This window comes from Aplidium turbinatum, chromosome 18 (assembly GCF_918807975.1).
Source record: "Aplidium turbinatum chromosome 18, kaAplTurb1.1, whole genome shotgun sequence".
Lineage (NCBI taxonomy): Eukaryota > Metazoa > Chordata > Ascidiacea > Aplousobranchia > Polyclinidae > Aplidium > Aplidium turbinatum.
The window spans coordinates 16,361,676-16,505,854 of NC_137489.1; the positions used below are offsets into that span (position 1 = coordinate 16,361,676).

Genomic DNA, 144,179 nt, shown 5'->3' on the forward strand with positions numbered 1-144,179 from the left:
AATGAAGGGCTCAGGTGCATAACGATCAAACTCCATTATTTGGGATTTTTAGATTTTATCATCCCCGGTTGTGTTAGCATCGAAAGTTTTATGTAGCAACCTTTTTTTGCGGCAAAACGATAAATATTTCTCAAAATAAGGCTTTAAAATAACAGGGTTCAGCAACAGAACGAGCAATCTCAAACTTTCATTTGCAGTTTACTCGAAATGTTGGTTTTGGTAGTTTAATCGTTTTGCACCTGAGCCCTTCAAATGTTGAATCAATACAACAAAGAAAAGTTCCTTTCACGTGGTCCCCCTGTAGGCCTAAGTGGCATGAAAATGCAAAACGAAGACTGTCGAAACCGAACCTCGACTAGGAACGTTCAGAAAACTCCACAGGAACCGCTATTTTCAGAGCGAGGCGATTTCCAAGAGTATTACATCCCAAAAAATTGATGTGATCAAGCATCTCCCGTCATCCTCACCCAGACCTACTGCACTTCTGCAGGCAGGCTATTAATTTCACACTACTCACTAGTTGGGTCTACCCAAAGCAGAAAGCACGGCCTTGCCGCGTGTGTCCATGAGAGCTTAAACTGGACTCTTCCAAGTTCCTCCACCGATGAAGAAATAAAATGGGTTTGCGTGAACATTGAAAAAACATCATCATCAACATCAATGTATACAAGCCACCATTTTCATGCCTAAACCCGTCACCCATACCTGCATTCTTTTCACCCAGTATTTACGCTAGGGATTTTAACTGCCAGCACACCAAAGGGTTATAAACTAGGCCTACCATATGGCTTCTTTTGAGAGGATTTGTCCTCTTTTCTCAAGAAAAGTGAATGGTCCTCCGAGGACGCTCAAAATTGCCCAAATGTCCTCTTTTTTTGCATTTCGAATTGTATGGCGAGACGGCGAGGCGAGACGTTGTATTTATTTCCAAAAAATTACTGTAGCAATGAAAATGCTGAATTGCTGGTTTAAAAAAGTTTTCCAACAAATTGCTCTACCAGCCCTACCTTCTTAATTGTTATTGCAAACATTGTTCGACGTTCTCTGTAACATCTGGGCCTTTTTACATGCGAGGATCTGGCGCAGGTTCGAACTTAACAGATCGTAAAGTAGCCTACCGCTAGTCATCTCGGTAAGTTCGTGGTTTTACATGCGCGCATGTTGAGTTAAGTTCGAACTTGGGGTCTGTTAAGTTCAAACTTGCGCCAGAAAAATTGCAACAGAACCTCCCATGTAAAAAAGGCCCATTAATAAAGCAAAGGTGTGAGTTTTGTAGGCCTAGCCTCCTGTTAGCGTTACTGTATGGTAGGCTGTGTTCTTATTTCTCACAGAAGCTTGTCTAGTTAAGGCCCAGAGGTCACCAAACTACGGCCCGCGGGCCGGAACCGGCCCGCGAACTGATTTCATCCGGCCCGCCACGTGCTGCAGAAATAACAGCTGCACTAAAACTGTTAAGGAAAAAAGTTACCAAACTTTTTGTAAAGGACTGACGTTGCTGTTTATCATTAGGCCACCACAAATGGGGACAGCCTTGGCCAAATTTGAAAAGATGTAATGTTTTTTCAAGAGCACGATGCCCTGTAGTAGTGTATCACAGCAGGGGACAATTTTTCCAGCAACCTTTCGATTTTCATCACAACTTTGCTATTCCACCGCTGACTTTGTTATTTATTGTGCTCAATTCAAGTCAATGGAGATTCTAAATAGTTGTATATCTTTTCGCAATTTGCATCCGACCCGCAGCTGTTAATCTCGCAGCAATCCGGCCCTCAGAGAGAAAAGTTTGGCGACCCCTGAAGGCTATTGCATAGCCTTCAGGTAGTTCTCAGCAGATGTTTCACTTTTTTTTATTCTTTAAATTTAGACAAGCATAAAACAAAACAAGCTATAAATTATAATGCCAAAGAGGAAAACTCTGCGTTTACTAATGAGCTACGCCAGAAGTATCCTTGTTTCAAAAACGGACGTAGTAGTTTCGAAGCTGAATGCATTACTTGTGGACATGGTGCGTTCATTTCTGTGGCAAACAAAGGTAGTGTTAGCCTCGATGACCATATTAAAACCACGAAGCATAAGCAGGCTATTAGAGGTGAAAATGAAGCCTCTTCTTCATCTGAAGTAATCGACCATTTTAGCAAAGTCAGGAAACGAAGTTGCAGCAACCGAAGCCACCATGGCATTTCATACAGTGAAGCACCAGACCATTATAGTCTAACCATAAATCTAACGATTGCACCTCTACTTTGGTAGCTAAGATATTTCCAGATTCTAGCACTGCAAAAAGTTAGGCTACTCTTGTGCTCGCACCAAGATTGAAGCTATCGTAAATAATGTACTTGCTCCCACGTAACAATTCTACTTTCGTTTTACTTGCCGGCAAAAATAATGTCCTCTTTTTGGGTGCTGAAAATATGGTAGGCCTATTATAAACACATCAACAGCGACGGTTACGAGCAACCGATAGGCCTACAAGTTTGTTTTATTAAGGTATTGTTCACATTTAGGCTAATTGTCAGCAGTAAAGTAAAAATCATAACATATACAATAATACATTTTAGTTCTACCACGCATTTTTATTGTAATGTATTGAGCACAATGTACAAGAAGTGTACCCTACCATTTAGAATTAGTAGGCCATCAAAACGTTCTAACCAAAAAATAAATTAGAAAAATATCACCAATCAACTAAGGCAGTAGGCTATCACCAACTGACGCCCGCGAGCCAAGCATTTAAGTGCGGTCCTCAAAAGGCATCAATATATAAGTACAGGTATAACTAAAAATACCAATCAGATTGTAGTTCTAGGAGTCCGTTGCTTAAACTTATTCAAATGCTACATCCAACCCCATTATCCCAACGGGTTGATCAAAACCTGTAGCCTACAAAAGTGGAAATTTGCTTCCGAGCAGTTAGAATGCACGGACGGAAACTTCTTGTTACGTCATCTTGGATTGCTTTAAAATTTTGTGCTCATGGTAGAGCGGATGTAGTTGTTGGATAGGTAGGCTACTTTCACTGTTTTTAAAACACAAGGAAAAGAATTAAAATCGACTTCTAATGCAAACAAGGGTCGGTAAAAGTAAAAATTAAAGTCAACATCGTAAGACAAACCATTAAACCCTTTCGTTCCCCCATGTAGGCTATGTTGTTGTAATGTATGGCATAAGCACGAAATACAAAAAGTTTATCATTTAGAATTAGCAACTCCCATCAAAGTGTTTTAACGAAGATTAACATCAGAAAAAATGTCATCATTCAGCTGAGGATTGAATGCGTTTTGCTTTAAGAGTAAGCAACTAAACATGTCGATCTGTTTTCATGCAAAATTGATTAAAGATTTTTTCAGGTAGCTTACCAAATACTTTAAAATAAAAAATAGATTAGGCGTTAAAAATGAATACATATCAGTAACAAGAGAGGACATAATAAACTAAAAAATAAGTTTTCAAAAAGTTATAATGGAAACTTGAGACAAATTTTTATGTTGAATTATACGACAATCATAGGGAACAAGCCACGACAATGTTCCATTCTTTTGTTCACAATGAAGACCATTAACTTGTTTGTATGTTGCTTTTGAGACGAAGTATGTTGTGGTTTATTGTGCACCACATCATCATCAACATCGTTTAGTCATCAAACTGAGGGAACAGTCTGCTAGCTTTGATGAAGAAACAAAAAGTTGGCTGCTCACTAGAACGATGACAATGTAGTCTAAGTAAAACTTGTGGTATAGGGTGATAAAAGGACAAACACTTGACCCAAAGTTGCAACAAATGCAGTTGCTCAAATTAAGAGAATGGACGCTTTTCATTCTATAAGCTAATATATATATCAATGCAGACTAATCAACATGAATTGCACTGTAAACCTTTCTGATTTTTCAAAATATGTTCTACACTTTGGTACAACCCATAGCTTTGCAAAATTTATATTTTCCGTGCAACAATAATAATTTAGAAAATATAAGCTAGCTGAAGCTATGGAAACAAATGAGTTTCTAAACATTTTTATTGTTTTTATTCAGCAAAAGTGCGGCAATCAAGCAATCCAGGAAGTCACGATAATCTCGTGCGAGAGCGCGATGTATAATGAATTGAGATTGTTTACCTGAACGAAATCGAAAACCGGAAAACATTTCTACAAAAACCTCCAATTCAGTGGTTCCAGGGGTCACGAACCCTAGGGGAGCGTCAACCACTTCTCCTGAGGGGCGCTAACTCTCTAACGATATTTAGTTATTTATAGTGTGCAGTGGTCTGAATGTCCTGCACTATTTTTTAAAGTTTACATTCCTTTTCATTCTGGAAATCACTGGTAGGGATATATGCAGACAGAGGTTTTGTTGTTCTTGCTCTGCAATCTGCCTTCGGTATATGTGAAACAAAAATCGATTTAGTACTAGTATTTATTGCATTATTTATCGCCTAGCCTTAGCAACCAAAACTTTGACTCCAGAAAACCATTAAAAGATGTTTTGAAGTTATTTATCAAAGTTCTCAACTTTACCAAAGCTGCAGAACAGGGTTTATAAAGCTGGAAGTCTTGCCGTTGTCTTTCAATCGTCTGTATGAGTGTAGGGACATAGGCCTAGTAGTAGAGTCATTTTCAGAGGATCCGTGACCGTGTTTAGGATACCAAAGTTTCTCAGTGGATTTAACAAGGGCAACTGATACTAAAAAAAATAAGCTCCCATATACCTCGCGAAAATGGCGGGAAAGTTGTTATTTTAGACGTTTTTCAAAATGGCCGCCACCGCCATCTTGGAAAACTGATAAAGTTCTATTGCTTGACGTGTATGGCCAAAAATGACAATTTAGATGCCAATTCCCACTAATTTTGGTGTCAGAAACACAATCGGAGGGCATAATTCATGATTCAGAGTCCCCTTGACCTCAAAATCCAAGATGGCTGACGTATGCGGTCCCCTACTGTATTAAGATTCACTATCACTGCAGGACAAATATGGTTCACAGCTGTCAGAATCACTTCCACTATCATCATCGCTGTTCCCTATACATAGATGACTTGTAGTTGTTGGAAGTTCCAGGGATGGTGGAAGTGCAGGTTGGGTATAGCGTACTGGGAGGCATATGCCATTTACAAGGTGCCATCCATGGCCAATTGGTGATGGATGATTCTGAAGCTAGAAGTTTTTCTGCAGATATGTGAGGTAATTAGTGCGCTCTAAGTGTGGTCGTAGACTGTCAGAGTCAGGTACCAGTCTGATGATCGTCTTTTTCTTGAGTTCTGACCACTTCACTGCTCTCACCTCTCCCAGTGTGACAGTGTCTTCTGTTTGGTGTCACGATAGATGTACCGGATAACAAATTTCTGTAAGTCATTGATGATTTCTTTGTGACCGGAAAGATTGTGCCACAACTCTTAAGGAGGTTGTGAGCTTCTGATGATTGTTCTACACTGTCAACAATAGTTTTCTTGCCTACTCCATAAAAGCCGGAGTTATGATCGCATCCGGTAAGAGCATGAAGTGGGATCAAAGACTCTGCCATTGCCTCATCACACAAACACCGAGCACTTATCAGCTGAGATTTGCGTTTCAAGCACAAGAGTCCTGATATTTGCCGAGCCACATAGGCTGCCTGAACATAGTTATCGGTATCCTTAGTGTCTATGACAACCGCTTCTGAATACCCCTCGGATCGTAGCTTACCATAGAACGTGCACAGAGCTGTGTCTGCTTCTGCATGGGCGCATGTGAGATTCTGCAATACTTCATCTGTGGTGAGATTCCTTGCTGGTTTGCCAACAACACAATATATGAGCTGAGTAGTAATTGTAAATGTCCTTCTTTTGAAGGCAGCCTCGATGAATGCTTGAAGGCGAAATTTATTCTCTGGCTTACTAAGAAGAGCATGAAAGTCTCTACTAGAAGGAAATTTGTCCTCTGATTTCATAAACACATTACGAATGGACTGATTTTTTGACAGTGTTGTCGTTCACTATCTTTGATGGAGAAGTCTTGCTCGTACGAGTCATTCACCAAGATAATACGTTCTGCATTCGTATATCGGTTCAGGACAAAGTTCACAAGTTTCTCACCATACTCTACCCACGTAAACTTGGTTCCATCTGCTTTTTCTCTGTCTTCAGTACTAGGGGTTGTTAGACGCCATATTAGTCCAATATCTACTATTGATGTGTAAATATCAGGGTAAGGCATGGATGTCATTGTCAGCTTTTCCTGTAATTTACTCTTCTTCTTAATTCCAGATTGTAGGGATCTTAGTGTCTGATCTGACTGGTCAATTGGATCACCATGGAACTCGGTGAGACATGCACTGATATCCTGCACAGATTGTTCATCTATTTTCATCTTACTTGGGGCACAATCTGCATGCTTTCTTGAACCTAGCCTCTTGTGATTTGCGTGACGATGGACACAAACTTCTATCCAGTTGACGTTATTAACATTCCGGGTGTTTGACAGCAGTTGCTTCTCATTCTTGAGAATAGCCAACCATCCAGATTTAAGCTTGGAACCTTTATTCATCGTTGACTTTATCCATATGTCTAGGCCAGGGCAATACATGAGTAGGGTTTACCAGTCATTGACTGTGTAAACATGCCACACTCCATGAATTGTGCTTGGATATGGGGAAAACTTTCCAGGACTGCAATGAAATCTGGAAGATGACGTCCATATCTATCGTTATCATAGATACGCATCCAAGGAAGCATAAACTTCAGTGAGGACTTGAACTCCATCCAGTTTCTTTTCCTTATGGCATGGATATTTGAGTAAGTATCTCTACCGCAATCTTGTTGGTCTACTGTACAGCGTAACTTACTGAGAGATACCTGGATCTCTTCAGATAGAGTGGAACCTTCCAAACGTTTGTCTAGTGCATGGTGGACTATAAAGCCTCGTAGAAGAGTCCAAGGCAACGCACACCGCGGTTAAAGTGTTGTCCACGCAGAGCTTGATCTACGGATCCATCTGCAACGACACCTGCAGCCACCAGTACATCTGAAATATCTGAGCCTTTGAGCCTCTTGTAGACCGCATTGATGAAAGACATCTGGATATGAAAGGGTCCCATGAATGGCAATATGTCAGCAGTCATGTCTGGATTCTCACTTTTCAATTCTAGCAATATTGCGTAGACAGGATGATCACCGACAATAACAGCAAATGGCATCTTCTTGTCATCACTTGCCTTCGCAAGCTTCCGCCGGACTTCACACAGAATGGTCTTGCTTGGTGAATCAGGATAAGTCATGTGATAAATTGCTTGACTTTTCTGGGTTTCTGGTGATAGCTTGGCCTGGAAGCCAGAAGGTAGATTTAACTCTGGCAGGTCTGATTGGACAAACATGACATTTGTACGATGTGATTGGCCACTTCCAGTCAAAGTGTCACTTTCGAAGTCATCGTTGTCGACTATACAATGTATACATATTGCGGGTGTTCCTTCAGAAAGTTCAAATGGACACTCAGTTGAATGCTTCAGGTCAGTAACTGACCAGAAATCTCTAAGCATAAGTACATCGTTGTAACTGATTCCCAGGCCATCCTTATGTAATATGTCTACCATTTCTCTTCTCTTTGCCATATCATGTAGCAGTACAGCTAGGTTTGTCTCAAATGCAGTACGTGTTCCAGTGATGTAGCTGGTCAAAATAGATGCAATTGATCTAACTGGGGGCGTCTCATCGACTTCAGACTTAGTGGGGTGCTTTAACCAAGTGATGAGCTTCAAGAGGAGATCATTTAGGTCTTCATTTTCTAATGTATGTATGGAGGCCAAGGAATAGTTTTTGTTTTGATGATCTGATCTCTGAATCTCCCAGCTACATTCTTCAGCAAGTTATCGTCGCTTACACCTAGAGAGGATATTGCAGCCTCAAGATATGAACCTACAGCTCTCGTATCATATACCAGTTCACTCACATTCTTCTGACCTCGTTCATGAAATACTATGTCATTTCCGAATTCCTTGATCAGAATTTCCTTCAAGAAACTGGACTTTGCTGTGGAATAGTACCCATAATTTGAAGTAATGCGTTTGTAATCCAATAGTAGACCTTGCAGTGTACGGATTTCATGATTTTTAAAGATAACTTGACAGACATGATGAAAGAAGATTGCTTGGGCCTCTCGAAGATTAACCTGTTGCAGATGCTGTGTAGTTTCATCAGACAAAGATTTCTTCAGAGGATTGTTGACATAATTGCGCCAACATCGACGATGATAACGAACTGTCTGGGATAGATGCGAGTAGGGTATTCAATCTTTCTCTCATAAGCTCATCTAACAGACAAACTGTATGCAATTTGAACCGGTTCCATGCGTCTTCTGTTGACAGAAGCAAAAGTTTAGATTTGCCAAGATTACTGTTTTTTGTGGTCCCTTCATACACCACACACAGAGATTCTTATCATGAACCACTCCAGTACTAGAACGAAGCTTTTTAGGCACATTTCCTGGCAGTTGTTGACTTGAAGTTGGTGCTTGAGCTTCTTCTTCCTGTTCAGATTTCCGTTTACGATTCTGTGCTTGCTGAATATAGCGATTACTGCTGATCTGGATGTAACATTTACTATGCATGTACAGGCCTTTAGGCCTCTTGTCCCATTCCACTGCTGCATAGGCATGCTGAAATTTATCAAGTTCCTTACACCTAAAAGTCTTGCTCTTTAGATTCTCCCACTTTGTATCAGATGCATTGTCCATACGATCATCAGCTATACACGGTTGTTGACATAATATACATTTTAATTCAGGCCCTGGGTTAGGCCCATCACTATCTCTACCATCCATGCTTAATGAATCTTAAGCAATAGACCTGCAGAAAGTAAACAGAAATCTTGATCAGTCAGCATTCTTGGTTTACATTTTAGTTTCAGAGGATCCGTGACCGTGTTTAGGATACCAAAGTTTTTCAGTGAATTTAAAAGCATCATATTTGTCCTGCAGTGATAGTGAATCTTAATACAGTAGGGGACCGCATACGTCAGCCATCTTGGATTTTGAGGTCAAGGGGACTCTGAATCATGAATTACGCCATCCCATTGTGTTTCTGACACCAAAATTAGTGGGAATTGACATCTAAACTGTCATTTTTGGCCATCCATGTCAAGAAATAGAACTTTATCAGTTTTCCAAGATGGCGGTGGCGGCCATTTTGAAAAACGTCTAAAATAACAACTTTCCCGCCATTTTCGCGAGGTATATGGGAGCTTATTTTTTTAGTATCAGTTGCCCTTGTTAAATCCACTAAGAAACTTTGGTATCCTCAACACGGTCACGGAACCTCTGAAAATGACTCTACTATAGCCTACAGCCCTACAATCTTATCGTAAAGCCTGGCTTTTCAACACGAAAAGCTGTCCAAAGGAACATGCTCATTGAAACTTTAATACTCAAGCTCTGCCTCTGAATGAGTCGAGTTGAATCAGGAAATTCATAGCTTCAGTAACTTGGATGCTGTATCGCTATAACAGCATCTGTTGCATTTGGACTGGAAGCCAAACACCAGGCCTCATCTTGTTAGCAAACAGGATTGCCGTATGGCGGTTTTAATGCCAAATCTTAGAAATTTGACGTTTTTTTAATAGATTCTCAGGTTAAAATATGGCACTGTTGCAACTCCTTATATGGTAGTAATCATGCTGTTGACAAAATCAGCCCAAAATGCAACATTATGAAAAGCATCATCAAGATTCGGGAAAAGTTTCCTTTTCAAACCGATGTTTTGTAAATAGGCTACTGCGCATTGATAAAACAGAGTTTTTTAAAGTATTTACAATGCTGAAAAAAAATTAAAAAACGCCAAAAATATACAGTACTGTTCGAATTAATTGAAATTGTCAAGAAAACAGGCTGAATTTGTGTATATTTGGTTTATTGCGATAATTTAACAGATGTGTATAGTTTAATACCTAATGTGGCCTCCACCTTCTTTTAATATTGCCCCGAACACGGTTTGGCATGGATTCGATTAGTTTTTTTGCAGTTTTTTGCAATTTTTGGGTCCCGAAACCTATACCTGAATGATGGCCTCCATGAGCTTCCTTGTGGTGGTGCAGTCCTTCTTGCGTAATCGTGGATTATGCTTCACAAATTTTCGATAGAATTTAAATCCGGAGAATTTCCAGGCCAATCAAACACAGTAGGCCTAATCTCGTTTTTATTAAAAAAATTAGTGTTTTTTTAGAAGAATGGCATCATGCGAGGTTTGTGAGAAGGAATGTTGGAGAGACGCTGAAGCCCTGCCATTTCAATCAATGTATAAATCATCCCCCAAAAATATGTTCTGGGTAAGTTTTAGCCACAGTGGTGTTGGATCACTGTTTCCAGTGGAAGGAATGATGAATTCTGAACGATATATCGATGTGATCACAAAAAAGTTATCCCAGACCTGCAAAGAGCATTTCAACAAGGTAAAAAACGCTAAAATTGCTCAAATTTGGCGTTAAAACCGCCAATATGACAATCCGTTTGCTGCCAAGATGCGGCCTTATAATGTTTTAGCTTTCAGTTCAGATGCTATTATAGCGACGTCCACGGCTGCACTCCTAGATAATCAGTTTGAGTGGTCAACTTAACAATTAAAGCAACAACTCATCTAAATTTCGAAAGCAAAAATCATGAAATAGTTTCCAGCAGGTAGCCTACAAATGAAACCCATGAAATTTGTCAGAAATATATTTGAAAACAATAAAGGGAGTTTTTGTCTTGAGGTTTAACTCCACTGTCAAGTAACACTTCGAATAACTAGAATCTATTTAATCAGTTGCTCACTCTCAACTCAAGATATTCAAACACTAAGCAGGGCTCAGATCCACATAAGTTTGCTACATTTTCTACTGCAGTTGCTATCAACACCAAGAACAGGGTGAGAGTTGAAGATTTAAACTACGTTGCGCAATTTCTGGAATTAAACCCCTTATCATTAAAAATTGAGTTATTGACAATCAATATCATGTACAATATCTCACAAAAATACATAAAACAAAAGTGTTTTTTCTTTTAACTTCTTTGAAATTTGTGGAGCGCAGAGCCACTGATCTAATGCTCAAAAAATAGTTAATAATGTGCTAAAAAAAACTTTAAAAAACGTTTGAAAAAATATTACATTACTTGGGATATATTTTATTTGTATGAGTTGTATTAAATTTCTTCGATATAAATCCATCGGATTGACACCAATCAGCTTCATCAGATGGTGCTGGATTGGTAGGTATAGCTTCGATATAAAAGGAAACGAAAAACAAAATTTTGTTTTTGCTATCGGATGTCACGAAAAAGTAGGCTTATTGGATAAACGTGTTCCAAGATTCAAAAATATTCTTCATAAATGTTGATGCATAATTGCTTTTTGACTTAGTTACTGCAAGTGCACAGTTATGCATTAGTTAAAGAGTCGGGTTTCTGTTGCTGAAATACATTTTAATACTCCCAGTTTAACTTGAGATATAGGGACTCATGTTTCCAACCTCCTCGTGGTGAGTCCTGATAATTTAAATTTAAGAAGCGAATGGCAACAATCAGAGACCGCAACTCACAGGGCACCCGGAGTGGTAAAAGTATAAACTCTCTGCCCCAGTGTCTAACGAGAGAAATTTATCCTCTTGTCGGAATAACAATTTTGCAACTTGAAATAATTGCATGAGGCTGCAGAGAACGTGAAGTAGCTTTAGTTTTTTTTGTTGATAGATCAGTTTGTGCAGGTCAACTGTCAACACAAAGAAATCTACAAATGCAAAGAGTGTAGCGTGAAAGTTAAACCTGTTGGTTGAAGTGCGAAACAGCTGACAAGTTTGAAATCGACCATTTGTTTTGCATTTGCTTGTTTCCACACTTGTCTACATCAACAACAAATATGTACTGAGTATTTTAATGGCAAGTTTTGACTCTGAAATTATTAGTATTAGTTGGACACTAATTACGAACACAATTATGAAATTTTTGACCAGACACTCAATGACATGCTTGGAGGTGAATGAACGATTGAGCTTTCTTACCTTGTAATTCATTTCAAGTCTTCGATCAACAACCATACACTTGTAGGCTACGAGAAAAAAAATCAAAAATCAAACCAAGATAACCAAAAGGAAAATAGTCTAAACTCAAATCAAATTACATGTTACTGTCAAACTTGAGATGACCAAGCATAACAGACTAGTTCTCGCAAACACAAAAGAGGTTTCAAATTAATATGAAGGCCCGGAAAAGTCAGCCTCCTGCATGCATCCCATAACTTCAGATCATTAAATAACCCGGTTCAAGATCACGCTGCGCTGGTTCTACTCTCGTGGTGTGCGCTTGAGCAACGCATTATAAGCACTGCTTTTCATTCAGTAGCACCTAGTGAATGGAATAATTCCCGGCCGACAACACTTCAACAATCGGAAAACTTCACTCTGCCAATCTAGATAACCGGCCCTGCGTCAAGAGCCTCTACAAGTATGCGAAACTATCAGGAATAACCTATCAAGGCTTTGTCTGTCCGAGGATAAAAATTCAAAACCAACCAAACCAACCAACATAGAGCAATTTCAAAACTCAGTGATCATCAAAAACGAATGTTTTCCGAAAGTTAGTTTATCAATCAAAAGTTCCATGTAATGAATTGATGACATCTCTTCCTATTATTTATAAAAAAAACTAAAAAAAAACTATGATAAGTGCTTGTCTGATGTATTTAAATTGGTTTTATTCTGATTGAAAACTGTGCAGTGTTGCGTACGGTATACAATTTGATTCTTCATGACTCATATGGTTCACTTTCTCCCCGCTTTGCTGTTATTTAAGTTGATTGATAAAGTTTAATTTTTTTTCTAGTTTCAAAATTTGTGCGCGATAAGTTTTGTTTGGAAGTTGAATTTTCTTTCGCATGTTTGGTTGGTTTACAGCAACACGGTCCTGTGTTGCCATGCTAGACAGGCAGTCACTATTTGACCGAGCCCTCTGAAGAAGTCAGTCGTGTCTGTTCGATGAAAGGTCAAAATAAAAGCAGGTTATCACCTTATACATCTTGTGACAGTTCAGCTTTGTTCGCACGAGAAGAACGTGTATCATGATACTTAGTTACAGTATTGCTTTGGGATTTTATCGATCATTTTCATAGCCAACTTTCGCAATCAGTTATTTTGATGTGATATGTCGAATTGATTATAGCATGATTAATAATAATCAGCTTATCAGGAGCACATACTTCACTTTAGTCACACGTAGACTAAAACAGTTGAAAAATTTATACTTTTCTCCGAGCAATCTTAAACTACAATGACGGAATTAGTTGCAAAGAATGACTTTTCAAAAGTTCTCAAGATTTTTCTTGTTGTGGCATTAGTATACCAAATACTGGGAAACTCTCCTGTTCTTGGTGCCGCAGAAGGTGAGAAATTAAGTACAGTACGGTACTGTATCCATCCAAGAAAGAAGTACCCATCAAACGAATTGGAATTTCTCGTAATCTCTATCAGACTTTCATGTGTAGGCCTATGTTGTGTCCACAAGAATTTTCTCTTGCTTGAGCCAAAACGTAGTCATTTTGTGTAGTCTATTGTTAATTAATATTGATCCAATAACGGGATACATTCTTCAGGTGTAAACTAAGATAAATTATCACAAGATGTGTAAGCTGATAATCTGCTTTTATTCCAACATTTTGTCAATCAGACACGACTGACTTCATCATTACCTGACCTTGCCCCCTGAAGTAATCAGTCGTGTCTGATTGACGAAACGTCGGAATAACTTCGATTTATCACCTCAAACACTTTGTAATAGTTTAGCTTAGTTAGCATTACAAGCTTGGTGAACAACCTTATTCAAATTTAATATTGACTTATGTTTTCATCAACATACGTTACAGGATATTTCACAGTGAATTTTTTTTGTTTGTTGTATCCAGGCTTACACCCGGTGGTTGAAGATTTAGATTAAGTGGACGGGAAGGCAAGGAAGCCAACCTTCGTGTCCACCTTCAGGCATGCCTTTAAGTGTCCAGCCAAAGACACAGCTGTATGCTCATGAGCGGTGTCGAACCGGCGCCCTTTACAGTGAATTTATTGATGGTTACAGAACATCATCAGGGATTTTCACTTTCATTGTTTCATTAAACTAACTTTTTCATGTTATCAGTATGATTTGTATAAACCAGTTTGAAAATATCTTTAAAATGCTATATAATATTGTGTTAAATGATCTTCATTAAAATAAAAAGATTTGCCATGTTATTGAACACGTTCTCGATTAAAAGCAAAAACGATTTATATTTCTAAATTTCTTCAAAACTTCAAAAGAAAACTGAAAACTACCAAGTTAATGACTTGCAATGAAAAACTATTACACTGTGGCAATACTTGATTCAATTTAAAACAAAAAAAGTTTTTATGACTGATTAGCAAATCACTCAGCATAGCAGGAATTCTGGCAGCTCCAAAGGAATGAGCAAACGGTCTTTGGTCATGACTTTACATTTTGATACTTTTTGGTGAAATTTTTTTTCACTTTTTGACTGATGCCACATAAAACCAATTCACTTCGTTTGTTGAAAACTTAGTTGTCTGAATAATTTTGAAGAGAAGGGTATGGTTCGTTGGTCCAATCAGGCTGTAGCCAGACCTCAGAGCAAGGGAGGGTCAACTTTTTGTTAGGGGGGGGCCGAAAAAATTTAAATGATTTTGGCATTTTAACCTCTTAAATACCGGTATCCACAAAAATTGCAATATACCAGATTAGTGTTAAGACCAACACTATGGTCTCTTATTTTATCCGCTAGTTAAATCACGGCAACCATATTACAATGACCAACATAACACAGCAATTGTTGACTTGTTGTATAAATAGCGGTACTTGTTATGAGCAAAAATTTTAACTGGCTCGAAGAAGCTAGTGCCGAAGATTTTGATATATATAATTACATTCCGCCTATACACCCGTGAGCTAGTCTATTGCAGTCGCGGATGTTTGGATGCAAACTGTCTCACAAACAAGTCTAAATCGATAGATTTCGATACAGAATGTTCAAAGGCCATAAGCACCAAGTTTGCCTGTCTTGGTTGTAACATGCTCCGTCTAGTGCAGGAGTTCTTAACCAGGTGTACGTGTACCCCTTGGGGGTACGAAGCACCAAAGCAGGGGGTACGACAATCCTACGAATAACGACATGTGGTGTGGAATTATACGCTATTTAGGCATATGTGTGAAGAATGCATAACAAGTCACTTTTGTATATGTCTATATACTGGAAAGGTTTCTACTTCTCAGGGATGGATGCAAGACCCATTTCTATTCAGCCTACATTCTATGGATGATAATGACCAAATGAAAGACTATCTTATTGAAATGAAAGCTAGTAGTAAAAGCAAAATGGAGTTTGATCCAATGCAGTTGGATGCCTTCTGGTGTGCGCAACTCAACACGTTTCCCCAGTTAGAAAAAAAGCTTTAGAAATCCTTGTGCTTTTTGCGACAGTCTACCCATGTGAAACTGTGTTAACTCTTGTAAACATCAGAACGAAGTCGGGCAATCGTTTGGATCCATGTGATAATATGCGTGTGTCTATCTCAAAGAAAGTACCTCGTTTCAACATAATCATTGACGAAAAGCAGCAATAAAAAAGCCATTCGTAGATTGACTGATAAATCTTGTTGAACTTACAAGACTGTTTTTAACGCATACATTCAACACGTAAGTTATACTGAGTTTAATTTCTATTATTACAATTTTATTTGCTTCCGTCGGCCATTGTAGACAAGGGGTACGAGAAAATTTCATGAAAGCTCAAAGGGTACGAGCGCTAAAAAGGTTAAGAAACACTGGACTCTAGTGGGAGAGTCAACCCTTGTTAACACTACAATCCACACTCACAAACGGCAGTGCTAGATCCAAATGTAGCAATATCTGCTGCAAGGTTGAACACTTCACAGATCAGAAAACTAGAAACAAAATTTATTTACACTGATAGGATTGAAGAGAAAAAATAAACACTGCTTAAAAGATTATGTGTTTATATTTTGTATGCGTTGTCTTCAAAAACCACTTGCTTTGTCACTGCACATTTTGCGATTTATCACTGCACAAATTAGGTTTATCACTGCAAAAATTTGGTTTATCACTGCACAAATTGGTTATCACTGACCCTTAGAATTAGGTATGGTACCGAGAATAGCGACAGCTGATATCAAATAGCCTAATTTGAACCGGTTTGTAGGCCTGCTGGAAAACCATTCCCACTTTGTTAGGTTATCATTCTTTCCCAAAACATTTTCATTTTGCACAGTTTCTGACAATTTTTCTACCAACCTAACACGTGTTGGCCTTGGTTGAATTGAACATGTTGAGGTTGCCGAAGGAGGGGGTAGGGGGGACGAAATTGTTTAATCATCTTAGCTGTTAACTAAACAAAACAATTGTAGTTAATTGGGCCTAGGTTGGAGCTCTGCAACGGGAAAGATGGGAAAAATCATTATAATTGTAGCTGTTGCTCGAGAATGTTGGGATTTTGCCAGGGTGGGGGGGGGCAAAATTTGTTTCAGGGGGGGGGGGGGGGGGCGAGGCCCCCCCTGGCCCCCGGCTGGCTACGGGCCTGACGTCCAATGGTTCCGCCTTCGCCCCTTGCTAGTGAATTAGTTTTACAACGTATACTTTATTTTTCAGATCATGTGGATGAAAATACAATCCTTTATAGAGTCTCACGTTCATCGGCTAGACAAGTTGGTAGTAGGCTATTTGTGTCATACTTTCCCATATTCTGCACCATGTCTCATTGAGGCTAACAGGCTAAAGCAATATGCAGCACTGCTGACTATCAGACTAAAGTAGACCTACTGAAAATAGTATCTTTTAAAAACAAACAAATAGTGTCTTCAGCAAGGATTAAATTTCTGTCACAAAAAAGTTTAAATTCAGCAACATTGACTAGGTAAACAAAAACAGAATATCGATTAAGCTAACATGACATGACAGAAATCACAAGGAGAAAACAACATGCGCCTGCTAACAGCCAACAAAAAAATATAAAGTGTTAAAGCATGTTTTTTTAAGTCACCCAGTAGCTAGAAGAAGTACAGTTATTGCTTTATTATTATCTATTTGTGTGATCACTAGGTGGGTTTGTTTTTGGCAATTGAATTGGAAACTTAAAATTTCTGAATACTATTATTGTTTTTCGAAGACCATGTTTGTAAAAATGCCTACACTTGGTTCAAAAATTTTTTCTCTTTCTTTAAAATTTCTACGTTTACCAATTTCGGGTGACAATATATTTAAATATAACCATGGTATTTGACAGGTTTATTATTTTTTTAGAATCGAATATGCTACCACTTTCGTTTAGTAAAAAGTGATGGGAGTTACGTCGTGCCATCGTGTGGCCGTTTCAGACGGCGAAAAACAAGACGTAAGTTGACTTTTGCAGTGCTTGTGAATAATTGTATTCCAGAGGTTCTCAACCTGGGTAACCTGCTCAGTCAGTAGGGTAGTAAGGTTCCCAACTTTCATGAATATATTTTATATCAATAAATTACTTGGAAGCCCACTCCTGGTTTCATGCAGCAATTCTTCATACTTCAACAATTGGTTTGCTTGCTTGTGCATGTTTTTGGCTTCTAATAGGCTGCTTTCTTCTGAAAATCCATGTGAAAATCTATACTTTATGCGTAGGCTACCCAAATAGCAAAATCAAATAGCAATGCAACAATTACCAATTTGGCTAGCTGGATACGCAGCCTTACGATTATCAAATAAATGCAAAACATTCAGAGAAGTTGGATTCAAAATTGTTGATAAAATACCGCTACTTGGGCTGTAGTAGCGCGCGCTACTGCTCCTTCTCCTGCTACTTTTGTTTTAAACTAACACAGGAAGCATTGTTTGCGACGTCAAAATAACCTTGAAAAATAATGATTCCGGTATTATTCGTATACACTGCCATTTCAACGTTGTTATGGAAAACACGTTCGAGCTGAATTTATTGTTACCCATCTTTTAAAAACACGAGCATTTCAAAATGTGACTCGCTGAGTCCTTCCGCTTGGGCTTCAGCACATCTTTTCCGAAGGAGAAAGATCTTTCCATAGCAGCACTCGAAGGAATGACGGCATAGGCGTAGGAAAAAGTTAGGTTTTCGGGATGGGAAAAAATTCTTACCCAAGTATAATTAAATGCGCCCAAATATATTGTTGCGACAAAGCATAGACCACCTGATTAAAAATTTTCTACTGCTCCCAATAGCCTGGTATAAACTGTAAATGTAATTTGTCAACCACCAGTCTCGCCCAAATAATGCGGAAGCACCATAACGATACAAATAACTCAATGGAGAAAAAACATTTCACATCAATAAGACAATGTAGGCCTACCTGTACACTGTACAGTACTTCAAAATATAAATTGTCATGTTGATCTAAAATCTTAACAAGTTAAAACTTATTTCTAAAATTTTGTAAACTAAAGTTGTAGACTACATTTTCAGCTTAGCATTTTGATATTGTCAGACGTAAGTTATGTGCTACTGTCTAAAGCACCACTTTACAGTGAATATTGGCACATCTCGATTAGGATATTTTTTCATACAATTTGCAAGCATCTGGATATTTTTAGATGTTGAAAATAAGGTGACAAGTTATTTCAATTCTTATGAACTAAACTTGCAGGCTACAATTTCAGCTGAGCATGTTGCTACTGTAAGTTAAACATTTGAAGCATTAGCCTACTTTCAATATCGGAGTATATTGGATTGGGATATACTTTTCATAAAATTTGTAAACATCTAGATATTTTCTGCTCAAAATTTTAGATCTTTTAACAAATTACACATTTATCTTTAACTCTCACAACTTAAATCATGCTCAATTTCAGTGGATTTTTTTAAATTTTACATGTATTAAATTCAACATAAAAACATAATTTTGATTATTTGAGCAATAATGGTGTTGGAGGACTGTGTTAGTTTCACTCTTGTCAGTATCAGCGTGGTTTTGTGTTTACTGCAATAATTAATCTAATGAATTCTGATGTATCATTGTTTCCATAAAAAATCTCCAAAAACAAGTCATTTTTTTCACTTCAAATTGAAAAGTAGCTAGTAGTGAGAGTGCAACTGAAAGAAATGTAGCGCGCTACCGCCACTTTAAAAAATTAGCGTTGCTACTGCAGCAGCTACTCCACCCAAAATGTAGCGCTACTACCTCTACCAAAATAGCGCTGCACAGTAGCGACGCTCTAAAAGTAGCGCACTATCATCTACCTTTGACTATAAGCTACTAAGCTTAATCATCAATATGCCTACTTTTTGTTTAGTGACATAGTCTTAATTGTATGGTTAGCCTACAATGAAACAAAGCCTACAAAGCGAAATTCTTTTAAAGCATTGCGTAACACTACATCATTTTGCAAACATTGAATAGACCAGTGTAAAATAACGAACAATATTATTCTTGGCAGAAATTTGCTTTAAGTGTCGATCGGTCGATGTCCCCCAACTCTATTTCGAGGTACTGACAACAACACCTAACACAACATGGCGACAGTTCCCAGAATGAATATGAAACTTTAAATCTTGTTTGTTGATAAGTTAGGGGAAGGCGGGGCAAAACGGACATGCTAACTGCAAAGTGCTCCATTTGAGCAAACAAATTAGATATCACGGACCTATTGCGTTTTTAAAGTTAAGATGTCACTTAACAACAATTGCCCAGAGTATGAAACTTAATGTGTTTTTCTTTTTTGTTTACGAAAAATGATTCTTATTGTGGGTGACCGTTTTGCCCCGGCCATGGGGAAGAACGGATATAGTACAAGACCATTTTGCCTCGTATTTCATTTTGTTAATTATTTGTCAAGCTCAAGCAAAATTTTGTGAACTTGTGAGAATCACTACCTATGAACAAAAACAGTCAGGTTTAGTAACGCCAAAATTTTTTAGGCTGTGTTACAAGTGATATTGATATGCTCGTATTGTCCCAATCATCCATTGCCCGCTTTGCTTCAAACAAGGAAGTCTATGACTATAAGCAAAGCTAAAGGATGCAGAAAGCTTATTTTTGGGAAGATAGTTATCCAATGTTCAAAACTAAAAAAGAAGCAAAAGTTATTAAAAAACACCAAAATATCATCACATTTTAGAAGACAAGTTTTTAAAACAAAGTACTGAGAAAGCTATTTCGACCTCTTGGCCGCCAAGTGTGGCACAAATGTTTCAAATTTTTGTATGGAACATTCATTGAAGTAGTTTTAGAAGTTAGAGAAAAAAAAAAGGTTATTTTTATTTGTAGGTTTTTCAAAAAAGCAAATGTCCGTTTTGCCCGCATATCTGATTTGCCCTGCCTTCCCCTAATCTTCTAATATCGTATTGATTTAGACATTTTTAGTATCCATTCGAATCGTTTAACGCTTCAACGTAAAGAGAGTAAACCACGTACGATGTAGGCCAAACATTTATCTGGTATGTTTTTAATAAGAATTCAAGAGCGTTTAATTAAATACTGTTCTAGGCTATATCAGGGTTGGATCAATTACAATTATAATTGAATGTAATTACTCCATATTTTCATGCATATTTGTACGTCTTTGTAATTGCAATATAATTGTAACTGAGAATTGTAACTATAATTGTAACTGTTTGGTATTTGCAACTTTACTTTCAAACAATTCTGGTCTAAATTACATCTGCAATTACATTCAGGGCTAATTGCAACATTAGCCCCAGCAGAAAGACTTTTTTCAATGGCTGGTAACTTTTATATCGCCAAAAGAAACTTACTGTTGCTGACAATTTTTGCAATCAAATCTTCATCAAAATACAATTATTTTAATGTCTTTGATATAACCAAACTATAAAAATCAGTGATGAACGTAAGCATATGTAGCACTGAAAATGAAAGTATAGTTTTCGAAACGTTAGTTTGCTGAATATTAGTTTAATTTCTACATTTTAAGCTGTTTATTTGTTTATTAGATTAACGAAGCGTTTCAACCATTTTGCTCCTAAAATGAACATAAATAATGAAATATTTAATTTTTGTGATTGAAACGCGTAATTGCTTACATTTGGACATAAATAAAGTTTGCAAATTTTAAAACAATGTGATTGTTATGTAATTAAACATCTTGGTGGTATAATTGTACCTGAAACTATTTAAACAGGATTGACTAAAATCAGTGGTTCTTAACCTATGGGTAATAACTTCCAAAGAGGTAGTTTTACATTTTTTGAGATAATTTATTCTATGGTGTTTTGATTGCATTCCGATAAAATACAATACAGTATTATCGTTTATATTTCGTTTCGCTTAAGACCATGCCTTTTGCGACACGATAATATCCCGTTGTCTTATCCTGGAAACTTTTGGGTTGACCTTCAAAATGAATATCTTTTAATCCTTACCAGGAAAGCGTTGTTTTTTTTTACCCAATTTTCTCAAACATATTGCTATGAAGTAGAGTTTTCAGTAATGGGATCTATGAAAGCGAAGTACCGAAACAAGCTGTTGCGATTGACAATGATATGAGATGCTATCTATCCTTCACTCCTCACGACAGCTTGATAGCAAAAAAGCAGTATCAGCCTTCCCATTAATTAGGCTATAGCTTACATTTATTGGACATTTGAATGTAAATTATGACATCATTTTTGTGTGTTTTTTTGTTGTTATTTGATTGGAAAGTGTAATATTTTAGCTTTGAAAAGGCGTAAGTGAAATCCATCATGTTTTTCTCAGGGGTAACGATATTTGAAAGGTTAAGAAGCACTGAACTAGATGTAGCCTATTCAAAAAATGTATCATAATAAAAAAATGAAATCAAGAGTTTCCTTGTATTGTTTTCTCAATCTTTCAGACAGTGGACTTGCTCCAGTAACTTAACTTCAAAGGGCATTACACAGAGCAAAAATGATCCAAAATTAGCTAAATCACCCCGATAGCTCAGTGGTTACGCGCCAGGCTCAAGATCACGAGGCGCTGATTGGACTCTCGGGGTGTGCGCTTGAGCAACGCATTTCAGGATTGCTCTCCATTCAGCGGCACTTAGTAGATGGAATAATTCCCTGCCAACAACACTTCAACAATCGGAAAACTTCACTCTGCCAATCTCGGTAACCGGCCCTGCGTCAAGAGCCTCTACAAGTATGCGAAACTACCAGGAATAACCAATCAAGGCTTTGTCAGTCCGAGGATCAACTAACCATGACAAAACTAATTTCTTAATTGGGTCTGTTGGCTTCACTGCGTTCGACAACGTATAGTAATGCGTCTATAAGTGATCTTTGCTGTTAATTTAGCTCATACAGAAGGCTAGCATGCTCTATTGTTTTTGACTGCTGGTTTATTTAAACTTGTAACAGATTTAAATTTGCTTTATTTTTAACGTAACAACAAGTTTAAGGTAGTTCGTCTCGTCAAAACATGTTAATTCTGTGTTTAAACGTATAACCTCTGCATAGGAAGAACAAGAAATAAGTTCATTGCAAACGAAAACGCACTGACTATAACTTAAATGATAGTATTGAGATGAAACCGGTTTAGTTTTTAAAACGCTTTCTGGACGAGAGTTTATTATTTTCACTTTAAGCTCTTTATTTTTTATTAAAACGACCAGTTTTTCTAAAAGCTAAAACATATAGGCTAAGTATCGGCATTGAGATCCTCATGTGGTTGTTGAGGTGAATATACAAAGTCAACTACCAATCAGCAAATGGATACTGTTTTACATTACTCAAAGTATAGAAATGTTGAATCAAAACAGTCACCTTCACTACTACAAGTACTCATGCTGGTGATTTTAATTGCCGGCACATTGACAGGGTTACAAGCACATCAATAGCGACAAAGAACATCTGGCGCCTGGGTGCAAACAACAACCTCCCCCCTTTTTTACAATTCAAAAGATTCAGTCATCTTCTGGTCGGGATATTAAGGAACGGGTTTATACCCAGATGCAGTCTTTGCAAGCATGAACACAGACAGCTTTCTTCCTGACAGATGTTGGATGAAGAAGATCCCACGCTCTAAACACAGATCTTCGCTTATCACTGCCCCTAGGCTCGTCGCTCCCATCCCAAGTGCTCCAGTGAAGCAATGGAACTTCAGAAAAGCCAATTGGAGTCACTAGGCTACAACGTTTAATTAACTAATTAAACCGTGGCAGAATTACCATTACCCACTGTCAACGTCGATGAAACTTATCAAGACTTTTGCCTTGCCATCAAAGCCGCAGCAAAGAAGGCTGTCCTCACGGTGGCCAAAAGTACTACACGTCATGTTGGGAGTCAGAGTGTGAAACTCAACATGTGTGTCTGTCCTTTATATCTTCCGGCTCAACCAGGTCCTGCTCTAACTCAGCCGCAAAAACACTGTTCACTTGAGTGGACTCACGGAGCTTACGGCAATGAAACGACACTCTGAAAACCATCGACGTTACACACTCCAACCGAATGCGTATTAGAAATTTGTAGGTCGCTGAACCAGATGGGATATTTTGACAAAAATAGATGCATTAACATAGGACAATTTTTCCTATGAACCTGCTTACTTCACAATTGTGAGCCTTCTAGCACTCAGCATGAGAGTTGGTTCTTGCTTTGTACTGTGGTATTTACAGAAAAAAAGAGTAATGACAGGGGTGGGAATCGAACGCATACCATCGAAATGACTATTTCCTAGTCTTACCCTTTGGACCACTCTGACGACGGCAAAACGATTATTTAATTTACTTTCTAATGTGTTTGATTTGCATGACTGCAATCAGCTTACCGGTATTTGAATCTTTTTTTCTGATTGGTTGATAAAGTTCATCTGCTGCAGCGACCTGCAGATTACAAATACACTCACCGGATTGCATGAATTACTGCCGACAACCGCTTAGCACTCTTCTTTCGCTCATATCCCGTTACTTCCAATGATATCGCATCACAACTACTAAAAAGCGGGACTATAGACAGTTCACTTCAAGTTCTTCAAACTTGTAAAGAAAGAAACAACAACTGATCTTTAGAAAATACCAACACCAGACAAAGAAATCATTTTCGGTGAGTTCAGTCCAGACGAGATGATCGCTGCCCTCCACTCAACAAAGACCCGTAAGGCCCCTGTCCTTGACAAGATCAGTTCCAAACTTGTACCTCTTGCTGGCACGGTTATAAAATCTTTGCTGCGTAAATTAATCTCTTTTTGCTTATGCCAGCTCAAAATCCCCAAAATGTGGAGACCAGCCAAAGTAACCGCGACCTCTAAGCCTCATAAGCCACAAAAGAATTCGAAAAGGCATCGACCAACATATTTCTTTTTTGTATCCCTTTCAAACTCTTTAAACGTCTCACCTACACTCGAGTCGAACCAATTGTAGATCAACTCATGTCCCGGAAGCAAGCTGGTTTTTGATATGGAAGATCGACTATGGACCAAGTCACTCTCATGACTTAAGATATTAATGACTGCTTTGAGACAAAGAAAAATACCGGTGCTGTGTTTCTTGACCTCACAGCCGCCTACGACACCGTATGGTACCAAGGCCTCACCTGCAAACTGCTCCGCCTGGTTTTAGACAGTCACATGGTAAATTTTTTTACAAATATACAGTATGCTTGAATGTTTCTGAGTGTAGCTTACGTGGTATAATATATCTTAAATTTTGAAGCCTTTTAAACCTTGAAGCCCTAAGGCTTCACCCTTTTCAGTCTAGTGATAAATCCAGCCACGCATAAATCGTGATATAATTTATAACCTGCAAACATTGTCCCAACATGGAGAATCCAGAACTAGCGTTGATATCAGGATTACTTTTTTACTCAAATCTCTTCTAATAGCATTGTTGGAAAGTGGGATCATAGCATACAAAATAAAATTATTTGAATCAATTCATTGACAAGGCATCAACACTTATCGATAGATCGTATAAAAAGAATTCTTTAACGCACAATACACATAGCTATTATATTGTAAAATATTTTGGCTCTGTGATTTTCATAGCTCCCGTTATTAGCGATTAATTAGCACGGGACTAAGATAGCTCGTGACATGCTTTCCGCGTACAAAAACAGCTCGTACTCAGATAAGGTTAAGAGTAAGCATGTCGATCGGTTTTCATGCAGGATTGATTAAAGATTTTTCGTGTAGCCTACCAAATACTTTAAAATAAAAAAATAGATTAATCGTTAAAAACAAGTACACAACAGTAACAAATGAGGAACAACTAAATAAAAAAAGAAGTTCTCGTCAATAACATCGTTTAGTCTTGGGGGAGCAGTCTGCTTGCCTTGACGAGAAAACAAAGAATTGCCTGCTCACTGAAATGATACAGTGTGGTCTAAATAAAAGTTTTGGTATAGGGCGATAACGGGACAAACGCTTGGCCCAAAGTTGCAGCAAGCGCCATTGCTTAAACCAAAAGGATAGACGCCTTTCATTTTAGGCTACTACCATGCAGAATTAACTTGAATTGGATTGTAATTCTTTCTGATCTTTCCAATGCATTCACAACTTTGGTGCAGCGCCTGGGTATTCAAAACTTTATATTTCCTAGGCGGCAGTCATGGTTTAGGAATAGGCCTATACATTACTTGAAGCCGTGGAAGCAAATGTTTCTAATTATTATTATTCTATTCAGCAAGATTGCGGCAATCAAGCAATCCAGGAAGTCACGATAATTTCGTGCGTCAGCGCGATATAATACATTGAGATTGTTTACCTGAACGAAATCGAAAGCCGGAAAACATTTCTACAAAAACCTCTGATGAGTCAAAAAATAGTTAATAATCTGCTAAAAAGGGTTTGATTGTTCCTCGAGAGTGAAATGACAACAATTTGAATACAAGGTTGAATACAAGGTTGAATACAAGGTTGAATACAAGGTTGAATACAAGGTTTAAGGTTTATGTAAATTGTTTAACTGAAACCTAATCTATCATAAAAGTAAAGTTGATTAAAGCTCTGCGGCTTGCTGAATCTGATTGCCACAATGGCAATGCCAAACATTGTGGTGAACTCAATCTTGTGGTACATCTACAACAGAATTGATATTCTGCAAAGTGATTTGATTGTCAAATTAGTCACTGATCATTATGAAGAATCTGCCATTGAAGCAGCAAAAGATGCTCTTTATGAACTCCCAGTTGAATTCGCTAATCACCGGTTGGTGAAAAGAAAAGGAGAGAGCAAATCTTCCAAAAACATAAAGGACATGTTAGAGATTTTCCATCAATATAATGAACAACTGAATGAACAACAAGTATCTTTTGTGACATCAAATTGTGATTTTCCATCACTAGATATAAAAAATGTTGATGTTGCTGAATGGCATGACAAAATGATATCCATGCATTCTGATATTCAACAGCTTAAGCAGGCCAACGCAATAACAACAAGCTTAAATGAACAAGTGAAAGAATTGCGCAGTATGTTATCAGAGACAAAAGCTTTGATAAAAAAGAACTCAAACTCTACCCTGCAAAGACAGCAAGTAAGTTCTGCTGATGTCACCAATCATGCACCATTAAGCTATGCCCAGAAAGTATCCTCTAATTTGAATCCTGCATCAGAGTCTGAGGCTGCTGTCTCTGTCAGTGCACCTCAGGAAAAAAACTACTGGCTTGACATCTGGAGAAACTGCCATGATTGAATCTGGACCTTCTGCATCATGGAATCTAGTGAAGAAACGAAAACGACTCCCTCGAATTGGAAAGTTACTAGATGACGGTCTAAAGGCTGTTTCTACTAACTATAAAGCTGCAGAAGTATTCATATCCAGACTGGAACCGGATACAAGCACCGTGAGTGTTGAAGCATTTGTAAAACGTCAGTTTCCTGATGCTCTCAACATTAGCTGTTCAAAATTAAATACAAAACATGAGTCTTATTCCTCCTTCAAGGTGGTCCTTAAAGGAGTGTCGTTCAAAAACTCTGTCAACCCTAATTCCTGGCCAAGCGGCATACTGGTAAAAAGATTCTTCTCACCTCGGGTGCCTGTGTCGGAAGACACACATGTAAAATGAAACATCTTCATGGCTGCACATAATGTTCAGGTTGTGTCTTACAATTGCAGAGGCCTAGATAGCGCTGCAGATGAAATAAGACAATTCTGTGAAAAATATGATATTATTCTCTTGCAAGAAACTTGGCTATCATCACAACAACTTGATAGGCTGAGTAATCTTAGTAAAAGTCATCACTCGTGTGGATACTCTGCTATGAATGATGAGGATGGCTTCAGACTTGGAAGGCCATTTGGCGGCACGGCAATCTTATGGCATAAGAGTCTTAATGCTACCAAACTCCAAAGCCATGATGGAAGTATCATTGGTATTAAACTGAAGTTTGATAAATCGTCATTGATAATATTGAATGTGTATATGCCATACTGTTGTAATGAGAATCTGGATGATTACATTGACTATCTCAGCAAACTGGAAATTATGTGTGAAGACCTGGGTGACTGTGACCTACTAATAGTGGGTGACTTCAATGCCAGTGATAACAATGCATTTGGTCCACATCTTGATACCTTCTGTGAAGATCTGGATCTGATTATGTCTGACAGAATACGGTTGCCTGGTAATACATTTACCTATATTAGTGATGCTCATGGTACGACTAGCTGGCTGGATCACTGTCTATCCTCACTCACTGTCCATAAAGCAATTAACAAATTATCAGTCCTCCAAGACTCATTCACTTCAGATCATCTACCTCTTGTTATCAAGCTTTCTGAGGCTTCTCTCACTAAGCTGGACTTCAATGATACTTGTACTGATGATGTTTCATTACTGTGGAACAACACAACTGATGAAGACAGGTCTGTGTATTATGATGCCACATACCAATTGCTCGCTCAAATTCCTCTATCAGCTCACTCCATTTCTTGCAGAAACTCTCATTGTAGTGATCAGAATCACCTAGATGATATTGATTTGTTCTATAACAGTATTACATCTGCATTGCAAAGGGCATCTATGAATATACCTAAGAAAAAGAAAAGAGCCGACCTTCACACTGCTGGTTGGAACGACAATGTCAAGTCAGCTCATAAAAAGGCTCGCGAAGCATATCACTCCTGGCTGAATTGTGAGAAACCTAGAAGTGGAACAGTCTACTCACAAATGTGTACAACCCGTCGTGCTTTCAAGTATGCACTTCGCAGGTGCAAGAATAAAAAAGAACAACATCAAGCAGATGCCTTGGCAAAGGACTTTATTGCTGGCTGCCCATCTAATCAATTCTGGACACGCATTAGAAAACACAAAATTCACCCACCTCTTTCGTTAACAGTTGGTGGGGCAACAGGCAGTGCTGATATTGCCAGTATGTGGGGAAATCATTACAGCAAGCACCTCAACTCTGTGCAGCCTCAATACCATGCTAAAAATTTAGTTGAAAGTAACATAACAAATGCCTGTAAATATGTTGACTGTAATCAGTACTTGTGTAATGTGGATGTGGTTAAAATGCTGTGCAAGAAGCTATGTTTAAATAAATCTACTGGCCATGATAAGATTTCTGCTGAACATATTCTCTATTCTCATCCTGTAATTTTCCTGTATCTCAGTCTCTTCTTCAATATGTGTATTTTTCATGGATTTGTGCCTAACAATTTCATGTATACTGTGATTTTGCCTATGGTAAAAAGTAACAAAGGAGACATTACTAGCACTGCCAACTATAGACCAATTGCAATTGCTACAATCATATCAAAGATTTTTGAGTATTTTATTCTTCATTGTATCGAGCCACTGTTGAGTAGTTCTGACAACCAATTTGGTTTTAAGGCTAAGCATAGCACAGATATGTGTGTTTACCTGCTAAAGCAGACCATTTCTCAGTATGTTAAGCATGGAACCCCTGTGTATTCTGTATTTTTAGACTCGTCCAAAGCGTTTGACAGAGTGAATCACTCTTTGCTGTTTTCAAAGCTGATTGAACGGTCTGTTCCCATATTGTTTGTACGTCTATTGTTATTCTGGTACGCCAATCAATGTATGACAGTAAAGTGGGGAGGTCAATTCTCCCAGCCATTCCATGTGTCTAATGGGGTGAGACAGGGTGGTGTATTAAGTCCATATTTTTTTGCTTTGTACATGAATGATTTGTCGTGTGAGCTGAATAACCTTGCCGTAGGATGCTATGTTAGGAATTCCTGCCTTAATCACATTATTTATGCAGATGATGTATGTTGTTTTGCACCCAGTATTAAGGGCCTGCAAAGAATTATTGATGTGTGCCAGCAGTATGCTATGTTGCATGACATTATATTTAATTGTAATAAAACTGTTGGAGTTATGTTCAAAACTAAGTTCTTAAAACTTGATTTCCAACCGTTTGTTTATCTGGGTGATGAATGTATTCGTTTTGAAACGACAGTAAAGTACTTGGGCATTGTGATTAACAACATGCTGTCTGATGATGAAGACATGAAAAGACAGCTCCGGTCACTTTACTGCTCTGGCAATATGCTGAGAGCAAGATTCTCCAGGTGTTCTACCACTGTCAAAAACGTATTATTTCGATTCTACTGTATGCCAATGTATGGATCTCAGCTGTGGTGTAAATATTTTTCGTACAGTATCAATCGTCTACGTGTAGCGTATAATAACAGCTATAGAATTACATTTCATCTTCCGAGACGTATAAGTATAAGCTCTGTGATGGTAACTAACAAAATTACGACGTTTCATGCTCTCCTTCGTAAAAGTATATATAAATTTACTGATCGCTGCTTTAACACATCGAATACGTGGATTCAGCATTTGATGAATTCCGAGTGTTATCATCAATCTGCTTTCTTCCAGCATCGTGATCGTGCTCTCCAGCCTGAAACTTGTGCTTAATATTTGTGTAGTACCGATAGCTGCTAGGCCTACTCGATTTCTGTGTGGTGTTGTATTTCGTTTTCTTTGTATCCTATGGACCAATTCTACTTGTGTCTGAAACAAAATCCAAATAAAATAAATAAATAAATAAATAGATTTAGAGCTTAAATGAAGTGATTGCAAACATCACTAATATTGAAACATCACTGCTGGTGGCATCGTCTATTCTCATGCAAAGTTATGATAAAGTTATTGACACAATAATAACTCCACGAATGATATTGTGAAGATAAGCACGTTTGTAAGAAAACTTTGCGAGCTCGGACCTATCGGCTAATTAGTAATGCCAACTTTGAATGCTGTAGCAGCCACAAGTAGATTCAACTCAAGGTGGTTTGCTTTGGTCTTCGAATCTGTATCCTCGAACTGACAAAGCCTTGATATTCCTGGTAGTTTCGCATACTTGTAGAGGCTCTTGACGCAGGGCCGGTTACCGAGATTGGTAGAGTGAAGTTTTCCGATTGTTGAAGTGTTGTTGCCGGGGAATTATTCCATTCATTAGGTGCCACTGATTGGAGAGCAGTCCTTAGAATGCGTTACTCAAGCGCATACCCCAAAAGTCGAACCAGCACCGCTTGATCTTGAAGCTTCTTCGTTCACGAAGTCACGCGTTAACCAACAGAGCGATCAGGGCGATGATCATCTGGTGATCAAATCAAGTTGATCAAGAGCAATCTATCCGAAGTTGATCCTTTATAGACTTGAAACATAATAGAAGGAAACTACTATTTGCACTAAAACTCATATGTAAGAGTTTTATTAAAGTTGTTTTACATACTTTAAATCCATTTTGCATTGAAACCAATCAGCTTCATAAGATGGTACTGGATTCTATGTAAATATGGTTTCGATAGAAAGGGGATGTAAAACGAAGCCAATCTTTTGTTTTTGCCAACGGATGTCACGAAGGGTCTGAATAAGCATATTCCGCAATTCAAAACTATTATGCATAAGTGTCAATGCTTATTCCTTTTCCTTTTTTAATTTGTATAAATGAGTAGTCCACTGTACCAAACGACTCAGAGTTTTGATGCTAAAATGCAGTTTGATGCTCACAGTTTAACTTGAAATGCTTTCATGTAGCTGTAAAAAAAGTAAAGTGGCTGTAGTTGTCTTCAATAAGAGAAGAATGTCTACAGAAGGAAGGAAGTTTACAAAATACAAAGTGTGTGGTGTGAAAGTTAAACGTGTTGATCAATATGTAAAATAGTTGAAAAGTTTGAAACCAACCATTTGTTTGTCGCCACACTTGTCTACATCTACAACAAATATCTGCTGTTGTTTAGAATTTTTGCCTGGCACTCAGAACACATCAATTGGACACATATTAAGGGACATGCTGAATGCTGGTGGAAGTTTTGACAAGGCACTCGATGATATGCTTGGAGGTGAATGAACAGTCGAATTCTTTTGCTTTCCAATTTACTTAATCCAAGTCTTTAACCAAATACCATACACCAGCACGCAATGAAAAAATTCAAACAGCAATTGAAGCAAGATGACCAAGAAGAAAAATATAAAAACTCAAAATTACAGTAGAAGTTGAAATTGAACTAACAATGGGCTTAGCATAACCAGCTATGGACCTACAGTGCTATGCTTTGATTGATATATAATTTATCTTTTTCATAACTAAGTCAGCTATTTTCCATAATACATCAAATTGATTTAACTTGATTAATAATCAGCTTATCAGTAGCATTTACTTGACTTTAGACACACGTAGGCTCAAACTGAGGAACAATTTACACCTTTTACCGAGCAGTCTTAAAACTATAATGTCGCAGTTAGTTGCAAGGAATGGCTTATCGAAAGTTCTTAAGATTTTTCTTGTCTTGGCGTTTGTATTCCAAATACTTGGAGGTCAACCTGTTCTTGGTGTCACAGAAGGTAAGTAAGTAGCCTATGAAATACATTAAAAGTTTACTAAATGCCCCTATTAAAAGGGAATGAAATACTGCAACTAGCATTTCTCGTCATCTCTTTCAGAGTTTTATGCGTAATTTGTGTCAGCAAAATATATTTCTTGCTGGAGCCAAAACTTTTCGATTTTGTCCTGTTCATTGCAAATTAGTGTTGACTGACGTGTTTACCAATACACACATTGCAGGAGGTTTCACAGTAGATTTAAAGTTGGTGAAAACACTCTAAAAGTTGCTAAACACTCCATGGAAAAAACTATGTAACTTCAAAGCGACATGTCCAATCATTCTTTTTAAGCAAACAATAAATGTTATTTATACTACAAAAAGTGCTCAATGCCTAGCAAAAAAGCCAAGCAGTGTAAACTACATCAAATTCAGTTACTAATTTCTAATAATCTCTACAGTCTGTTTCGCCCTGACTAGGAATCATCAGAAGATCCTTATTCAAATAGATTTTCTTTCAATAAGATCCTATTTGAATAAGATTAATATTTTGAACAAGATTCTATTTGAATAAAGACCTTCTCATGATCAACAGCAAGGGTGGCAGGCTAGATTGGAAAATAGTGACTCAATTTGATGTAACGCAGTAAATAGATAGGACTAGTCAAAACAAATTTTATATTACCTATTTTTTATTTATTTAAAATAGTTTCTATTAAATAAAAGTTATTTAATTTAATTGTAAAATTTTATTTTATTTTACGCAAAATGTTACGTAAATACGAATCCACTGTGACTAGTTTCTTTTATGTAATTTAAAGGAATCTCAGAAAAAATATATCCAAAGTTTTAGCAAATATGTCATTTGATGAAAACTGACATTTAAAACCAACAGGCTATGGCGTTAAATGTGAACACAGGCTCACAGGTTACAAACTACTATCAAGTCGCAAGTTTTCAGATCAGGGTTACACAAATTACCAACCACAAGTCCAAACTACGCACATTCATGTGGTCCAAATTACACAACTAGTTGTTCCCGACAATTTTCACCTATTCAAACGTCATATAAAAACAGTTCAAGTCTACTGAATATTACGTCATGGAAGTTGCTAGAAAATGTGCCAAAATTCCACCATCGTTAATAAGACTTGTGTCAAACCTGTTTAAACCTGTTTGGACCTGTTTGGGCCTGTATTGGTTTGAAACCTGTTTAAACATGAATACATTGGATTACATCAGCTTTAAACACCTGTTGAATGACTTCATAATTGTCTTTCATTATTGCGTCATAGTACTGCATACGTGAATTTGAGATATTGATATCTATTGTGGTCATTCGTAAAATGATTGCTTGAAAGTTGGCCGCTCATTTAACTGTTGGCTTAGTGCTTGCTAGCTGGACAAAAGTTCCGTCTTTTATCCAAGTAATCTGTTGTGTAGTGACAGTTTAAGTGGTGTAGGCGTTGCACCCCCTCGTTTTCGGTAGCTGCGGGCTAATTTTACAGGAATACACTGTTTGAAAAGAAGTTCAAGTGTGTGTTTCTTCGGTCATTACATGCAGACGAACGGATTTGGGAATTTTATGTTACAATTTTCCCACGAAGAGATTATGGTTTACCGCTGTGACCACTAGTCTACATTCAATACATGTGCTTTAACCATGTTAAAATGAGCTAACATAGAAATTTCTTCGGCACTGCGTAAGCTGCACCAATGTAAATATATATATGTTGGCTATCTGTTGTACATTCGGTAAGTTATATTTTTTCCTTTTTTTCAGAAATTATGGATGAAAGTGCAATCCTATATAGGGTCTCACGTTCTTCATCTAGACGAGTCAGTAATAATTTCAAGCATATTTTAAGTCATTTATTAGTTAGTACACGGAGTCCGATTGTTGTTATTTATTTGTGCTACTACGAGTTCTTTCTGTTTTTTGTTTACTTTCTTTGCGCCTAATTTAGGAGATTAGTTGGTAATCCCTGGCAACAACACTTCAACTGTCGGGAACTCCACTCTGTTAATTTAGGTCAGTGATTTTCAACCCGTGACCCGCGGAGCACTGGTGTTCCGTAAAAGATCATCAGAAAATTATTAGTTTGACGTGTGTTCCATGGAACACCTGTCGAAAACCAAAATCACAAGAGCATCGCGTTTGCCTTCTGCAATTTCTGCCCTTATATCAACTTTGTAGCCTACTCATCCAAACAGGCCCAGGTATCGCACTGACAAAAGCTAAAAGTGAATGAATTGTTGTTGTGTTGTTTATTTTATTGTATCATTATAAAATTTCGCTTGGTTTTCCGCAAGATTATTTTAATATATAAAATGTTCCGTGACTCAAAAAAGGTTGGAAAACACTGATTAAGGTGACCGGGCTTGCATCAGTGGTTCAAAGCCTCTACAAGCACGCAAAACTGGCAGTTCTTGAGCTCCCAAAGAAGCATTCCTGGTACGAGGATAAAGAGCAAATCAATCATTCAAATGAAAAATCAAAATTTCATAATATTGTATCAACATTTGCAAACATCGTGTTCATGTAGATCCACTCTTAATAAATTTAAATCTTTCTTACTTTTTTTGACATCTCTATATTTGTCAAGTTAAGGGTGACATTAAGATGTAAATAAGCTCAGAAGATTTTCCTTATCTATTAATATTTTTGCAGAGCAAAACATGTGACCGCTTTCTTGCAGTCAAACCTGATGGGAGTTACGTCTTTAAGTGTGGCCGTTTCAGGCGGAAAAAGACAAGAAGTAAGTTGAATTTCAAACAAATTATGTTAGAAGCTTTTGTAATAGGCTACTTGAAAGCTAACACTATATAGGATTATAGGGCATAAGGAATAGTTCACAACCTGGGCTTCGAATTTTTATAAACACATTCCTTAATGGCTACTTAAAGATACGGCCTGATTTGTCACATTTTGCAAAAATTTTCAGATTTTGCTAACTTTTGGCGAATGTTTAAATAAATTTTTCCAAAAATTATATTTTTATGCTTTCTTTACTGTTTTCCCCAGATGACACAATAGATTTTAACATCTTCAGATGTTGAAAAACGACGAAAATTTGATTTCGAAGATTTTAGTCAGACTGCTAATTTATCAATAACAGTCTGATCGAGCGTTTTTCAACTTACTTTTTCGCATTTGCTACTGCTTCCCCAAGACAACAAAAAGCTTTTATATCATTAGGAGACAGCAAAAAGTAAAAACATCTCAGAAAATGTCATTCAAACACCAGCAGTAGCTGTAATCAAAATCTGCAAAATGTGACAAATCAGGCCGCATCTCCAGGTGGCCATGATTCCTTCAATGTAAAACCTTGGGAACCTATTCTTAGTCTCATGCATCAACCTTTTCTGCTTTAACAACTGGTTTGCTCAATGTAATCAAAAATAAAGAGTCCAAAATATAGGATAAGCCTACTAAACTCATGTTCAGCAAACGTTTCGAAAACTATACTGTCTTCATCTTAAGAGCTTTTTAATATTTTTCGAAAAGTTTGATGAATATTAGTTTAGTAGGCTATCTACATTTTGGGATTTTTATTTTTTGAGATCTTGTATTTAGGCCTGCATATTTTTAACTTCTAATAGATTTTTTTGTTATGAAAATACACATTTTACATTTAGACTTGATCTTTAAATTAAGGCAAGTTTCAAAAGAAATTGTGTTCAGAATTTTTGGCTTAGAACTATACAAGTTATCAGTTTCCCTGCAATCGATTGTAGCAGAAATTGACAGCGATAGACACGTGTTTCGCCCATTAGTTTGGGTTTATCAGTATTGCACCACAAATTCATGCCACAGACTATCGGTTGCCGAGAAATATATAGTTGATTGGATAGTCTCAATGGCTAGCGTAGAAGCTATTATGGTTAGCGAAATGCAATTTTGTTGCTCGTTGTTCTAGTGAGTAACGTAGGCCTACGCTACTCAGGCTTGTGGTGACCGCGTCAGGAAAAACGCTCTTTTCTACATAAAGTTGCAAGTCGTTAACCAACTATAGAAAGCTGAATTATGAATAAGCCTATTTTTTATGAGATGTCATAAAACGACATGTCCGCCTCGTTAGCTCAGTGGTTAAGTGCCCGACTCAAAATCAAGCGGCGGTTGTTCGACTCTCGAGGTGTGCCCTTAAGCAAAGAATTTTAGGACTGCTCTCCATTCAGCGGCACCTAACTAAAGGATGAAATGATTTCCCGGGAACGACACTTTAACAACTATGGGAAACTTCATTCTGTCAATCTCGGTAATCGGTCTTGCATCAATACCCCTACTTCAAGCGTCTCCTACAAGTATACGAAACTACCAGGGACAACCTATCAAAGGCTTAGTCAGCCAGTGGAAGCAGCGGTTGAGAGCTATGTGGCAAGAATTAGTGGTGCGATACTGATGATCCCAGCCTCAAGGGCGAAACACGTGTCTATCGCTGAGTTCTTGCTACACTCGACTGCTGAAAAACACATGTTTTTGGGAAAAGGCTTGATGGCTAGTGTGGAGGCTACGGCCGGTATGGTTAGCGAAACATAATGCTCGCTGTTCTATAGTGAGTAGTCGGGTAGTGCTGACGCCAGGAAGATCGCTCCTTCTCAACTTTATTCGCATAATTACAATAAAACAAATTCTAAACAAATAATTCTTTTGAAGCTTTTCATAACACTATAACAAATCGGAAACATTAAATGAAGCAGGAAAGTTTTTTTTTGTAAATCCAAGATTTTCCATTCCATAGCATATAGCCTACTAACATTTTCTTATACATTTTATATAACCTAACCTTGTTTTTTCATGTTTTTACGTTTTTGTAATATTTTGCCAAATCTGGCAAGCACCGCATGTTGCAAAATTTATTATCGTGCCAGAAACGCATCAAACAAAAATTAGCTTGATAGACTTCAAGTGTAATGTAAAATAACAATGTTGTTTCTGGCAGGAACTTGCTTTGAATGCCGTCGATCGCGTGGAGTGTTTGCAACGTTTTTCAGAAAAGTGACACCAACAATAACACTTAGATTACCAACACGAAGAGTCCAGCCAAGATCATAAAACTTTCAAACTGGTTTGTTTACTGATAAATCGTAGTCTTTCAAAATCATATTGGTTAAGATTTTCTTTTGCATCCATTAAAATATGACTGTGCTATGACATGGCATGGCCATGATTCAAAGGATTATACGCTTCAACGTACAGAGAGTAAACCGATATGCCAAAGATTTATCTGGTATGTTTCAAATGAAAGTTCAGAAATTTTAAAAAACTGAAGCCTATATGATTAAACTCGATGTATTCAAGAAATGTGTAATAATGATGAAAAAGTTAGACAAAGCTTTTCTTTTGTGTTGTTTTCTTAATCTGCCGGATAGTGAACTGCATCCAATAACTTAGCTTCGACAAGGATAACTAAAGGCACAAGAATAAACCAGGAATTAGCTAAATCAAAGTTTTTAGATTTACCATGTAAAGGCCAATGTTTGAATTGGGTCTGTTAGTTTCATTGCCTTCGACAGCGCATCGCAGAGACGTCTACAAATAATCTTCAAGATTGTCCTTGTGGTTAATCAAAGTTAGCCTGTACATAAAGGTGGAATATTTGATTACATTCGTCCATTTAAACTTATAAAAGCTTTTTTCCAACATAACAACAAGTCTAATGATTCCAGTCAATCAACTTCTGATAACCTGCACATGTGTTTCAGTATCCGCATGTTGTTAATTTTCCAAGTCCAACTGTTAAGATAAGAAATAAGTTTATTGTGATGAAAAACAATCAGTTTTTCGGAAAGCAAAAGCCCAAAAGAACCATAGCGGCGTTGAGATCACCATGTAATTGCAGTACTGAGGTGAATATAGAACGTCAACTACCCGCGCAGCAAATTAGCCCTTTTTACATTGATTCAACGTTTACAGAGGTTAAATAAATGTAAAAAGCTTAATTTCTTGCTGGGTTATGGCAACAATAAACATGGTGTCGTTGATATCAGTGTTAAAAGACTATTCAGTGCCTCATGTACAAAGTCAACGGGTGAGTGGAGTATGACTTTCACTCCAAGTGATAATCATCATCGTTAAGTTCCTCATGTCGAGGAGATATTGAAGCGCCAAGTTTTTGTTGTTGTGATATTTTGCTATTACAGTTTTGTAATACAGTTCTGATCAGTTTTTAATATTATTAGTCCAAATTCTTGGTGGTCTGCCACTATTTTGTTTTCCATTCATTTTCCCTTCTAAGAGTTGTTTTTGAATAGAATTATTGCGAATCATGTTGCCAAAACATTTCAATTTTCTTGTTTTATTTGTTTGTACATGTTGGTTTGTGTCCAGTAAACTGTTTGTTGTGCCATCCAAGTTTAACTCTTTTTCAGCTTTTAGTTTAGAAAAAGTGTTTGCGATAGAAGCTAGTAGGTATACAGGCTAAGAGTTTCATTATTATTATTATTTATTTGTGTCAGACAAGTTGTCCATATCCAAAACAAAACAACGAAATAATAGACAAACTGCAAATGCACAAAGGTCACAGAGAGCCACCTTGGATGCCGTCGGTTTCAAAGCTCACTAAATGGGCTATCTACTGTTACAAATTTATATACAATGAGCGTTGGAAGAATTGAAAGTATTCAGAACGATAAAAACAATCAGATGACATCAAGTCTGACATGAAGCGATTTGAGGAGTGAATGCAACGGTTGATAAATGAAAACATGTTTTTTTTCAATAAAGCATCAAACGTTGTTATATTATTCATTACTTGATATTCACGGGTACTGACATAACGAGGCAAATTGTGCAATACTCTAAAAGAATCATTGTAAGCCACACATAATCGTTTTGTACTAGAAGATCTAAACTTATTCCACAACTGGGATGCGTAAAAGGACATACAATAAGAGCGAAATACAATGTTTTTTACAGAGGGTAAGCATTTAGCGACATTAGATTTATTTTTTAGTTACACGAAAAAAAAAAAAAAAAGATTTTGCATTGTTTGCAACATAGTACTGAGAGCGTACCTGCCTTGAAATATCATTTTCATCTGAGAGAGAACTCTCAATAAATACGCCCAGGTATTTTATAGAGTCTGTGAACACAATTTCAGATTTGCCTAGATGTAGCAGAGGAGCACGTGAAAGATAAAAGTTTTTTGGGGAAAATGACATACCAAATGACTTTTGACTTAACTTTATTCCATTGAAACCATCCAGCTTCATTAGGTGCTTGAATAGGTATTTCTAGCTTCAATATAGCCTAACCGTAGAAGCAAAACAAAAAACTTTTTTTTCTAGCGGATGTCACGAAGTTGCTAGATAAGCGCGTTCCGGAATTCAAAAATATTCTTCATAAATATTGTTACTTAGATCTATTTCTTTTTTTTAATTTGTGCAATTGAGTAGCCTACTAGGTAGCCTACTATGCCTACTACTACTAGCCTACTATGCCTACTACTACTAGCCTACTAGGTAGCCTACTATTAGAGTCAGATTTTTGTTGCTGAAATACATTTCAATACTCACAGTTTAACTTGAAATAAGCTTAGTTGCATGACGCTGCAGAGAAAAGGAATTAGCTTTAGTTTTCTTCATTGATAGGTCAGTTTGTGCTGTTCAACTGTCAACACAAAGAAATCTACAGAATACAAAATGTGTTGTATGAAGGCTAAATAGGTTTGCTTTGATTTTTATCCGTATCCTCAGAGTGGCAAAGCCTCTGACAGGTAATTTCTGGTAGTTTCTCATGCTTGTAGAACCTTTTGAGCAGGGCCGGTTACCAGACCCAGATTTAGCGGGGGTGGGGGGGGGGGGGCAGAGGGTGCAAGTGCCCCGCCCCCCCCCCCTCGATTTTTAAAGGCCCCCCCTACGTGGAAAAATGCGATTTTTTTGTGTTGTTGTTGTTTTTTTTTCTTTCAGCTTTTGAAGTTTCTGCAAAATGCTGTGCAGTGTTGGATCAATGCTACTGTAGACGTAGAGGTAGTTTTTCGCGCCTACAGCGCGAAATTTTTTTTTACACGAGGCCCCCCCGATCTAAAAGTGCCCCGGGCCTCCCATCAGCTAAATCCGACCTTGCTGGTTACCGAGATTGTCAGGGTCAAGTTTTTTTTCCAATTGTAGTTGAAATGTTGACAAGTTTGAAATCAGCTGTAGGCAATGCTTTGTATTTGCTTGTTTCCACACTTGTTCACATCAAGGTTTTCAAAACTGTTTGGACCACGGACCACTGATTGTGAATATGTGTTTTCGAGGACCTCAATCATATTTTTCTTCAGTTTTTTCGTCCAATCGATGTGAAGGGATAATCTAAAACAAAAAATAAACAACACTGAAGGAAAACTTCCGAACATGAGCTTTACCTTTGATTAGCAAAACTTTAAAAAGCATTAAATCGTATGTAAAAGGTGTAATCGTAATCGTATGTAAAAGGTGTAATCGTAATCGTATGTAAAAGGTGTAATCGTAATCGTATGTAAAAGGTAAAGGTGGTCCCATACTTGATTCAAGTTTTGGGTATGAGAAGATAAGGTTCTCATTGTACTAAGCCTTCGGCACTAAGGAGAGTAGGGTGGCCAGTTCCTTTCTCTCGGCCGCCTTTACTTCAGCAACTACGCCCACCCAATTTATTACACCCTGGGTAGAGGTGAGCGGTGTTTGTCAACAACTAGCATCAGCCGGGTGTCGAACCAGGATTGCATGACTGGAAAGCCAACGCCTTATCCGTTGCGCCATCCCACCGCCTTAAATCGTATGTACAGTAGTAAAAAAAAACTGACAACATCAATGGGGCGGATGGTGTTGTGTTATTCGCACAATTCATCAATTCTCGGAACTATTGATGGCGAGCAAACTCTCGAGTCAGTCAAACTCTCGAGTCAGTCCACCTAAGTTTGGACTTGCATTTTGTCTCTATGGCGGAAACTAACTCTTGACCGTGCAGATAGCTTACCCCTACTACACAACGTATATGTTAGAGTTTGTTCTGTAATGTCGTAACCGACCATCTGTGTAGTCGTTACGGACACAGTTGCGGACACACTTTCGAACACAGTTTCGGACACAGTCGTTACGGACACGTAGTAGTCCACGGACCACAGTTTAGGCAACCCTGGTTTACATCAACAACACATTTTTGCTGAGTAGCCTTGCAGTAATTTTTGGCCGGATCATTGATAGCATTAGTTGAACACCTATTAAGAACATTTTGATGAGACTTTTGACAATCGATCACATATTTGGAGGTGAATGAAGGAGGTAAATGAGCAAGGGATTCCTTGCCTTCCAATCTACTTCATCTACGTCTTCGACTAAGAGCCCTGCACGCGCATGCAATAAAAAAAAATCAAAAAAGCTAAACAAGATTATCAAGAAGAAAATAATCAAATACCGTACACAATTAAAAGTTGTCTGTCAAATTTTAAAAGGGATAAACATAACAGGCTACAAGCCTACATTAGCCTACTGTGTGTTTTAATACCATTCATCATTCTAGAATATAGTTTTCACAGCTAATTATCACAATCAACTATTTTCATTTGATACTGTAGGCCTACGTCAAATTTCATAGACCTATTATTTCACTTCAGACTCATGTAAAGTTTCAGAAGGAATAATTTGAGATTTGTTCTGAGCAATTTAAAACTACAATGACGGAATTGGTTGCAAAAAATCACTTTTCAAAAGTTCTCAAGATTTTTCTCCTCCTGTCGTTGCTATACCAAATACTTGGAAGCTCACCTGTTCTTTCAGCCGAAGAAGGTATGGAAGTATAAAATAGCCTACATTATAAGTTTATTAATGTGGCGGCAATCAAGCACTCGGCGGTATTATCGATGTGCGAAGAAGTGCCATCGGTTTCTGACGTAGCCTATGAGTGCTTGAGACAGGATAGTTACCTAGAGAAAAGAAATTGCATTTAAACACATCAGTTGATTCGAGCTGTAACACATGAACAACCTAGGTCTACCAGCTCGGTGGCCGAGAGGTTATCACCATTGGCTCCACTGCTGGTAGATCTTAAATCGATTCCAGGTCGGGTCATACCAAAGACTTTGAAAATGGTACCGATTGAGTGCTTTCTGGCATAGCGCAGTGACCATGTCGGGTAATAATGTGATGACATCTCAACTCTGATAAAAAAATAAAAAATGATCACTGTCGTTAAAGTATCTTGGCAATTGTAGAGCGACAATTAATAAAACCATAACGTTTCTTTATTGGAGCACTTGGAACGGCCTAGTTGCTCTGGTGGAGGAAATACCTTCTGAACACATGTATTGATTGAAGCTGTAACACATGAACAACGTTGTGCTACCTTGCTCAACCACCTATTACCTGGTAGGTCACGCTTTTTGAGGTAGGCTGAAGAAAGGAAACCTTGATTACATACTGTCGATTGCGACTGGTGCTCCCTCGACTACAGCAGTTGATTTTCTTTCATGATTCTGAACAGTGAGCTGCTCTAGAGAGAAACGCCTACGGCCTTTCTTAGAGCTATGACCTGCTGTACTAAATATTACAAGTTTACTAATGTAGCTTGTTTTAGCTATCCACCAAAGAAAGAACCAGTCGACTGCAAATTGGACTTCCTCGTAATCTTTACTAGACTATTATGCGCAATATATTTCTGCAAAATAACAATCTCTTACTGGAGCCAAACCTTTGCCATTTTGTCTTGCTTATTGCACATTATTGTTGACTAATGTTTTTATCAACACATATGGCAAGATATTTCACAGTGGTTCAAAAATTGATGTTTAAGTTGGCGTCGCCAGATATTGTTTACTTTAATCATTTTATACAATCTTAATAGCCTACCGTTCTCATGCTATCCATATAATTTATCAAAACGTAGGCTTTTAAAACGATAAAAAATAATGCGACGTATGATCTGCATTATAAAAGAGAGATTCCGTATCTTGTTGAAGCACGTCTCGGCTGAAAAATAAAAACTATTCAGAAAATACGCCAAAAATTGTCGTAAGCCTAGACTAGTCTATTTATAACCGGAATAAAAGATAATTCTATTTCTTTGTTAAACCATCAGAAAACTGGAAATTAAAAATATGAAATATGGATCGAATTAAAAATTGGTTAAACTAGAACTAAAAGTGGCCATACTAGATCAAATTTTACAGCAATCAGTTTTTTTGTGGCTAATTCAATCACAATCAACTGAATATCGTATGCCGTATTGCATCTTGCAGCTTGATAAGACTATGAATCAATGAAGTGACGCAATCTCCACATATAGATACAATTATTTGGTCAAGATTTTAGCTTTAAATATGTTTCCGTGAGCTTTTTTAAGTGTTGCTACATAAAAACCAGCCAAATCATTTGTTTGAAGTTTATTCGCCTGGGTAAAATTTTGAAAAAGGGAGAATGGTCCAATACCTCTCCCCTGCATAGCCTGCAGTATTGCTAATGTGTTTTTGTTTTACAGTGCATATATTTTATTTTTCAGATAATCTGGATGAAAGTGCAATCATATCCAGGGTCTCACGTTCTTTACACCGACGAGTTAGTAATTGGCTATTTATTTGAATAATTGATTTGAAGGTAGACACGAAGATTGACTGTTTCTTGCTTTCCGCTTCCCGTCTACCGAAATTAAATTTGTAACTACCAGGCGTAAGACAGTGGCATTTTAACCCGTTCATTATTATTTTTACAGAACAGGTGTTTCCGGTTTCGTTTAGTTAAAAGGGATGGAAGTTACGCCTTGCCACGGTGTGGCTATTTCAGGCGGAAAAGGACAAGACGTAAGTTGACTATTGCAAAGGCTACTGTAAGGCTAGTACTGGGCGGTATAGCCTACTGATGATTCTTAAGCTGGAGTTCGCGGTCCTCAACAGTGATGTTCTGAAGTTTTATAAACATATTTTATAATCTAGTAACTTATATTAAAAGATAATTTTCGGAACCAATTCTTAGTAGTCCATCATGCATGAATTTTTTTCTTTTTTACCAATTGGTTTGGTCACTTTTGCATATTTTTGAGCTTATAGTCTACTTTTCTTGAAAATGCACATTTTACACGTAGGCTACGTACGATTATTATAAAGTAAGACAAGACTTCCAGAGAAGTTGGGTAAAAAATTAAATCAATTGCAAGTTGATTAATAAAACGTTAACCAACTACTAGTAAGCCAAATCAACAATAGGCCTATTTCCATTGATAACTTATAATTACCCATTAACAATAAAACAAAGTCTAAGTACAAGAAGTTTTCTTACAGTTTAGCATAACACTGTGACATATTACAACATTGAATTGAGCATGTGAGTTTTTTATTCTAATCCACACATTTCCATGTCAATACGTACCACTTACCAACAGCTCCGATGGCTCAGTTAGTTAACCGCCTGACTTTACGAACGAAGAAACTTCAACAGTGGCGCTATTTCGACTTTCGGATGTGAAATTGAGCAACGTATTTTAAGGACTTACTCTCCACTCAGCGGCACTTAGTGGATGGAATAATTGACAAACACTTCAACAATCGGAAACTTTACTCTGCCAATCTTGGTGACCGGAGTTGGGTCAGTCTAAGTTACCGTAGCCTACAAGTATGCGAAACTGCCAGGATTGAGCTATCTATAAAGCTTTGTCAATGCGAGGATAAAGATTCCAACAGTTAATCATACCAACTACACTACCTTTACATAGGTTGTTCTCAACCTATGTAAAGGCCTATGTTCTCTCAAAATTTGCTTTTTTTGCAACCTCAATGATCAAAATTGTAAATAAGAGAGGATATAGGCCTACCTACAAACAACTGTCGAATTGGCTCATAATGCAAAAGAATCTAAAAAAGATACAAACTGATTGATACAAGTTTAACAAGTGAAACAAAAGGAGCAGTAACCTTTCAAGCATAGCCTATGTAGGATAGCTCCATACACAGTCAAAATTATATAATTTTACAAATGTTTTTTTTACATTTAGAAAGAAAACGCCTGATAAGATATTTCTAACTGTAGACAAAGGCCAACTGTTTTCAACTTCAAATTTTCTGTGGAAGATAATTGATATAAGCTACAATAGATTGCTTGGATCAAAATCGCCTTTTTTAAATCTTCAAAAACTGCATTTGTTTACGTACGCAACAAAAAGTGATCTTGTTCTTCAAGATCACCGAAATTGGGGATCTTCCCAATAAGCTCATCTAGCTGACATTTTCTTTAAGTTTATAAGCTTGCTCTAGAGCCGTGGTTTTCAACCTTTTTGGTGTAAGGAACCAAATAAAACATTCCAAAAGCTCGAGGAACCCCACCTTGAAACGTTCACAGCGATTCGACCCACCGGTATACAAACGATTAAACTGCCTGAAAGAACTCCTTGAAGCGAAGAAAACATTTCGACGAAATTTGGCGGTAAAGCAGAAAGTTAAAGGTAATCGCACCACAAGAAAACAACGAAAATTCGGGATCGCAGCGAACGTGTTAAAGTGTAGCAAATTTATTAATAGTGGCAAACCTAATCAATATTTGATTATATTTAAACAATATGCATATAATAATAAAATAGACTCTCGGATTTGAATGTAAACTTTCGGAACCCCTAGACTTACTGGCGGAACACTGGTTGAAAACCAGTGCTCTAGAGTCTAGACCAGGGTTGTCTAACCTTTTATTAAAGTGGGCCGCATTGTCACTTGAAATAATTCAATGGGCCGCAGAACCAATTAAATTTCAAAAAAATGGGTACATAAAGTAACAATTAAAACCAATAACTTCATCTTTTAAAAAAGGAACAAATAACACACACATAGAAAGAAACAAAAATTTACTTGATATAAACGAAAATTTACTTGAAAGAAACGAAACGAAAACGAAAATTCTACAATATTTTTGACGGTATCACGACAATTCAAAGCAGACAATTCAAAGCCGATGATTCAACGACGAAATTTTAAGGCAGGGATTTCTTAAGAAAAATCTCTGTTCTTCAGAGATCCCTGGGTTAAGGTTAGGGTTATTGCCTTTATCGTAAATAATATCGGCTTTCAATTGACCGCTTGGAATTGACTGCTTTGAATTTACCGCTTTGAATTATCGGCTTTGAATTGACGCATAATAATTTTCTGGACAAACTAATCAATTTATTAAATTCACTACATGAACGTAATTCTTTATAAAATAAAGGAAGAGTGTGTTTTCTGTGGAAAGTTTTCAAACATTCTCGACTTTGCAGTTCAATCAGTTCAAGTTGGTATTCGGGTGGCGCTTTATCTGAAATGTGGCGCTGATATCTGAAATCTGGTGGCGCTGATATCTGAAAAATCACACTGAAATGAAACTGGGTCACTGAATAATTTTAATTCAATTTCAATCTTTTTGAAGTCAGAAAATCTGACTGTAAATTCTTCAAGTAAATCTTCAATTCTACAAGCAAACCAGTACTTCTCATAACTTAGCATACTTTTCATAGTTTACAGAACAGTCTTGAGCTTATTCAGATAGACTACGAAAATATACAATTGCAGCGCCAGCTTTCGGTTGTGCTATGAAAAGTTTTAATTTCCTGGTAAAGCTACTTGCTCGCTCGAACATTGAACTACACATCTGACCTTTCCCTTGCAAATGCAAATTGAGCTCAGCTTGCATTTCTGTGATGTCAACTAAGAAAGACAAATCATTCTTCATTTTCTATCAAGTTCACATTTTGTTACTTTTTCTCCATAAACTGTTTTATTTCGGGTAGCAATAATTGAAATCTTTTCAAGGTGGCTGCTCTGCTGAGCCATAGGACTTTAGATATAATCGGACTTATATATAATCCTGTTGCTCCCAGTCCCATACCATAGGCTACTATTACTACGCCCCTAAAAACTGACTGGTACATTTTAATTAGGTTAAGATTCAAAGTTCAAAATACTACTTGAAGTGAAAATGATTGGCGGGCCGCACAAAAATCTCAGGCGGGCCGCAGGTTGGACATCCCTGGTCTAGACCTAAGCGTTATTACAAAGTTAGTTTATTTTATTCTCTTGTAATTGGTCCCAACAGCGTGCTGTAAAATTCACCATCGTGATAGAAATGCTTTAAACCTAACTTAGGCTACAAAAACGTGGACTGCTAGACCAACTCGTGCACTTAGGCTATACTATGTAAAATAACATTTTTCATGGCAGAAACTTGCTTCAGTTGCCGTCGATCGATCGGAGTGTTCGCAAAGGTTTTCAGAGAAAAGAAAACAAAGTCATCATTGAAAGCACCGATACGTTGAATCCAGCGAAGATCATAAAACTTTGGTTGTCCGCTGATGTCTTCTAATATCATGTTGATTTAAATATTTTTTGCATCCATTCAAAGCATCAGACGCTCCAGCGTAAAAAGAGTAAACCAATAGGCCTATAGGCCTAAGTTGTAAGCCAAAGATTTATTTGGTATGTTTCAAATAAGAATTTTATGGCTTTAAACAACTGTCCAAATATGTATTTAAAGTGGATATACTCAGGAAAAGTCTCATAATACAACTATTAAACTAAACTTTCCTTTGTGTGTTTTTTTTTCAATCTTGCTGCAGTGGCGGTCTTTGCGGTATGCAAACCGTGCGATCGAACAGGGCCAGCAATTTACTCAGAAAATGCAGTAATCCGAAAAATGCCAAAGAAAATATGATCATATTCTTTTGCTATGCCACCGGACAGTACCATTTTACAGTATTAGTGATTTCCCTAACCACGATTTTATTTTTATAAACACGAAATATTTTTCTTCACCCACTTTTTAATTCTGAATATATATATTTTTGGTGGTAATCACTTCTAGCTACTTGCGTCTATTTTACAAAAATTAATTTCAGCTGAAAACTGCAACAACTTTAAACATACCGACAAAAATCGTAATTGAGAGCAAGGATTTTGCGGTTTACGGAAAAATCCCTAATGCGTAATTGCACAGTTGGAGAAATTCATGGATACTACAAATCTTTCAATTGCATGTTTATTTTGGCATAAATTTAATTGCATTTGACGTGGTTAGCTCCTGCATATCTAATGCTTATTTTCAGATCGGCCTAGTTTCATCTAAAAAAAAAAACAAACCTTGGCGTAATTATGGATCCCAAAAACGATGTTGGTCTATAGGACAACATAAATTACCACGGGATCCGCAATTTTCCTCATTCTTATTTATTTAGTGGAGAAATATCAATCCAAACATTTTAAAGACTTGGGAACACAATAGCCGACATACAAAATTTACTAATCAAATTAAAATCAACAACACAGCAGAAGAAACACGAAAATAATAGGCTACTGAAAAGATCTTAAATTATCTTGATTCGCTCTGCGTGACTAAAACTCTATCAAACTAACTAACTCTATCAGGCTTAAAAAACCATAGATGTGAAGCCAGGTCGTCTTCCACGCCAAATTTAAAAAAGCTAACCAGTAACCACTCGCCTACCTCTCTTGCTAACGAATTTACTCCAGCTTGCAATATTCAGACATTTGTAAATTTGCCTCCGGTTCTGAACACCACCACACTAGCCTGTATAACATACATGTTTAAATAAGTTTCTATATTCTCCAATGCATATATCTGAATTATATCTGCATCCTAGGCAAAGGCTACGTACTCTTCATTACACTTCCTTACTTTTTCTATGACCAGATCAAACCCGATATGCCAAAGGCATGGTTGTCTTGCGCAATCTTAAAATTTTCCAAACCTCAAACTTACTATTTCCATCTAGCAGTTGCTTTTTTGAATTTTCATTTGTCACATGGCGCTAAAGTATTACTTCCCGATTCCACTGGTTATTGTAGGCTCACAAGAAGAGAATTTACAGAAAAGTTAGTGCAGACGGTCAGAAAGTTTTCAATTTGATTTGGGAAAAGTTTTTGGGCCTAGGTCAAACATTTGCTGATTGTTAAAATCTGAAAAGCGGTTTTGGTCTAATTTTTAGTGCAGAAATAGTGATAGCAATTTTCTTACCTGTGCCATTTCAGTTTTGGAATTTAAACAAACATTAGCCTGTTTATTTTGAAATTCGCGTTATTTCACTAAATATTCGTGGTTAGGGAAATCACATATAATATTCATACACAAATTTTTGTTGAGCATGCTCTCAGAATGCACCAAATTTGAAGTAATTTATCAAAAATTTCTGGGGGAGGCCCCTCGCCGCTGGGTGTCGCCTTCGCCGATCACGCCGCCGTCAAAACCTCCATCCCCTTTCAAAATACCTAGCTACGCTACTGAATTGGATCATTGTCGTTGGGGCCCGCAAAGCATATTCCGCACAGGGCCCGAAATACCCCAACACCGGCCACTGCTCCCAGACAGTGGGCTAGATCCAGTACCGGTAACTCAACTTTAGAGATCAAAAAAAAAGATGACAGAGATCAAAAAATTAGTTTTAATTCAATGTCTTTAAATTTACAGTGATAAAAGCAAATTTCTGAATTCATTTTGTTAATTTTATTGCGTTCGACAGCTTGTTGCAAGATTTCTAAACATGGTCTTCGCTGAAAACAAAGAAGCTTAAGGATCAAACGGTGCTGGTTCGATTCTCGGTATGAGTGCTTGAGCAACGCATTCTAAGGACTGCTTTTCATTCAGCGGCACCTAATGGATGGAATAATTCCCTGGCAACACTTCAACAATAGGAAAACTTCACTCTGTCAATCTCGGTAACCGGCCCTGCGTCAAAAGGCTCTACAAGTATGCGAAACTCCCAGGAATAACCAATCCACGCTTTGTTAGTCCCAGGATAAACATTAGGGTGTCCCACTTTTAGGCGACTTTTCAGGAAAATTAGGTTCGGGTCAAATTCTGAATGGATTTTCGTCACTGATTTCAAAAATGACGTTATTTTTTCATTATGACGTCATCTTGATGTGCCAGCTAGCGGATTTTTGCTATTTTGGCCTTATCACGAATATGGCAAGAGCTAGAGACTTGGAACTTGCGCCAAAATGACCGGAAGGGACGATTTCCTATTTGTTGTCAATACAATATGAAACGCTAACTGCAACAGAAAAGAAGTTATTTTGAAAAAACATGTTTTTTCTCATTTTGGACAAAAATATGAGACACACGGCAATTTTGCTACTGTGACGCTTTTATTTCGGTTGTTAAGTTGCTGTGCTGCGCCACATTGTTTAACAATTTAGTACAGTGGTAGTTAGTCTAGCATATTGTATTTACAATTGATTATATACCTCAGCATTGGTTTTTACATGCATATTGCAATTACTAATACTAGCTAACTTTAAACCCTTGATCATTTCGTTCAAAGATCTATCAAACAAAACCACCGTTCAACAACACAACACAGTTCAATGGGATTATTTATCACACCATACTGTGCAAAGCAGCACAAATGCGCAAGTCTGATTTGGCCAAATCATCTTAGTCATCTCCAATCAAGCCGTTCACAACGCGTTTCAGTCTGCCAATAAAGCGCTCTGTTCCTCGATTGTTGTTGTTGATCATACGCAAAAACACTGATGGAGATGAAAAACATGCAATGCGTGGAGCGATCTTACTTTCTTCGGAGAAAAAAATCACTTAAGTTGTCACACTTCAAAAGCGTCTGCTCGATATCAACGTTTCTTGGAAAACTTTTCTGTCTTGCCGCATCAGCAGCAAAAGGCGGAGCTTCAGCGTGGAGAAATTAAAGCAACGTTTTTAGGGCTCAACCATTGGGATGCATGCTTAACGAAATGTTTCAGAACAGCGTTGAATACTGGTTCATCCACAGATTTATATGCAAGTAATAAATCTCTTGTAAGCAGTACCAATTGAGGGACCTTCAGCAGCGGAAGGTTTAAGATGGATGACTAAAAATGTTGGCAAATAAACACAAACAATGAAAGAAACCATACGTTGAAGTTTAGGGATATCCTGAGGCCCAACACAATACCCAAAAATCAGCAATCTTAAGTAACCACTCGCTGTTGTTATTCAACGCGCATGGGACAACCTTTCTTGACGATAAAAAAGTAGGGTTTCAAATTTCCTGGAACATTCATCACTAAATGAACTGCCATAGCAAGAAGACACATATGGTCGCTCCGAAAAGATGAATCTTAGCTTCTTTCTTGTGCTCAGAAAATCATAAGATCTTGACTTTAAATGATTTGCGGCTATAGCTGTGATGAAACTTTACAATATTGTCGGATTTTCAGATGTTGGGGCTTAAGTTTTGATATTTTCTTAATTATGTTCATCAAACCACCATCTTCGTATGCATTAGGGCCTTTCACTTTGCCTTCCAAAAAGCTTTTTGCGTGTGTAAAATAAATCTCATTTACATGGAAGAGACATTCAAGAGTGTGTACCACTACTACTACCACTGTACTTAATTGCTAAACAAGGTGGAGCAACTTAACAACCGAAATAAAAGCATCACTGTAGCAAAATTGCCGTGTTTCTCATTTTTTTGTCGAAAAATGAGCAAAAACATGTTTTTTCAAAATAACTCCTTTTCTGTTGCAGTTAGCGTTTCATATTGTATTGACAACAAATAGGAAATCGTCCCTTCCGGTCATTTTGGCACAAATTCCAAGTCTCTAGCTCTTACCATATCCGTGATAAGGCCAAAATAGCAAAAATCCGCTAGCTGGCACATCAAGATGACGTCATAATGAAAAAATAACGTCATTTTTAAAATCAGTGACGAAAATCCATTCAGAATTTGACCCGAACCTAATTTTCCTGAAAAGTCGCCTAAAAGTGGGACACCCTAATAAACATTCAAAATCAACCAAGGCTAATATACCAGAATGCTTTAAACGTGTCCAGTTAAACTTGTAAAAGATTACCTTTTGCGACGTAACAGGTCTAACAATTCTAGTCGATAAACTTCTGATGAACCTGCACATAGAAACTCAATGTAATTGAGTAACTGCATTTTTCCCGGCAGCTGATTGTTGCAAGGGTTAAAGCTTACAGCGATAGACGTAGGTGATTCTTTTCTTCTTGCACAACGCTCTTAGTTCAAGATTAATACCCTAGGGATAATGACGCCTTGTAGGTTGACATTTTTTTGTTCCACACCAGATGGAATTTGTTACGAAACGATGGACCTAACATAAATAGTACACTGGGTGAAGCAATGGGTGCCAATGAGTATACAACACTGGGTCGGCGTCACCACTGCAGCAGATGAGTTGCTTTTATCCTTTTCAACACAAGGCAGTGGTCGGCAGTAAGTTTCAAGACTGCACAGCTTTCTAGTTGAAAGCGGTTTGTCGAGCCAGGCATTGTTACTATGTGTTTAAACTCAGCAAAGGTAAGCAGTAAGTTTATTGTGAAGAAAAACGATCAGTTTTCCTAAAAGCAACAACGCAAAGGTATCGCAGCGGCATTGAGGTGAGTATGCGTCAACTACCCAAGCAAATCAGCCCTTTTTTTACATTGATTCAACGTCTACAAATGTTAAATCAAAGTAAAAAAAAAGCTAAATTACTGTGGTAAAACCATTCAGTGTTTTATGCGGAAGGTCAACGTGTGAGTGGAGTATGACTTTCAACCAGTGTTGTACGCGTCATTGAAATAATTTGACGGCGTCAGCGCAAATTGCCTAAAAACTTTACGGCGTAAAGGACTGCGTAAGCTCTTAAAGAAATTGACGGCGTCGGCGCTAATTTCTAGCGCTATTTTTTGCCAGCGTCTCATAAAACGGAAATATTTCAACCAAGTTCAGGCTAACAATAGCTATAAATAAAGAGCAGGTATTATGTTTTAAGACTGTATTGTAATTAGCTGCTCAGCCTATATAATTAGTTATATCCTTGCAGAAAAACAAGCATTTCAAAACGTTTGTCTGACAATCTGCTGCGTTTGGGACGCATATTCAGGGGCACCGGAGAGATTTTTGACTGGAGGGGAAGGAGTATGAAAAAAGGGCACTTTTGTTCCTGAAAGGCCATTTTTTTAAAGTTTTAAGATAAGATGTAGCCTAGCGGTAATGCTCATCTATCAGCTCATTATCGAGTAATGATTAAGCTTATTTTGAGGCAAAAATAGAACATTATAATTAGGCTAAAAGCAAATAGCATAAATTGTTATATTGCAAAGTGTGCAGTAGCTTACATGACCTTAAAAGGGCACCATTGCCCCCTCTTCCCTCCCCATCCACAGAAATTTGAGGGCAGGAGGGCATCCGCTCCCCCTGCTCCCCCCCCCGCTTCCGGCGCCCCTGCGCATATTGTCCTTTCCAAGTGAAAACATGCGTTCCACAGCAGCGCTGGTTGGTATTGGTGTGTTGTATTTCAAAAACAAGTTGAAAACGTTTAGTCGGAAAGGTATCACCGTTCCAAGCGTGCTGTGATAGTTTAGCATGTATAAATCTTTTAACGAGGTCCACTGCACCAACATCGCTCTTTTCAGGGGCATAGAGCTCTTGAAATAAAGTATATTCAACGTCCGCGATGCCATTCATGGATTTTTCGCTTTCAGTCTCTGATCCCTCGTTCTCAATACATGGGTGATCACCATTTGGCGAACTTCTTCCGCATGTATTCCAGGGAGCCATTCCAACCAACGCAAAAACTGGTAATTCGGATGAGTTGCGCTGGCCAGAATACATTGTGAAACTCTTATTGTGAAACGAGATTTTCCATGAAAACAAAAAATGACGCTTAGCGCTTGACGCTTAAAATCGGCAAAATAGTTGACGGCGCTATCACTTCCGTCAACTGAAAAATAAAGTTGACGCCGTCAAATTGACGGCGTCAACGTACAACACTGCAGTTTCAACCCATGTGATAATAAACCGACCGATGACGTAAAGCTATGGATCATAAGTCGTCAACGCGTACCGACAATAAATACCGCTGCAAGGGTAAAAAGCCACAACTAATAATCAAATCCAGACTATCAGTGAAAACTTGTTCATTGTGAGCAATTAAATAGATAAATAATCTAATAGAATATATGTATGGTTATATATTGCGTGCTACTCAGCTATAATAAGGATATCAAATGTAGCCCTTCACCAAATCTGATACAAAGAATAATATTGGTACAACAAATCATCTCGTCAGAAAACCAATGCCCTTGAATCAATTTGAAAAGGGATCAATTTATCATCTGGGATGATTGGTCTTCTCCAAAATGGTGTTTTGACAACAAAGGCCAAACGTTGCAATAACCGTTTTTTTGTCACTAACCTTTCGAGCCAACATGCTAAAAAAAAACAGCTATTTTCTTCTTCCAAAGCTAATTTTCACGAGCCTCGTGAAATCTATATCTGCTCAGCCTATACAAAGCAGTGTGGAATTGGCAGCAAGAATATTTTGAAGCACCCCTGCCGTAAGAATTGATTACCCAATAGCCATGGCTCATACAGAGTGAATAATCACAATATTCGGGTGATGAAATATTTCTGCTTGCAGTGAGTGACTACTACTGTGAGTGATTTTTGTTAAGGGGAAGAAAACTAGACCAACAAATAGATGGCTGGAGTTGGTGAAGAAGACATTAGTGTAATAAACCTGGATAGAATCAACCCCAACAACATGGAAGCATTGCAAATGGGCTGCAAAAACTGGCGGATCCCTGCTAGCTGGGCAAACGCCAGGCCTTAAAAGCTAATGGATGACAATGAGTGACTACCATGTTGTATAAATGTTTTAGCTGGTGCTAACATAAGATTTTCGGCTAAGCACACCGCATATAGATCATACATCAGATCATACATAAGCTAAATAAACGGCGGTAATATGATACGACAGCTACAACATAGATTTAAACTCTTTCAATCGAATACATGGCGCGCAACGGTGAACTGGCAATAATAATAAAAGTTTGCAACTAACAAACAAACACGAATTTAAAAGAGAAAACAAGAAAATTCTTTTAAGCTATTGTTCCCAGAAAAACTGACTGCAACTAGCATGCAGCTGTCCAACTGTTTGCTGAAAATGTGTTTTAGTTTATTAGAAGACCAGTAGCCAAGACTCTGGTAATAAGTGATTCTTTTTAAATTTTTCAACTGCTTCGTGCAGTTGTGAAAGCCTTTAAGTCAAACTGTTCCTATTATTTTGTTTGTTCTTTGAAGTAGAGCTTTTTCTTGCACATCAGTTCAATATACTGCAATAAAAAGCAACAAAAACGAAACAAAAACAGTAACTGCAAAACTAATTGCTTTAAAATGCATTACAAATTATATGATCTTCAGTAGATGCAATCTACTATTTTATACAATGACGCAACAAATTGCCAAGTTAGATCAACGTGTAAAGTCAAGCCAGTCGGATCAAATAAATAATATCACATGAATCAAAAACTCCATGAAAGTAATTTGACAGCAAAATCCGTCATTTTTACATTGATTTAACGACTGCAGACGTGTATTCGCTAGTTGCTTTGATTTAACGTCCGCAGACGTTAAATCAATGTAAAAATGACGGATTTTGCCATTAGAGTAGGCAGTACTGGGTGTGATTGCATCTGGTTGTCAATGAAAATGCAGAGAGAAATCGCAATGATGCTTCATGACGTGTTTCATCTTAGGCAGCAGACGTCGAGTTTACGACGTTTCAACGTCTAGCAGAGTAAAAGCGGTAATTGTAGTGGCTGGAAATCAACACTGCAATGTCATTTGCGTACAGGTAACGATATTTGATGCAAAATTTTTCTTTATTTTTTCTTTAAAAAAATCTTTGAATGCGCATCGATGTAAATCGATTGGCAACACTGATTTCCTTTGGATATGCACTCGGTATCCCAGTCAGCAAATCAGCCTTTTTTACACTGATTCAACATCTGCAGATGTTTTGAATCAAGAAAACAAAAGAATAGTTTGACGGCTGGGATACCTTTTGGATGAACACTAATGTTAAAGGGCTTGGTCATCAATCGTCGACTTGTCCATAATATGTTTGCCATCAAAGCATTTATGCCAACAATTACCACACAATATTATGAGCTGCCAGTACTAGCGCAAGCAATTGATATTTTAAACGTTGCTACATGTTTTTTAATGCAAATATAGCGTATTTTTCGGTTATTTGAGAAGTGCGGTGTTGAGGAAAGTAGAATTTGTTGACAGAATGACCGTTCGCACCAAGGCAGCACCTAGTTAGGATGAAATGTTGCTCTTCCATTGTCATAGATCCAGCAGGTTTCCTGAAGAAACAGAAGTAAAGAAGATGAGCCTTGGTGGAAGTTGCCTTAGTTACATCGTTTCCACGCTTATGTATTGCATAAGACAATTTTTACTCGTAAATAAATCTTAAATCTTCAAACAGATCTTTGTGGTAGGCTACCAAGCACACGGGCGTAAAGACCGTAGCAGTATAGAGGTTGCTGTTGACAGCTCTGTTTTACTGAATACGAAGCTAAATATTATGAACACCGTCCATCATGTTCGCAGTTTATTATACTTCCAAGCGATACTTTAAACCAGGGGTCACCAACTGGCGGGCCACATGCGGGCCGCACTCTTTTACGAGCATGCGGGCCGCACTCTTTTATGAGCGGCCCGCAGAAGGTATCAGCGTACAAGCATAACCATAAGTACTTTTCTTGAGGAATTAAACAGCATGAAGGCAAAAAATACTTTCCGAGAAGCATATTTTCGCTTTGTATACGATTCCACCAACCGACCAATCAGATTGTAGTTCTAGGTAGCAGTCGTTTAAAGTTATTCCAATGCGATGTCCAGCCACACTGTCCCAGTGGTTGATTAAAACCTAGTTAGAATCTACACTGTGAAGTTAATTAAAACGTTTGTTTTCGATATTCGAAAATGTCTGTGAGCATAGTGTTGCTTTTTTTAAGTTTGCAAATGTCATGTAAACACTAGTGTGCGTTTCACCGTTATTGGGTTTCACGAGCAGTGTTCCTTCATGCAAGTTTTTGTTGGCAAAATAGGTCGGTGTTCCAACTCAATTTATAATAAATTGGAAAAATATTATATATACATTTAAAGACTTTTTCTGGTTTTATGAAAATATTTAGCTTAGTACTGCAAAATGTTGTTAATCAACAATTCTTGCCATGCTAATAAGCATCGCAAGTGACATTTGTCTAATAATCAAGGAAAGACGGTTTTATAGACTCTCACAAAAAGGAGGAAAAATCAACTCATTGCTTTTTTAGATGGAACACTGTTCATGAGTTACGATAGAATGGTGATTTCCACAAGCGTTTGTTTCATGGTGCCTGGTTTCTTTCTCCATGTTATTGGAGCCTATTTTTCGCTGATATGTTTGCAGGTCACCATTGTTGCCTGTATTGCGATGTGTCAAACATTTCCATGTTTACTGAAACTGTTAATGGCAAGATGTCTTTTGTGAGGCGAAGTGACACCACTCTTGCTTAGCGATGAATATTCTGATGAAACCGTTCGCCACGTTATAAGTGCGCAAAACAAGTGGCCTCGTTTATTGGGCATTGTTAAAGAAGTCAAAAGTGTTGTTAAAGGAGCTTGGCCTGGCAGTAGCGTTGTTTGACTAATTTTGTTGCTGCGGTGTTCTAAGATAAATATTAACAGCATGTAACGCTAGGTAGTGGGCACGAAATGCGTTCTTTTCTAGCATAAAAGTCAGCCTACCTAAAATTTTATTAGTGCGGCCCGCCACAGCTCTCCTAAGTACCAAAGGGGCCGGCATGCAAAAAAGGTTGGTGACCCCTGCTTTAAACTATCAGCGTTGAGTCAACGTGGCACGCATACCTGTAGGAACCTCGTTAATATTTTCTTTGAATGTGACGAAAGCGGAGCGCGGAGAATCCCCGTTTTCTTGTTGTAAGCTTGCCGAGGTGTTGAAGGTTAAAGATTCCCCGAAACCCAAATCGTCATTTTGTGGGTTGGCATTGCTAAAATCCCCACTTTGTAGGTGATTCACCGCTTCTTCGGGGTGCTTTTTCTCGAAAGCCACAAAAGGAGGCGGCAGAGGTCGAGAACCGTAACTGTGGGCTTTGTTGGATGATTCGATCTCTAGCGCTATAGTGTCGATGCCGCTCGACGTATTGTGGTCGTTAGACGGCGCGTGTTGCGCTTTGGTTAGGGCTTGTTGAATCTTACTCGCGTCTGGAGTTTGCAGAGTGCTGAAAGGTTAAAGCAGAGTTATGTCAAAAGCAATTTTATCGCACTCTCTATTGAATCGGAGTTGCTTTCAAATCCTACAGTCTGAGTGCCTTTCCAAAAATAAAACATGGAAAACTTACTCGGTCAACAAAATATTCTGAAACTAATTATAATTTCGTTGAATAAAGATGTTTATAAATGTTATGTCATCATTACCTGGCTTCTGCGCTTCCTCGCTTGTCAACCGTCACCGGTGATACGACGCGGTCAGGGGTAACAGAGTTATACGGTGAGCGTCCTCCTGTGGGAGTCAAGTTAGCCGGAGATTGATCACCAGATGGCGGGTTGCTGCTTTGGTTGTTTGATGGGGAATCCCCACCACGAGTTCGTCTCATGATCATTTCTAGTCGCTGAAACAACTCGTCTTGTGTTTAATGTGAAAACAAGGTTTGAGAAAGAAGATAATAATAATAAGCAGGCTCGCATGTCAAATACAACTCTTACAGGCAAACTGGTAAAACACAGATGTGTCACTGCAACTAAAATAAGTCTTCCTTAAAAATTTCAAAAAGTTACGTTGACGTTTTTGAACCAATGTAAAGCGTAACCTTTTACATGTTTCACTCCACGTAAGAGACCTTGTTCCACTAGCAAATACTAACACATAGAAGGGTGGAGTCCCTTGTGAAAAAAATTAATGAAGATCTAGAACGAAACGATCTAATAACATCAATAGATGAACAGAACAGAACATACGTGAGGTTGAGCAGTAAAAATTCACTGCAGGTTGAATTAACTTGGGGAAAATGACTGCAGAACATTACCTAGGACCTTCTTAGGCTTTCATCGTCAATGGCCAACACATGATTCTAATCGTTTCTAGCACTAGTTGCATCGTTCATCTGATGAAAGTGAAAGTAAAAGCAAAGACAAACAAATTGAGTTATTGCTTCATGACATTTCGCGACCTGAGGATGCGCATTGTTATGGTGCGCGAAACGTCAGTGAAGCAATGAATCCACTTTTTTGTCTTTGCTTTTGCTTTCACTTTTATCAGATAAACGATGCAACTACTACTAGAAACGATAATTATCCTGGTGAACACCCAAACTTTTCAGTATTCACATGGTTCTTACCTTCCTCCTGGCCAGTCGCTCCTCTTCTTTCTTCTGAACTGCAGCATCTCGTTCTTTACGAATCCTTTCTGCTTCATCCCGAGCTTTTTGATCCGCGCGCGCCCGCTGTTCGCTAATTGAAGCACACAAAGAACAAGAAAAATTCTTATAAGATTCGGATCGATATTAATGATACACATTGCAGAGCTTATGAACACATTAAGAATTGTGCTGCACTGAAACTAAGGTTTTTAATCATTCAAAGTTGGTATGATTCAAGATTTGTTCCTGCGCAGTAGATTCAGCATTGAACCAGCTTTATGAATGAAAGTACACCAATACAAAAAAATTAATTTCTCTATAAATAGAACATTTAATAAACTAACTCAAGCATCTTCATCTTCAGATGATTTGGACTGAACTTAACGGTCTGTGATTATGGAAGCTTACCGCATATATTCCAGATGTTTTCTTTCGTTCACCTCAGCTTCCATCTTTCTTTTCTTCTCTAATTCTTCTTTCTTAATCCTCTCTTCCTCCTCCAGCTTCAGTTGCTCCATCCTCGCTTCTTCTGCCATCTTGCGAGCATCTTCCTCTCTATTTGCTTGCTCTTCTGCTTCCAGTCTAAGGAAGAGCCGTTTTAAATCCAATTTCAATAAATGTCTCACAAAGACGATTGAACGTGGGGTCTAACTTCAAAAGTCAAGACGAAAATCTAAAGCAGAAATATTCAACCAGCTTCGAAAGTACAAAGCAAGTTAGACACCGAGCTAAGAGACGGGCAAACATGAGAACCTCAACACATAAAGCATTGGTACAGATGAAACGCAATGGGGATGACTGGTCAATTTATCTAAATTGAAGGTGAGATTTTTTTCAATATTTAAACACGCCAAATTTCCTATACAGGTTGCATGCACGCTCCATTTGGTAATTTTCATGGCTATTGGCTAGCATACATTCTTCGAGGCAAGACTTACATTATTTTGCAATTGTATATAAATTTTAACGATTTGTGAAATGTGGAGCCTTGCAAATTTCAAGTGAAAACAAATAGGAAAGCATATGTCAACAAGATGAACATGTAATCGTTGCAAGATCGCTCACTTCAGCCGCTCCAGCCTCTCTTTTTCTTCCCTCTCTCTTTTTTCTTTCATTTCCCTCCTTTTAACAGCGATGGCATCTTTATAAGCCTGCTCTTCCGGAGTGAGTTTCTACAAATAAAATTCATTGACCTTGACATCCACTGAAGAGCTGCAAGTTTGAAAAACACAAAACAAGCAGTGCATGGTGACTGGTGAGGTTAAAGGCCAGTTTACGGTTGTACTTAAAATTAGACATAGTCAGAAGATCCCCTATCCTTAATGGAACTCAATAAATACTTATACTAGTTTAAGTTAGAAAATATAAAATAAGTCGTTTTTTTTTTTATCAAATTTGATTGTGAGATTCACACTAATTTCATTGACCAACTTTTTCCTTCTTCTTTGGCTCTTTCGAAGGAGCAACTTCGCTTGGAACAGAAGGAGCAACTTCGCTTGGAACAGGAGGTACAATTTCGCTTGAAACAAGAGGAGCAACTTCGCTTGAAACAGGAGGAGCAACTTTGTTTGAAACAGGGGGAGCAACTTTGCTTGAAACAGGAAGAACAACTTCGCTTGAAACAGGAGGAGCAACTTCGATTGAAACAGGAGGAGCAACTTCGTTTGAAACAGGGGGAGCAACTTCGCTTGAAACAGGAGAAGCAATTTCGTTCGAAACAAGAGGAGCAACTTCGCTTAAAACAGGAGAAGCAACTTTGCTTGAAACAAGAGAAACATTTTCGTTCAAAACAAGAGGAGAAAATTCGCTTGAAACAAGAGGAACGACTTCGCTTGAAACAGCAGGAACAATAGCTCTAGGAGCAAGAGAAGCAACTTCGCTTGAAACAGAAGGAGACATGATGTTCGAAAGTTCCTGTTGCTCTGATTGCTGGATGTCAACACTTAATGGCTCCATTACTTCTTTCTCTTCGTGCTGATCATCTTGTTTGGCTGATTCAATAATCTGGTGACAAATAGAAGAAAAATTGTGAACTTTCGGCTCTCAAACTTACCGCATGGAAATAAAATGACCATATGTTTATTGCAGTCTATTTGGTCGATGACAAAACTACGTTTGCCCAGTTTATGAGTAGTGGTGAGGAGGGATAACAGGGTGTCGAAATGGTTTAAAACTTTAAGGTCAAGCAACTTGCCCACTATTTCATCCCATCATTTAGGCGTGCAGATGCATTGTATCAAATAAGAATTGACTCCGTACTCACAACAGACCAGAAAATAAACAAAATCCGTGTCACATTTATTTGTATAATTCTACATCGTTTCTTTGATGAGCAAGATAAGTAGTGACGACCACCAAGAAATTCTAAAACACAACAATTTCCTCCACTCACTTGTATTGCTTCACTTGCTGTGCGGTCCGCTTCGGGAGGAAAGTCTTCTACTTCAGAAGTTTCTGCGATCTAACATAATGAAAAGCATGTCAGAAATATCTCATTTGAATTAAATCAAATATAGTTATTACTATCTGAACCCTTAACAGCCTGTTTCCCTAAATAAGGATCGTCAGAAGGACCTGAAAAACATGCAAAAGCAATAAATCGGTAATTCCTGAAAAGATATTAAATATTATAACTGTAATTTAATCTGCAAAAAAAACTTTAAGTCTGTAATTCCCTATTAATCTGTATTCCTTTTAATCTGTAATTCATTTGAATTAATGGTTTTTACACAATAATGATAGTTAATATCCATCTTCGTCGGTAGCCCAACCCAGAGAGCAATCAGTCGCTTTTTACATTGATTCAACGTCTGTAGACGTTACTCTCTCGGTATGACCTTGAGTAACACACTTTGACATCTTCTCCATGATCGGAAGAAAATGGGTGGAAATATTACTTCACAGACACTACTTCAACAAGCGAAAGTTTCAAATTGCCAAGCTCAATAACCGGATTTGTGTCAGTGGTTTAAAGCTTCTGCAAGTATAAAAAGCCAGAAACAAGCTTCTAGAAAGGCTTTCACGGTTGTTTTTACAACGATTCTCACAATTAATTATTAAATCGCTTTACTCGAAGAAAAACGTTCCTGATACAGGCAGTATGTGAACACAAAATATTCTACATTTCTTGACATCTCAGTATCTTGCAATTTGCAAAGTATCGATGCGACATAATGCGCTTCTTCTTCACAGCAACATCGCAGTTAATTTTATTGATATCTCAATATGTATGATTGATTTCTTTGCAGTTAAAACAATAATACGATATATCAGTCGAGAGCATGCGGGTATGATTGGACAAAACACTTAATGACACCCTTAGTATAAATGGCTTCCTTGCCCTCCAGTTTACGTGGTTAAAGGTTCTGTCAAAGCTTGTTCCAAATATGAACAACGCAAAAAATTACGTCAATTATAATGTCTTTTCGACATGCTAACCATTAAGTTTTAAAAAACTGAACCTGTTCCAAAGTCTCTTCAATCTTTGCGGCGTCTTCTTCTGCATGATGAAGTACACCACTGGACACATGTGGATCTTCGTGGGCCTCTTTTTCAGCTTCTGCAATCACATTTTCGCTAATCTCAGTCGCTTTCGCACCAATCAAGTCTTTTTGCTGATGTAAAAGAGAAGAATCAAGAGGAAGATCTTCTGGTGATGTATTTATTGTCTCTTCTTTTGGAGAAGAAGTCTTTACGTTAAAAGAACAATCAACAGGTCCAAAAGACTCTCCATTTGCTCTTGGAGGTACATCTGCACTTGGTACATCTTTCTCAGTGACCAAAGCCATTTGCATCTCATCTGCAAGGGAGTTTGTTGTCACTGCCACCGGAATGTGCTCTTCATAGTCATCTTCCTCCGTACGTAAATGCGGCTCTTCTGACGCAGCTGCATCAAATCTTGGAACATCAGCAACCTCATTTGCTTCCTCCAGTGTTGTAGACTTCATCTGAAAGGAAAAATTATCACTACGCAAAACAATAGTTGCCAAGTTAATAAGCTGGAATTTCAAGCATTGCAATCTATTTCAAGCTTACTGTAAAGATGTTTTAAAATCAGTCAAAACGTGAGCACAATAAATCTATCCAATTACAAGCAAACGAGATCTTCAATCTGGCAACAACATCAGTACTCCACTTACCCTACCACCATTTTCATTCAACTGCGACTCTTTTTCTGGTGAGTTAACAGCATCCAAAGCTTCATCCGGCACTGGAGTATTTTCCTCCGAAGACTTTCCTGGAGGACTTGACCGCTCCAGGCTCTCGTTAACTTCTGACACAAAAGATGTTTCTTCTTTTTCTATCAATACTTGGCTTGAGTTCATGGATGGTGGCAATGCCGTGGTCGATTCTTCGACAGTTTTAGTTTCGTTGCTTGATGTTAATTCTACAGTTGGTGAGATGGTGAATGTTTTGTCCAAGGGTTCAGTCGTGTTTCGTTTGCTGCCGCTCTTCGGTTGCGTCGATTTAACTAATCACAAAAAAGGACGTGTTGATGACTCAGCAATCATATTGTCTTTCACGTCGATTTTAACAACGGCTTAAATTTAAATCAATCGAAACCGTCATTGAAACGTCTTCCCTGATACAGGCGGGAATTGAAAACGCTAACAGCGCCATCTTAGGAATGCCTCAAATATCGCTTTGGACTACCAACGTTTCGTAGAAAACGTTGGTAGAACATAGAAAAATACATCAAAGAACATAGAAAAATACATCGCAGTGGGTGGCTTTTAGAAGGTTACTCCGGGAGTTTCTTATACTTTCACATTACTAAACGCATGAAAAAAGCGTCTGTTTATAAAACATAAAATTAAGCAAACGGCTGTTTGGGCTAACGTGATCACGTGACTGGTTTGCCAACGTAAAATTAACTTTCACGGCTGCACAGAAATTGAAGGAAATAATTTCACGCGACACTGAACTTAAATTTGAAATTATTTTCTCAACAAAAAATGCAACTGAATTGATTAGCTCAATCATGGCTCAATCAAGAGGCTAAACATTAAGAGAAAAGCTTCAGGGTATAAAAACTACTTTTTGAACACACAAACAACACTCAAAAGCTTCTTCCTGGAACAGAGCCAAACTGGCACACTGTACTAATCCCCTGTACCTCGGTGCAAAACTAGATAGGTGCCTCGGGTCTGCTACTATTCGGTGAGTTCCTAACATTTAACCCCTAACCCTAAAACGGCAATGATAATTAGGCTACGGTACCCAATAATTTGAAAAAAAAATTGAAAAAATTACCGAATAGGGATCGGACTCACCGAATCGGACTCACCAAATCGGACTCACCGAAACGGGCCATTCCGAGGTGCCTCACATACAAATCCAATATTAAAAAGTAATTGAGCCAAGGTGGCTGCTCGAAATAATATTTTACAGAAACTAGGAAACTCTGATTGGGGTGTTCTTTCGGATAAAATGCGGTCAACTGCTTTAGCCCTATGCTATTCGGCCGCAGAATACGCCTGCCAGGTTTGGGAACGCTCGGCACATACCAAGAAAATCGACCCCATATTGAACCAAAGTTGCGGTTTGATTACAGGTTGTCTCAAACCAACCAACATCACATCGCTACATAGTATAGGCTATTCTTGTCTGGAATTGTTCCTCCTAACATCAGAAGGAGCGTGACCAACAGAAAGAAAAGATCTTGTCAGGACATGGATTTGAGACACCCACTACATGGCCAAACCCAGCAAGCAATTGATTGAAGTCAAGAAAAAGTTTCTTTGCTTAGGTTGTCTTATTGGGACAAGATGAGGTCGCCGCCATTGTGCACTGTGCAGGTCTAACTGTGGCGAAAAAGCTACCCGCCGAGCCGAAACCGGCCAATATGGAGCTCTCACTCACAAAAGGTCTTCCTCCCGGAAAACGTATACCCTGAAAGTATTGGCGATGCCTCAACCGCTTAAGAACTGGTATTGGAATATGAAAGACGTTGACGCGACACTGGGGGTATTTCTGGGGAGGCACAAGTTGCAAGTGTTCACAGGAGCAAACGATGCAACACATCCTCGAATGCTCTGCACAAGATTTAGACGAGTTCAATGATAGAGCTTGCGTGATGCTCTGGGCTACGGCAGTGCAACACGACGAAGAAGAAGAATACTTTTCCAATGTTGGTTTCAGTGGCAAATAGTATTCTGCAACATTTAATGAATTTTGCGGCAACCAAACATGTTCTAACATACCTGGAGTTCTTGACTTGACTTCAGGAGCCGCCTTCTTTACAGGATTCTCTGCACGTTTCGATTTCTTATCCGGCACGATTCGAGAAGAAGATTGTATGTTTGGTGAAGAGACTTTGGAGCGTGCTGAAGAGGTACTTAGCCGCAAAGTTTGTTTGATAGCAGGTGGGGTTGACTTTTTAGGTTGGGTTGTGTCTGAAAAAAAACTTAGATGTTATGCCAATGCCATCACTTTCAAAAACATTTTCCATTCCAGTCTTGACTTACTGTAGAATTACAACACAAAACAATGAGTTCTAACCATGGTAGAATGTTACTTCAACTGGATCGTCAAAATTTTCACTAACGTAGCTTTCATCAGTCATTAGTCATTACGTTGATGTTATGCACCGTAATGGTGTAGTAAAACTAACTATTCGTCTTCAGAAAAACTAATAGAAATAATGTAATTAAGAAAAACCAAATGAGTCGATATTAATAATGAGTCAAACATCATAAATGTTGCTTTCAGTATTCCGCCACAGGTCCCTTCAAACCCGCTAAAAATACGCCAAACCTCTGACGGGAGTCTTCTTCAAAGCTGGATCACTCTTAGTGGGAGTTGAAGACAACCGTGCCGGAGAAGGACGTCTTTTAGGAGGATCTTTAGCATCCAGAATCAAGCGACTTCCAGCAGATGAATGCCTAGATGATGATGAAATATTAAAGGACAGAAATAGAAGACACATTTGATAACAAATGTTGAAAATAAATTGCAGTTGATATTTGTTGAAGCAAGTGTCATTGAGGAACTGTCTCCAGCACAATACCACTGAAGGTGGCAACTGAAAAGGCACAGATAAGAACAAACAGATGCTACACCTCAATATAGGCTGCCCACCAAGCCGGAATGGCCCGTTTCGGCTAGTCCGATTGGGCTAGTCCGATTCGGCTACAGCCCGATTCGGCTAGTCTGATTTGGGTAAAGTCTTTGTCGGTTAGTTTCCTATTCGGCAATTTTTTGAAAATCCAACGATAATCCTTCTGTAACCCTTTGCATTCCGACAAAGAAAAACAAATCGAAATGAAATTTAGCGAAAAGTGTTTGAACTATTAAATTGAACTGTTTGCTCACATAAAAGAATGTTGTAATATCGTTTCTTTTAATATAGTTGAAATCATCGAGGCTTTAGATGAGTGAGATTTAGACCTAACCATTGAGATGTTAAAACTAAAAAGCGAATTAAATTTATTTTTGAACTATTAATGTTTGCTCAGATAAAATTGACATGTATCATGCGTCGCCGTCTGCATGCAAACTTAGAATATATTAGAATCCTCAACTATTACAAAATTCTAAATCCAACGACGCCTTCTGTTTATTTACAGTAGAGAGTTTTGTGTTTTATTCCACAATAGTTGAAATTCTTGAAGCATTAGATGAGTGGGGTTTAGACCTAACCACTGAGATCGTAAATCATATTTATGACACCGGTAACATCCCTAGTGATATGGTACGTTCCATATTCATAACTTTACCTAAGAAAACCGGAGCAACAGAATGCTCACTCCACAGAACAATTAGCCTTGTGAATCACCTAACAAACGTCTTATTCCGAATCATGATGATGAGATTGAGACCAAAACTAAATTTCAACAGCACAGTTTTTATTTGTTCTAGACAAAGGGACCACAAAAGAAATTTTTACATTAAAAATGATAACAGAGAGATGCGTCCGATCTCCAGATCTTATCAACGCTTACAGTGAGATGATTTTGAGAGACATCGAACATATGAATGGAGTAAAGGTTGGGGTACAAAATGTAACAAACTTGAGATACGCTGATGAATGATGATACAGTCCTGATAGCAGAATCTGCAAACGATCTACAGGACTTATTAAATTGTGCTGTCAATAACAGTACACCAATGGGTTTAGAGTTAAATAGGGAACTAACCTAAAGGTTACAGAAGGATTATCGTTGGATTTTCAAAAAATTGCCGAATAGGGAACTAACCGACAAAGACTGTAGCCAAACAGGGAACTAGCCCAATCGGACTAGCCGAATCGGGCTGTAGCCGAATAGGGTAATAGCCGAATCGGACTAGCCCAATCGGACTAGCCGAATAGTAGCAGACCCCCACCAAGCGAGTTGAGGTGAGTTGATCACCATGGTAGCATAATAATTCCACAACAACCGGCTATTACCTCTATTGTGGAAACGAGTTACAAAAGAAAGGATACATTGTATTGAAATACTCACTTCCAATCTTTTAAATTTTACAATTAAAAATACTTGTTTTTGCAACATTCTTTCAAAAAAACGACTCAGATATGGGGCTTGGAACATGATAGAAATAACAAGGGACATGAAAATACAACACCACTATTGTCAAACGTCACCACTCACGTGATGCGTGGCGACTCAGCACTACGGAATCTTGGGGATGCTGAAGCGGCCACTGGTGATCGGGGTTGCTTTTTCTGTAACAAAGGGGACGGGCTACGTCCGGGGCTCGGCTTGTCCCTGGGTGGCTTTTTGTTGCTTTGCGATCGTGGAGAGGAACGGGATGATGACATACTGCTGACGTCAGATCTGTTATCAAAATAGAATTGAGATTCTTTGCTGACATGGATTCGAAATCGATTGAAAATATTAATGAGAAATAAAATGTTTATGAAGATCCTTAACCTCCGTTCTGGCTTCTCGGTGTTTAGAGAATTGCAAATCATAAATTATTTGTAGGATCCAAGTACAAGGATTTAACCAAATGTATAAAATCAGTACTGAAAATATTAATACTCGCATTTCTCTTGTAGAGACAAATGAGTTCGTCGGCTTTACAACAACCCCCATAGGTTTGTAAAGGACAGGACAAAGCGATTCTATTTACAGGCAACATATGCCACCAGAGCAACAGAAAAGATTTGATTTGGTTGTTTGCTTACCAAAAAGTTTAATCTTTCCAATGAAAAACGCAATGTACACAATTAAAATCTAATTTCTTTCCCTTTTGCAATCATAGATCATTAGAGTGCTACTTGGTAGGATTCGTACACTCAAAACGCCTTTGTTCAACTTATCATTGTTATGTTGGTCTAAAAGCGACCAAGCCGCTTCAACATGCCTTGTATTTGAAACGCTTAAAAAACACGTCAGGCGTTTGCATCCAATAAACTGCAATTTGTCAACTTCACGTTAGGAAATTACCGACAAAAATTTATATGCGGGTGACACTGCGTTTACATCCGTTGAAATCATGTAGTTTTGGTGTCCGGCATTGATGGTAAATTGGCGTCTACTCAACTGCTCAAACGTGACAAGGCCTTAACACCATCATTTCGCAAGCTGCAAGAGAAGTGTTATGAGCAACGAAAGCTAGCTCTCCTCGGAGGCCGATCATGCAAAGATGACTTACTTTGCAGATGATGGTCGTATTCTGTCAGAGCTTCTGCTTCTTAGTGGTGTGCTTACTGACAATGCAATTACAATACAGAATTAGTAGAAATTTAAAACAAAGTAGTAAAAAAACGACACAGAGTACGATGCTGGAAAGACCGTGATATACCAGAGGCAATTAACTGACAAATACAAAGAATTCACGGCTGAACAATTAAATTCTACTCTTGATTCTACTTGTAATCAAGAGCACTGATGAAGCCGCCTTTACGGCGGCGAAAGCTCTACCAATAAATTTTTGTAGTTACCAAACCTGTTAACCTGGTTGATTTTTTATTGAACAATTAAACACGTCATATCATTCATAGCACAAAATGATTAACTGAACTCAAGCATGCTTTGACAATTCTCAAACACACCAAGTTTCGATGAGTTCAAAACTTCCATTTACTGTACATAGCTTTCAAAAAATATACTTTCTCTGATTCACCTTTTTAGCACATGGTTGGCAATGACCTTTACTTCATGACCTTTACTTCCATTACAAATCATTGTTTAGTCTGAATTTTAAACGTAACGTAAGCCGCACACGTGTCATGGTTATCTCGTTCCATAGCAACGTGATATTGCTTCAGTTGCTAGAAAGGCGGCTGCACAAGAGTTTAGTATTTTCAAAATCAGATTATCGTCAACCAGTAAATCAATCTTTTTACATTGATTTGCTAACTGGGTCGTCGCCTTGAGGCTGATAGAAACAAAAACAACGTTACCATGTGTGGTGTCGTCTTTATCATGCTTGGACATCGCAATAGATGCTTTGGTGGGAGCAAGTAGCCGGGAACTCATTTGAACCGGTTCTGTTAATTGTGGAGAAATGCGACCTGAAATGTTTGCAATGCTTATACACTTTTTTGGTAATAAATAAACTTTAAAATCCTTTCATGATGAAACTACCAAACCAGCATGCACATTGCACAGAGACAACTCGGTTGCTTGAAAGATATATATAAAGTTTTAATCGTCTTTAAAGTTTAAAGATTTTAAATCAAGATATTTACTTTTCCATCACTACTTTGTGAACTGGGTAATGGATATGCTGTATGTCTGCAAAAATACTGTTTTGACAGGTTTTAATTACTGATTTCAGCAAGCCAGGCGACAGTTTCCAAAGTAAATTGTCGAGCTAACGTTTCATGAAACGTTTTAGTTCACAAATCACAACATACAACCTATATACAATAAATGATAACCTATGATTGCAATAATAAACTTGGAAGAAAAAATGTCAGACAAGAAAATCATAATTCTACAATTGAAAGTGTAACATGGCGAGATGATTTTAAAGGTTAAAGAGGAAACTAAATTTAAAAGCGGCAAGCTCCGTGCTGATAAGCAAGCTCCATGCGTACAAAAAAAAATAAAATGGCAAATACTAGCACGAAAAAGGAAAAAAATAAAACCAAATCATTAAATAAAAAATAAATCATTTTCATTATACATAATCATCACTAATTCATTGGCCTCTGGATAGAAATACTTTCACCACGGCAAATGAATTTATTGGAGTAGAAAAAATAGGTAATCTTTATGAAGAACGCAAATTTTAATTAAAAAATAGCGGGCAAGGTTACTTCATGTCAAGTTAACACGGGGTGGATAAAAAGTCTAAGATTGAAAATCACTAATTTACATATAAATTTAAACATTATACAAACATTTAAACATAAAACAAATAAGATACAGGATGACGGATACAGAAAACAGATAATGTACACGACTACTGTAGAATAGATACTGGTAACAAAAGTGGAGGGTAAAAGAAGTTGCGTTGCTAAGCAACCGCAAGGTTTAGTGTAACATAGGTTTCACATGTGCTGCATGAACAGTGAACGCAGCCCTCAAACAACAAAATCCGTATTTTTTACGTTGAGTCAACCTCTGCAGACGTTGAATCAATATAAAACTGACGGATATTGGTGTCCGGGGTTGCCATGTAGTCACACCAGTTATCTAGTATCTACTAAACACAAAACGCTACATTGCTGAATTTACTCAAATGACATCAGGCACTTTTCCACAGCAAACTCGTAAATTTCACAGAACACTACACACTGTACAGTGTACAGTTTTAATTGGTAATGGTAAGCGATACTTTGCATGATTAAACAAGATCTGAAGTTACTAGCTCGAACACTATTGCACTACTTTAATGGAGTGGCGTGAAACAACTAACATTCCATTCCCAAGCGCCTGTCTCATAACAATGCCAACCCCGTGTTGCGATTTCAGTTGGATCATTCACACACTTTCCACTTTTAAATTCATGCAAAAGCTAGCGTTACTTGCTGAAGCTCAGAGGGTTCTAATAGTTGCGTTAAACGCCAAGGCTTTCAAAGAAAGTTCATGCATGGAGCGATGTTTTATTGTTTATGAAGTATGCGTAGTTGCGTACAACCTATCCCTCACGTGTGAGTTGTTGAAACTCGACAAGTAAAATCAATGAGCTTTAACAGAGCTCTTCATTCCACAGCCATCGATGCTTTTTGAAAGCATTTAAAATCAGTACAAAATCGAAAAACAGGCATCTACAAAGTGAACAAAAACTCTTTAAACTTTTTTTCATTTTATGATTAAATATACATATTGAATGTCACATCAAATCAAATATAGTTATTACCGGTGTGATTAAGATTCTTCTTTGTGCTTTGGTAGGATGAAGGAGTGAAAAGAAACACACTGGGCTTGCTCTGCGCACAGTTCAAAACAACCGGTAATGACTATATTTGATTTAATTCGCTCTGCTTGGCATTGAACACTTTTTGTAGTATTAATAGTTTTCATTGTTTTATTGAATGTCACGTATATGCCTTTTAATATGCTAAATACCTCGCTTAACTCTCTGAAAGTTAGGTCTAATTATAAGCATTAACTAAGGTCTAAAATGAGCCAAAGAGAAGCCATCACTCGGTTCCATCGCGCGGGAAGAACCAATTCTGAGATCATTAAGCTTAAAAGTTGCCAAATCCACCGTTTACCATGTTGTGAACAGATTTAAGAAACTTGGTACATCAGAAGATCGTCCTAGGAGTGGAAGACCTCGCACTGCTCGAACAAAGTCAGTGGTTAAAGTTGTCCGAGAAAGCGTGAGCAGAAATCCAAACAGATCCATCCGTCAAATGGCCAAAGACATGAATGTTAACACTTCAATGAGAACCATTGTGGAAAAAGATCTTCAGTTGTCTCCTTACAAGATGAGAAAACGGCAGTTTCTTACACCTCTCATAAAGCAAAAGAGACTTGAAAGAGCACAGATTCTTCTCAGAGAACTGAAGGCAGGCATGGCAAAGCAAGAGATAGTTTTTTAGACAAAAAACTTTTCACAATTGAAGCTCAATTCAATAATCAGAATGATAGAATTTATGCAAAGTCTTCAGCAGATATTAGATTCTGTGAGAACAGTTTACCGACGTCCAAAATCGTCTTCTGTCATGGTGTGGGCCGCTATCTCCAAACCTTGAAAGTCTCCTCTGTTTTCGTGGAACAAGGGGTTAAAATCAATTCAGATCGCTACATCCACAACATTTTGGTTCCAGCCCTTGAAGAGATGAAGAAACACTATAAAGATCCGCCCTTCATATTCCAACAACGTAGTGCACCATCCCACACCTCAAGAAATACTCAAGACTGGTGCTCACGTCAACTACCAAGATTCTGGAGCAAGGAAATGTGGCCTCCCTTATCGCCTGATTTGAATCCCATGGACTTTTGTGTGTAGTTGTTATTGGAGGGAAAGGCCTGTTCCGTTGCTCACCCAAGTGTTGATGCTCTGAAACAATCACTCCTGCGGGAATGGGCCAAAATACCTCAGGATGAGCTACGTGCCTCGGTAGAAAACTTTCGACAAAGAATTGATAGAGTTATCCAAGTAAAGAGCGGCCACATTGAAAATTAATAAAAAAAATTATTTCCAGTATTGTAAGCTCTCATTGTGATACCTTTTTGATGAAATTTTATTTACTTTCTATTAATAAATCGTTGATAAGTTGGCCCAAGGACTTTCTGTTTACCCTGTATATCAGACAACAGTCCTCAAAATTAGCCGCGGCACAAAGCAATTGCCGTGGTAAATGATGCCGCAAACGTCATAGCGGCCATTCTACTACGGCAATAAAAATGCCATCGCTGTAGGTTACACAATAGGAAGGAAAAGTTACCAACATCTTCTGTAAATTATGCAAGGAATTTTATGGAAGTAGTCCATGTGAACTAAACATCTGAAGAGGTAACATAAAACGAGTAAAGAACTGGATCAGTACAACTAAAGTGATCAAAAAAGCCAATGCGTCTGATAATGCAGGAACACGCGTCCATGAACGGGCAGTCGGGCACTTCTTCGTGAAAAAGAAAGAACCCCAGGATATAACGATTTAACTTCAGTGGAAACTAAGGGCGACGCTTTCTATTCCCACAAGTCAAACAAGCACAGTTCAGCATGCTCAAACACTTAATGATAAACAGCGGCAATTGCCGAACAACAGCGGCAAAAGCATACGGCAATTGCCGCCGCAATCCAAGGTTTGTTGACCTGGCGACGGCAATGTTTTTGCCGTAGTAGATAGAAGCCAATTTCGAGGGCTGGACAAGAAAAAACCTCATATCTACACAGTATAAATACAAGCTAAATGCTACATTAGTGAGGTGTGCTGTGACATAAGTACCTGACTGCTGGTAACATTTTTGGCGTGTTTTGATGGTACACAATACGCATGGAAAAACCAGCGGCGGTTATTAACCGGCATGACCGGTGATGAAACGCTATAGGAAAGAAATGTGGTGTGATGTAAGTCACTAACTGTTAGTAGGTGAGGTCCTATTGTTTGCCATCAAATAATAATTTCAGCAAAAAGTCTTTGTGTGAGTTCACCATTGGTTCTTGTGCGATGCACAACGCGTCACAATTCGGTCAAATCAAAAAATGTAATTTGGTTTTAAACAGAAGACTTAAAGAACAATCGAAGAAATTCGCTATCAAATTTCAGCAATGGTACAATAGCAAAGGTTTCAGTGTTCAGTTTGGAAAATAGTGAAATGTTCGTAAAACTGTTGAAAAGAGCTCCAGCTTCAGAAAAGCAGATGTTTTTTTCAAGAGAAGGTGTTAGTGCAATTTGAGCGCATAATTTGTTAAAGTAAGTTCGATTGAAATAACCACGCTAATGACTAAAAATAAACATAAAATATTGAAAGCTGCGAGAAGCAAGTACTTTAAACTAAAAAGAAACCATGCTCAAATGATTGATAGCTACATTTTTGATCAATTCAGCCACAAAACTAAGCCACAGAAACTTTAAACCAGTTTGAGTTAGTTTGTCTGTATGAGATGATAACTAAGTGTGCCATCAACAAAACTTGGTGATACGAATTTTCAAACATGACCTTAATGATCCATGGCTCAATTTAGTGACTGGAATACTGAGGTACGACACCAGGTTAGCAAGGACAGACCTTTACTCTTCAGATTTGACACCACCCGGGGGGTTGGCGAGCGACCTCTAGTGGCAGTGGGTTTGCTTTCACCGGCGTTATTACTCGAGGTTCGGTTACGCTGTCTGCTATCCAAGGATCTAGCCCGTGGACTTCTGGCCGACGCTATCATAGATCGTAAAGTCAACGATGGAACATAACGGACGTTTCCATTAACCATTGTGGCCACAAGAGCTTGAGCAGTCCACAACTGACTACTAATTGAAGGATTATTACAAAACTACAGTAGAGCATTTCAGTAAAATGCTACAATAAATATTTAATAATTAAAACGTCAAAATTAGTAAATCTATGGTCCAATGTAAATGCACAGTAGCACTTGGCAGAACTTAAAGGGCTAGTGAATGAATGGGCATTATACTTTAGCATTCATTAAACAAGACAAAGGTTTTGAAAGCCCAGTTCTTTAATGAGAATTCAGCTCAGCATCGGCATGAAGAGAGCTACCATTTGGAACCGCTGTTATAAAGAAACCCAATGTAACATATCAATAAGCAATGTAGAAATAACATCATAATAACGTTGCAGCCAAAACTGCCGTGCTCAGCTAAACAAAAAACGGCACAATTTTTTTTCCATTGAACGCTTCAAACTATATCTATCCACTATCCAGGAATATTGCATTCACAAATCTACCATGGCACACAAATAACCCGTGAAGTTGTTATGATATTGACAATTACGCAATAAGCATTATCGTAATCATGCTTTGAAATGGGTTCTAATTAAACTTAATCTCTGCAAATGAACTACATCGGATGACAAATGGTATTAGTTTATCATCCCTGAGACAAACAATGATAAACACATAAAGTGCGGCCAATTTCGTTGCATCTGCAATATACACTCTGAATACTGAAAAGCTGGGTGTTCACCAGGGCAATTATCGTTTCTAGCACTAGTTGCAATGTTCATCTTTCGTTGCAACTAGTGCTAGAAACGACAATATACACTCGTTGAGCAAATTCTCCGTGGAATAAACAATCTCAATTGCCACATTAGCTGTTTTTGTGCTTCATTCGAACAAGGTTTCAGACATCAGTAGAAGCCAGTGCTCTAATCACAATAGGTCACACAATTCTATATGATCAATTCAAGGAGTGAATTGAGTGCCCGGTTTGAACGTGCAAGAAGAAAATCAACTGTTCCACACTTTGCAAGTTATTCAGAAAAACAGAAGCTCATCGCAGGCCTGATTTGAAACATGAAAGATTCTTCTCAGCAAATTACCTATATTTCCGTTAAAAAATGTAGCCTATGATCCCTTTGGTGCGCAAAATTCACATTAATCTTAAAATAATAATCACCTGGAGATGGAGATTTGGTTTGGGTGGGCGAAGATTCGTATGATCGCAACCCAGATGCAAAGTTCATGTGCGAGGTGTTCATTACCAGAGGACTCTTGGAAAACCGATCACCCTGTCCGCTGCTACTCGAACCTGATTGTCAACCAAATAATGTTTAGATGAAAACATTCTTAAGCTAATGTTAAAAACGATAATAGTTGCATAAAACTTCTACTTAGATATTGTTACTATGGTATTCCTCTTCAGTTCCGATTTCACAAGACGTGCCGTGATGGCTGCTTTGGCCTCATGGGATAGGAGAGGTGTTATAAATGTCCATCTGTTTCAGTGTCCCACCCTCAGGCAAGGATGGCAACATGTAGTAAATTGGGACTAATTAGGAGTAAAAATGACATGGTAGAATTATTTTCAAAAAACAAATTATATATAAGATGATTCCCGTGTACCCTGGCACTTATTCAGTAGGTCGGCTACCACGTGACAAACAACATTTTAATGTAGCCAAGGTAGCAGCAGACAACAAGAAAAATTGTAAACTTAAACCAAGCATATTTATTGCCATACACCTTCCTTAGCTTCAAGCGACAACAACTGCCAAGAACAGGGTTATAGGTGAATTGTTCGTAAACAGTTGTTCGTAAAGCAATTGTTCGTAAACAATTGTTCGTAAAATCAATTCTTCGTAAAGCAATTCTTCGTAAAGCAATTCTTCGTATACATCAATTCTTCGTATAGGTGAATTGTTCGTAAACAGGTGATAGGTGAATTGTTCGTGAACAATTTTTCGCAACAGCAAGGTTTGTCTTGCAATTTCCGATGAAGGTGCGTAATGCAAATTTTCCTGAATAACCAAGTTACGACGACACAAAGAAATAAGCACAATGAAAAAGGGCATTTTTTGTTATTTATTGGAATACAACAATTGTTTGTGTTTAGCAATTCTTTGCTTACACTACCAATACTATTTTGAGTAACTTCGTACAAATTGTCCACGAGCCAAGTTTAGTATGAAGTATTGTGTGCAATTCCACGCAAGTAATCACAAATTTCATCATCTTGAAAGTCTTGACGCCAAGTTCGGACGACTCTAGTTAGTCTTTCTGCACTGTCCTTGTACTTCTTCTTTGGAGGGGGTCCTGCCTGGCCACTGACCAACTGTTCAATGCGAACCTCATTTAGGTTTTGCTCTCGCTTGATTGCAGATATGAACTTCCAAATATCTGGATGATTTGGAGATACGGGAACATGAACCCTCTGTGCCATCCTTCAATGCTATTATTAGTTTTGGGAAGGCCACTGAGGACGCCATCATAGCAGTTCCAGATTTGAATTGCAAACATTGGAGGACGGCGCCCTTGGCGACGATCTGGGCGCCCAACCCAAGTGTCTTCAAAGTAGTCAATTACTTCCTGAGCAACATCTGGTAATACATTCCCATCAATGAGAATGTCTCGTGCTGCTACAGTGCTCCTTCAGGCCACTTGATTGCGTCTTTCTCCAAATGCACTGGCACAAATGGAAGAAACAGCCACGGTGAGTTGAAAGTGAGTACTCTCTGCTCACTGCATTAACCATGGCCTTCTCAAAGTCACTCATGATTGTCTCTGGAACAGCAACAGCAGGTAACAACTCCTTGATCTTTTGCAGCAGATGAATGTATGCCCCTCTCCTTTTGTCCCCCAGCAGGGCATACACCAGAGGCGCTGAAGTGTTTTCCTTCAGTCCGTGTATTGTGTAAAGCTGTTCAAACGGTGAAGGCACTGTCTTGAAGGTGCCGTCAGCATACCAGTGCTTTGAACGGGCAAGGAGCTGCAGATTTCTTTCAGTGGCAAAGAGGACCATACAGTTATCTCCAGGCCCAGAATCATAGGCCAAGAATGTTACACCAGCAAACGTTTGCTTGTACTCTACTGGAAGCACAATGTCACGGAGAGAATGTGGGATTGCCGGGCCTGCATTTTCCTTCAATCGCACTTGGGTGACTGCCCTTTTCATGCTTTGCACACTTGGCAGTTTTGCTGCCATGGCTTGACTGAGTCCAATAGTTTTTGCTGAGACGAGGTAACTTGGGGCATCACGACTGTCTTTTGCTGCACAACGAATATTTTCCATAACCTTTGCTGCTTCGACATGACCAGCATCTCCAGCATGATTGTGCTCACCTCTGGATTGTACAATGGCTGCCATAGCAGTTGTTACTCGTGCAGGACATTTCTTATTAAAATGTTCACATTTCCAATAAGTAGTTTCTTGCCCTTGTGCGTTAAGTGCACTATAATCTTTGTAATAAAACTGGCCACTATACAAAAGCTTTGGCTTTCCTTTTTCACTGCTTGCAAACTGTAATGCCATTCTGAATCAGGAACTCTACACTCTGTCTGCTCGTCTACACTCTACAGGTACAGCAGGTCTTTAAGCACAATTAGCACATTTCTAGCATATAGGCTACCCTAATTGATTGTTCGTAAACAGTTGTAGCTTTTTTTTTGAAAAAAAAGCTGTAGCCTAACTTTTATGAACATTTGTTTACGAACAATTAGTATTACGGTCAATTGCATGCCCGAAGAATTGCTTTACGAAGAATTGATTTTACGAACAATTGTTTTACGAAAAACTGTTTACGAAAAAAACGTCGGACACCCAAGAACAGGTATCAGAACAGAACAAATAGTAGACAAAACTTAATAGACAAGCTCAGAAGTACCTACCTATAGCAGTAGTTGAGGTTGGAGTTGCATCTCCTCCTTCATTCCCTGAAGAAATAAACATCATTAATTGTATGTTCATGTAATATTGGATCTGTCACCAGATTCAACTGACTATAAAATCCAATTTGAATCGTCAAGCAATTGCTGATGGGCTTTTCATTCCTTTATCTCTTGAGCTGTATTACAAAACTGAAAGCTCAATGGATTTTTAGCAAACCTTTAAGTGATACGACGATTTTGGGTAAAAAATTCCATTACTGTAGTTGGCAATTTCAGTATATTACAGTAGATTGAAAAGATTGTTTTGTGTGTAAGCAACGCGTTTTTATTAAATTTGTGAATCAAACGTTTTTGAACCTACAAAAAGGCCACCTTTTTATATAAATGCTTTTGACATCAATACATTTAGAAGCAATTAGAGCAAGAGCTTACTGAAAAATCAACCGAAAACGTGTTAAAGTGGTTAAAATCAATACAAGCATGCTACGGTGATAAGAAAATTGATCTGTGCATGCACAACCAAACATAGTGAAGGGCAATCAAGCTAACCAAGTTCATATGAACTGAGAGTGGAATTTAATATTAAAATAGTGCGTATATATATACTACCAAAACGCTGTTCAAGGAGAAAATTTAAAAAATCGATATCCTCAAATTTTTCACAAGCATATAGCACGGCAAACGTCAGAAGTGCTATTATTTAAACACAAAGCAATGAGGCATTTTATTCAAATTCGAGCAAAACTCGTGTCCATAACCGTTGCATAATTCTATACGCACTGCAGATTGCTGAACACATCGAGAAAGACAAGCAGGTCGTAAAGTACTGCTACTTTCTCAGCATGTAAAGGTGAAAAATAATCAACCAATTTATTGGGTCCACGTCTTTTAGGCGCAGACAGTTAGGCGCCGGCCAAATAGGCGCACACACTGTGGCGTCTGGATATTTAGGTGCGGAGCACTGTGGCGCCCGTTCATTTAGGTGCTACTCCTAGTAAAGTCTGCAGATTGTATCAGCTTTGCAGGTAGGGCAATGCTTTTCACACAAAATGTTATATTGGACAGAAAATATGTTGTTCTGTTAATGCGCGTGTGGAGATGAGGTGCGAGACAACACTCCACTAATCTTGATATTAGCACATCTCCACAGCACATTTGCTATGCATCCTGAACACAGGTTGCAGCCAGATGGAATCTTGCTTAATCTGTTATCTTTCGCAATTGCTTCTACTCGCGATGGATTGGTCGTGTGGCGAGCACGCATGAGACAACGCTCTACTACATGAATACATTTCTATAGGGCATATGAACCCTGGCTACAAGTTGCAAGCATAATGGTGCGACTTTGCTCGTTATTACACTTAGTCGGAGTTTTGACGGAAAACTAAGTTGCTCTTCACCAGGGAGCTCTTCACTGAAGCCTACCAACCGCTTGAATATAGGCTACGGTATATTTTTTACTGATTATTTGACTCACTAAAAGCGGACCCAGTCATGTTTGGAAACTTGAATAATTAATTTATTGATAAAGCTCTCGCCGACGCAAACCTGGACTAACAACAAATAAATGCCGAACACGCGCATTAAAATACAATATATTTTTCTGTTCAATACAACATTTTGTGTGAAAAGCATTGCCAGTTCAAGCAGCTTCACTCACGGAAGCCATGACATATTTTTCTGTTCAATATAACATTTTGTGTGAAAAGCATTGCCCTACCTGCCAAGCTGATACAATCTGCAGACTTTACTAGGAATAGCACCTAAATGAACGGGCGCCACAGTGCTCCGCACCTAAATATCCAGACGCCTCAGTGTGCGCACCTATTTGATCGGCGCCTAACTGTCTGCGCCTAAAAGACTTGCTCCCAATTTATTGACTACTTTTTTTCATTCTGCAATTGAAATAAATTGGATTAAATTGAAAATGAGTAAGATTACTACGTTCCATGCAATTTCAACAGAATCAAATTGATAAAAACACCGAGAACTAAATAATCTACAGTAGTGGTTCTCAAACTGTGAGTTGTTACTCTAAACTAAGTTGCAAGATGTTTGAGAAGTCGTTTGTTGTTCTTCAACTTTTTCAAACAACAACAAATAAACTTCCAATGCATTATGATCTAATTAAATCTTACAGCTCTAAAACTTCAAAAAAAAAACTTGTTGCTTTGATTACAAATATAAATGATTGCTTCAAAACTTCAAGTCCCTGCGCAAAGAGTTTGAGAACCACTGATGTCCAGCATTGCGCAGCAACTTAACTCGATTGTTCACAAACAGGTTTTACCGTGGGAGGGCACTCGTTTCGTCAACCGGGTGGCGTCAAAGTAGTGAAATGGAGAAGGTGCAGTATTGATATGGGTTGCTTGGGTCGCAACCCCCCCACCGCCCCCATATCCTTGACAAACGAACAAACATGCAGTGTGATGTTAATATTGTTATCAAACATTGACAAAAACTCAAAACGTCATGCAGTTAAGAGCCAATATGTTGCCGCTTACATATTTTAACAAACGTAATTATGCACAAATGTACTTAAGGAATTCCACAACTTAATCTAATCACTTAACCAGGGCTGTGGAGTCAGCTAGTTATAGACCAAGGAGTCGGAGTCGTGTATTTTCGCCCGACCCCACAGCCCTGCTTTTAGCTAGCTTGGGAATGTAAAACTATTAAAATCGGTATCAAAATTTCATTTTCAAGCACAAGTTTTGTAAAGTTTAATAAATTTTAGTATTACATTGACACGTTAAGAATAGAAATGACCTTAACTAACCTGTTTAACATTGTGAGAAAATAAGATGAAAGCAAACCAAAACAAAGCAAGACATTCACAATTCACAACTCACACAAGAGACATACCTCCTGCACCCCATGACCACCTTTTGGACTTGTCCACCGATGAACTTCTTTTCTGTCTCAGAACAACTTTGGCTTGTTCATCACTTCGGGCGACAATCGCTTCAGCGCGTTTCTGACAAAAGAATCTGTTAGTAGTTCACGTAAATGTCTTAACATCTTCTGATGTCACCCACAGTGAAGAAATAACATATAAATCAACTAATTCCTAACAAAAGTCTACTTTCCGTTCTGTTCAACCGGTGCCTTTCTACCAAGACTTAAAATTGAACCTGTGCTATTTCAGAAAGGCGAAAGTAGTTTTTGCTGCTATAAGGAAACCACTCCAGTAGGTAAAGCACATGCTATCTGCACATATGTATTTCTCATTACAGTATGTATTTCAGGTTTTGCTTCTTAGTGACTGCATAATTGTAGACGGCTTGGGGCAAAACATGGTCTGTATGACACGTGATGAAGACATAAATGTTTACGATGTAGAAATGTGATTCGGAGTCTTGAAACCTGCCCATGTTTTCAGTGCAAATATTGAAGGATGTCTCGAATTTTTTTGAGTGATTTAAACACATCAAAGTATACGTTATTCATAAGGATACAATATTCATCACTGCACTTCTGTTAAAAGAATGCATTGCAGATAAATAAGCACAAAGCTGCCCCAACGGCCAAAATTTTAAACTGTTATCAGACTGGCATGCATTTGCATAAGTGCATACATTTTCGTTGAAATGCCGAATGTAAACCAAATAGCGCATAAGTTTGTCAACTTTAAGATGCAAACGTTTCACTCTAAACTACTTACTTTTTCCTCCTGCAATTGTTTACTTTTTCTGTCTTCCACCTCTTTTCGCCTGATATGCTCTTTTCCTCTTGTTTCTTCTGCTTTCTTTTTCCGTTCTCCTTGCTCCTTTTCCCATTTAGCACGGGACGCCTTTTCTCTTTCACGACGAGCAATGGCATGTTCATCTGAACAGTTTATAAATCAAAAGTAGTCACGGTTATTCAATTTGTGTATAATATTCTTCATAAGTACAATAATACTGCAGTGAACACAAAGCAATTCTGTATAATTATCTATCTTCGTTTTAAAACAAATCGTCCTAAAAGACATTCCGGCCTACTGTAAATGCACTGGTGTGGAGAGGGTACGGTAACACGCTATGACATTTCTCATTAAAAATTCATTTTAAACCACGCTTGGACTTAATAGAAAGGTATGTTTATGAAATGATGATGATGATGAAAACTACATTTTATTTCCAGGTTGAATAAATAAATAGATTGAGTGAGAAAAAAATAATGCAAAAAATGTGTAGCCTACATCAGCAGCATTCAAACTTTTACTCAATGAGTTTCAATGATTTTGGAAAAAATGAAGGCTTGAATAATCAAATGAAAAAATATCAGCAATGAAATCCCGCATAGCAATCTGTTTGGACTACTTTAAAACTTTATAGTATAACTCTTCAATGACGTTTCAGGATTCAATGCAATTTCCAATGCCAAGGTTTAAACTTTTCCTGTATCGATAATATTGAGCAATCATGGGGTATGAAGCATGTATTATATCTATCACTTGGTGAAAGTGCAATACATTAGAAGCAGTGGAACTGATATTTTCCCAGACTATGATGTGGATAACTTGCTATGGCTAAAGAAGGACTTTATGAAGCAGATGGCCTCAATAACCGAACCCCAGTGAAATCTTTGTTCTAGGAAAATAGCCCACAAAAGTGGAGCTTCGTGTGTGTAAACTAAAACATCGCAACATATCAATCGCACAACTCTACTTCAGTACCAAAAGTCGACAAACGTTTGGTAACTTTGAGCTTTCAATCATTCAGAGTGCAACAGCCGTGATGGAAATCAAAGTGCACAAAGGAGCCGAACAAGGCACAACCCTCAAGGTCCTTGGCAGAGTCTGGGTCCGAAGTGGCCAAGGTCTGTGGAACTGGAGCGTGGGGGAAAATCGTGGGGTGCAATAAGTTGCCAATCTCTGTTTTAACTCATAGAACTGAACTTATGAGAGCAAGGCCAATTACATAATACATATCATACACTCTATTTATTATAGATCAAAAGTTCTTACATTTAATGAAATGAAGAATTTTCAACAAGTTTTTTTTTTAAGTTTGATGAAAAATAGGAAACATAAATAATCATGATTGGTTTCAATTGCAATAATGTTGCATTACAAAATTCTGCAATCAGCCACATACATGATATATACATTGCTGAATGCCACATCACAGCGTATTGCAAATACGGTCACCAAAATCATGATAAAGAATATTAATGGCAGAGAATACTATTCAACATGAGCAAAGTCCTGAGCAGTTTGCATAGAAACAATTATAGTGCATGATTAGTTAGCATTCAAAAGATCAACATTCTGTATCTTGTACAAACCTAAATTAAAATCCTGCTGAAAAACACCTGAAATGAAATAACACTGAAAGTTGCCTTTATTTCATTGCTCAAAGCGTTTTGTTTGAAATTTTGCTCACTGCTATTGCTAAGTGTAAAAAAATGGTTTATATACTGTACTAAAAATAACTTCACAAAAGCATTACATAACACAGTGAATACATTCGTTAAAATGCACTATTTTGTATACACCGCAAGCTGTACACACAATAAAAGGCCTTTAGATGCCATAGTAAGTTACCTATAAATTTTCATCAATGTTCGAATCTCCAAAAACTTTATCGACTTATACAAACACTAATTTTACTACATTCAAGATTGTTGCTTGTTACACTTCAAAGTGGGTTTAGACAAAAATCTATCTGTTCTGTCTACAATTTTTTTACATGTTTTAGCTAAAGATGCTATTATTATAACCAAATCGGTTTTCACACTTTTTCACACATCATCATCAACCTTTTCACACATCATCATCAACCAATTTTGTTTATACAGGCCAAGAATTAATCCTTATGTTGAGAATGTGGCATGTCTCTCATCGACAACGAAGTCTTCCTCTCCACACCTCACAGTCTGTTGGGATGGCAGAGTCTATGTTTAGGGCTAAAAGATCACACAACAAGTTCTTCTCAAAAAATTTTTGGTCTACCTTAACCCTGCTGTGCTGCAATGTTGACAGCACTAGCCGGATCTCTCATCTGACCTGAGAGATCCAGCTAGTGCTGCGCTCAACGAGCCGATTGCCCAAGCCATCTTATTCTGACCAATAGGAGGACTTCATCAAACGTTTCTTATTATTAGCCTGGATAAGAGAGTTTTAAACTGGATGTTGCCTTTAGGTTTGGCCAAACAACATATTCTCACCATCCACCATTGCTATGTCATGACGTTGCAGGTGCTTTATAATTTTTCAAACATTTTGCAGCCATGGAGCGACGGAGCATCTTAAAAGGTGCTTTTAAGAGTTATTGAATTAATCACCAAACTGTTATAATAGAATTTTAAACGCAGGTGTTGTATTTTCTGAGTTTTGTTTGTGTGTTTTCTGAGTTTGTCTGTACGCATTCTATGATCGTCGGCAAGTGAAATTGTCATCAGATCTTCACAGACAGTGACAGTAGCACTTGATAGTTGATACCGAAAATGACACTGCTCACACAGATGGAGTAAACTTGGCATCTCATTGTAGCAGGAAGTTACTTGCTTGTGAGAATATGGAGGAGTTCTTTTCCAGGCTGACTTGCACTGTGTTATGTCTGCAAGCCTACATGCCCCCTTCAGAGGGCATGGTATCTCTGGGAGCAAGTCTTTTAGGCACAGACAGTTAGGTGCCGGTCAAATAGGCGCGCACACTGTGGCGTCAAGATATTTAGATGTGAAGCACTGTGGCGCCCGTTCATTTAGGTGCTATTCCTAGTAAAGTCTGCAGATTGCATCAGATTGGCAGGTAGGGCAATGCTTTTCACACAAAATGTTATATTGAACAGAAAAATATGTTGTTTAGTTAATGCATGCGCTTTTATTTGTTGTTAGTCATGGCTTCAGTGAGTGAAGATGCTTTATCCGGCAATGCTTTTCACACAAAATGTTATTGAACCATAGACTGTAGTGTGTATTGAACAGAAAAATATATCTTGGCTTCCGTGAGTGAAGCTGCTTAAACCGGCAATGCTTTTCACACAAAATGTTATATTGAACACAAAAATATATTGTTTTTTTAATGAGCGTGTTCGGCATTTATTTGCTGTTTGTCCAGGTTTGCGTCGGCGAAAGCTTTATAAATAAATTATTCAAGTTTCCGAACATAACTGAGTTCAGTTTTAGTTAAGTCAAATAATAACTACACTAAGCATCAGTAAAAAATATACCGTGGCCTATATTCAAGAGGATGGTAGGCTTGAGTGAAGAGTAACTTAGTTTTCCGTCTGATAGCCTACAATCTGCAAACTTTACTAGGAATAGCACTTAAATGAACGGGCGCCACAGTGCTCCGCACCTAATTATCCTGACGCTACAATGTGCGCACCTATTTGACCGGCGCTTGACTGTCTGCGCCTGAAAGACGTGGACCCGGTATCTTTATATCTCTAATAGGTTGTAAATAATTTACGTTAAGTCTAAGAGTTAAACTGTTGTGCAAAATGCCAGCATTTGATGAATGTAAAATAGCAGTCTTCAGATGTACGATGGACAGATCAACTGCTTCATAAATCATGTGCTCAGAAAATGAGACAAACTTTCCCAGCAAAAAAAACGTAGTAGCAATATAGTTTGTAGGAAACATTAGCACAAATTAACTTATCACAGTTGACTTAAACAACAAATCACTGAATGTGGTAAGACAAGCTTGCCAACTACAGTAGCCTATATATTATACAAGTTTTTTTTTAATACAAACCAATGATTTGCTGTTGTTGTTCCCTTCGTTCTCTTGCGGACGATATCTTATCATTGATAGAAGTGGCAGGTCTCTTACTATTCTGGAGTTTAGATGCATCCAGAACTGGCTGAGCATATGGAGCACGAAGACTCGGTGAACACGCATTAGGAGATATTATGGACTTGCTTGGGACTGAGGGCGACATTTGCTTTTTTGCAACACCTGACAATTTGCAATTAATAAAAAATAAACTATGTGAATCGGGAAAATTCAGCTTATTTCATTTGCAACTGATCACCACTGCAATGTTTTCTATAATTTGTTTAGTTTATTTTAAATACAAGATAAATGCCTGATAATACGCAGCAATGCAGCATCTATCAGTCAAATTTTGAGTGCAGTCATTAGCTGGTGCTTCAGGTAACTGTAAGCAAATATACCATCGTCCATCAGTGGTTGTGTACAGTGAAGCATACTTTTGTAACTTCACAAGACATCAACAACCCCGTATTTCTGAGCCAGACCACTTTAAGAAAAATTCCAAGATTAAAAACATTTCAATTCTAAAATAAAACATCCTATTGTTTCAATAGAGCTTAAAGCTTAAATCTAACCTAACCTAGCTTGCTATCTCACTAAATATGATTGAACTGTCATGGTTGATCAACAGTTATCTGCATTACAGAACATGTAGCTGGGGTTTACAGTGAATCTTTGAATGGGACATTGGTTTGACAACTGTCAGATGTTTTCTCTTGTTATTTCAACGTTAAAAACTGTTTCAATTACAAGCACATGCATTAGCCTATACCATGAACTCAGATACCAGATAAGCTGCCCAAATCCTTTTTAAACTACCTAATTAATTATTTTATTACTATTTAACAATTATTATATCTTTAAACTGCTGTTTCAACAATTATAATACCTTATCTTAAATCCTACCAAGTTTCATTGATAAAGTGAAAATGCAGTAGCAGTTAAAAGTTGCACCCTTAGCTCTGAGTTTCTGATTTAAAACCAGCTTCTCTGTTCACAAATTTGTTGACAGGTTATGATTTGCAATTGGGTGAATCATCTATCAAACTAACAACACATGAACTCCCAAGAGCAGTAATGTCAAAACCATTTAACCCATGGGACCTTTGCCTGAAAGCTGATTCATTGCATCATAAGAGATAAAACACATGGTAATAATTTAAGTTTATCGACGTTACAAATCATTTTTTGCTGCAAGTTTTGCATCTTAAGCAAAAAACTGCATATTTACTATGGTATATGGGTTATTCCATGCCAAATGAGCAAATGGGTTACACCACATGTCATAGATTTGATTGAAATTTGGCATACTTGTAGATGTCAAAGAAATATTAAAAAGACAAAAAAAATTTTTGGAAAATTTTAAATATAATATTAGTAGAGTTATGGTCATTAGAAAATTCACCATTTTTGCCTGTTCCGCTTCAATGATTTTGTCCAATTTCTTATTACTGTATATTTCTAATTTCTTAACCTGTGATCAAACAAAATGGCTGAAAATTGCTAGACAGACATTTTAAGACCCGAGGAATCCAAAAATGTAAATTAAAAAGTTGACATAGAACTTCTTGATATGATTATAAAGGTTTCAATTTGCTACATGCATTTTTCGGAGGCCAAACTTTGGAAGCCTATAAAAAAAATGGGTATAAAAATTAAGAACTGAAATTCACATACTTTATACTTATATCAATACTCTTTCATGTCAAATAAAAAATATGAATTAATTTTGATAACTACTATGATAAAAGCTAAATTATCTGACTTGCAAATTTTGTACTTTTTTACACTCATTGTTCAAGATTTTTGTCTATGACATCACAATTTACATTATTGCTTGTTGATGACATCACAATTTACATATTGTTTGTCATGACAATTGTTATGTATATAGCTCATGAATGAATTGAATACTGGAAATGCACTTAGGTTTAGTGTTCAATTTTAGGTTGTCCTATTAGTACTACATTAGTTTTACTTTTACAATAACACAATTATTTATCACAGCAATGCAACATTTGGAAAAAAATGGAGAAATTGTGCCATAAAATTCACTTTGCAAGAAGCAGTGGGTTTGTGGACATTGGTGGACTTGCAGAAACAGATGAAAATGTTTATTATGAACAGTGACATTTCTCTGCTTCAAGCAGATAGATGGGCTTTGAACACTTGAACAGTGGGAAAAGTATATTTCCTGTTTGCAAGATCTGTCGAGCATGTTAGGAATAATACATTACTAATAATAAGACAACCTAAAATTGAAATCACAGTTAAAAGAGTACGGTGATTAACTCTACAAGTTACCACTAATATTACTATGGTGCATAGTCTACAACACTAAACCTAAGTGCATTACCAGTATTCAGTTAAATGGTGAATTTTCTAATGACCATAACTTCACCAATGTTTAAAATTTTTCAAAATTTTTTTTTGCGTTCTTAATATTTCTTTAACATCTACAAGTATGCCAAATTTCAATAAAATCTATGACATGTGGTGTAATTTTCCCAAAAAATTTGCTCATTTGGCATGGAATGACCCATATAAATATAATGTTAGTGCTAAATAAATTTTCATCAACAATATTTTATGTATATATATACAAGCCAAATTGTAAAGCATTTTTCAGGTTCAAAAAATACAACTTTTCAAAAATTTTCAGTGATATCCCAATAATTTCTTCTGACAAAATCAAACACTGACAACAATGTAGTAGAGCCAAACTTACCAGTTTTTATAGATTTGCTTCCATCTGTGTGAAGTGCATATGGTGCAGGGGAAGATGGCCTATGCCTTGAATTTGTGAAAGTACTATCTCCTCCTTCCAGTAGAGTAATTTCTTTGCTTTTTTTAGTCAACGATTTATCCATTTCATTACTAGTGTCATTGCTTCCATCAATACCAGTATTTAACTCTAGAGATGATTTAGCACCGGGTTCAACCATACTAAAACCTGTGTATTGCTGCATCAAATAAATATATAGAATTATAGATCAATACATAAAATGACAATTTTGAAATACATTATAATGATAATGACCAAACAAACAGTGAACACTTATGACAGTATGCTTTAGTGCAATTAGTGCTACTGATTAAAGTACTAGCCATAACTCGGATTTAAACATTTCTTTGTCAAGCCATCAATGACAATACTTGTAATTTCAAAACAAACCTTATCAAAATGTTATGGTATATTCCACAGTCCATCAGAATCTCATAACCCTATTGTCATAGGCTACTTTAACCTTTTTAAGGTAGAATTAGAAAAAGAAAGACCATCCAGAGTTGTTCACAATTAGCATAATTATGTATATATATATACTGCATATATCCAGAATGGCCCGTTTCGGTGAATCCGATTTGGTGAGTTCCCTATTCGGTGAGAGTCTTTTTCGGAGAGTTCCCTATTCGGTGATTTTTTTTTAAATTATGGGGTACCGTAGCCTAATTATCATTGCCGCTTCAGGGATAAGGGTAGGAGATAGGGTTAGGATCTTATTTCAACGTTTAGCGACGTTAAAACGATGTAAAAACGGCAATGATAATCAGGCTACGGTACCCAATAGTTTTCAAAAAATCACTGAATAGGGGAACTCTCCGAAAAAGGGTCTCATCGAAAAGGCTCTCACCGAATCGGACTTACCGAATAGTAGCAGACCCATATATATCACATTAGATTGCCAAATCCCAGGGCCATTATGTCACATCTTGCTACGGTAATATATGAGAAAGTAAACCTGCTCAAGAAAATGAAATATTTTCTGACAGGTGTCAAACCCACAACAATGCTTGATATGAACGACTTGGTTACATGTAATGCAAAGGAATTTGTTTTCACGCTAGTCAGTTCAATCATAAACAGCTAAAAATTGATTTTGATCATCTAGCTCAGTGATTCCCAAACTGTGTGCCGCGGCACACTAGTGTGCCGCCACAGATTCTCGAGTGTGCCGCAAACCTTTTCGCAATTTTGGAAAAGAACCGTATATATAAATATTTAAAATAAGGCATGCAGACATGCAATCATGCATATGCGACTTAACCCTATCTTTGTACGAGCTGTTTTCGTACGCGAAAAGTATGTCACGCCGTCACGGGCTATCTTAGCCCCATGCTAATTAATCGCTAATAACGGGAGCCATGAAAATCACAGCCAAAATATTTTACAAGATAATAGCCATGTGTATTGTGCGCATAGAAATTAAATTATTTCCAACAAATTTATTGAAATATATATATACAGTGTTTGAGATGAAAAAACGTCAGGAAGTCGGTTTTCATTCTAATTTCCAGAAAATAGCTTCAAAATTTATGTAAGTGTGCCGCGAGCGTTTTATACATACATAATTATTTTAGTGTACCACAAGCTGAAACAGTTTGGGAACCACTGATCTAGCTGCTAGCTGATCAAAATCGATTTTTAGCTATAGTATTTATGATTGAACTGACTCGTGTGAAAATAAATTTCTTTGCACTAATAAACTTTATTTATCTTACTATTTCCAGTTGGTTTATTGCTTGAAATATAACAAAGCAATAGAAAAAGGCAGTGTCTGTAAAAGGAGTACACATCTAGGTACCGGTACCTAGTCTTCTAAGTTAAACCTGCTATTTGTTACCCATGAAAGAGTATATATATATTAGGGTGGCTCTTAAAATTGAGTTTTTGAATTTTGCTTGGGACACCCTTTCAAATGGTGAGGTTGTCAGAAAAAATAACTCTTGCAAATTTTTTTTTAATTTGAAGTTGATTTAGAGGTGGCCCTCCCCCCCTAAAGTTCTGTGCCCTCCCTCGAAATACCAAATCTGCGTAACTCGAAAACCACTTGAGCTAGAGATACAGTTATTGTGTTAAAAGATGCAGAAAACATGGTTTTCTATCTGCTTTCTGAACATTGAATGTATCTATCTTGAGTAGAAAAGCAGTTATTTAGAAAAAACGCATTTGACCAAATCTTGATTTTACAACCTTTTTTGTGACCACGCAACCGTCTACAAAATTTGTTTTTTTTTTGTCTTAATTTTTGCACCTTAGAGGGAACACTGGTAACGATATTCATTTCAAAATGTAATTCTGGTCAGTATCATACTGGAAGAAGCGATATTATTGACAATATTTTACATATTGCCTTGCGTATCGTGACAGGATGTCTGCGACCTACACCATCGGACAATTTCCCTGTCCTTGCAGGCAACCAACCAGCTGAGTTTCGTCGCGAAGAAGCCATCCTGTCTCTTTCTCGCCGCACTACGAACCCCAACCACTTGCTCCACTCAAATCTCTACGAATCTGTGAGCGAGCAATCGAGCATCCTCGGCAACTGAAATCGAGACACCCATTTGTATGTGACGCACAACTCCTGATGAAAACCGCTGAAGACCAATCCATCAGCGCGGCTACCTGGGAGGACAGCAAATGGAGCTCAGAGTGAAAGAAGAACTCCTCAAGACTCTAAAGTTGTATCTCCGACACCAGCCCCCATCCAACCGGAATGGATAATTTGCCAAGGAAGGCCTGGGTGCGGCTCAACCGCCTGCGTACTGGGCTAGCCTACTGGAGTCAGACTATTCCGCTTCAACATGCACAAATGGGGGATGGCTCCATCCGCAATCTGTGAGTGTGGCAAAGAGGAACAAACCACAGACCACACCATCTGTAACTGCACCAAATGGTGTGCGTGGTCTGCTTGAACTGGATGACAAATCAATGGATCAATGGACGAATCAAAGGATTGCTGCTCAACACCTGCTCAAGCATCTAAACAGCATCGCCACTGCCCAAGAGTGGTAAAAGACAGAGCCCTTGACCCCTGGAGTAACAAAGAAGGTTTAAAGTTTAAACGAAGAAGAATAGACAATATTGTTCTTGTTGGAATTTGGAAACAGTTTCCTGTGTTCAGTAACAACTTGCAAAAGAAACTGAAGTTGGTACTCATCTTCAGTTAAGATTTTGTTAAAATCCTGGATTAGACTTAGAGCAACTCCTCTCTCTGCTCTGTCATTGACTACTGAAAGTCCCTTCGCCATGTGTAAAGCTTGAATAAATGCACCATCTTCAGTCCAATGAGCAGGATCCTTTGAAAGTATAATTATTGCTTCATTTTCACCCAACACCAACAGCTGAAGAAGCCATTTTGAATTAGAGGTGCAATACTGATCTAGACCCTTATTGCTAAGAAACGCATCTACTTTGATGCTTGGTCTCCTTGGTGGACGTTCTCCTGTTTCATCTAACATGGTTGCCACCATTAGCTTTTTACTTTCCACAGACAATCGAGAGTCAAACAAGGCTAGACCAACCATTTCTTCGGACAGATACCATAAATGCAGACCAAGCTTTTTGCATAAATCGCCTTCGCCATCCAACAAGTGCGATGCATAGCACCTGAAGCTTGAAAGCGGATTCCACGCTCAGGAGTTTCTCCAAGGAATATGATAAAAAACGGGCATTTTAGCTATGCATGAATGCATAAAAGTTTAGGAATACTTATTTCGTTTATTGCTTTACCAGTTTTACAGGTTAGTTTATGAACTTTGTTTATTGAATAGCTTGGGCCACAATACTTGTTTAGCACTGTTTTGTGCTAGAATACCGAAAACAGGTTTTTTCTAAATAACTGCTTTTCTACTCAAGATAGACGCAATCACTGTTCAGAAAGCAGATAGGAAATCATGCTTTCTGCATCTTTTGACACAAAAACCGTATCTCTAGCTCAAGCAGTTTTTGAGATATGCAGATTTGGTATTTTGGAGGAGGGCGCAAAACTTTAGGGGGGGAGGGCCACCTCTAAATCAATTTCAAATTCAAAAATTTTTTGCAGGAGTTATTTTTTCTGACAACCTCACCTTTTAAAAGGGTGTCCCACACAAAATTCATATTTTTTTCATTTTTTGCCAAATAAGAGCCACCCTAATATATATATATATATATAATATGATAAATATCAGACCAATAGTTTGTAGCCAATAAAAAATGCGGTAACAATGTTTGTTTGGTATAAACATGCTTGCTTATATTTACTCAAGAACAAAATATGGCCATGCATAAATTCTTGTTTTGTGATTAATTATTAACCAAGAGTAAACTATCAAACTAGTAAGTTGTAATAAAGCCAAGGTAGACAAAGTAGGACAGATAACATTTGGCAAACTTGTTTGTAGTGGGTAATTTGGTATCTATACACAAAACTGGCAATGCAGTTTACATAGCCATGAGCCATGCAGGATTGCAAGGTGCACGCAGATGGAAAAGTTACAGCAAGCAAACGTTTATTTCAACATCCCCCAACCTAGAAGTGCACCAAACAGCACTATCAGTCCATCAACCGCATCCAGACCTCCACAGTCATGCAAAATTCACAAACAAGCAAACCATTTTTACAAAATTTGCTATTTTTCTACTAGCCTACGCAATACGCATCAAAACAATTAAAAATGAACATAAATCAATAGTTTTTTTTCAAGTCTAAACCTTAAACCATTTGACCAGGTTAACACTCACAATAGTATTTCAAACTTTTTTTTAATATAATATAATTTATGTTGTGGAACCGGTTTTCTTCCTATAGGATTCATCAGCACAACTGGATCGAAACGAAAAAATTACAGAAGATTACTATTAGCACAACTAGCCCAAAAAAAACGCAAATTTACATGTTGAATAAATAAAAAAATAAAAGTCACTGAATGTCCAAAACCTTCATATCCTTGCTTTATTCTTTTTCATTTCTTTTTTTTCTTCATAGTATTGCTAAATATATTATACCAAATACAGAAAATATTGCAACAATTTGATACGGTAACTTACTAAAACTGTCCGTACAAGCAGCAGTAAAAAGTAGAATAATTGAGATGAATTTTACAAGTATGGTTAAGAAATGCTTATGACGGTGCAATATGGAACAAACGCTTCTATTACATCATCATGCTAAACTTGCAAGATGCAAAAGGTTAGCAATCAATGCGGCAGAAATAGGTGACAAGGGATGGAAAAACTAGAAAAACCAATCTATGATCAAAAGTCATAATAAACAAACATAATAATAATATAATAATAAAAATAATAATATATAATAATAATATATAATATAATATATAATAATATATAATAATAGTCATAATAATAAAAAACCGTCATAAGCATTTCTTAACCATACTTGTAAAATTCATCTCAATTATTCTACTTTTTACTGCTGCTTGTACGGACAGTTTTAGTAAGTTACCGTATCAAATTGTTGCAATATTTTCTGTATTTGGCAATACTATGAAGAAAAAAAAGAAATGAAAAAGAATAAAGCAAGGATATGAAGGTTTTGGACATTCAGTGACTTTTATTTTTTTATTTATTCAACATGTAAATTTGCGTTTTTTTTGGGCTAGTTGTGCTAATAGTAATCTTCTGTAATTTTTTCGTTTCGATCCAGTTGTGCTGATGAATCCTATAGGAAGAAAACCGGTTCCACAACATAAATTATATTATATTAAAAAAAAGTTTGAAATACTATTGTGAGTGTTAACCTGGTCAAATGGTTTAAGGTTTAGACTTGAAAAAAAACTATTGATTTATTTTCTTAATGATTGCTTTCTGCGTTAGGTTGATCGCCCATTTGAGGAAGTGTCATAGTACCTGATCACCTTTAGCAGTTAGTTTTTCTCACTTTTGATTAAAAATGAACATTTGCATTAACTTTCAAAACAATAGTTAAGCCACAGTGGCTTGACGAATCAACAAACCAAGACAAACCACAAAATGATATGTATACACATGAACACCACCAGTCAACAATAAAAATCACAAATATATAAAATAGTTTCAGGAACCCATTGAATACATACAATGCATGGCTTTCAAGTGCATAACATGCAGCATATTATTAGCAATTTATTGTTGGAAGACTACCATTGTACAATGAAAAAGTTAACAAAATAAAAACAAAAAGTAACATAGTTAACAGTACCATCAGTCCATCACAGGCTACTTGTCGGCTGCATTGCCGAATGGTGAGAGCCTGAAACGACGTTTGAAAGGGCGCCTGTTCAACACCGCTCAAGAGCATGTGGCTGTGTCTTTGGCAGGACACTTAAAGGCATGCCTGAAGCGGAATGGCCCGTTTCGGTGAGTCCGATTCGGTGAGTCCGATTCGGTTAGTCCGATTCGGTGAGTCCGATCCCTTAACGGGGGATAGGGACAGTGGAATACCGGGACGACTCACTTTATTGATTTTTTTACGATATGGACAGCTGGAGGGTCACTGCGAAATTCAAAAATTGGCGAAACTGCAAAAAGTTTTCTTTGCTTTTACGTAAATTCATTCTTAGCGAATGAAATGCTATATATATTTTGCGTAAAATTTTGAGTGCTAGAACATCGGCAAAACCTTACTAAAGCAGTGTGAAGCTAACTACCGTTACCACTGTAGCGTAAAATCCATCGCTGCATTATTATGACTGGAATAGTATTAAATAAACATGATATCACATATTTCCATACATTCATTTTGGCAATACACACTTTGTACACATGCAGCCAGGTCCTATATGGTGCATCTGGATATGCAACACATAGCGGTAGACATCAAGCTGCAGTTGTGCCAAATTTTGTCATTACACTATGACCCTCCAGTTGTCCACCATCATTTTGAGTGAGCAATCCCCTACTTCTACCATCCCTAACGGGGGATTTTTTCAATTCTTTTTTTAAATTATCGGGTACCATAGCCTAATTATCATTGCCGTTTTAGGGTTAGGAGTTAAGGTTAGGGGTTAGAAGTTAGGAACTCACCGAATCAGACTCACCGAATTGGACTCACCGAATCGGACTCACCGAATAGTAGCAGACCCTGCCTGAAGATGGTCACGAAGATTGGCTTCCTTGCCTTCCCATCCACTTAATCGAAATCTTCAATCACTGGGCACAAAATGTAGAAAAAAGCTATTTCTACTATTCCTGAGTAATGAGGATGCAACCTATTCCGTCTCTTGAAAATCATGTAAACAAATAGAACAAAGTTGAAGTCACTGATCGAAGTTTCCACAAGCATTTTAGTATTTTCCCCTTGAATTAATCATTGAATTTTTATGGGCCACCACAAAATAAGCGTGACTAACTCAAACCCTAATCTTAAATCGATAACCCAAACCGAAGTTGAGGTTCAGTTTATTAACTATTATTTCAAGATACTTTAACCTAACTCTAACCCTAATCTTAATTTGATAACCCTAACTCGAAAGTGAGGTTAACTCACATCAGCGACTTCGCGGCTTCTCTCGACCTTTTCAAATGAAAAATTTTAAAATGTTTGCAGCAACTCCAATCAGCAACTTTGGCTCTGTTGTATTTTTCTTTCTCGATCTTTTCAGGGGACGAAATCGGGGGCAAAGTGTTCAGGGGACGTAATAGGTTGCATCTTATTCCTGAGAAGCTTTTATTCGTGTTGTTACTATGCACCTCAAAACAACACTGAGTTGTCCTTTGCCAGAAATACCTCACGACTCGCCATCCTGCTAAACAAAAATGATTTGTTAGCCTTGATAACGATCTCTTGCACAATCAGATTGCTGGCTACTCCAGAAATCTTATTTGTTTAATTGGGTTTAGCCTACATACTGAGCGTTCCTGACCATCCAAGGAAAATGCTTTTTAAATCTTCATCTCCGATGTCAATGCAAAATTGAACAAGCTGAAAAAATTTCCTCTATTTAGAAATGTCCACACAAATAATTGTAAGGCTACTTGAAGAACAAAACATCGCATCTTAACAGTAGAAGCCATTATATTCCTGTTTTCTTTCGTTTGCATAGCGTATTTTGCCTCCAAGTTTGCGCACACATTTTGACCAGTTTTCATGCTTTTAACAAAAATTTTGCTTCTTGTGTGGTACGGTAACCAGCATCTCGGTGGTCAACAGCTTTCTCAAATAATTTCTAGACATCTTGAAATTTTGTAGAAAAAATATCTAATTTTGCTTGTTTAGGTGTTGCCCTCTCGGTGAACCGGGTAGTATCGAGCTCATTCCCTCTGGAATAGCAACCGGAGAAATATCATACGCGCCACGGATCGAGTTGAATAAAGTTGTCGAATTTAGAACTTATATATATAGGCGCTTCTCGTCTTTTGCTTTGAAAGAGAAAAAAAAAAGTGCCTATATAGTGACGTCATGACCGGTTAAATAGTGTTTCAGATTCAAAGACCGGCGCCGGTCAAATAACCACTGCCATTTTAATTAGGGTTGCCAGAGGTTAAAATAAAAAAGAGCCCAAGCTTATGCAAAAAGTAGCCCAAAAGTAGCCCAATTTCTTTTAGGGTTCTAAAATGGAGCCCAAAATGGAGCCTAAGCAAAGATATAGGCTATTATACAAAATTCTTCCAGAGCGCTTGGTCATCAGTCCCAAATTATAAGTGTTTTTCCAGTTCGTCACATCTTTCAAACAGATTGGCAACCATGCATTCACTCAACTGTTTGAATAACTACAAACAAATACCAGTACCTAAACACAAAAAATGGTTTAATTGCTTTTCGTGATGAGCTAACGCATCAAGAGTGTTCCCTCAAGACCAGGGTTGCCAGGTGGCCAACTGAGGAAAAAGCCAAACTACTTCAAAAATATAGCCAAATTATAGCCAAGCCTTAATTACAAAATTTAGCCAAATTATAGCCAAGCCTTAATCACAAAGTTACAATGATGTATCAATCTAAATGTCTACAAATGCATCACTTTCACCACCATCAGCATACATATTGTCTGTTGTAAAGAGTTTCAACATTTCTGAAGTAACCTTAAAATTAACACAACACATATTTTAAAACAGCAAATGTGTACGGACTCTTAGTATTGCATTCAATGTCTCATTACCAATCAAATTTCTGCTTTTCTACCTTCTACAATTTTTCACAATTGCCGCCAAAGAAAAGACCCTTTTCCCCACTGCATTGCTGTCTGGAGTAGCAAGGTACGATGGACAGTGTATATCGTGCAATTCATTGAAACTATGTTGGATGGATATCCTTCCGTATTTCGATAACATTAGCTTATCAATCAGGTTAACAGCTGGTTGACACCCATTCAACTGACTTCAATTCAAACTGAAAGCACAATACCTGATCATGTTTTGGTGTCAACCTCAACGACTTGTTCACCTGATTGATAATCGTGGAAAATGCGAGAGGTTTTTCGCTTCATTAACTTCTGCATATTGCAGGCTATAAGTCAGCGGAAACGCAGATAAACTTTATCATTCACCAGTAGAACTTTTGATATGTCTTATAAAAAGCATATTTCTTGGCAGCAGGTCAAAAAAGCCAAAGAGGCTTGGCTATTAAAAACAATATTCAATAGCCAAGTCACATAAAAAATAGCCAAATTCGTGAAATTTGGCTATGAAAATAGCCAAGTGGCAACCCTGCTCAAGACCATCAACAGTTTTGATAACCCACCAAGGATGATCAATTTTGTCTTGCTTTTTTTTTACTCATACAAATTGTTAAAAAAAATCACTAGCCTTTTTTTCTCATCTTTCTACATTTGTAAAAACTTTATTAAGGTGTTGCGACCATGCCATATCTGATTGTCCTGCTTTGGCATCATGCACGTTATAACGTCAGTGTTTTGTCGCTTCTACCTTTTTCTAGACCCCTGCTATGTTTGACATATATTGTTTTTTGTTGTGATGGTCAGAAATAAAAACAAACTGAACTGATATCCACTGCATTTTCATGAAAACCTGGATCACTTAAGTTGCCAGGATTGCCAGATATTACACCTTAAACATGCACACTTTTGAAAATTGGCATCTTTATACCAAATTGGTAACGCTGCCTGACCGAGGCCTCCAAAAATGCTGCTCCTCAATGAAATAACTACGAATTAGGTAAAAATCTTAAACATGATACAATTTTTACATAAAAAGTTATATTATATATATTTAAAAAAAAAAGTAGCCCAATTGGGCGCCTGGAGAAATTACAAGTTTATTAAGGCTTTACAAGTTTATTAAGGCTTACAAGTTTATTAACGCTTTTACGCCCAATTGGGCGTAAAAGCGCCCAATCTGGCAACCCTAATTTTAATAAGAGACAGTGGAATGCCAGGATAGCTTGTAGGCTTTTTGTTACAAGCTCACTTTCATTTTACTTGAGATGTGAATAGCTGCAGAGCAATTGCAAAAATTGGGAGAAGTGCAAAAAAGTCTTTGTTTTTAGGCAGTGGCTATTTGACCGGCTCCGGTCTTTGAATCTGAAACACTATTTGACCGGTCATGACGTCACTACATAAGCGCTTTTTTCTTTTTCTCTTTCAAAGCAAAAGACGAGAAACGCCGGTATATAAGTTCTAAATTCAACACGTTCTCATCTACTCAGTCCGTGGCGCGTAGGTTACGTCTCCGACTGCCATTCTAGAGGGGGTGAGTTCGATACTATCCGGAAGCATTCTTTTTTTTCTATTTTTTTTATCTAAATTTTGACCCGAAGCGCATTTTTGTGGTCAATTTTTAATTTGAGTAGCCTACAGCCCATTTTTTTATGTCTTTTCAAATGTGAGTAATAAAATTAGAGTTTTTTTTAATTTGCTGGAGTTTGAGAATTTCTCTTGGTAATTTTCCGATCGTCATAAGTGACCGTGTTTGCCGAACGACCAATTACATTTTTGCCTTCAAGTTAGTTATATACAATACTTCTTTAAAAAATGGTTTTACCATTACCATTTTTTTTAGATAAAAAAAAAATGAAAAAAAAGGATGCTTCCGAATAGTATCGAACTCATCCCCTCTCGAATGGCAGTCGGAGACATAACCTACGCGCCACGGACTGAGTAGAAGAATACGTGTTGAATTTAGAACTTATATCGGCGTTTCTCGTCTTTTGCTTTAAAAGAGAAAAAGAAAAAAGCGCTTATGTAGTGACGTCATGACCGGTCAAATAGTGTTTCAGATTCAAAGACCGGAGCCGGTCAAATAGCCACTGCCTTGTTTTTAAGAGCAATCTCACCAGACTCATTGCTAGATTTCGATTTGTTTGAAATTTGGGTGCTAAAATATCGGCAGAACCTCACTGCTACGATACCTTTCGTTATCACTGTAAAGTGAAGTCTACCACTGCATTATCATCACAAATATTAAATAAACAAGTTGTCACAACTTTCAATAAATTTATTCTGATGATACACACCTTGTACGGTAAGTACTTAGACAGGCTGAAGTTGCACCAAATTTTGCTATAACACTACGACCTTCCAGTTGACCACCTTCTTGGTCAGTGAGCAATCCCCTACTTCTACCACCCAATGTGCCAGAATCCGAGCTTATATATATTTGTTTGTTTTGAATATATCAGCAGACCTGAGACGGTCTCAGCAGTTGACAAACCCAATCTGATACCATAAAGTTGCTGAATAAATTACAAAGGTTAGCTTGATTTTTTTCAGTAGCAACGGTATGTCGAAGCAACGTTGTTTTATTAGAACAATACGCCACACAAAAGCAGCACATATTTTACAATAACATGGTTTAGGCTACTTCCTTTGTTCACTGTCCAGTCGAAAAACCGCTTGTCAGTTAGTCGGTTCTGGGATATTCCGGTTTACCACCTGGAGTCCTGGACATCATTTACCAATTACCACTCTCATCTTTCCCACACGGACTCTTTAACCTATCCCTAACACCGAAAATATACAGGTGGTAAATGTGCAGTAACGAATTATCCATCGATTAACAAATTTATTTTTGTGTTTAGTTCGGTTTTCCTTGATGCGCTACCGTAACTTGTTCAACTCTATAAGGCAAGGCTATCTCTTTTTTCTCCTTGTCAGTAACGTCTTCACAATCATCTGAGACTGATGAAAAACTTTAGGGTACTACGGTACTAGGCCTATTCATGATACTGACTCAGTCTGACTGTGTACACCATACGATACAATTATACATGTCGTATACATACACAGCCTAGCTAGCTCTATTATGGGTGCAACTTAATTCGTACCCTGAACATTTGGTACCCTCATTTCGTACCCTGAAAACTAACTCACTCACTGCACTCACGTCAATTCCCAAAATGGCGAGAATAGAAATCGAGTGACAGAAAGGCGAGAATGGGAAAAAGAGTGATAGGGGGTTTCGGATGGCGAGTGGCGACGGAAACTAGCTGATAATCGTTATTCCAGTCGTTTTTAGAACTTTTGAATGGAAATATTAATAAAATTTTCTTTAATATTGCTAAAAACAACAATTCCCTTTTTAAGACAAAATTTCCTTGTAAAATTGTTAAAAATCCTTCCGATCTTCATTTCCTTTTTTTATCCTTAGAAGAGTTGAAAAATCCCTTTTTCGGGATAAAATCCTTCAAAGTGGAAGCACTGGGTCTCAGGTCTCAGTGAGACCTGTAGTACCGGTACTACTCTAGTATGGTTCAGCTCAGTGCTTCAGAGTGACGTCTACGCAGGCTTTCTTCTGCAGAGTTGCCAGGTAGTGAAAATTCGAGCAAAGCACGATAAATTACAGAAGTGTATTACAAGTTACAACCATAGTCTCTACATTAGGCTACATCACAACTATGGTTGCTGAAATAACCTTTTACTCAGTTCCGGTCTTAGGGTATTTCGGACCCTGTGCAGAACATGCTTTATGGGCCCCAATGACAATGATCCAATTCAATAGCGTGGCTACGTATTTTGAAAGGGGAAGGGGGTTCTGACTTCGGCGACACCCAGCGGCGAGGGGTCTGGGGGGCTCTCCCAGAAAATTTTGAAAAATTACTTTGAATTTGGTGCATTCTAAAAGCATGTTCAACAAAAATTTGGTTATGAATATTATTGTAAAATAGTGTTGTCCGGTGGCATAGCAAAAGGATACCGGCAATGTTTTCTTTGGCATTTTTCGGAAATCAAGCTGAGTCTCTATGTTTTCTTGTTGCTAATTCCTGGCTAAGATATTTAAATGTTTGGTATTGGCGAAACTCGCTCTTTTAATGTAGTTTTGTTTAAAATTAGGCAAACCTTGTTTTAGAGACATAAGTTGATTGTTTTTTTTGCCAGAATTTTGGAATTGAACTTTTTCATTGGAAATGACAAAAATTACTGCATTTTCTGAGTAAATTGCGAGCCCTGTGCGATCGCACGGTTTGCAGGCTATACCCCAAAGACCGGCACTACTTTTAGTGCATAGCAAAGCAATAACTAAAATGTAGGATGTAACCTTAATAACGAAATAAAATTTATCATCATTTGTCAACTTAATGTAGGCCTAGTAGCCTACTTTGTAACCCATGCATGTTTATCTCTATAATATTACACATTTTCAACACATAGCCTATACTCAGTAGGCTAAAAATCTAACAAGCAAAACCGGCTCAAAATGATGATCATAAAAAAAAGTGTTGAAACCAGGTGCTAATTCACCATTATTTTTTAGGCCTACTCACTTTCTATGTACGGTACGGTACAGTAGCGTAGCCAGAAATTTTGAAAGGGGGGGTTTTGACCACCCAGCGGCGGGGAGTCTGGGGGGCCTCCCTCAGAAAATTTTGAAAAATTACTTTGAATTTGGTGCATTCTGAGAGCATTTTCAACAAAAATGTGGGTACGAATATTCCTGTAAAATGGTGCTGTCCGGTGGCATAGCAAAAGGATAAGATCATGTTTTCTTCGGCATTTTTTCGGAAATAAAGCTAAGTCTCTATGTTTTCTTGTTGCTAGTTCCTGGTTGAGATGTTTGGTATTGGCAAAACTCGCTCTCTTAATGCAATTTTGTTTAAAAGTAGGCAATTTTTTTTAGACTGAAAGCATCATTCTCAATATCGTGACGTCACACGCAAAACGTTGTAACCCCCGAAACCCCCCCCCCCCCCCCCTTGGCTACGCCACTGGTACGGTAACATTTGTGTTATTGAAGCTCACATGTTTAGAAATTGGCTGAGTGATAACTTGTAAGCTTAATCAAATTGTTTTGAACTTTATTTAGCCTACATACGTGGATACCTCCCTTTTGATAATGTGTTCTGATAAGTATTAACTTAATCAGAATTATCAGTGATAACCATATTTTTTCAAATTTGTTTTCGATTTTTAACTCAGACTTAAACTTGCTTTCACATTGCATCAAATATCCAGTCAGTTATTGTCACTTTTACGTTGCGTTAGCGTTGGATTAATGTTGAAGAGGACTAGTGTGCTGTAAGTTATGACCTACGTAGGTTAGTCTACAACCTCCTTGAAAACTTGGATTTAAAATGTTTTTAATTACTTCGACATCTTCTTGTTGCTAACTTGGAGTTTGGTCAGTCAAAAACATGGCTTTCACGGATCGGTTCTTTCTTTACATAGATTCAAAGGCTTCCCACGTTGTTAAGCTACTAATAAATGTGAAAGAAGATTTAATTTGTGTGACCTTATCAAATTTATGTTTCACCTTTTTTAACAAGTTGTCTTCACCGCGTAGCCTATTGAACTTCCATGTTCGAACAATATTGCTTTTGTCAGTGTCATCATAATTCACTATTCAGTCATTACTCAAACTCCTTATTGTTTGATAGAAATATTCATTACTGTTGGAGTCAGTTCACAATTTCATTGGATTTTTGAATCGTATGTCCGTGGTTCAAGTGCCGTACGTTCTTGTGTTCATTCACCGTCTATCCACAAGCCTATCTCACGAATCTACCTATCGTCATTGAATCAATCGTCACGCCAGCAGCGGTCTGCTGTGATCTGGGCCATCTATCAATTTTACCACAATTCATATAAAATCATTAAAACCCGAAGATACAGCAATTTATGATCTTACAACAAGGGTCTCAAACACGCAGCCGCGTTAAAGTTTTGGTGCGGCCCGCAATTCATTTTTGAATTTTCAAATAATCAACAATTAAAATTCACTCTTATTCACTTAAGATAAAATTGATTAAAAAATCTGAAAATGCCAATCAAATCGCGCCTTTTTATTGCATACGAGAAACCCATGTTGTTACATCACAATTACATTGCCTATTCACTTCTTGTGACCTTGTCACATGTAGCAACCTTGGTTGCCTATTTGCGGCAGTCAGTTCTTTAAGGATTTGGTATCTTCCGCGCTTTTTTTAAAGCAGATTGCAAGATTTCTGCTCTCCAAGTCCAAGTCGTTTGCAATTTTTTTTGTTTTTGTAGTGTTTTTCCATCTCTTTGTTGTTACTACAATTTCCCCACTCTAGCGACGATAAAAGAAGCCACTACACATGCAGATAAATGCAGCAAATTACTGGATGAGAATTCTGCCGTAGATTTCTAAGAACAATTTCAAATCGTCTCATCTCCCCTGTCTCAAGTTGCTATGACTGCACGACAAGAGTTACAACTGGAACTGATCGATCTTCAGAGTGACTACCTTTTAAAAGGAAAATTCGAAGCTCTGAAACTGAATGAGTTTTGCACTTCGTTGAGAAATGCTATACATAAGCTACTGTACAAGCAATAAAAACTAGCAGTTTGTACTGTTTCTCAAAGAATTTTGAATTCCAACATTGACATGAGAAATTTTAATGTAGTAGCAACTTTAAAAATAAAAAATTCGAAGTACCGGTATTGTTAATAAAAATGCGTACGTTTTTGCAAAATGAAAATACAGCGTTGTTTTGTGGGAAACCTTACAAGTCAACATGATTGATTGATTGTTATGGTTTGTTTTTATGTCGCTTTACAACATCTAAGGTCTTTTAGCGACAGTCATTTTTATAATAGCCATTTAGCAGTTAGAACACAACAGGGCATAGTGAAGGGTGCAATACGACACAACACAAAATAGCCTAATACGATACAGTAGTTTAAATATAAGTCAACACGAAAACAAAACCAATATTTTGTGAGAAAGTTACAAAAGGTTGCTGGCCTTTAGCAAACTGATCAAATTGTGCAAAAGTAAGGAAAGAGATAATTGTGCAATGCAAACTGATCAAAATGAATACAAACAATAAAGAGGAAAGACAGAAGGCCTACACAACACACTATTAAACATTATATACAATGCACAGCACATGTAGCCAACACCGTTCACAAGCACAGTACAATAGATGCATTGGTATACCACAAATATATTGATAGCAAGATATTATCAAACAGAGGACATTTGACATTATATAAACTCTGCTGTATGGAATTCGATTTCTAATAAAATATTGAGACTGTTGACCGATCCTTTGGCACTTAGACAGTTCAGACAGACCAACCAGTAATGGACAAAGGATCGTCGCAGCATAGTAGCAGCTCAGATGGTCAGGTAGATCTCCTTCATCAGTTTAATACTAGAGACCTTCAAAGACCGCTGTATGAAAGCAGCAGAACTCTAAAGTTTGATCGATCTTCATGAAATTAAACAAAACGCAACAACACATTGTTTTACCAAAATTACGATCTACAGTCAGGGCCGGATTTAGCTGATGGGGGGGCACGCGGCACTTTTAGATCTGCAAAAAAAATTGTTGTGCCTACGGTGCGAAAATTTACCTCTACGTCTGCAGTAGCATTGATCCAGCACTGCACAGCATTTTGTAGAAACTTCAAATGCTGAAAGAAAAAAATATAACACAAAATCATATTTTTTCCACGTAGGGGGCCCTTTAAAAGTCGGGGGGCCCGGGGCACATGTACCCTCTGCCCCCCCCCCCCCCCCCCCTAAATCCGGTCCTGTCTACAGTCAGCCATAGCGACAGCTCATGCGAGCCTGGATTGAAAAATGAAACTTCATGAGATTAACAAGGATGAATTAATTGCAGTGACATTTCCATTTACTGCACACCTATGTTAGCATGTATTTTATGCTTTTCGTTCTGTGAGTTTGTTTATTCATTTAGTACATTTTGATAGGTCCAATCACATTGTATCCAGAGTAGTAGCCTATGGCGTTGAGTTGGTACGATGTCAAAAACAAAATGTTTAAAAAACGTTTTCATTGAATTTTAATAAGTGTTGTTAAAAGTTTGAAATGGTCAACAGTTCAGACAAAAACCCTAATCTTGTGGAGTTTATATAAAAGTATCACCAGTGCTTCCAGAAAGCGTAGTTTGTTATTGCATGGTGCAGGAATGACAGCGCAAGACATCTTTTTTACGTTCAAAAGAAGACTGACCATGTATGAAGCTGCTGGTCAGGGGCTAATTGCACATTTTAACACCCATATAAATGCCATCTTTTCAGAGCTTTGTTCTAAATAAAGGGAAAACCGTGAAACTATTCATAACCCAAAAGAAACAAACAGAAACATGCAATTTTGATGATATTGATAATCAAATCGGGGGGAAAATGTAGGTCAGATATATTGCGTCGGCGAATTCTAGGAAAAGGTAGTACTTAAATCGAGAATTGGCCTTGGCCTTAGAAGTATCGGAGATTCAGTCAAAATCATACAGCCAAAAGGTCAACAAAGTTATAGTTTTTTAACAAGCTGAGAAAAGTTACCAGTTACTAATCCCAATTTCGATGCTATCAACATGGAAGGAAGGTCACAAAGATAACGAAACAAGTTGTCCAGCACAAGCCAAAGAATGTCAAAAATGTATAATTAAAATTGGTCACTTCGCAAGTACCGTCAAACAAAATTCGTTAGAAAGTGTCACCACACTCATCCCTTAGATATGTGATGCATCATTAGGGTGGAGCTATTTTTTGATTTTTGAAATATGTTTTTCTTACCCTCTCAACTTGTTCCTTTATTATAAAATAACAATTGAGAAAAAAAATCAGTGCAATTGAACAATATTTAGAGGTAGCTCAATGAGGGTAAAGTTTCTGACTATCCAAAGTTGTGGCCGCCATTTTATTTCACACACTACTGTAACTAAACTGTTAAAGTAGCTTTAAGAAATACCGGTAATAATAATTATGCAAGAGTGCTAACTTTGTTTTTCCTTTTAGATGAAGTAGTGTTTTAGACAATGAGATTGTAGAAAGCAATACTGCTCTAGCTTAAAGTTGCCGACTACTGCTTTGAAGCTTGTGTTTTTCTTGGGGAAAAGTATCTGAAAAGGACTGAAACAAATGTAACTACGAACATAATATTTTCTGAATTATTTATTATTATCTGAGAAATTACTTATTATTATCTGAGAAAAGTGTCCACATTACACGATGAAAATATTGATTCTTGATTTCTTATCATTTGATGAATTACAGTATATCACATCTGTCTAAATGTTATTGTGTAAGCAGTATAGTCTTAAATACTACGTGGATAGATAGATACATAGACATTTCGTAGAAAATTTCTTAAACATATGTGTTAATGAAATTAATGACTCTAACCTGTCTAACAAATGCTATTTTATATTTATTTCAGATTGAAAACTGAAAATGGCATCTCCGGCAAAAGTAACAAGATCTCAAACCAAACTGTATCTCCTCGGCAACTCCGTGATTGAAATAACAGGCAGCAAGTTGCCATCAATGCATATGGCTCTTGGATTTTTCCTACATCACCATCTTGATCTGAAGAAGACCGTACGAAAATCATCTGATACAGTCAACCCCGCTTAATCGGCCCACGTTTAATAGGACCACCCGCTTTTTCGGACCATTTTGCACTGGTCCCGAATCCAAATCCATTTTTCTGTACAATCTTCCCCGCTTAAACGGACCACCACCCCGCTTAAACGGACCACCCTCCGCCCTAAAATAGGCCTTTATGGTTAACGTTTTTTACTTTTTGTACATTTTTCTGCGAGGTGACGCGTCAAGAGTTGTTGATGGGCAACGTGCTACGTTCTCGTTAAGCCATTTTAAAGTGAAGTAGGCTACAGATAAACAAACGCTTGTTGTCACGTCATTAAAGTCAATTGTCATCTAATCAGAATTGCAGTAATTGTGATGCAGCACCGAATACTGTACTGTACAGAAAAATGAATGAATGCTTTTAGTGCTTGAATAAAAATGGCAGCAATAACTCGCGTAGATCGAACACTTAAAGAAAAAATAGAGATTGCTGATAAAGACAGACGACCCTTGATGCATTTTTCCAGTGACTACTGTACAGTACTGTATTTTGTTTTGATTGTTGATGGTGTTTTGGTTGTGTTTATAGCCGCAATTGTAAAATGCTTAAACTATTTTCAAAAACGATGAAAAAAATAACGAAATTCCTTCTCCCCGTTTAATGGGACCACCCGCTTAATCGGACCAATTTGGCTTGGTCCCGATGTGGTCCGATTAAGCGGGGTTGACACAGTTGATCGACACAGTTGATCACACTATTCTGATACAGAAACTGCAAACATACGGTTTTCGGGGCCTTCCATTACAATTGTTAAAAAGCTATATCAGCAATCGTCTACAGCACACGGTCGTCAATGGAATCTCTTCAAACTCAAGACAGGTTACCTGCGGTGTGCCCCAAGGATCGACATTGGGACCCCTTCTTTTCTTACTGTATATAAATGACTTACCAAATTCAACAAACATGAATGTTAAACTATTTGCTGACGACACCAATCTTACGATGAGCGACAAATGTGAAATAAATTTGCAGAACAATGTGAATGCCGAAATGCAAAAAGTTTACAACTGGTTGAAGCTTAATAGATTATCATTAAATTTCTCAAAAACTAAATACATGCTAATAACAAATAAAAAACACATAAAAAATTTTAACATTAACATTGGTAACACAAGCATTCAACAAAAAGATCAAATAAAATACCTTGGCGTTTACATAGATAACAAATTAACATGGAAATATCACATAGATAAAATTTGCGGAAAAGTAGCAAAAGGTTCATGGGCGTTGCTTAAACTCAGAAATTATGTCAACACAGACACTTTAAAAGATGTGTATCACGCTTTGATTTACTGTCATTTGCAATATTGTATTTCAAGCTGGGGAAAGGCCTGTGACAGTGCACTGGATCCATTAATAAAATTACAAAAAAAGGTTATAAGAATAATTACGAAACAAAATTACAATGCTCACACTAATTTTTTATTTTTCAAAATGAACATCTTGAAACTAAAAGACATACATAACATTGAAATAAAAAAACATATGTACAAAGTTCATATGAATGAGTATCCGTCTACGTATTGTGATTTATTTACAAATGCTTCATCTATTCATCAGCATAACACAAGATATCAAACAGGCAACAATTATTTTATAAACAGATCAAACACAGAATTTGGCAAGAAGTCTATGCAGGTATTGGGACCAATGCTCTGGTCAGAGGTTCCAAGCAGGCTAAAAAACTTATCATTTCATTGTTTCAAAAAAGAGATCAAAACGTTAATTTTACAAAGCTACAGTGCATCGTAAGTGATATGTTATGGAAACCAACTTGTCAGTTGCTTCGGAAACTTTATTATTCTCTGCTTGCTTCATGGAATTTTGTGTTTTGGCCTACGTTATCATCAATATGTTTTTTTTTTTTTTGTGCGTATGCTGTTGTTGAAACGCGGGAACGTTTCAATTATTATTTTTCTCTTGTAAGCTTATTTTAAATGGCAAAATCGTAATTTCCGTAGGGTGGCAATTGACTAGTAGACCGTATGGTCGTCTCGTTGTCTCCCTGTCGGTATGGGAACTTGTGTAACTTTTGTACTGTGTATATTGCATATTTCAAACATGTACCTATGTTCCTGTTACTGACAAATAAAACATTGATTGATTGATTGACTGTATTACCATAACGGAAATAACAAAGTTTTGGAAAAAAGCTAGATCATCACGAGAGATCATCAAAACTGCCAGACGAAGCTTCAAGAGACATTGAAGAATGGCGTCTTCTGAAAAAGAACAAAACAATAAACGCCAACACAACTTACAAAAGAGTCTGCTTTTGTTTTCCGGCTTGAAGATCTATTTGATGTCGCTCATGCAGATGCTCTGAGCAATAAATACTTCAGTCTTCAGTATTACAAGAAGACAAGGATTTCTTGTTAGCTCAGCGAGAAAAAGGCAGAAGAGGGTCACTGGCTGGAGTAGATGTAAAGCTTGCTACTAAGGAGAAAATGGCTTCCAAAAGAAAGGACCAAATGGTTGCCAGACGTTATCAAATGCAGAAATTGAAACAAATAGCAGCTTCGACAACTGAACTCATTTCATCTGGTTCCGAATCTGAAATCAGCTCTGCAGAATGTATCGAAAATATTAAAACCGGGCAAAATGAGAGTGAAGGATCTGATGGAGGAATCAAATTTCAGACACGAAAAAGAAAGAGAGGGAGAAAAAATGTAATTACACCAGAACTTTCAGCAGCCTTAGATCGCACAAAAGTGTCAGACCGGAAAGCTGTTTTTGTAATAGCAGAAACTGCTAAAAGCTTGGGACAGAACATTAATGAACTTGCTCTAAACAGAGACTCAATTCGTAGACAAAGTGTAGAACATAGAATCCAGAGATCTGCAAATCTAAAGGCTAAGTTTCACAGTAATGTGCTCCTTGTTGTTCATTGGGATGGAAAACTGATTCCTGATCAAATTGGAAAAGAGAAGGTTGATCACCTGCCAGTCTTGGTTTCAGGAAAAGGAATTTCTTAGTCACTCACTGTTGCAAAGCTTCCATCTGAAACAGGGGAAGCTCAGGGTGCTGCACTGCTGCTGTCTTTGGAGCTATTGAAGACTAGGGCATAGTCGAAAACATTCAAGCTATGTGTTTTGACACAACGAATTCAAATACTGGTCGGATTGCTGGTGCATGTGTCCTCCTAGAGAAGAAGCTTGAGAAGTCACTATTGTCACTGGCCTGCAGGCATCATATCATGGAATTGATAATTGGAGCAGTATTCCAAGTATGTATGGGAGTCAAATCATATTCATCGCCAGAGGTTCCACTTTTCAAACGCTTCCAGGAATACTGGAGATTAATCGACACCACCCAGTATGAATCAGGAATTGCAGCGAATGACGTAGCAACCCTAGCAGAAGACATAAAGCAAAGTTTAATCAATTACGCCAACAAGCAACTTGAGCATAGACATCCAAGAGATGATTATATAGAGTTATTGGAACTTGTGATAGTTTTTCTCGGTAATGCTCCTGCCAGAGGATTGATTCATGTCACCCGGAGCAATACACCATGCCCGCTGGATGTCCAAGTTTATATACAGTCTGAAGATCTGGATATTTAGAAGTCAATTCAAATTGACTCCTGCAGAAATGAGAGGTTTACGTGATGTTTGTGTATTCACGGTCCGTGTCTACTTGAAAGCCTGGATCTCGGCACCTCAAACAGAAAAATGATGTAGCAAAGTTTTTAAAAAATCTCATTGACCTATTCGATATGGCCCACCAGGATGCATTACAAATGATAAAAATTGACCTCTCAATTGAACTTCGAACCTCCGACTTTCGCTCTTGTCTTTTGCCCCTACGCCCAGGTTGGACGATCAATTTGCACGTCAGAATCGCTACGGCCCTCCACTACAGTTCGCCCCTACGCTCAGGTCGGACGATCGATTTGCACGTCAGTATCGCTACGGCCCTTCACCACAGTTCGCCCCTACGCTCAGGTTGGACGATTGATTTGCACGTCAGTATCGCTATGGCCCTCCACTACAGTTCGCCCCTACGCTCAAGTCGGACGATCGATTTGCACATCAGTATCGCTACGGCCCTCCACTACAGTTCGCCCCTACACCCAGGTCGGACGATCGGTTTGCACGTCAGAATTGCTACGGCCCTTCACTACAGTTCGCCCCTACGCCCAGGTCGGACGATCGATTTGCACGTCAGTATCACTACGGCCCTCCACCACAGTTCGCCCCTACACCCAGTTTGGACGATCGATTTGCATGTCAGTACCGCTACGGCCCTCTACCACAGTTCGCCCCTACGTCTAGGTCGGACGATCGATTTGCACGTCAGTATTGCTACGGCCCTTCACCACAGTTCGCCCCTACGCCCAGGTCGGACGATCGATTTGCATATCAGTATCGCTACGGCCCTCCACCACAGTTTGCCCCTATGCCCAGGTCGGACGATCGATTTGCACGTCAGAATCGCTACGGCCCTCCACCACAGTTTGTCCCTATGCCCAGGTCGGACGATCAATTTGCACGTCAGAATCGCTACGGCCCTCCACCACAGTTTTTTATTGCTTAGAGAAAAGAAGATCGACGTGGATCAATCGTAGAAGTGAACAATACCTTGGTGGCTAAGGAGAGACTTCAAAAGAGGAAAGTGGCAGCAGCAAGCTTTAAAGACAAAATGGAACAGCCGGGTCCATCACAAGCTGATCAACAAGATATCAGCATCAGCTCAACAAGTGGTGAAGATACAGAAGAAGTGTTTGCTCCACCACGTGAATCAAAGCCGCAACTAAGTTGAAAACCAAAAGAGTGTCTAAAAAATCATATCACCTGGTCTTGCAACTGCGTTAGATTGCACAGGATTCACTGGCAGGAGAGCCGTGTACAATATACAGGTTGATCAAGCCAAGTGTAGACAAATATTTCTTGAAATAACAGTACATCCAAACAGGAAAAAAATTACACATGTGAAGAAAAATGCAAAGAAAAGTATAAATAAACAAAATGTACTCTTATTTTTCATTCGTACTCCCTTTGCTTTCACCAAACGCCTTTGTCTGTTGTGCGCTTGACTGCATGAGGCACGCAGCCACCAGTTCTTTGGACAGACGAAAAGTTATTCACCGTCCAGGCTGTGCATAATCATCAGAATGACCGTATTTATGCAAAGAATAAAGAAGATGTCCCACTGAATGAAAGGCTGATGTTCCGGAGACAGAAGCCAGCCCCTGGGATGGTTTGGGGTGGGGTAACTTCAAGTGGTGAAGAAAATCTCTCTTCTTCATTGGAGAGGGAGTAAAAATTAATCAACATGTTTATTTGAAAATGTTGAGGGAGAAATTGATTCCCTGGATCAATGCAACATTTGGAGAAGACGGAATAACTCTGCAACAAGATGGGGCTAGGTCCCACACAGCAAATCTTGTCCAGGACTGGTGTAAGGAGAATATGGAAGAATTTTGGCCAAAGGAATTATGGCCTCCATCCTCTCCTGATTTAAACCCAATGGACTTCACAATATGGAGTATCTTGCAAAGTGAAGCCTGTTATTCAAATCATTCAAGTGTTACAGCTCTGAAGGCAAAATTGCGCACTTGTTGGGAAAAAATATCATCAGACACCATACGTGCCTTATGCAGTCAAGTGCACAACGGACTAAGGCGTCTGGTGAAGGCAAAGGGGGGATATACTGAAAAATAAGAGTACATTTTGTTTATTTATACTTTTCTTTGTATTTTTCTTTATATGTGTAATTTTTTTCCTGTTTGGATGTATTGTTGTTTCAATAAATATTTGTCTACACTTGGCTTGATCACCCTGTATTAGCAAAAACAGTGGCGGGGGTGGGTACTGGGTAGAGAACCTACTCAATTCTTCTACCATAAGGTGCCATCGACAAAAGTATCGACTGGACATTGTGAATGAAATAAAAGATTAGTTCCATCCTAACGAACCATTAACAGTGCATTGGGATGGCAAGCTTCTCGAAGATATAGTAGGCCATCGACTAGGCCTGCTACATTAACTGATTAATAGTCTAACTTTAAACTGCTAACTTCTGCGTACCAATGGGTGACCATTGCAGTTTCATTTCTTCAGATTTATTTTGCTGTATGGTGTACGGCAAAAGTAAAAACAACCAAATGCTCTCATAAAAATCGTAAGCATTTGAAAGCATGGGAAGTTGAATTCACTTGGTCGTGCAGCCCACCTGAATCTAGCCTGGTAAATAACAAATACAAAACAAAAATGGTCAGTCTGAAGCAGAGTAATTAAGAGCCAATTCAGGAACTGGATGATTTTACAAAATTATTTCAATGATGAAGTTCTTAAGGCAACTCAATCAATTAAGTTCAAGGCCGACCATTTAAAGAACCTGTTCAATGATTCGTTAAATTATTTATATCTACTATTTTTATATCCAGTTGTTGCTGAAGCTGAAAAAATTGATACTATTTTTCAAAACAGAAACTTAGAGCCAGCATATATGCTCAAGGAATTGGCAGACTTTGTAAACACGTTGAAATTCAGAATCTACAACAATCTTCAACAAGAGATGCCAGCAAGTTTAGTCATTAAATTGATAGAATGAAAAAAAGAATCCAAAATCCTGATGTCATGACACAGCTAAATCATGATGTTGAAGTTGTCAAAGAAAACTGCAAATCATTTTAAAGTTTCTAAGCACTCAACTGGAGACTCGGCTCTCACCTAATTCAAGTATGTATGCTAAATTTAGTCTGGTCTCCCCAAAACTGATATTGAATCAGACCATGAAGCCAAAATTTTGTGATTTGCCAATGTTGCATTTAATCCCAATTGAAACTTTGGGTATTGTGGAAAACTAATATCGGAAAATATCCTTCACAGATTGGTCAGATTTTCGTAAAAAATGTCTCAGATGATTTGTCTTTCAGGTTTTGGGATATGGTTTATGAATCTACTACATCTGAGAAAACCTACCCATTCAGAGAACTTGCTTCTTACGCCTCAAATTGTTTTTGCTTGCCTGTCTCCAATGCAGCAGTTGAAAGAATATTTAGTCAGATGGCTGTTACCAAAATAAAACAAAGGAATAAAATAGACATGGACACTGGACAGTATACTAAGAATCCGACACGCCATTTACCTTCATGGTTGCTGCACTAATTTTATCCCTACTCAGGAAATGCTTTTACTGTTTACCATAGACAATTGACATGCATAAAGCCACCAAAAAAAATTATGATGATATCCCAAGCTGCAGTGCTAGGGTCAGCACTGTTATTACCCTCAACAACTAACCATTTAAATGATCAATGGACTTGATCCGAGGTTTTTTCACAAACCGCATTTTTTAAACAACCACTACCTCGTTCTGTAGTAGTGATTAATATATATTTTCCATTTCCAAACAGATGTGTTCATTAATTTTTTTCGTTTAGGTTCTTAACAATGGTAAGTGGTTGAGAATGACTGCTAATTAGCTCCTCAAGTAGCCTCATTTCTTATATGTTTGTGGTAGTATGCTGTGGTGCTGTTACAAGCTGGTTAAGTTATCTGAGATGGGTTTAAATTCTGCGATATTTAGCTGTTGACAAGAAGTAGTGGATTGATAGTGTTTTGCTATTAGGTGGTGCACAATGTACAATGTACATAATAAGTTTTCTTGTCATTTTGTTACTTTTTTCAAATTTGGTTGGTCTTAAATTTCATTTTTTAACATTTTAGTTGCCTGAAGGTTGCAAAAAGAATATTGGGACAAGGAAAGAACTTGTACATGTGTTTCGCGAACATGGAAAAGGCATTTGATAGAGTTCCAAGAAGAATGATGGAATGAGCAATGAGAAAAAAAAAATACAAAAGGCACTCATGCAAGCAGAAATGAGTCTTTATGAAAGTGTAAAGATGAGAGTTTGGGTTGAATCTGCCCTCTCAGACGAGTTTTCGGTGAAGGTGGTGGGTGTACTACTGTACACCAGGGTTCTGTCCTCTCTCCTCTAATATTTCCCATTGTGATTGATGTGATTACCGAACGTGTAAGAGAAGATTCGTTGATGGAGGTACTGTACGCCGATGATTTAGATTTGTTGAGTGACACAATAGAAGATCTGAGAGAGAAATTTGAGAAGTGGAAGGAGTCACTTCAATGTAAAGGTATGCCTGTCAACATAAAAAAAGACAAAGATTGTAATAAGTGGAACGAATGGGGAAACCACAATAAGTAAAATCGACTCTTGTGGCGTATGTGAAAAAAAAGTAAGGGAAAATTCTGTTATGTGTACGAAATGCAGGAAGTGGGTGCATGGAAGATGTGCAAAAATCAGTCAGGTGTGGACAGAGCTGATAATGCTGTGATTTGTGCACATCATGAAATGTGGATATGAAAAACATTTTCTTTGATAAATTTAAAAAATGCTATAACATTTTGAGATACATGAGGTTGAAGCATCTTCAAAACCACTTCCTTAGAATAGACGCACAACTGGGCTTGAATTAGCAAAAAAACTGAGAAGATTTAGAAACTTAAAATGTTATTCCAAGACAAAAGGTTTGCAGCTGCTGTTTCATCAAAGCAGGAAACACGGTAATTGATTCTGATAGTAGTATTTCTGAAAGTGAGTTGACAGTCGAGTGCATCTTTAATCATGGAGGAACTTCAAAGTGCAGCTTTTTATGCAGAAAAAAAGCATCTACAGCAAACTTAGATGGCAGTTTCGCGTTATTGAATGAATCTCCACTGGTACCATTCCACAGCAAACCAAAGCACCAAAAGCTAAAAGTATGTTCACAAAAATGCAAGAAAAAACTAACGTCACAATTTGCCGTTGTGTCTGGCTTGAATCTCCAAAGACAGCAAACTACCAAGACCTTGAGCTAAAAGACAAAGTTAAACTACAGAATGACAGCATGGATTTGAACAGTATCAGGGCAAAATTAAACATTAATTTCGGGATACAGAAAACTTTTCAGACAAGTTACAAATTGTGACCCTAGTTCTCAGTTTTGGTTTGTTGAAAAAGCATCAACTTACTTTGGTTGCTCAACGTACTGAATCTATAAAGCTAGAAATATTGAAAAAGAAATTTTAGGTCGGCATGATTGCAAGCACAGAATTGGTACTGTAAAACAGGGTGGCTTTACACAAAGCGAAGTTTTGCACAAAAAATCAACTTGTTGCCTTGCTGATCTAGTAAAACTGAAAGGACAACAGATCAGTTGAAAAAGCTCTGGAAGAACTTCAAGCAGGATTCAAAAAAGGATAATGCACAGCTGAAGCAAGAATAAAAACAGGTAGCCTAATCTGACAAAATGTGGATAAATTATAACACGTTTATCTATTTACCAGGGGTTGTAATGAGGCTCATCTTTAATGTAGGTTGTCGGGCTATTTTGATTGTCGTTTGACTTGAAAAAACAATGAACTTAAATAACTTTGCAGTAAATATTCGGAGTTTGCAAATCAAAAAATAAGAAATATTTTTCACAATAACAACTTTACACAAACGATCTTGTTCCTAAACAAAGCCATAAAAATCCAGTCTTTTGCTTTTTGGCGAGACAGGTTTGGACTTTTGAGCGAACCACTTTGGTGGAATGTTTTTTTTGCCCTTTGCTGTTTTGTAGTGAATAAAATAAACAGAATATAAATTTCTATTTGAATAAGGTTCTTCACATCTGATGATCCCCCTTTTAGGGCGAAACAGGCTGTAGAGGTATTAGAAAGTAGTAAACATATTTGATGTTCCTAAGTCATATTATTGTAAGTATTATTAGTATGAAGTATTATTACAATTTGTACAGTGCATCAGTCAGTCACTGCTATACATGATGGCTTCTAAAAGGATGCGACTCTCCAATTGCACTCAAGAAGATTTCCCCCAACTAGTTACTGATGGTGATTCAGAAGATGTTTATGACAGTGAAGATGAGAAACCTTGTTTCGCTAGAGCTCAGCCTGTTAGTCCGGGAGCGGGGATGGTTGACCCTGCATTGTTGTATTAAGTTTTTTTTACTGTTGATTTTGGTAGCCAAGGGTCTCTATTTTAAGAAACTGCTTGATGACATGTTGTCACCTTTGGGCAATTTGAGAAATTCAAGATGGCGTCCAAGATGGCCGCCATTACCTATAAATGACCATAACTCCCTATCCATTCACCTTAGGAAGGTGATTTTTGTCTCTATACCTAGGTTGTAGGGGTCAAGCTATCCATTAGAACTGATTATTATTTTAATATCGTATTACATAATGGTAATTTCCAAGATGGCGTCCAAGATGGCCGCCATTACCTATAAATGACCATAACTCCCTATCCATTCCCCTTAGGAAGGTGATTTTTGTCTCTATACCTAGATTGTATGGGTCAAGCTATCCATTAGAACTAATTATTATTTTAATATCGTATTACATAATGGTAATTTCCAAGATGGCGTCCAAGATGGCCGCCATTAGCCTACCTATAAGTGACCATAACTCCCTACCCATTCACCTTAGGAAGGTGATTTTTGTCTATACCTAGGTTGTAGGGGTCAAGCTATCCATTAGAACTAAGAATTATCTTAATATCGTATTACATACATAATGGTAATTTCCAAGATGGCCGTCGTAACACTAAATTATCTTACATACTATTCTATGATGTCAGGTTATAGCAACCCCGATTATAGCAGGCGCAAAATTTTGTGAATTTCATGTTAGCAGAGTTGCAACTACAAGCACTTGAACTGCATGGAGTAGTACTGTGGCATCCATATTTTATTAGACGTCGTACCATCTCTGGGGCTAGTTCGACTTCATCAGGTAGGGTGACTGGTTGAAGGGACTTGTTTTGGTCATCCATTACCCAACCATATTTCGTTTGATCTATCGAAGTGTTTTGAATGCAGTAGCCTTCCCAATTTTGAAATAGGAGGCGACGTGTCACAGCCAGAAAGTGCATGTGCCGTGAGTAGTCATTTGACTACCTGACAATGCTTCTGTACAGTTTTTTTCCTATATCAAGCACCGCCCTTCCTTTGATTGGGGACTCCATCAATACAACATTCTTGAGATTTGCCATGTGATGATAATGCAGCAACAGTACAAAGACGTCAGTGTCATCGGCAACGACAGTGATTTTGCTTTCTGCATTTTGCGCGGCACCACTCAAGACCTGTTGAACAATGACGTTATCTGCTTCTTCGTGTGAAGTTAACAGATCTGCCCGTGAGCTGACAACTCCACCTTCACTGATTTTGATTGGCACCGGATCTGCTCCTGTTACCACTAACTTATGATGTTGTGTGTTGTCGTCATGAAACTTCTTATCCTGGACAAAATCATCAACTATCAGTTGCTTCTTGTTTTTGGAAGAGGTTAGTAGAACCTTCTGCGCTGCCAGCAACTCTATCAGACACCTCAACTTGGAGAATTTTCTTTAAGGTAGATTTAGATTTCGCAACCCTCATATCTCCAGTATCATCAAACATGGATGTTGAAACTAACGCAAGTTCATGACCAAGCACAACCTTGTCCCGCCCAATAACCTGTAGGCAAATCACCCTTGCGTAAATCTGGTTTGGGACAATTAAACGACGTGTGAGACTATCACTCCCGAATTCTTTGTATGCTTCATGCAACTCAACTGAATTCAGGAAGCCGGATGAGTCTTTGATCATTACAACAAGTGATCCAAAGGCACGATCAATGTTAGTTTGGCTATCAGACTTGGTTGAAGCTGAAGCCACATTTTTTCTGACAAGAAGCTATTTTGGTAATCCACATGATACCTTGCATCAGCTGCGTGAAGGTCACTTACTGTGCTATCTACCCTTTGCCGCACGACTTCTGATAGCTCATCTTGACGCCGTTCGCAGGCTTCACGTATAGTTTGCTTGAGTGACTTCTTGCCACCTGCGCTGCCTATTTCCCGACATGAATATGCTGGTCGCCAACGTTTTGGGTGTTTCGGATCTTTTTCAAGCACACAAATTTCCCCACAAAACAAACAATGTACTTTGAAGATAAACCCTGGTAGTGGTGACCGTCTCTTGGTCTTAGGCGGAATGTAAAACGAGTAACTTTCTGGATTCTTCCTTTTTTGCCTTTGAACCTGGAGGCTTGAAGCGTATGTTGAAGCACAGTTTCTGTGACATTTAACTGTGCATTCAGAATTTTCACTAACTTTTTCTTCAAGAAGTTCATGATACCTGTCCCCATAGATTTTGCTATGCTTGATAAAGTTTTGAATACTGACAGGACCAGTGTCTTTCAACGGTTCAGCCTTATTCTCACATCCAAATTTGGACACGAAAAAGCACTGTTCTCCATTCATGTTTCAGTATTGGTGATCGTCATACTATATTATAGGCTACGGGCAGCAGGGCTTGATTAAGGCTCACGGGGGGCCCGAGGCACAGCTAAGTTTGGCAATCCATTGGCAATCGCTTTCAATGCAGAGCAGGAGTGCTCAACTGTTACTGCAAAATCGTTACACAATTTGAAATTGTTACTCAAAAATAACAACTGTGCACACACTGGCACAACAACTTTCACTACCTACGCATACGGTACTAATGTAAAAAAATGGGGGCCCCTAAAACCAGGGGGCCTGAGGCCTGTGCCTCATGTGCATCATGGTTAATCGGGCCCTGACGGGCAGCACCTAAAAAGACAATAGTGAATTATTAGTGCCCGTCTACTACAATATGATATTTACATGGGATTTAGGCTACAGGGAGTTATGCTCATTTATAGGTAATGGCGGCCATCTTGGACGCCATCTTGGAAATTACCATTATGTATATAATACGATATTAAGATAATTCTTAGTTCTAATGGATAGCTTGACCCCTACAACCTAGGTATAGAGACAAAAATCACCTTCCTAAGGTGAATGGATAGGGAGTTATGGTCATTTATAGGTAATGGCGGCCATCTTGGACGCCATCTTGGAAATTACCATTATGTAATACGATATTAAGAATAATACTTAGTTCTATGGATAGCTTGACCCATACAACTTAAGTATAGAGACAAAAATCACCTTCCTAAGGTGAATGGATAGGGAGTTATGGCCACTTATAGGTAATGGCGGCCATCTTGGACGCCATCTTGGAAATTACCATTATGTAATACGATATTAAGATAATAATTAGTTCTAATGGATAGCTTGACCCCTACAACCTAGGTATAGAAACAAAAATCACCTTCCTAAGGTGAATGGATAGGGAGTTATGGTCATTTATAGGTAATGGCGGCCATCTTGGACGCCATCTTGAATTTCTCAAATTGCCCAAAGGTGACAACATGTCATCAAGCAGTTTCTTAAAATAGAGACCCTTGGCTACCAAAATCAACAGTAAAAAAAACTTAATACAGCAATGCAAGGTTTAGGGGAAAAATGGCGTTTGGCTCCCAGACTATGTAGACTACCTGGTGAATGGTGATACCAATGTGTCAGATGATGACAGTTTGCTTGACCCTGTAATTATTCCTCTCCGTCCTCTAGCTGCCTAAGCTTCTCTTTCTAATACAGATTGGACTGAACAGGGCTATAGCAAACAACGGTTTCATTTCAAAAGTTTTCCTGGCATAAATGTACATATTTTGGATTCAGATAGCCCAAGGGAGTACTTTGAGTTGTTTTTTTATAACAGCCTCATCAATCTGACTGTTGAACAGACAAATCTGTATGCCCAGCAGTTCACTGAGTGAAACACAAGCCGGCTGAAGGCACATTTGCTAGCTAATGCATGGACAAACACAACTTCAAATGAAATAAAAGTCTATCTTGCACTTTTCCTTTTACAAGGAGTGGTACAAAAGCCTGATAGCAAGAAATCAAGCATTGCAACCACCTTTTTTAGCAAAGTTATGCCAAGGGTTTGTTTTTTGCTTTTGTGTAAGTTTTTACACTTCTCTGACAATACAAGTGATCCTGGAAATATTCCTAAAAAGCTTCATAAACTATGGCCTGTATTACTCCACTTGAAGGAAAAGTTGTCTACAGTCCACACTCCAGAGCAAGATGTGTCCACAGAAGAGTCACTTATGCTGTGAAAGGGTTGTCTAGGCTGGAAACAGTACATTCTAACAAAAAGGTCTCGATATGGCATAAAATTCTATGAATGAGTGAGAGATCTTCCTTATATATAGAATTTTTTTGTGTAAAAACTGTACACAGGTAAAGAACCTCCTATCACCCAGGGTATTGTGATGAAACGAGTGTTGCCACAAAATCTGTGATAACTCTGATCCATCCTTTACTGAATAAAGGTTAAAGTAGATTCATGGATAATTTTTTCAGTTTACCAGTTTTATACAACAAACTCTGTCTGAGAAGCACTGGCGCAGTCTTCAAAATTAGTGTCGACAATTGCAGAGGTGAATGCCGATGCAGATGCATGAATGGCACATTAGCATTGTAGCGCCCTGCGTTTTCACTTTAAGGCTTTTCAATCTTCCTTAACGCTTGTTACCGCCTTGATATCATCGTTCTGTTGCATATATGTAATGTTACTCTGTAAGTCAACCAATTCATGTAGTTTGGCAAGTATGCTTCGGGCTTCCTGAAGCATGATTACGAATTTGATTAGAAATTTGCTTGCCTCTTAAGAAATCGTTTGCCAATCAGCTAAAAGCATTCTTACAACCTGTAGCTTCAATCACATATGCGTAGTTTTTCGTCTTTTCAACGTTATAGCTTAGAGATGCTTCATTCCTCAGCGACTATGTATATCGCGTTGTGGCCGACCATTCGACAGACCGAGAATTTTAGTTTTGGGTGTAAAGGATATGGTATTTGTAATCGAGAACTTTACTAGACCTTTACTGTAATTGATCTTACTTTACTATTCAACTATATTATTCGAGACGATTCAAGAAGGTTCGCTATTATTTTCTGGTTGCAACCAAGCTGGCTATTTGATTTCTGCAAGTTGAAGTTCTATTCTTTGAAAGTTCGGTGTTCTTAGTTCGCTATGTTTAAATTTCTGTTCTTCTGAAAATAGTGGATCAATTAATAAACGACGGAGCCTTGAAGAATTCAATCTTGTAGTCAAGCATTAGCTGTCAAGCCAGTTAGTAAATAGACAGTGTGAAGACCATCGTGTCCTGGTCATTCCTTGCCAGCTCCAATCTTGTTCTGCCCAGGAATGTCGCCGTCAGAACGGACGGCAGCATATGAGCGCGCGCACTAACCGACGCGTCCGCCACAGCATCAGCAATAAAAATGCCGACACCACACGAGCGCTAAGGACCACAAGATTACAAAAAAACTAATTTTTTTAGACTACACCAAACTAGGATGTTGATTCAGTCTTACTATTGCTGGATGTTTTATTTGGGTTACTTCCTGACAGGCGCTCAGACACATTCCCATGAAACAGAGGAAACAGAAGGAAAAGTTAGTGTGGTATTTTGCAAAATTTGTAAAAACTTTTATGACGAAAACAAATCGCAATTAGAAAAGCTACGGCGTCAAGTTAAAAAAGTATTACAAATTGGATAAATGGTATTTTGGCAGTAAAGAAAAGTAATGTTTCCGATCATATGACATTGCGCGTTCATGAATGGGCAGTTTTGCGTCTTCAAGAAACTAGCACTAGCAACAAATGTTTGACTCCTGGGGGAGACTGCAAGGTGCATTGTTCCGAGTACCTAAAGTAGCACTCTTCACCATATTCAGGCGCTAAATTTGAAGCAACGGGACTAACTCAAGAAAAAGTTCCAAATAACCCATTTCTTGGCTTTGAATAATAAATCTTTCAAATTTTACGAAGAACTATATAAATTTAAAAAACACGTTTTTAATGCTGACTTGGGAATTAGATACTCTACTGATTTGGCTTGTAGAGAAATGATGCATTTTTTATCCAACGCATTAATACAAGACGAGGTTACTGTGCCTTTAAACAGTAAAAGCAGGTGGACCACACCATAGAATTTGTAGTCTGCATTTTAAAGAAATAGACTTCAAAAATTTTCTTCAATTCAAAATGAGATATGCCAAAAGACTTCACTTGAAACCTGGTGCATGTCGTCTTGGAGGTGGAAGAACAAATCAGTGCAGTTAACTAAGGCTGCAGGGATTAAGCAGGTTGAGAACCACTAGCCTGGAGGTACCAATGGCTAGCATACTACCATGTACGTAGCAAAGCTACCATTTTTAAGGAATTCAACATAAAACATTGTTAATTGTATGTGTGGTTTTATATGGTTGTCAGTTTTTAGGTGCTGTAGGTTACTATAAATTGTATGTGTCATATTGGAGAATGTCTGACTCTGACGTTAGTTTCCAATGCGAAGAGGAAGATAGTGTGGATGTTGAAAAAGAAAGTGTGCTAGAACCTGAACCCTACGTTTTGAGCTTGAGTACACAGTGCTTGAATCCATGGGTGCTGGAGACCGCATATATGGGTGCTGGAGACCGCATAGTTGTAATGCGGCATATATGCAGCATTACAACAGAACGGAAGCAGAGCATGGACCGCAACATAGGTAATAGGTATGAGTATGATTGATTTTGTTTAGGCCATGGTCGAAATTCGGCATGCTGAGTTACTGTACCATGTTAAAGTTGCTCAGTGCTCACTGTAAAACTTTTCACGATTGTTGATGTAATTCAGACAGTAACAACGTTCATGTATGCAGGCGTTCTAGAAACATAGCTTATCGGCAGTTTGTATGGTGGCTGTGGGCGTGGGGCCACGTTGGCCGTTCAATTCGCGTACCGTACCTCTGCCAGCATGTGTGGTCAACAAAGTAGGAGAAAAGCTTCCGAGTGAAGGTTATGTTGGATTCAAGTATCCAGATCTTCAATAAGATATTATTGTATGAAATCAAATTTCATTTACTTTCAAATGGTAGCGTAAAATACAGATTGGTACCGGTATATAGCAAATAAGCCTACAAAATGTTTCTAAGTTCCCAAATGAAAACCTTGGGTCAGAGCATTCCGGTCCCATACCTGCATGTTAATTATTGAATTTTTTTTTGTTTCATTCAACGTACGTCTTTGCACTATGGGATTGTTATAACAGTTTATTTTTTTCCAAAGGTGACGTCAAAAATTTAGTGGAGTTGGCAGTGGCACTTGTTGAAGCCCCAATTCCTACCAGAAGAGGAGAACTGACGTTTGAATTAAGTGCCCACCTATGGTGACTTTGCTCAAACAAAAACTGTTGCAAAAGACATTTCTTTATAATGTTTTCTTGTTGATGTTATGTTTTCTTGAGCTATCTGATTTAGCACCAGCGTCCAGCAGTGCTAGTCTTATTGTAAAATGCATTTGCTTTAATTTTGCTGACTAGTGAAATAATTTTCACAGTGAATTTTAGATGTTTTGTGCAAGCAAACAAATGATTTCTTTTCATCAATTCTGTTGAATTTTTATTCTTTTACATTGTTGTATACCCACTTAAGTAGGTCACATGTAACAATTATCAAGTCAAATATTTGCTGGTTGCATATGTAATAGTCTCAATTAAAAAGTTTTTAAAGTCTCAATCAATGAGAAAGTTTTTTAAAAAGTCAAAAATTAGGCAAAGTAACCTTCCAATGAATTAACCTTACCTGATAGACAACATGGCATTAACTAGACATGAACTTGCATTAACAGGCAAAGTTTTCAGATGGTAGGGAAGTATTTAAGCCTTCTTTGGAAGTATTTAAGTTATGTTTCAACTTTGATATGACTTCCAAAAGAGAGATTTGCAGAAGAAACTCTTGGTATTGGAAAATACCAGCCAATGAAAAATGCTTTACTTCCAAATCGAATCGATCTTTTACGGCATTATTTGTAGGCCTACTTACAAGCATTTAAATTCTCAAATGAAACACCATCACACAACGAAGACTCTATGAAGAAATGTATGATGCAATTCGTACCATCTACCAATCTACATATATTTCAGTGACCAAAAGCAAGGATAGAATTATCAAACAAATCAAAGATTTAGAAACAAAACGCAAAGAAGCCAACAAAAAAAAAATCCTAAGCGAATCTCGGATTTCATCAAGCATCTTAAAGAAATTTTTCCGGTTGTGAAATCACAAACTGATGTACCGCTTGATGCAAGAAATTTTTATCATGATCAATGCAACGACCGACAGATGATGATGTCTTGTTGCATTGACAACATCCAAACTGCAAGAAATACTCGAAATGCTCCAATTCAACAAAGATTAGTGCAGGAATTGCCCAGTAGGCTACTTCCACAGCAGACCAACAATCAAAGTAAAAACCCCACATACTTCATGAAGCCCCTGACACTTTTGATGTTGCTGCCCAAATAAACATTGGAGAAAAGCTAGTTGCCAAGCTGTTAACTGCATATCGTCTCTAATCAGCTGAACTATCGTAACTCCAAAAATGCAGTTTTGAAAAAATTGAATTTTAAAGTTCATGCTGTGTTTGCTGTACATTCATTTACGATAGTTCATCGTTCTGTATCATCAAAACTAAAGTAGATAGAGTTACGATGTTTTAACAAAATAAACTGTAGTCTATAAAGATACTAAATCAATCAAAAACGCAATTTTGAAAAATTTGGACTTAAGATAGTTCAGCTTATTAGAGACGATATAATGAAGATTTGGTGTGAATGAAGTGGTAACGAGGAAGGTGTCAGGTCAAAGGGAACAGCAGCGGGTCAGCCTGGTCACGGAGCTTGCTCAAAACTCTATTTTTGGTAAGCAATAAGCCGAGCACTGAGTTTGTTATTGACTAATTTTATACTTTAATAGAAATCAGTTGTAGAAATTTGTAACTTGTTATATTCTCACTATCTATACAAAGTTGAAGTTCATTTTATTTGCTTATAGGTCTATATTATGATGGGGGAACAGACACAAACACTGTGTTAATTTTATAATCGACTTGAATATCATGTCAAGTAGCAGCCACTCTACGAAGCAGTCTATGTATATCAGCCGAACAAGCGATTCTTTGTTGTTTTAAAGAAAATCTCTGAAACGTCAATCATGTCTGTGTGTTGATGGAATTATTACGTTACTTTTACAGACATAAAGCTTGCGCTTACCTAAAATTCATACCTCTCTCTCCACGGAGTTAGTAGTCTATCGAATTGTACAAAAACAATTCACATTTTTAGCAATTCCTTATTCTTCCCGAAAAACAAGTTTAAATAATTGCTGTCAGTTTTTAGACAAGAGACTAAAGCTTGTAAGCTTGACTCATAAGAGGGCGCCAGAGTATCTGTAGTTTGTTGTTTTAAAACACTATTTTTAACTTCTACTGCTCTAAAAAACAATTTTATGTCATCTTGTGGGCTGAAAATTAATCGGTGTTTTTCATCATCTATTTAAACGTTGGCATAGCATGGCCAACGTTAATTCAGCGTATAAATGCCGTTTGTCTGTATGTGACTGTAAATAACTAGTTAGCGAGTTATCTCTTCGAAGCTTCGCCGCATCTTGAAAAATGCTGTATCAATGTTAGCGAACGATTGTTATCCGCTTGCTTGCTTCAACTCGGGGTCTTTATAACGCACATTCTCTGTGTTTTGCTGCACTCAGCATAATAGCCAGCAAAGTGAACTTTGTTTACTTGTGAAAGGCATAGACAAGAAATTCTCTTGAGTTTTGTATTAGCTGCATTTGGTAAAACGAGATGTTTAAATCCTAACTCTTAAGCATAAATTGAGAAACTTTATGTTAAATATTTCTTGACCATTTACTAATTGTAAATTTTGTATTTTATTTGAATAAGATGCATTAGTAGAATCAATTGCTGTATGACTGTTACGACTGATATCATTTGGATTATTATTTGTACGGATTTATCACTTCAAGCCCTGCTGCTGTCTTGGTGAGTCGACCAAACAGTCCCACCAGCTCTATTAGGATCAAAGCATATCTGTGCACTAATTTGGTAAACTTCAAGCCCTGCTGATCGGTGAATTGACTGTACTACTGTCTCCACCAACTCTATTTTAGGATTAAAGTAGCCCATATCTGCGCACCAAGTTTGTTAAATGAACTTGCGACCTGCAACTTGCTATCCTGTGACTTGTTAACTTGCAACCTGCAACTTATGATCCTGCGACTTGTAAACTTGTGACCTTCTGACCTTGTGATCTTGCAACCTTTCTGCCACAATAAACTAGAAACAAAAACAGAAATAATTTGATCCATGCCCCCTGGTTTCCTGCAATAACATTTTTTCAGACAGAGCAAAAGATTGATATGTTTTCAAAAGTTGCTCAATTCTCAAATAAAAATTTCCATTCATTCCACAGGCCTCCTCAAGTACGATGTTGTCAATAGATATGAACCAAAACTTGCAAAGCAACACGCTGCCGCTGGTGCACTTCGGTGAGAACGCCAGGTTGAAAATATTATTTAAAATGTATATTTCAACTGAGAGCTTTTTGTGATGCTTGCTTCCAGCTGCTGCACTAGAATACACGAACTTGTGCATGTTTGAAACACTGTTTACTAAAGTCTATATTGAATTTTCTCATTTGTTCAATATATCCTATGTGCTAGGCTAGCACTGGAGCTGAATTGGTCAACCATAAACCACGCTTCTATGCGACATATGCCCTTCGCCACCATGTCGCTTCACTTGCATTTTATATGAAAATAAGTTGACACGCTGATGAGTTGGTCAAGTCCCGGTTACCTTTTGGAATCGAAATATACTCGTATAATATGCAGAGGTGGGCAGTAACGGGCTCCTTTTTTGGTGAGAGTAGCGAAAGCGGCGCTACATTTTAGTTGGAGTAGCGGCTGCAGTAGCGGCGCTATATATTTTCAGGGTCCACAACATTAAGGCGCGAACAAAACGGCGCAGAGACAAAATGGCGCAGAGGCAAAACGGCGCAGACAAAACGGCGCCAAAGTCAACGTAACAAGCTCAGAACCTTTTCCTTATTTTTTCACATGTTTTTGTCAATTCCTCTTTGCCATGAGTTGCCAAGGGTGGTGGGGGTGGACTTGTATACCAGCTCCAAAAATCCTTATTCACACATAAACTTTCGTTATGGTTGCAGAGTATTATCGTTCTATAAATTGAACTTGTTGAGCGGGAGAGGCGCTACTTTTTTTCAGTCGCACTCCTGCTACCCGCTACTTTTCAATTTAAAATGAAAAAATACTCGTTGTTTTGGCAACACTGGTGTGGTCAAGCAGCTATATAATCGGTTTGGTTGCAAAGTTTCGGTCTTTTGGGAATCTCGTTTTCTGGTGTGGAGCTGCAATCCTGCGATCGAGGTTCGAAATGGATAATGCCGTGAAACGTCGGTGCAGAAGGAAACAGCAATTGCGGACGCCTTTTTTTCGGACAGGAGAAAGTCCGTGAGCTTTTTGAATTCTGAGTTAAAACATCTGTTCATTAAATACAACACCTCCCAGCCCCCATTCCTTCCAGTGCTGCGGTGAAGAGACTTTTCTCTGTTGGAAAAGATGTGGTTAAGCGGGCAGGACTTAGTGACTCTCATTTTGAAATGCTCGTGTTTTCGAAAGATGCGTACCGGGTAACAATAAATTTCCCTTAGAATGTGTTTTCTATAACGACGTTAAAATGACAATGTTAACAAATGATAACATTCGTTTTCAAGGTCATTTTTGCGTCACTAGGGACTTGAAGAGTGTTTCCTAGTGTTATTTTAGACAAAAGTAGCGGGAGAAGTAGTGGTAGCGTGCGCTACTTTGGTCCGAGTAGCAGTAGCGGGTAGCGCGCTACTTTTGTAAATTGGTAGCGGTAGCGCACGCTATTTTGGTCCAAGTAGCGGTAGCGCGCTGCTTTAAAAGTAGCGGGTGCCCACCTCTGATAATATATGTAAGCCGTAAGGTGAAGAATTTCAAAACTCCCTTACTTTTTCGGACTGATTCGTCTATTGAGCAACACAGAAAGTGATTTGATTTGCCGATGTAGATTGATGGAGTATTATTGAGGTTCAGCTCTTCTCACTTTCCTCAAAATAAGTGTAAACGCTTGGTTGGCTGACTAGCTGTCGTAAAAAGATTAAACCATGACCACTGTCCACGGATAGACAGGTAGCCATAACCCCACCCACTGATGGTGTCGACCAAGGGCCTTCTATGAGGGTGGTCGGGTCAAAACACACTGTGCAGCAAAAGAGGGTTGTGGTGATGATGTCACACCCACACCAAAGCTTATTAATCAAACCAATTTGTAACTTTCCAGGTCTTCTGTTCAGTTCCAGGTACCCATCAACCGGCACTCCATCGATTTCACAGATTTGTCTACAGATTTCACCATGGTCGATCTGCCTACGGTCAGTGCCTGACCACACTATTCGTACATTTCAACCCCCGTTCGGTTGCGCACGATATATCTTCCAACTTGACAGACTTCCTTTTTCTTCTTGCGTTTGAGGCCGCCGCAGGTCACGTTGTTACATCCAGGCACAGCAGCCAATGCATTGTGTGTTCATCGAGTGTAGTTGGGTCTACATATCTATCCTTGGGTCGGCATACAGGACATTGATAGAGAATGTGGTAACTGGTATGCCGTCTGAAAATCTGAGCCACATACACAAGATGGTGAGTTGGCGAGGCCCCGAGGCCCCATTGAAACAGCCCACCCCAGTTCGCAAGCAATTGAGCACCCATTCCTTCCGAGTTTGTTCTGCTCCTGGTGGAGCATTGATATTGGAGAGGACCGTGATTGAACTGACCTAGCGACTAGGGTGTACCAACAAAAATAAGGTTCTTTGGATTTTTTAGCCTATTTGCTAAAACTTGCATTTGGGGTCACAATCAACTTTACAACAAAAATTTTTCAATTTCAAAGACGTCTTACGCCGGTATTCTGCGTTTCCGTAACGACGCGGCCAAAAATTCATATTTTGGTCATATATTCAGATCCGTAAGTGCTAGAGACTTCATTCTTGGTGCTATGTATGCAGAATGTCCACTTTCCTATCACCATTCAATACATTTATATACCCTAAAGTCTTTACTTTTTGAGTTTTTTGCTAAAAACTAATTTTTGCCATGTTGTCGTAGGAATTTATCCAAAAATAATCTTAAAAAACATGAAATTCAACAAATAATTCATGCTAAATGTTCATATTTATACTGGTACCGGTATGTATGATAATTTAAATCCAGCTGCTTTACTAACCGCTTTTCATTAGTTTTTTGAGACAATGCAATTTAAGTGGTATAATTAGCACAGTACAAACCGGGATAAGCCAGTTATATTACAAAGCAACATTACAAAGCAAGAAACACAAACTGTTAAAGAAGAATGTTTGTCTTGTTGCAGACAAATATCAAATTAGCTATAGCTAGACCATTAACACAACTTGTATTTGCAATAGGTTCAGATTTAAACAATATCATAACCAGAAAATCGTACATGTGGTACCGTTTATCTGTAATAACCACCGAAAAAAACGTGGGATAAAATTAGAACTAATTGTATTTGCAATAGGTTCAGACTTAAACAATATCATAACCAGAAAATCGTACATGTGGTACCGTTTATCTGTAATGACCACCAAAAAAATGCGGGATAAAATTAGAACTAAAATGGGTAGTCAAATTAAGAGAAACAGTAAAAAACTCTCAGAAATGCTCAACATTTGCAGTACAATCTACTGTACAATGGGATGGCCAACTTTTGCATCCTACAACACAGCACACTCAAACAAAAACGCAACACATGGCTATACTTTTGCAATGCCTCATTGAAGATGAAGAGATCCTCTTGTCTCTAAGTGATGTGAAAAATAGTGACTCTGAATCTAATGCGATAATTCAACAATTACAAAAATATTGTGTTGATATATCCCAAATTGTTGGTTTAGTGTTTGATACCACTTCTGTGAACACTGGTTGTAACAAAGGTATTGTGATTCGTCTTAAAGAATATTTTAGATGAAACATCCTTCTATTTTCTTGCCGGCACCACATCTTTGAGTTAGCATGTGGTGCTGCATGCAAAACTGTTTAATGTTTATGCACTGGAGAGACATCCTCTCCAAAAGACATCACATTTAATGCTTTAAAGGAACTCTGGTCATCACTGAACCTTAATGATTACGATATTTGTGACAACAGTGCTTGGCCATGATGGACTAAGACCAGATGTGAAGATGTGCTGATGTTTTGTTACCTGGCCCTGAGTATTCAAACAAATTCCTTAAGGATAATACAGAACTTTTTGTGCTTTCTGTTGTGTTTCTCAGAGGAGCATTACCAAAAAAGGAGAACTTTGTATTTAAAGCTCCAGGAGTCCAGGTGCCACCAGTTATGCTAGGTGGATGGCAAAGCTTCTCTACACTTTTAAAATTGCTTTATTTCAATCGCAGTTGAAAGCAAAAAGTGTTTTCAATGAAGAAGTTCTGAATAAGGTGTATTCTTTGGCAACTTTTCTTTATATTATGTAAAAAGCTGGTTAGACTGCACTAGTGCATGCGATGCCGCACTGAATGACTTACTGCTGTACAAGCAGCTGAGCAAAGATATTCCATTAATGAAGAATGGTGCATCTTATCTCCCTGCTCAATTGAGTCACATTGCTTAGAAAAATTTGAAGAAGCTAGACTGCCATCTCAGGTATCTAACTGAACGCTTGGTGGTGATGAGCTTGTTTGGCGAAAAAGTAACTACAACGGAAAACTCTACTTTGAGAAAATCCTTTTAAAATGAAAAAAAAAGAAACACACGTCAGCATAAACCAGATAACTGAACAGCAAATGCCCAAAAACATCAGCAAGGACACGCAGCTGCGAGATTTATTTGGCTCAGAATCATGTATTCTTCTGGACACAATGGGAATAGACTCTTCTTTTCTAAACAGCCATCCAAGGAAATGGGCAGAAGACAGCCATTTCTTGAAAGATGAAGAAATGGTTCACAATATTTGTGTTGTTAATGATTCATGTGAAAGAGCATTAGGTTTGTTGACAAAATTCCGCAGCAACCTCATCACCACAGACAAGCAATAGAGACAGTTTTTATACAAAATAATCCAACAGTTTTCGAAAGAACAAGCTATTACAGCAACATCATCCAAAAAATTCACCAAACGCAATATGATCAAATACTTTGCTTAGCTTTTAACACGAAGAGCTTATTGAAGACTGCTATAATGCTATATAGTAGTTTTATAGAAGTTGTGTTATTCAGATTGGACTCCAGGGTTAAGTTGTAGATTATTCTGCATTGTTGCTGTTGGTTTTAACTATTTTTTTAGGCAAGTTAATTGCTTCCAATTTTCTTTTCAAAACATTTTTGCTGGTATGTAAAACCAATGTCTCATATGGTATTATCCTATACACTGAATAGTCCATTATTTTGTGTACAGTATTGTGATGTTCTGCCACAAGCTTGAACTGCTAGCATGTAACTAGCTTAGTGCAACATATCAGTGCTTAAACAACATAATTATACATCACATGCTAGAGTAATGAGTATGAAATAATGTACATGCTACAGTAATGAGTATGAAATAATGTAGTTTGGTATATGCGACATTGATTCATAAATGTAATGGTACATTCACTTACTCAGTAAACAACTGATTGGGTGATGTATGTTCATTGGCTAATTCTTTTCTTTGATTTATAGTAATCACTGCCTGTCAGCTGCATACCAGAAACAGGTGTAACATATCAGCATAAGTATTCATATTTCCATGAATTTTTTATTAAATTTCATGTTTTTTAAAGGGGCAGACAACCCCATTTTCAAATGCAAATTGAGAGTTGAAATACATAAAGGGGATATTCAAAAACACGTTGCACTTGTTTTTATGAAAAAGTACCCATTTGTTCTCGCGCAATCTTAAAACAAAGTTTTGGTTTTGCAATTCGAACACACGCCGCCTCAACTGTTGTCAAAATAAAATATTTGCTTACGTGACGTCATAACCAGACTTTGGCAAAAACATTTTGCTGGTTTAAGGTGTTGAGTGCAGCTGCAGATAAGGTTTGAAGCGTTGCAGCAGTAGATAAGATTATCACAAGTAAAAATTTTAGCTCAGATTTAGTTTATTGTAGCTTTGATACTAGATTACATCATTTTAGAGACCATACTACACATTTACACTAGGCCTTGCACTGTTTGCAGGAAACAAGCAAATGCGATTATTTTGCTTCAGTGCTACAGAATGGTTTTGATGGGATTTAGTAACAAGAGGTTTAGACAGTCAAGGGTTGTAGGGGCTTAAATTTATTTATTTTTCATCTTTAGTCATGTTTGTGTACTATCAGACATGTTTGTAGGCCTATCAGACAGGCTAAACTAATATGCCTAGTTGCCTACCTCAACATACGGTACATGCTTTCCCAGTGCCATACCTTACTTGAATAGATTAAGCTAAACCTGTTACAGTTTTATACTCATCATGACAAGTCGATGTGTTGTGTATGACTGTTCAGTGTTCATCTGGTGGTTCTTCATACAAGAAAATTGAAATGGGACAAGTTTGTAAACACCACAAGAGTATGGCCAGGAGCAACAGAGACCAGCATAATAATGCCGACTCCATTTCAAGGAAACAGATTTTCAAAATCTTCAATTTAACATGGGACTTGCCACACAGCATTAAACCGCAATGCATGCCCTTCAATTTTTTTCAAAAAAATCCATTTCAACAACTCTGCAACCTTTGGAGTCAAGGTCCAGTGGGGAGACAACTCCACAACAAAATTACAATCCATCCATACGACCGGCTGTCAGGAAACGTCAAGTTCTTGAAGTAATTTTGAGTTAACAATAATGTTACTACATGTTTGTTATAAAGTACCGTACATAAATTGGGGAATGGGGAGTACTGTACCATCCTTGAGAAATTGTTTTTCATATAATTTAGAATATCTTCCGGCTAAGCCTATTACATTTTAGTTGCTGCCTGCTGGCATAGCGATTCCTATCCTAGCTACATGTAATTTTAAAATGACCCATCTATAACTCACCAAGTATATTAACAAAAACAAGTCCTTGACAAACTGGTGTTTATTTCATTTACTGGCTAGCACGATATGCAACGGTAATGTAACAGTACATAAATGTGAGTTTTCTTTATTAGCCTACTGTCTTGTAATCTTGAGTTGTATTGTGCTGTTTTGTAATGTGCTTTTTGTGTTCATAGTTGTCCTGGTATTCTGATGGGTCAAGCCAAACAAAAATCGTTATTTGTTATGCCGCAACACAATACAACATATCAGATTTTTGTGTTAGTTTGTCAAAAGGATGCCATGAAGCCAAGGAGTGTGGCAAAAGGTAAGAAATTTTAACTCTATAATAAACTAACATATGAAATAACGGGTGGCGATGATGTCGTCCCCTCATACATCATACATTGCTTGCTGCTTTTGAGAATCATGCTGCCAAAATGAGTTTCATTTGTAAAACTGCTTGTGTCTTGGTTGGTTTTGAATCTTTATCCTCGGACTGGCAAAGCCTTGATTGGTTATTCCTGGTAGTTTCGCATACTTGTGGAGGCTCTTGACACAGGGCTGGTTACCGAGATTAGCAAAGTTGAAGTTTTTCGATTGTTGAAGTGTTGTTGCCGGAGAATTCACTAGGTGCCACTGAATGGGAAGCAGTCCTGAAAGTGCGTTGCTCAAGCGCACACTCCGAGAGTCGAACTTGAGCTGGGCGCGTAACCACTGAGCTAACGGGGCGGGATGGGAAGGCCTATTATTGGTCAACATTTTTGTTACGGATTTGTTATAATAGATGTAATAAAAGATAAGTTTTTATTGGCTTGTGAGTGCAAACATCATTTTGGTCTGCATTTCTTTTATACTATGCATAGACAACTTGTAACTGCATTTCTTTTATACTATGCATAGACAACTTGTAACTGCTATTCATTCCAACAAGAATAGCAGCAGGTCTACCGCTAGGTTTCGGGTTAGCTATCCGAAAGCAAAGCATAAGGAATGAGGCTATTCTCTAAAAACGATCAAAGAAAACCCCACTTACCATAAGTTATCTATACACCATAATTTTATGAAATTAGCAATATTCCAAAACTGCTACTTTATAATATGTGTACTGTGTAGTTGTAGTATGTGATTACCCAGTCAGCAAAATCAATCATTTTTACATTGATTCAACGTTTTGCAGACGTTGAAACAATGTAAAAATGACGGATTTGACGCAAATTTTGTCATTTTATTATTCATTTATTTGACGCAAAATTCGTCATTTTTACATTGATTCAACGTTTGCAAAACGTTGAATCTATGTAAAAAGGACTGATTTCGTTGACTGGATAAGCATGTGCGGTAAAGTGAAATGTGTGCAGCAATCATTGTGACTACCATACATTTTTATTGATTTAAAATGCATTATCTTTTTTAAAGATCATGCCAAGAGCCTTTTGAAGATTGCATTGTGTGAAAGGGAAACATTGGCAGAACACCGAGAAGAATGGGAAAGCACACCTCTTTCCATGCATTTATGCTTAGACGTTTGCATCCAGATGTTTCTGATGCAATTGCATCTTATTTTTCACGGTTTTCTAACCAAAACCCGTCTTAAATGATGTAGCAAATGCAATACCTAAACGTGGGCAATCATGTTGTATTATATTCGTGTAACCAAAAGTTGCTTTTAAATACGTTATAGGCACATTGTCTACAGACAATTTGTTCGGTGGATCTGGGGTTACCTTTGTCATTCAATCCGTGTGCCTCTGCCGTCATGCGTTGTTTCGGCTATTAGGTCGAAATTTTCAAGTGAACATAGAAAATATGTTGGATTTAAATTATCCTGATTTGAAATAAAAAGAAGTCACAATTCAAAGTCTGCTTCAAGAAAAGCTTTGCCGTGTGCATAGAGAGAGTGATTTTTGTATTTGTACACTAAAGTATACCTATCAGAGTTCTTGAGAAAATGTTCCTAGTTCTTTATAAACTAATATGGTGCTTGCCTGAAGCTAGTTGCTTTCGGTGTTCATTTTATCAACTACTAAGCTGCTTAAAATCGACATAAATAGTTCATTGCATTTGCTGGAAACGACACCATAAGCGATCTCTTACTCTGCATTTCAAATGCATCTTGCGTGAACATACGAGCAGCTTGTACCGTTATGACGTCACGTCCGATTATGGCACGGTTCAGTGAGCACGCGTCGCTCTGAAACTAAGGGCTAACTAAAACGGCCCTACAAAGGAAACGCAATGAAATTAAGGAAAAATTTCAACGACAACCACTTATTATACATCTCTAGAGCACTTACAAAGAAAAAAATCGAAAAGTATGGTTTGGGGTTTACTGCCCCTTTAAGATTTTTCATGGATGAATCCCTATAACAGGGCAAAAATTAGTTTTTAGCAAAAATCTCAAAAAGCAAAGGCTTCAGGCTATATAAATGTATTGAATGGTGATAGGAAAGTGGACATTCTGCATCCATAGCACCAAGAATGAAGTCTCTAGCACTTACGGATCTGAATATATGACCAAAATATGAATTTTTGGCCGCGTCGTTACGGAAACGCAGAATACCGGCGTCAGACATCTTTGAAATTGAAAAATTTTTGTTGTAAAGTTAATTGTGACCTTAAATGCAAGTTTTAGCAAATAGGCTAAAAAATCCAAAAAAACTTAATTTTTTTTGGTACAACCTACTAACGACTTCTTTCCATTCACTATTCCAAACTTCAGAAATGTGGAAGTTGGATTTACAGATAGCTGCAGCGTGGTGGGAAAAAGGGCGTCGAGATTTCAAGCGCTGGGGCTTTTGGGAGAAGCTTTGTGGAGAAGCTACCAGGCCCTTCCATGCTGTGTCTTCACTCTCGCACGTTTGGTTGTGGCGAAAAAGTTTTTCAATCTTGTTAGGCCGCTGAGTACTTTTGCCATCCATTATTTGAATCGGTGACAGCATAAGTTGCTTACATCAAGACCGTGCCCTGAAATTGTGTCAAAGTTTAACCTACTAACCTCATTGTTTGTATGACAGGCATCTCAATTACCACATCATTTTGACGTTTATGTCCACTCAGCCCTTCACGTTGACGCCATAAGTGAGTCTCCACCCATGGTTTAAGTTTTTATAATTTAAAAGTAGAATACTCCTTTTTGGATTAGGCTACTATATAGGTTTGAACTGTCAACAAAAGATTTTCGTTTGGAAATAACCCGATCTGTTGTAGTTTGAAAATATAAGCCGACAGCTTACTGTATTCATTCGCTGTTCTCTTCCAAGTGACAGCATAAGTTTTTTACATCAAGACCGTGCCCTGAAATTGTGTCAAAGTTTAACCTACTAACCTCATTGTTTGTATGACAGGCATCTCAATTACCACATCATTTTGACGTTTATGTCCACTCAGCCCTTCATGGTGATGCCATAAGTGAGTCTCCACCCATGGTTTAAGTTTTTATAATTTAAAAGTAGAATACTCCTTTTTGGATTAGGCTACTATATAGGTTTAAACTGTCAACAAAAGATTTTCGTTTGGAAATAACCCGACCTGTTGTAGTTTGAAAATATAAGCCGACAGCTTACTGTATTCATTCGCTGTTCTCTTCCAAGTGACAGCATAAGTTGTTTACATCAAGACCGTGCCCTGAAATTGTGTCAAAGTTTAACCTACTAACCTCATTGTTTGTATGACAGGCATCTCAAATACCACATCATTTTGACGTTTATGTTCACTCAGCCCTTCATGGTGACGCCATAAGTGAGTCAAACGTTTGAAAAGTTTTTATAATTTAAAAGTAGAACACTCCTTTTTGGATTAGGCTACTATATAGGTTTAAACTGTCAACAAAAGATTTTCGTTTGGAAATAACCCGATCTGTTGTAGTTTGAAAATATAAGCAGATAGCTTACTGTATTCATTCGCTGTTCTCTTCCAATAAATACTGTACTGTCTCCACCAACTCTATTTTAGGATAGAAGTAGCCCATATCTGCGCACCAAGTTTGTTAAATGAACTTGCGACCTGCAACTTGCGATCCTGTGACTTGTGAACTTGCAACCTGCAACTTATGATCTTGCGACTTGTAAACTTGTGACCTTGTGATCTTGCAACCTTTCTGCCACAATAAACTAACAGAACTCAAGACTGTGTTCAGATTCAATCTACTTGGCTTGTTTCTCTGTCTGTTGTAGGTGCAAAACCGTATTAACTAAGCGACGCTTATAGGGTCATTCCATGTCAAGTGATCCAGACCATGTAACCCACCCTCTCAGATTTTAATGAAAATTCACACACTGATAAAACTTTTCTTCCTGATTTCAAAAAACTAATTTTTTTTTAAATCGGTCAACTAAAACAAAAGTTACGGCCACTGAAAGTTGACTGCTTTTTGTGATCGCTGAAGCGTAAAATCCATTTCGCTTTCACAAGTTTAACTATAGGAAGATATTTCTCAGCTCGTAAGAAATTGTACTGATTGATATTTTCAGGTATTGTAGGACATATACTTCTTAAGCCATATCACTCAAAACTAAAGCTCTTGACCATCACCTTTGACCTTTAACCTCATGTTTATTAGTAGCCCCAATTGTGCTCAATCATGCGGAACATAATTTTTGATCATGAATAACTCATGGTGCTCACTAGTTACAATCACATGCAATACATCATTTTAAAGATATTTTCAAGGAGAATTGATATCAGAAATAAAATTAATGGCTTATTGAGTATTTCACCTCACAAAGTGAAAACTAAAGAATGTGTCTGAAAATCAGTACTATTTTTAATTACAAGTGTGCTATGCCAAGTTCCCCTAATGATGTTTTGTATATTTATAATTTAAAATAGCTCATTAAATATTATAATTGAAGAAGATTGTGCCAAACAATGCAAAACCATCCTCCACACCTCCAAGACACCCATTTGAATGCCCCAAGCTCCCAACTTCCCTGGACACAACCACCCTATGGACAAATCCCACAAAAGCGACCAAGCTTGTGGCTGTGTGGGGGAGGCCATGGCTTGACCACTAAACAACTTGGAATGGCTCCTTCTCAATGACTTTGAGGGAGAAGAGCCGACAACAAGATTGTGCCAACAAATTATGTTTTTAAACTAATATGGGTCCTGCTACTTAAACATTTTAAGCCATAGATTCATCTGAGCAACAATGATAAATTCTAAATTCCAGAATAACATTTTGTCACTTCGGGTACATACTCTTTCTTGACCTATTTTTCCACAACAAAACTAACACATCAAAAATATCATACAACAATACACTGAATAATAACATAGGTAAGAGTTCACAAATGGTTATCTAAGGGTTGGAATCGGGTAATTGGACAGCGAAATAACAATTAAATATAATCAAATATAGTTATTACTATCTGAAGCCTTTACAAATTGTTTCACCTAACGGATCATCAGAAGGTCTGCAAAAACATGCAAAAAAAGTAAAGAATCGATAATTCCTGAAAAGATATTAAATAATTACAACTGTAATTTAATCTGCAAAAAAAACCTTTTAAACCTGTACTTCCTGAAAAGATATTAAATATTATAACCGTAATCCAATCTGCAGTAAAAAAACCTCAGAATTACTAAGGGCTACCTTCAATCTCAATTACCACATCATTTTGACGTTTATGTCCACTCAGCCCTTCATGGTGATGCCATAAGTGAGTCTCCACCCATGGTTTAAGTTTTTATAATTTAAAAGTAGAATACTCCTTTTTGGATTAGGCTACTATATAGGTTTAAACTGTCAACAAAAGATTTTCGTTTGGAAATAACCCGACCTGTTGTAGTTTGAAAATATAAGCCGACAGCTTACTGTATTCATTCGCTGTTCTCTTCCAAGTGACAGCATGTAGCGTGTTTTGTAGTATTGATAGTTTTCATTGTTTTAATTCTGCTCCTGGCACTGAGTCAGTTGAGCACTTTATTTTGATACTACCATCCAGTTATTATGAATCTGGAAAAGATTAACTACGGTTATTCTTTAAAAAACATTGCTATCCCAAGTAAGGATCGATATTTGAAGACGATGTTAGGTAAGATTGAAAATTTTATTAAACGTTTACGTTGGAAGGCCTATTTTTTCGATCTTAACCAGCAGGATGTTTCTCAGTCTGAGCATTTTAATAACTTTGGCTTTACGACTGAAAGAACACCTCCACAGCATGGTGCTTTGATACCATTTGAGAATGGTCTATACGAGATGGTTCGTAAGATTAAGTTCAAACCCATTTACAATTCTTTTCAGAGAAAACTAACTAATGACATTAAGAACATTATTAACTCTCCGGATCTGTTGATATCAGCAGATAAAACTACTAACTTGTACAAAGTTAAAACCCAGGATTATAAAAAATTACTTAATGATAATGTATCGGCAAAATACAAAAAGGTGAATCCTGCTATCAGTGACACAATCAATACTGAGGCTAAAAAGATTGCCAAGGCGTTAAAGGTTGATGATCGGGTTGAAAAAGTATCAAGCAACCCAGCGTTTATTACGCTAAAAGATCATAAACCTAACTTTACATCGAACCCTAAATGCAGGTTGATTAACCCTTCCAAGTCCCAGATTGGCCGTATAAGTAAACAATACTTGGACTCTATTAACGTAACCATCCGTGATGCATCACGACTGAATCAATGGAAAAACACAGACTCTGTGTTATCCTGGTTTAAGGCTATTCCATCTAAACGTCAATGCACCTTTTTGAAATTTGACATTGTTGATTTTTACCCATCCATTACGGAGGAGCTTTTGTGTAAAGCAATTGAGTTTGCCAAACCATTTGTGGATTTGGATGATTGTATCATACAAACAATTTTCCATGCTAGGAAATCGTTGCTTTTTGATGGTGGTGAAACTTGGGCTAAGAAAGATGGTTTGTTCGATGTTACAATGGGCTCATTTGATGGTGCTGAGATTTGTGAGTTGGTCGGCTTGTTTCTTTTGAACGAACTTTCTGCTATTGTTGACAGAGACATGCTTGGGTTATATCGTGATGATGGGCTGGCTATTTTGCGTAATTTATCTGGCCCTAAAGTTAATAGTTTGAGAAAAAATGTCATTCAATTATTTAAACAACATGGCTTAAATATTACTGTGGATACTGGTCTAATTGAAACTGATTTTCTTGACGTTACTTTGAATTTGCTATCTGGTAAATTCTGGCCTTATCGAAAACCCAATAATGATCCCATTTACATCCATGCCCAGTCCAATCACCCACCCAACATTAAGAAACAAATCCCGACTATGATTGCTAAGCGATTGTCCGCCACATCATTTGGCCAATATGAATTTGATAAGACCGCATCTGTTTATAATGATGCCCTATTGAAAAGTGGTTTTGCGGAGAGAGTTTGCTACAACCCTGCTAATAACTTACGAACATCTAGGAAAAGGAGTCGAAAAATTTTATGGTTTAACCCTCCTTTTAGCTTGCAGGTTGATAGCAATATTGGTAAGGAATTTTTCAAACTTGTTTCCATACACTTTCCGCCCCATCATAGATTGCATAAAATATTCAACCGTAACACTATTAAGCTGAGCTATAGTTGTACTCCGAATGTTGCAAGCATCATATCCTCCCACAATAAAGCAATATTGCAGACTGATAATGAACCATCGCAGCCTGGTTGCAATTGCAGGGTGAAGACAGATTGTCCTTTGAATGGGCAATGCTTGCAGAAGGCCGTTGTTTACAAAGCTACCATTGATAACGGCCCGAAGGTCCTTAATTACATTGGTTGTTGTGAAACTACTTTTAAAAAACGTTTTTCCAACCATAAATGTACCTTTAATGATAGTTCTAAACGAAACAGCACCGAACTATCTAAGGCAGTTTGGGACCTTAAGGACAAGGGTGTTGATCCTAAAATATCTTGGTCCATCCACAGCTATGCTCGACCTTACAGTGGAGGTGGTCGTAATAATTGTGGCCTATGTTTGGCTGAAAAGCTGGCCATTCTGAAGGCTGATAGTGGCCACCTTTTGAACAAGCGTTCCGAACTGGTGGGTAAATGTCGTCATAGAAACAAATTTAAACTCAAGTACTTCAAAATAAAATAAATTCCTTTTGATTTTCACAGGTTATTTTTAAAAAAAATTTCATTTGATTTTTACAGGTTATAAATCTCATTTAATTTTTACAGGTTTATAAACAGATTTTATTTCATTTATTCAGGTTGCTACAGGTTGCATCATCACAGTTCCTTGTGATTTTCACAGGTTATAGTTTTGAAAAATTAAATTTCATTTGATTCTTACAGGTTATAAATCTCATTTAGTTTTTACAGGTTTTTAAACAAACAATTTCCATTTATTTTTTTCAGATTACTACGGGTTGCATTGATCATCAAACTGCATTTGCTTTTTTGTGATGTCATAGAGGTTGCCATCAATGTTGCTTGGTTTTCAGATGGACAAATCCATTGAAACTTTGTAGTAATGGATGAAGGTAGCCCTTAGTAATTCTGAGGTTTTTTTACTGCAGATTGGATTACGGTTATAATATTTAATATCTTTTCAGGAAGTACAGGTTTAAAAGGTTTTTTTTGCAGATTAAATTACAGTTGTAATTATTTAATATCTTTTCAGGAATTATCGATTCTTTACTTTTTTTGCATGTTTTTGCAGACCTTCTGATGATCCGTTAGGTGAAACAATTTGTAAAGGCTTCAGATAGTAATAACTATATTTGATTTAATTTGCTCTGCTTTGCTTTTTTGCTTAGCATTGAGCACTTTTTTGTAGTATTGATAGTTTTCATTGTTTTAATTCTGCTCCTGGCACTGAGTCAGTTGAGCACTTTATTTTGATACTACCATCCAGTTATTATGAATCTGGAAAAGATTAACTACGGTTATTCTTTAAAAAACATTGCTATCCCAAGTAAGGATCGATATTTGAAGACGATGTTAGGTAAGATTGAAAATTTTATTAAACGTTTACGTTGGAAGGCCTATTTTTTCGATCTTAACCAGCAGGATGTTTCTCAGTCTGAGCATTTTAATAACTTTGGCTTTACGACTGAAAGAACACCTCCACAGCATGGTGCTTTGATACCATTTGAGAATGGTCTATACGAGATGGTTCGTAAGATTAAGTTCAAACCCATTTACAATTCTTTTCAGAGAAAACTAACTAATGACATTAAGAACATTATTAACTCTCCGGATCTGTTGATATCAGCAGATAAAACTACTAACTTGTACAAAGTTAAAACCCAGGATTATAAAAAATTACTTAATGATAATGTATCGGCAAAATACAAAAAGGTGAATCCTGCTATCAGTGACACAATCAATACTGAGGCTAAAAAGATTGCCAAGGCGTTAAAGGTTGATGATCGGGTTGAAAAAGTATCAAGCAACCCAGCGTTTATTACGCTAAAAGATCATAAACCTAACTTTACATCGAACCCTAAATGCAGGTTGATTAACCCTTCCAAGTCCCAGATTGGCCGTATAAGTAAACAATACTTGGACTCTATTAACGTAACCATCCGTGATGCATCACGACTGAATCAATGGAAAAACACAGACTCTGTGTTATCCTGGTTTAAGGCTATTCCATCTAAACGTCAATGCACCTTTTTGAAATTTGACATTGTTGATTTTTACCCATCCATTACGGAGGAGCTTTTGTGTAAAGCAATTGAGTTTGCCAAACCATTTGTGGATTTGGATGATTGTATCATACAAACAATTTTCCATGCTAGGAAATCGTTGCTTTTTGATGGTGGTGAAACTTGGGCTAAGAAAGATGGTTTGTTCGATGTTACAATGGGCTCATTTGATGGTGCTGAGATTTGTGAGTTGGTCGGCTTGTTTCTTTTGAACGAACTTTCTGCTATTGTTGACAGAGACATGCTTGGGTTATATCGTGATGATGGGCTGGCTATTTTGCGTAATTTATCTGGCCCTAAAGTTAATAGTTTGAGAAAAAATGTCATTCAATTATTTAAACAACATGGCTTAAATATTACTGTGGATACTGGTCTAATTGAAACTGATTTTCTTGACGTTACTTTGAATTTGCTATCTGGTAAATTCTGGCCTTATCGAAAACCCAATAATGATCCCATTTACATCCATGCCCAGTCCAATCACCCACCCAACATTAAGAAACAAATCCCGACTATG

The 144,179-nt window shown here is 37.8% G+C and overlaps 2 protein-coding genes and 1 long non-coding RNA gene across 5 annotated transcripts; 2 read left to right on the top strand and 1 right to left on the bottom strand.

Annotated features, from left to right (window-relative positions):
• The first annotated feature begins 31,606 nt into the window (after positions 1 to 31,606).
• LOC145787767 (uncharacterized) lies at positions 31,607 to 38,049 on the top strand. The gene is made up of 4 exons (XR_014291439.1): positions 31,607 to 31,728; positions 33,490 to 33,545; positions 34,378 to 34,465; positions 36,650 to 38,049. It is a non-coding gene; the product is annotated as an uncharacterized LOC145787767 (long non-coding RNA).
• A 3,242-nt stretch (positions 38,050 to 41,291) lies between these two features.
• Positions 41,292 to 47,172, top strand: LOC145787059 (uncharacterized). Its single transcript, XM_082598768.1, has 4 exons — positions 41,292 to 41,456; positions 43,165 to 43,220; positions 43,375 to 43,462; positions 46,838 to 47,172. Exons 1-4 carry the CDS (start codon positions 41,345 to 41,347, stop codon positions 46,930 to 46,932), a joined length of 351 nt encoding a protein of 116 aa, XP_082454894.1. The 5' UTR covers positions 41,292 to 41,344; the 3' UTR covers positions 46,933 to 47,172.
• A 4,774-nt stretch (positions 47,173 to 51,946) lies between these two features.
• LOC145787324 (uncharacterized) lies at positions 51,947 to 93,478 on the bottom strand. Of its 3 annotated transcripts, XM_082599047.1 has the most exons (25): positions 93,399 to 93,435; positions 89,345 to 89,438; positions 88,427 to 88,651; positions 85,678 to 85,881; positions 81,655 to 81,818; positions 80,856 to 80,967; positions 80,281 to 80,391; positions 77,991 to 78,035; positions 75,283 to 75,414; positions 73,937 to 74,080; positions 69,205 to 69,315; positions 68,454 to 68,508; positions 67,445 to 67,630; positions 65,610 to 65,737; positions 65,057 to 65,248; positions 62,993 to 63,324; positions 62,315 to 62,800; positions 61,246 to 61,314; positions 60,285 to 60,857; positions 59,919 to 60,025; positions 59,262 to 59,435; positions 58,833 to 58,944; positions 57,913 to 58,106; positions 57,343 to 57,716; positions 51,947 to 55,793 (listed from the first exon to the last, which is right to left on the bottom strand). In XM_082599047.1, the coding sequence occupies exons 2-25, from the start codon at positions 89,361 to 89,363 to the stop codon at positions 55,774 to 55,776; spliced, it is 4,269 nt and encodes a 1,422-aa protein (XP_082455173.1). In that variant the 5' UTR covers positions 89,364 to 89,438; positions 93,399 to 93,435; the 3' UTR covers positions 51,947 to 55,773. The 3 variants fall into 3 exon arrangements, with proteins under 3 accessions (XP_082455173.1, XP_082455174.1, XP_082455175.1); XM_082599048.1 differs by lacking the exon at positions 89,345 to 89,438 and having other exon boundaries at positions 88,427 to 88,661; positions 93,399 to 93,478; XM_082599049.1 differs by lacking the exons at positions 88,427 to 88,651; positions 89,345 to 89,438; positions 93,399 to 93,435 and adding an exon at positions 87,104 to 87,225.
• Between the last annotated feature and the right edge of the window lie 50,701 nt (positions 93,479 to 144,179).

Excerpts from the sequence above, each read along its gene's own strand:
- LOC145787059 (XM_082598768.1), top strand. The coding sequence starts at position 41,345 with ATGACGGAATTGGTTGCAAAAAATCACTTTTCAAAAGTTCTCAAGATT. Across the intron at positions 43,221-43,374 it reads CACGTTCTTTACACCGACGA|AACAGGTGTTTCCGGTTTCG; the intron begins GTTAGTAATTGG and ends TTATTTTTACAG. Across the intron at positions 43,463-46,837 it reads CAGGCGGAAAAGGACAAGAC|AAACTTGCTTCAGTTGCCGT; the intron begins GTAAGTTGACTA and ends TTTTCATGGCAG.
- LOC145787324 (XM_082599047.1), bottom strand. Across the intron at positions 67,631-68,453 it reads ATACGACCATCATCTGCAAA|ATCTGACGTCAGCAGTATGT; the intron begins GTAAGTCATCTT and ends TTTTGATAACAG. Across the intron at positions 65,249-65,609 it reads GAAGAAGACTCCCGTCAGAG|ACACAACCCAACCTAAAAAG; the intron begins GTTTGGCGTATT and ends GTTTTTTTTCAG.